The sequence below is a fragment of the Acipenser ruthenus genome, chromosome 18 (genome assembly GCF_902713425.1).
Source record: "Acipenser ruthenus chromosome 18, fAciRut3.2 maternal haplotype, whole genome shotgun sequence".
Lineage (NCBI taxonomy): Eukaryota > Metazoa > Chordata > Actinopteri > Acipenseriformes > Acipenseridae > Acipenser > Acipenser ruthenus.
This window is the reverse complement of record NC_081206.1, coordinates 987,418-1,106,754: the sequence shown is the minus strand read 5'-3', so window position 1 is coordinate 1,106,754 and position 119,337 is coordinate 987,418. Positions and strand designations below refer to the sequence as shown.

At 45.8% G+C, this 119,337-nt stretch overlaps 7 protein-coding genes across 9 annotated transcripts; 5 read left to right on the top strand and 2 right to left on the bottom strand.

Moving 5' to 3' along the window:
• The first annotated feature begins 7,611 nt into the window (after positions 1 to 7,611).
• Positions 7,612 to 38,566, top strand: LOC117422426 (piezo-type mechanosensitive ion channel component 2-like). Its single transcript, XM_058992155.1, has 53 exons — positions 7,612 to 7,675; positions 8,733 to 8,828; positions 12,150 to 12,251; positions 12,975 to 13,171; positions 13,426 to 13,633; positions 14,109 to 14,322; positions 14,780 to 14,945; positions 15,828 to 15,959; positions 16,159 to 16,197; positions 16,693 to 16,795; positions 17,141 to 17,280; positions 17,642 to 17,905; positions 18,178 to 18,289; positions 18,528 to 18,709; positions 18,899 to 19,047; positions 19,569 to 19,748; positions 20,442 to 20,483; positions 21,079 to 21,173; positions 21,464 to 21,636; positions 21,739 to 21,915; positions 22,225 to 22,371; positions 23,035 to 23,235; positions 23,542 to 23,746; positions 24,082 to 24,183; positions 24,292 to 24,457; positions 24,815 to 25,058; positions 25,288 to 25,384; positions 25,641 to 25,800; positions 26,093 to 26,182; positions 26,768 to 26,875; positions 27,158 to 27,219; positions 27,411 to 27,517; positions 27,936 to 28,056; positions 28,225 to 28,299; positions 28,503 to 28,669; positions 29,016 to 29,191; positions 29,784 to 29,960; positions 30,247 to 30,474; positions 30,715 to 30,973; positions 31,284 to 31,472; positions 31,730 to 31,946; positions 32,158 to 32,278; positions 32,391 to 32,538; positions 32,669 to 32,883; positions 33,224 to 33,382; positions 33,628 to 33,775; positions 34,208 to 34,396; positions 34,841 to 34,933; positions 35,300 to 35,469; positions 36,776 to 36,892; positions 37,031 to 37,110; positions 37,434 to 37,650; positions 38,065 to 38,566. Exons 1-53 carry the CDS (start codon positions 7,612 to 7,614, stop codon positions 38,336 to 38,338), a joined length of 8,064 nt encoding a protein of 2,687 aa, XP_058848138.1. The 3' UTR covers positions 38,339 to 38,566.
• Positions 38,567 to 41,155: 2,589 nt separating this feature from the next.
• Positions 41,156 to 44,877, top strand: LOC117423483 (tubulin beta-6 chain). The gene is made up of 4 exons (XM_034039359.3): positions 41,156 to 41,317; positions 42,063 to 42,171; positions 42,391 to 42,501; positions 42,673 to 44,877. The coding sequence occupies exons 1-4, from the start codon at positions 41,261 to 41,263 to the stop codon at positions 43,746 to 43,748; spliced, it is 1,353 nt and encodes a 450-aa protein (XP_033895250.3). The 5' UTR covers positions 41,156 to 41,260; the 3' UTR covers positions 43,749 to 44,877.
• Positions 44,878 to 45,538: 661 nt separating this feature from the next.
• On the bottom strand, positions 45,539 to 47,518 carry LOC117423490 (ATP synthase subunit epsilon, mitochondrial-like). The gene is made up of 3 exons (XM_034039373.3): positions 47,362 to 47,518; positions 46,499 to 46,623; positions 45,539 to 45,717 (listed from the first exon to the last, which is right to left on the bottom strand). Coding segments are annotated over exons 1-3 (159 nt in total). The 5' UTR covers positions 47,394 to 47,518; the 3' UTR covers positions 45,539 to 45,715.
• Positions 47,519 to 48,643: 1,125 nt separating this feature from the next.
• Positions 48,644 to 53,632, top strand: LOC117417728 (cytochrome c1, heme protein, mitochondrial-like). The gene is made up of 7 exons (XM_034029982.3): positions 48,644 to 48,785; positions 50,010 to 50,200; positions 50,559 to 50,685; positions 51,298 to 51,455; positions 52,029 to 52,189; positions 52,696 to 52,796; positions 53,045 to 53,632. The coding sequence occupies exons 1-7, from the start codon at positions 48,705 to 48,707 to the stop codon at positions 53,147 to 53,149; spliced, it is 924 nt and encodes a 307-aa protein (XP_033885873.3). The 5' UTR covers positions 48,644 to 48,704; the 3' UTR covers positions 53,150 to 53,632.
• Positions 53,633 to 55,439: 1,807 nt separating this feature from the next.
• On the top strand, positions 55,440 to 71,404 carry LOC117422598 (endoplasmic reticulum-Golgi intermediate compartment protein 3). 3 transcript variants are annotated; one of them, XM_058990676.1, is made up of 14 exons: positions 55,440 to 55,590; positions 56,766 to 56,836; positions 58,050 to 58,137; positions 58,263 to 58,382; positions 60,965 to 61,058; positions 61,528 to 61,693; positions 61,852 to 61,909; positions 63,351 to 63,365; positions 63,834 to 63,865; positions 64,081 to 64,177; positions 67,114 to 67,175; positions 67,706 to 67,845; positions 69,086 to 69,141; positions 69,254 to 71,404. In XM_058990676.1, the coding sequence occupies exons 1-14, from the start codon at positions 55,503 to 55,505 to the stop codon at positions 69,331 to 69,333; spliced, it is 1,167 nt and encodes a 388-aa protein (XP_058846659.1). In that variant the 5' UTR covers positions 55,440 to 55,502; the 3' UTR covers positions 69,334 to 71,404. The 3 variants fall into 3 exon arrangements, with proteins under 3 accessions (XP_058846659.1, XP_058846658.1, XP_058846660.1); XM_058990675.1 differs by having other exon boundaries at positions 67,114 to 67,178; positions 67,709 to 67,845; XM_058990677.1 differs by lacking the exon at positions 63,351 to 63,365 and having other exon boundaries at positions 67,114 to 67,178; positions 67,709 to 67,845.
• LOC117432037 (reactive oxygen species modulator 1) lies at positions 64,914 to 66,625 on the bottom strand. The gene is made up of 3 exons (XM_034908024.2): positions 66,464 to 66,625; positions 65,881 to 66,011; positions 64,914 to 65,243 (listed from the first exon to the last, which is right to left on the bottom strand). The coding sequence occupies exons 2-3, from the start codon at positions 66,009 to 66,011 to the stop codon at positions 65,135 to 65,137; spliced, it is 240 nt and encodes a 79-aa protein (XP_034763915.1). The 5' UTR covers positions 66,464 to 66,625; the 3' UTR covers positions 64,914 to 65,134.
• A 15,579-nt stretch (positions 71,405 to 86,983) lies between the features above and the next one.
• Positions 86,984 to 91,192, top strand: LOC117428910 (transcriptional regulator Myc-B-like). The gene is made up of 3 exons (XM_034047940.3): positions 86,984 to 87,346; positions 88,641 to 89,247; positions 89,586 to 91,192. Exons 2-3 carry the CDS (start codon positions 88,662 to 88,664, stop codon positions 90,122 to 90,124), a joined length of 1,125 nt encoding a protein of 374 aa, XP_033903831.2. The 5' UTR covers positions 86,984 to 87,346; positions 88,641 to 88,661; the 3' UTR covers positions 90,125 to 91,192.
• The last annotated feature ends 28,145 nt before the right edge of the window (positions 91,193 to 119,337 follow it).

Here is a 119,337-nt window from a genome sequence, read left to right as displayed (position 1 = left end):
CACACAGCATTCACACCCTGGTGGAGCTGGCAGCGCTGATCTGACACTCTGAACACACAGCATTCACACCCTGGTGGAGCTGGCAGCGCTGATCTGACACTCTGAACACACAGCATTCACACCCTGGTGGAGCTGGCAGGGCTGATCTGACACTCTGAACACACAGCATTCACATGGCATGACAAGTTCTGCTTTTTTAATTTTTTTTTTTTTCCAAAGAGAATGCTCCTGTGTACATTACATAAGCCGTGCTGCACAGTTTTGAAGAGAAACGTTTCTTTTTTTTTCTGAAAGAAGTAAAATATTGTTAATTTTGAATGTTTGTATATCGTTCATTTTCAATTGGATGTTCCTTAAACTAGGATGTAACCTTGAGACGAAGGGGCATTGTCAATACAACTCAATAAGGGGAAGTGGTCAAATAATCTTGCAATATTGCTGGCTTCAGTAGGACTGCTTCGGGTGGATAGATGTGGTTATAACCTTCACTCCCCCCAATCCAAATGCTTTCTTAACCATGTGGGAGCACAGTTTTATTGGCAGAATGAGAAAAACAGCACCGGTCCTGGTGTCTATCCTACTCTGTTCCACAGGGTGGCACTGTGGTTTCAACATCACTGGGCTTTTCATCTGCATCATGATCTAACAATCTGTGATGTGTGTCTTTGTCCAGCCACAGTGTCAGAATGTATCTGCTCTGCTGTTGCTGCTTTCCACATTGTAGCTCCTCATGGACAGCAGTAGTTTATTAAGCAGTGGGAGATCCTGCAGATTCTCAGTGAATTGTCATTAATAGCATTTGTCTTACCAAGTTAGAAAGTTAAAGGCGTGCTGATGTGTGTACATGTTGTAGAGCTCTCAAAATGTAACCACGACCCCTTTGTCTATAATCTTCCCCTAGTGGATTGCACCCACTAGATATCACCTTAGTACCCGTTTCTATTGCAAACCATGGAAAATAACATTTCAATATCTACCCACTATGTGGCTATTGTTACTGAGGGAATACTAGATTTTAAATAGAGGTCAACAATAACACCTTAAAGGGAAAGCACCTTATCTGGTTCTGCCCAGGTGGAGTTATCATGTCATGCAGGCTTCCTTTGATTTAACCTACAAACCAGCAAACTTATCCTGGTTTCAACCCAAGCTGCATTGTGTGTGTAACAGGACAGAGGCTGGGCGTGAACCGCTGACCCTGCACACCACAAGTGTGCGTCTAAACCACAATGCAAAAAAGCCAGCTCTTAACCTTGTCTCTTAACTTCAAAACTAAATGCATGAGTGAGTTCCTCTTACTGCTGCGGGGCACTCGGAGTTCTGCACCAGGTCTCGGACAGAGGCTAAGTGAAGAGGTTTGATATCCTGGACACATTTCTTTATTTTAAGTTTTTTTTGAGTGATCATGGAAAGAAACTTGACCCCAGCTTCCGGTTGTGGTAAATAATGGGCAACAGAGTGCGTCTCATTTAGCCGGAGTGTAATCCCAGGTATGGACTGAGAAAGCTTATTAATCCAATAAAAAAGCACTCATCACTTTCACAACTCCTGCAGGAAAGCCAGAACTGTATTGAAGCACACCAGGGGAAACAATTGGCTGTACTTGCAGATAATGCGCAGTGAAAACAAAAACTAATGCTTTTTATGTTTTGTTGTAAAATACAATTGCACTTGTTCTAAATAATAATAATAATAATAATAATAATAATAATAATAATAATAATAATAAGATATTTTTATAAGGCTCTGGTCCAAGCTTTATTCTCACCTCTGACACCAATCCAGCGTGACGTGGATCAGGTCGGGTTTGATGCAGAGGTGCCTGGGAGACTTGGAAGGGCCTTTATCAGTAGAAGGCAGCATTTCTACAATGTTCTGTCTAAATGGCGTAACCGTGAATGGACCCGATCTACGCCTCCCAGTCTGTTGGAAAGCAGATCTGAAGATGGGTCCCGTGTTCCTTGATGCACACCTTACCTCTGACATTGGGATCAGCATGCTGTCCAGACTGGTAGGAATCATCAAGCCTCTTCACAAACCATTGTCCTGCTCCACAGCACTGGCAGGCTGGAAGCAGAGGCCTCAGGGACAAAGGAAAAAAGACAAAATGATCGTAAATGGGCAAAGGGAAACTGTGAGACCCAAGGTAAAAATCAATGACTGTGAAAGCCTGGCTGAGATCTGTACAAAAAAAAAATCATATTGAATTTAAATGAGGAAAACTGGCAGACACATTTGTGTCAGAGTGCAGCTTTTGTCTGCTTTACTTATCTTTTGAAAGATCGATGGAGGTAGAGAGTGGGGGATGAGGGGAGGGTGGAGGGTTCATTAAAGCAGAAACCTTTGTTGAATATTCCTTCAAGTTTCTTCACCAGATAAAAAGGTATATTTACATTCAACCCGGTCATCTGACGTGCTGATCATGTGGAGTGACGGATTCGAGATGGTTGGACGACACCCTCAAAGAATCGTCACACTCTGCTGTTTTTCAATTCCAATTCCTGGAATTGGAATTAGAATTCATATTTTAGAGACATTAATAATTGATGAACTGCTTTCGTTTGAAGTCGATTTAATTGATTAACAGCGATTTCAAGTCAAGTAATTTTGTTGCCATTGTGAGAAGCTCATTTTAACAGAATGCTGCTGATTGCAATTTTGATCAACGCTGTGCTGGAATTGATTAGCACTGGCTGTCCCTTCGTTTTGGTATTAAATGCTCCAGGAACACCCACACCTTGAACAGTGTCTGTTATACAGAGAACGATAGTTCAGTCACCTGACTGAAGAGCAATCTTGCAATCAGCTAGTGAAGGCGAGGCAAGGAATAAGGTTTGGGGTAAACTTGTAATTTACTTAATTCATAAATTAATGGCTCGATCATATGATATTCCTTAGAACAGCACTAAAAAAATTGTATTAAATTTTGACAAGAAATCATTTTCAGGGTCCTTTGTGTTTTGGTAATGGAAGTTATGCAGGGTCATTTCTGGGAAGAGCATGTGAATTCATCCCTCTGGTTGAAAAAGTGCCTATGCTGCTTATCTTAAAACCCCTTTTAAAGGGATTACAAACCACACAGCGGGTGCAGCGGAAACGAGATTAAGAAGCACATTAAAGTTACATGTACACACGACTGATGAAGAGCAGGTTTAGTGGCTAATGCTCAGGACCGGGTATCAGGGTGATCTGGGTTCAAACAGTAACATCACTGGGACTCTGTGAGTGAAGGGTTTTATTAACTGGAGAGCTGTCTTGCTGAGTAACTTGTTGGAGTTAATGGCAGACAGTTTTGTGCTGTCACTGGAGTGAATTCCACAAGGTTAGGCGTGTTACACCAGGAACCAGCTGCATAGATTCAACCAAGGACTGCGCTTCAAAACCCGAGACCGCTGCAAACGGTACCTGGAAAAGCTTTGCCGATACCCGTCCCTTTTGCTTCCGGGTTTCTCTTTTCAATCAAGCCACAGATAGGAAGCACCGCTGGGAAGAGCCCTCAGCTCATTTCTCTCTCTGTTCACGACAAGGTGTAGCTGAATTACGCAGAGGCACCGGTAATGCAGGAGGGTTTAAAAGCTGAATGCATGAAATATATATTCATAATCAGAAGAGGAGGCGACGCGTCTGGGGGAACGGTCTTGCTGGTCCTGTTATGTTTTCCTGCTGATGTGGTGTTTTGGGTTTCAGGTTCAATTAGCGTATCCCTGGGGGAGCTGCAGAGCAGAGGTCACTGATTAATAATCAACAGAAAAGCTTGTGCTGCTGCTCGGCTGCCCCACACCGTCGCATAGACTCTACAGACCTCACGGTGCAGGTGGGCTGGCATTGGGGCGGAGTTGTACAAATGATTCAATCCTCACTTTTATTGGAATCAACTGATGCATATATTTTCCAGGAGCATCGGGAACACCAAACATTTTGCTGTGGTTTCCTGTCTAATGTCACAGATTTTCAAGCTGTGAAAAATGTTAAATTATGTTCCAGTCATGTGTTGATAAAGTTTGTTATTTATTTATTTATTTATTAACAAAATATGAGATGTCTATTTAAGTCAGAAAAGCATATTTGTTTAAATCCAGGAATTAACAATGATATATGAAGTGATGATATTACATGCTCTATCAGGTAAGAGTTACTGGAATTCTCTTTTGTTCGCTGGGTGTACTTTAAGTAAGGCAGGTGAGGGAGGCACTTTATCAGAAATTGATTACCTGCCGCATGGCAAATCTCCTGGTTATTTATACCGGGTGGTCTTTATACTTGAAAGTCAATAAAACCATAAACAACAGCAATTATCTCAAGATGCAGCTGAGCTGAATTTAAACACAGAACAAGTAAGAGATTCCTGGCATCACCGGCTGTCTCCAAGCAAACAGTAATTACTGTGACAGGCAAGACGAATGGCTGCAGACAACTGAAACGACGCTTTCTCCTGTACGCTTTCATAGAGAGATGGTTCTGGTATCTGGCCACGCTTCAGAGAAGACGATGCTTTCTCCTGTACGCTTTCACAGAGAGATGGTTCTGGTATCTGGCCACGCTTCAGAGAAGTCGATGCTTTCTCCTGTATGCTTTCATAGAGAGATGGTTCTGGTATCTGGCCACGCTTCAGAGAAGACGACGCTTTCTCCTGTACGCTTTCGCAGAGAGATGGTTCTGGTATCTGGCCACGCTTCAGAGAAGTCGATGCTTTCTCCTGTATGCTTTCACAGAGAGATGGTTCTGGTATCTGGCCACGCTTCAGAGAAGACGATGCTTTCTCCTGTATGCTTTCACAGAGAGATGGTTCTGGTATCTGGCCACGCTTCAGAGAAGACGATGCTTTCTCCTGTATGCTTTCACAGAGAGATGGTTCTGGTATCTGGCCACGCTTCAGAGAAGACGATGCTTTCTCCTGTATGCTTTCACAGAGAGATGGTTCTGGTAGGGTTAGGGTTAGGGTTAGGGTTAGCACTTTGAGACAGGGATGTTGAGGAGATTAGTCACGGGGAAAGACAGGAATTTCAAACTAAGTTGTGGGTTTTCTGGAATAGATGTTTCTAATCTGAAACTGGGTTTCATCTTCAGGAGCCTTCAAAACTCTCAACAAAAACAGAACTTGTTCCCTGACCCAGACCCAGTTTTGTTTTTGAAAGTCTATATGCAGTAGAGTAGAGCTTCTCCAATCTGGTATGTCAGTCCCTGCACACAGATGCTAACTCCTGGGCTATATCCCCTCCAGATTCGAATTGCATGACCCTCTTTAGTCCACAACTGTAGGCGCGGGAGTCTAATATCCTGCAGCACAGTATAATGCATTTTACTGACAATCCCAGGAGGCTCGTAATCATTACTTACTAACAGCAGGATCAGTAGTTACTGATATAGGTGGCAATAAAAGCCCGGCTTGGGAAGGCAGTCAAAAAGTCCTGCTCTGCATTTTAAAATGACCGCATAACATTTGCCTTACCAGCCTATTAAAATGGTCAGTTTGAGCTGGACCTTCTCTCTCTTCAGTGGACAGTGTAGTTACTTATAGTACCTTTTATCTTGGAACAGCATTTTGTAGCTGCACTGTCATTAAAATATCCCGAGCCTGCTCAGCAATCCTAGCTCTAATCAGTTTAAATATGCACCACACACTAATTGAGAAGGTTTTTTTTTTTTAACCCCAGGGTTAATCCTGATCTGCTGCTGTCTGGCGCTCGTTCGAGGATTGTAATAGTTTTTTTGGCAGCGGTTCCTGTTTGGAGATGTTAACGATTTTGGAGATTCAGGATGGTTTCGTTATTTTTTCCAATGACTAAATCAGAAGTGCTGGGAAGAAAAGTCATCACTGGAGGTCCTGCTCCTCATGGCTTCATCACAGAACCCCACGTGCACTCATTGCCTGCCCCAGGGCTCTTCCCAGTGAAACCATGCTGCGGTGCGGTTGAGGTTTGAGCTGCGTTCTCTGCGGTTCTGGAAGCTGCTACATTGAATGAGGAGTTCTAGGTTCAGTAAAAGCATGAGCTACTGTATATAAAACAGACATGTTAACGTATTCAAAATCTGCACAATAAAGTCTAATATAAATGACATAGCGGTGACTATTTTAACATATAGGTGGGTAGCGGTTTCCATGAAGTGCCTCTGATTGCTGTGTATTTACATAGTAGCTACTTAGTAAATACACATATACTCATAATTACAGTGTTATTGTGCATTGTTACAATGTACTCAATGTGTAAATGGTTTTGCATGCTAGGATCCCAACACAAACCCTTTTCTAATACAATTGTGTACTTGCATATATCGTGCAACAAGATTTCCACATGAAGTGCAGAACAACGTTGCAATGAAGTGTAAGTACACATGCTCTCAAATAAGTGACTACCCTGTAAATACACAGTAATTCGAGACACAATGTACAGTGTTAGCTCTAGGTGAATGTGCTTCTGAAAAGCATTGCATTTGCCTGTACTGCAGGTACAGCCCTTGGGTATGGGGTCACCATCAGGTGGAGAGGAGTGCGTTAAGGTTACACAGTAAAGCCACGTTTCCATTTGCCACCTGAAGGGATTTGAAAGTGATTGGAGTAAAGGGACTGCATCTCGTCATTCAGTTCAGAACACCATCTAAATCTTACCATTGTGGTGAAGCACTGCACGCAGTCTCTGTTGAATGTGAACTTAATTAGCACTTTCAGTGCTCTCTACCGAGGCTGATGACAGCCGTACACTGGCTTTCCAGAACCACACTTATAAATATCCATTAATTGAGAGCAGAAGAAGTAAACCCATCTTAAGCTGTTGCTATGTTAACAGTCAGCTGCACTTCCAACAGAATGTCACGTAGAGAGAGAATGATTCCCTGGTTCCCTTTTAGTTACTGATGAGCTCGTTCATATGGGCAACCTCAGCTGCAGCAGCTCTCGGGTTTGCATCCAGCCCCCATCCTGCAGGAGTGCAGTGCATTAGCATTCCCACAATCCTGAACTACCTGCGTCAGCTGCAAACACTTACTGCTAATGGGAAGCCAACAGCTATGAATATTAGAGATGAAAAATGAAGATGTGTCTGCTTCCCCTTGGATTAAAAAAAAAAATTAAAAATGATGAGCTGTTATAAACCGTTCAGAGAGAGAGGGGGAGACAGAGACACAGTGGGGTCCTTCTCTTTGCTTGTGTCTTCTGTGGGTTTTTTTTTTACAGCAAGAGAGGAACGCTGAGGTGATCTAGTCCTGCAGTGGTGGACACTCCTGGGGGTTGAGTGACCAGGCGTTCCTTAAAACACTAATGGCATTTACTGCAAACTGGAGTCCACTTGTGAGCACATGTGGATTATAGGGTTGATCAGTGAGGTCATGCGCTTGTGAGGAGCTTCTCTGCCTCGTTTCACACGCGGACATCCAGAACGGGCAAGGAGTCTGCTGAAGAAAGCATGTCAGTCCGGTGACTTCATGACACGCATTTGACTTTTTTCTTACGCCTTGTGGGTTTGAATTGAGTTTTTTTAAAGCAGCTCTTTATCTATCCGATCCACAGGTTCCTCCGTAGAGGACTGTGTTTTTTTTGCTTCCCCTATGTAATGCCACGATGAGATTGTGACCAGCGGCTTATCCTTTCGTATCTCCGATCCTCGTGAAGGGAACATGGCTGGGGACGTCGCCTCGGGGGTCATTTTCAAGTTGCTGCTGCCCCTCTTTCTTTTAGTAGGTAAGTATCATTGTTTTATTTTTTATAACTGTTGATCTTTTTTGGAAATAAAGACCGGATCGACAGTAGGCATATGCGTATGCTGCACTGTGTATAAAGAAAAAGAGGCTTTAATGAAAAAATAAAAAACACTAGAAATGAGATGTGAATAATTCCTTGGTGTTTTTTCACCTTTAAAGGATGGGCCACATTTTCAATGAGTTTACTCCTTTTTTATATTTGAATTTTGTTGTTAAAATGCAACAGTGATGTACAAAACTGAGAAGCAAGCGAGTGAGGGACCTTCATTTCCATTCGTTAGACGAGTGATGCTGCTTCTGTATCGCTAACAGGGGTTGTTTTCATTTACAAACAGGAGGTAATTAAAACCTGCAGTAAAGACTGGAAACATGCCTCTTACTCCCATGTTATTTAAGGGTTCTCCAGGGATCAGGCTATTTTTTTAGGTGAGATTCGCCAGCCCTGTCGATATGGCTGTTGTAAAGATCTGCTGTTCTCCAGAACACCCTTGAGTATGATACAACAGATTTCAAGACATGGAAATCACAGTATAATGAATTCTAACCATCCTTCAGGACCTCTCTCTCTGGGGTGGTTTGCCGGAGCAAAGTTTCACAATCTTCAAGAGAACTTCATCAGAACTGTTTGTTCTCCTTTCAATCTGATTTAGTTCATTCAGTAAAGATTGTTTTGATGTGTAAACTGCCTGTATCCTTTCCAGTAGCTCTCTCTCTCTCTCTCTCTCTCTCTCTCTCTCTCTCTCTCTCTCTCTCTCTCTCTCTCTCTCTCTCTCTCTGTCTCTCTCTCGTTCTCTCTCTTTCTTTCTTTCTCTCTCTCTCTATCTCTATCTCACTATCTCTCTGCCTGTATCCTTTCCAGTAGCGTCTCTCTCTCTCTCTCTCTCTCTCTCTCTCTCTCTCTCTCTCTCTCTCTCTCTGTCTCTCTCTCGTTCTCTCTCTTTCTTTCTTTCTCTCTCTCTCTATCTCTATCTCACTATCTCTCTGCCTGTATCCTTTCCAGTAGCTCTCTGACTCTCTCTCTCTCGCTCTGTTTTCAGCCATTTCCTTTCGGTACAATGGACTGTCCCTGGTTTATCTCTCCTTTCTCCTCCTCGTTCCCCTGTTCCCTGAACCCACAAATATCACCATGCGAGGTAAGTACTTAGCACACAAATCCCAGAAGATGAAAAACGCTTAAAAGAATCACTGGTTAATTCAATCAAAATGCATACTGGAATCAAAAAGCCCTTTGCTGATCAACCAATACAGAACGACAGCTTCACTGAATCAAGGGCTTCATGTGATTAAAATGAAGGTACGCAGACATGTTCACATCAAGGTGGTTTTCACTGTCATTTGTTATTAAGCACCAAGCCCCACCCTGTCTGCATATTGCATTGCATTGCAGAGTAATTCTATAGTCCTGCTTAGATCCCCTTTGGAAAGTGGATAGGCTGGGATAGATAGGAGGATATTGGGGTGGTTAGGCTGGGATAGATAGGAGGATATTGGGGTGCATAGGCTGGGATAGATAGGAGGATATTGGGGTGGATAGGCTGGGATAGATAGGATGATATTGGGGTGGGTAGGCTGGGATAGATAGGAGGATATTGGGGTGGATAGGCTGGGATAGATAGGAGGATATTGGGGTGGATAGGCTGGGATAGATAGGAGGATATTGGGGTGGATAGGCTGGGATAGATAGGAGGATATTGGGGTGGATAGGCTGGGATAGATAGGAGGATATTGGGGTGGATAGGCTGGGATAGATAGGAGGATATTGGGGTGGATAGGCTGGGATAGATAGGAGGATATTGGGGTGGGTAGGCTGGGATAGATAGGAGGATATTGGGGTGGATAGGCTGGGATAGATAGGAGGATATTGGGGTGGGTAGGCTGGGATAGATAGGAGGATATTGGGGTGGATAGGCTGGGATAGATAGGAGGATATTGGGGTGGATAGGCTGGGATAGATCCCTCTCGTTGCACACAGGATCCTCTTGATTTGTGTTTTCAGCATATTGTAATTGCCTCTGCGCAGGGTTCATTTTTCTACTGTTTTTTAATTTGTGCATGGCTGGACTTTCGGGGCTAGTAGAAGCTGGCATGTACGAGTATCGCAACATCCCCACTTGCTTGGTTTTGTCGCACAGCCTCGCATTTCAGGGATAGGTAGGGTGGCAGTTCCACTGGTGGAGGAGTTCAACTCAAGGGAGGGGTATACAATCTGAGCCCATTAGCATGCCCCCCCCCCAGACCCCCCGAGCGAAGACATGAAGGATCAATAAAGACGATTTCGCCAGGGATAATAAAACATGAAACATCCCCATGGGGTTCAGGAGACATTAAAGACTTTTGGAAAAGTTCCAGGGAACAGAAATGGAAAATGAAAGATCAGAGCGATCAGTAAGGTACAAAACGCCTTTCGGGGGTCATAAATTCCTTAAAACGCTAATCAACAGCTTATTTTCCGCAATGTTAAATTGCATGTGCAATCAAAGAAAGAGTCATGAATAAATGATAGGACTAAAATAAAAGAAAAGTTGGCCGTTGTATTTTATTTCCATGCAGGGAGACATTGAGCCCCCAGACAAGTGTTACCTAATCTCTTTTAGTGCTGAGATCAACAAAAGTGTGCATCCTGCTGGCGATACAGTGAGGGGCAGTGGAACCTGGCTCTCAATGCTTTCTCTCCCTCGAGAGGCAGTGGAACCTGGCTCTCAATGCTTTCTCTCCCTCGAGAGGCAGTGGAACCTGGCTCTCAAAGCTTTCTCTCCCTCGAGAGGCAGTGGAACCTGGCTCTCAAAGCTTTCTCTCCCTCGAGAGGTAGTGGAACCTGGCTCTCAATGCTTTCTCTCCCTCGAGAGGCAGTGGAACCTGGCTCTCAATGCTTTCTCTCCCTCGAGAGGCAGTGGAACCTGGCTCTCAAAGCTTTCTCTCCCTCGAGAGGCAGTGGAACCTGGCTCTCAATGCTTTCTCTCCCTCGAGAGGCAGTGGAACCTGGCTCTCAATGCTTTCTCTCCCTCGAGAGGCAGTGGAACCTGGCTCTCAATGCTTTCTCTCCCTCGAGAGGCAGTGGAACCTGGCTCTCAATGCTTTCTCTCCCTCGAGAGGCAGTGGAACCTGGCTCTCAAAGCTTTCTCTCCCTCGAGGGGCAGTGGAACCTGGGTCTCAATGCTTTCTCTCCCGCGAGAGGCAGTGGAACCTGGCTCTCAATGCTTTCTCTCCCTCGAGAGACAGTGGAACCTGGCTCTCAATGCTTTCTCTCCCTCGAGAGGCAGTGGAACCTGGCTCTCAATGCTTTCTCTCCCTCGAGAGGCAGTGGAACCTGGCTCTCAATGCTTTCTCTCCCTTGAGAGGCAGTGGAACCTGGCTCTCAATGCTTTCTCTCCCTCGAGAGGCAGTGAAACCTGGCTCTCAATGCTTTCTCTCCCTTGAGAGGCAGTGGAACCTGGCTCTCAATGCTTTCTCTCCGTCGAGGGGCAGTGGAACCTGGCTCTCAATGCTTTCTCTCCCTCGAGAGGCAGTGGAACCTGGCTCTCAATGCTTTCTCTCCCTCGAGAGGCAGTGGAACCTGGCTCTCAATGCTTTCTCTCCCTCGAGAGGCAGTGGAACCTGGCTCTCAAAGCTTTCTCTCCCTCGAGAGGCAGTGGAACCTGGCTCTCAATGCTTTCTCTCCCTCGAGAGGCAGTGGAACCTGGCTCTCAATGCTTTCTCTCCCTCGAGAGGCAGTGGAACCTGGCTCTCAATGCTTTCTCTCCCTCGAGAGGCAGTGGAACCTGGCTCTCAAAGCTTTCTCTCCCTCGAGGGGCAGTGGAACCTGGGTCTCAATGCTTTCTCTCCCGCGAGAGGCAGTGGAACCTGGCTCTCAATGCTTTCTCTCCCTCGAGAGACAGTGGAACCTGGCTCTCAATGCTTTCTCTCCCTCGAGAGGCAGTGGAACCTGGCTCTCAATGCTTTCTCTCCCTTGAGAGGCAGTGGAACCTGGCTCTCAATGCTTTCTCTCCCTTGAGAGGCAGTGGAACCTGGCTCTCAATGCTTTCTCTCCCTCGAGAGGCAGTGAAACCTGGCTCTCAATGCTTTCTCTCCCTCGAGAGGCAGTGGAACCGGCTCTCAATGCTTTCTCTCCCTCGAGAGGCAGTGGAACCTGGCTCTCAATGCTTTCTCTCCCTTGAGAGGCAGTGGAACCTGGCTCTCAATGCTTTCTCTCCGTCGAGGGGCAGTGGAACCTGACTCTCAATGCTTTCTCTCCCTCGAGAGGCAGTGGAACCTGGCTCTCAATGCTTTCTCTCCCTTGAGAGGCAGTGGAACCTGGCTCTCAATGCTTTCTCTCCCTCGAGAGGCAGTGGAACCTGGCTCTCAATGCTTTCTCTCCCTCGAGGGGCAGTGGAACCTGTCTATTAAAGCTTTCTCTCCCTTAAGTTTTATGTGACTCAGATTGGATCCTCCGTTCATTTCATAATGTTTTTCTTAAGGAAACACAGGGACATTCCTGCAATCCATATGCTTTACGAGCATCACCTTCCTGGCTTTACAAGCAGGATTCCAAATCACCTTCATCTACGTCCCACGAGACGGTAAGTCACCTCAGCCGTTTCTGGATGGATACAACCCTTATAAAACTTTATCACATGTTTTTTTGCATGTATTTTTGCATGATATTTTTTGCATGATATTTTTTGCATGTATTTTTCACATGTTTTTTTTGCATGTATTTTTTGCAGTTGTATCATGCTTTTCCCATGGTTATACTGTACTTTGCATTTACCATATGGGCTGTCATTGTATTAATATGCTTGACCATACCTTGTTGTTCTTTGCATTGCTTACCTATGCTTTGCCATGCTTTCACTATGCTTTATTGCACTTTGGTATGCTTTTAGTATGGGAAATGTTATGAGGGAAATATTTTACAGATTGCTGTTCGTATTGATTTGATTGAAAGCATTATCAGCAAATTAAAACCACTTTATTTACATGTTTTATTTACTGGCAAAAACTAGTTTCCAAACTTCCGTCTGCTTGTTCTTCAAAGTGTATAATTTGTGTTATTTTTACAGTGGACAATATTTTGGAAAAAATACTTCACCACATAGGAATTGTACGGTAAGCACAATCAATGTATTGGTTATTGGGTTATAGAGCTGGGTTATAGCTGTGCATGCTCAGTATTGTTATTTTCCTCTAAGTTCCCAGTTTTGCTGGGTTGTATGATATCCTCTCCTTATCTAGCAGCTGCGCTTAGTTAAGAGTAGAATCAAAGTGGGGGGGTCAGTTTACTCTGCTCTCCAATGGTTTAGTACAGCACCCTTTCATTAGCACAGTCCCTCTTCACAGACTGAGCGAGGTGAGTGGATGGAATACAGTGCGTCTCCTGGCTCCAGACTTGGGGATGTTCCTTGCTGGGGTTGTGATATACAGGCTGTGCAAGAAGCTGGTGAGACCCAGGCAACCCCTCACAGCCCATGACAACGACAACATGCAGCCTGACAACGAGGTACTCTGCACTTTGCTCTCATTACCCTGGATTTTGAATTCTCAGTTACATTTAGAATCTCCTTTAGGGACCTGAATTTACACATCTGGATTGAGATGTTTTCAGTTATATCTGGGTTCGAATGCACTACCGTCCAACGCGTATTTGGGAATCCTTATGGGCTGGCAGTGAGAGTTGCTTTGGTTGTTTTAAGAATGCCCTAGACTCTGCCCATCTTTCGCCTGGTATATCGTCATTTCTGTTTGACATTTCAGGAGATGGGACAGATGGATACAGAGGAAAGTGCCGAGGAGACAGAGGAGTTGACCTACAGCACCACAGAGGAGACAAAAGAGCCAGAAAACAGAAGACCAAAGTTTATCCTGAAGATCATTACCTTCATAGGAGGACTCCAATTATTACTTGGAGAGATCCTGAACACAGCTGGGAAGGTTGTGGTGACGATTCTGCTTGGATTAGCAGGTAGGGATTTTTCTGAAACGCCTAAATTCAGTATGAATCAGTGTTCAGGGTTTGGCTTTGTGCACACCTCTGGAGAATTACTTATTAGAAGAGAGATTTCCCTGCTGTTTTAAACCACTGTTTAATTAAATAAAATCCTGAGAAATGAGAAAAGCACTGTGCCAGTTAACTGAAATTTAATTCTGAACTGTCATTAAAAAACAACCTGATCCGCTTTACTGTTTACAAACCAAAAATTGAATTGTCTGAGAGAAAAACAAGCGATTGTATTGAAGGGCAGAAGTGCAGAGATCAGTATATATATACTGAGAGTTAATTGGATTATGTACTGTGAACACAGCTAACATGTGATGTCATGTGCGCTTCTCCCCCTGATGTCATGTGTGCTCCTCCCCCTGATGTCATGTGAACTCCTCCCCCTGATGTCATGTGTGCTCCTCCCCCTGATGTCATGTGTGCTCCTCCCCCTGCGCAGGTATAACGGTGCCCTCGCTGACGTCTGGATTGTACTTCTTCACTTTCCTGGCCGTGGTGTCGTGGTGGTCCTGCTGCAGGACAATCAGCCTGGTGCTCTTCAGCAGCCTGTGTGTCATGATGGCTATCTTCAGCATGGGGCACCTGGTGGGGCTCTACCTGTACCAGCTGCAGTTCTTCCAGGACCTCGTGCCTCCTCACGACATCTACGCCAGGTGAGAGTCCGAGCCAGTGCTCACGGCGGGCAGGGCACCACTCACCCACAGGCTTATCTGAGGCTTTCACTGCTGAACACACACTCTGGAGTCTTATTTAGAGGGGGGTGAGGACTGATGTGGAAGTCTTTCTTCCCTGTCCATCACTGACTTCCATAACATCTGTCATCACTGGATGAGAGACTGGATCAGAGCTGTTTCCGATGAGGGGGCGGGGGGGGTACATTGGAGGAAGCTCAGAACCTGTACCTGCATGTACATTTAAAGAAGAACCGGCTTTCTCCTGCTATGTCCTGTGACCAGGTTTCAGAGAAAAAGAAACAGACCAGTATTTGGGACCCCGACATACTGAACGGTCAGTATTGTGAACGTCCGCGCCCGAGAGCTCTCTGGAGGACTGGCAGTTTCAAATGAAAAGCGTTGGGTGTACTGAGCAGACGTTGTGTTATTCTTGCAGGTTGTTTGGAATGACAGCGTTCATCCAGACGAACGCCTCCGAGCCCTCCAGGCTGCAGCTGCACGCTGGGGTGACCTGGCCCGTGTTTCTGAACCCCCTGGTGCTGCTGGTTCTCTACTTCACCCTCGTCGCTCTGCTCCAGAAGTGGGTCTACATCACTGAGGAGGTGCAGAGAGCCAGCTCTCTTATTTGGGGAATTTTAAATCACTTTTGAGAAATCAACCACTGTTAAGGATTTATCAGAATGGGAGTAGATCTTATTATACTGTGTGTGGAACATGCATCGCATAACTTGCAAAGTTAAAATAACTTTTTAAAGTTTAAAAGTAGTTGACATCAGTACAATCTTTGTTAACATGTCATGCTAAACATTACTATACGGTAGCTCCGTGGTGCTTTACGAATGATTCATTACAGGCACTCTAACGTATATGCACAGTAGATTCTTCATTAATATGTATTCATTTATTTACCCAGCTATTGTTAATGTATTATTCAGTGTTAGTTTACACTTCATGGCGTTGCTGAATACAGTAGTTGCTCTAGTCACGTTCATTGCCTCTGGGGCACTGAATTGCAGAGTGTAGCTTGCATTGAGGTGTAATTCGAGTGTAAGTGCATTGAGGTGTAATTCGAGTGTAACTTGCATTGGTGTAATTCGAGTGTAGCTTGCATTGAGGTGTAATTCGAGTGTAGCTTGCATTGAGGTGTAATTCGAGTGTAACTTGCATTGAGGTGTAATTCGAGTGTAACTTGCATTGAGGTGTAATTCGAGTGTAACTTGCATTGAGGTGTAATTCGAGTGTAACTTGCATTGAGGTGTAATTCGAGTGTAACTTGCATTGAGGTGTAATTCGAGTGTAACTTGCATTGAGGTGTAATTCGAGTGTAACTTGCATTGAGGTGTAATTCGAGTGTAACTTGCATTGGGGTAATTCTGCTCACACAGCAATGTCTGCTAGTTGGCACGTCTGTGTTTTTTCTTTCTGTCCAGGTGCAATTCTCCTGCTCTTTCATGAGTGATTTTCTCTCTGTTCTTTGCTGTTAGGTCACCCTGCCAAAGTGTGACAGCAAACTCACCAACGGAGCCCACAATCTGGGCAGGATGATGTGGACTTCGGGAAACGACATGAAAAAAGTAACCAATGTCAAGAAGTATTTTGCCTGTGGAGAGGACAGAGTGGGGGTCAATATGTATTCCACATTTAATAGGATTGCAGATCATGAAGCCACCGATCAATAAAAAACCAATTTGAATCTTAAGGTTTTATTGCTACAGACATGTCCTAGTGTTGTAAAGTTCCTAGTTTCAATGGGAACAGCTGACCGCATGTTAAAGCTCATCTAAACACTGCGTGACTCTTGTTTCTTCCTTTTAGCTTCTTACCAGCATGGACGAGGAGATTAGCTCACATGAGGTACTGGGTCTTGTCTTGCAACAGCAGGCTGAATCTTTTGCATGAATGCGCTGTCCAGCCCTGCAGTGCCTGTTCTTGTGTGCCACTGAATACACCCTGCAGATGTGAACCAGGGGGGATGAGTAGGGTTCTTCCCCCAAGTTTAGGGCGTGTCGTATGTATAACTAATAGAGAAATTGTTCCGCATTTTTGCACGGGCACGGAACCTTATCGCCAAAATGGAAAATTGAAAAAAAGAACTGCTGCTTCCATCCGTGTCGAGCATTACTGCTTCCAATGAATGCACGTGCAACCTTTTAACAAAGTAATATACCAAATGTTGTGATATACTTACCCGCGGCATGCACGACACATATCTCTGATTGCTAAGGAACGTTAAGAACCTAATAACAGTGCTGCATAATATAATTCCCTGCTCCAAATGAATGTGACGGCCAGGGCCTGGGTCTCACTGTGCAGGGTAACCAGCCTGCTCTTTGTGTTCTGCCTGTGCAGCACGTGACGTATGTGCCGAATGGTAACTATCAGGACTCGGCTGGGCTGAATAACCAAGAGCAACATGCTGGAGGCTTCACCCCTCCCATATACCTGAGCTCAGGTAAGAGTGCTGCTGCTGCACTTCACTGTGGAACAGGGGCGAAGGCTGGGTGCAAACCAGCAGCCTCGCTCACCGCAAACCGCTGTTACTGACTACTCAGTGGATAGGAAGCCAGACAGTACTGTGCATTAACAATGATCCAGCAAGAGGAATCCACCTACAGTTTGAACACCTTGTGAGACGTGTGTATTTTGTGTACAAGGAAATAACAAATATCACTCGCAGGCATGTAACCGTTGCTCTGCTTTGTAGGAGTTTTGCTTCTTGTTTTTTTTTTAATAAGAAATGACACGGAATGCTTCGGAAGCTTCTTGGTGTGAATTGTGAATCGCTCTGAATTCCCAGAGGAGGATGCGGATGAGGAGGAGAGCTCTGAGGCCGACGCAGAGACTCCCTGGAGCCGTGTGGCTGAGCCCAGGGGGCTGATGGCATTCGCTCAGTTCATCATGAAGCAGAGCTACGTCAGCGCACTCATCGTCATGATGGTGGGACACCGCTTGCATGCATGCACTTTGAGATTTATCCTGCTGTTGGATGTTTCTTTAATATATTATAACTGCAAAACAAGGGTGCAAAACAAGACTCTTCATTAACCACAGATAGATAGATAGATAGATAGATAGATAGATAGATAGATAGATAGATAGATAGATAGACAGGTCTCTCTTCTCACATCTAGAATGATATAGATAGATATACTAATACACTGTACATTAGATCTATAATGTAGATTCCTATCCAGATTGAACGAAAAGACAAAACAGAAAGCATTCAGCACTTTGCGATCCTGCTGAATGAGGTCCGGTGGTCAGCTCCTGTTCTGAGACTCTCTCTCCTGGCTCACAGACCTGGAGCATCACCTACAACAGCTGGCTCACCCTGGTGCTGCTGATCTGGTCCTGTGTGATCTGGATGCTGCGAGACCGCCGGCGCTACGCCTTGCTCAGCTCCCCGTTCCTGGTGCTCTACGGCAACGTGCTGGTCGTCTGCAACTTCTTCACGGGGCTGACGCTGAGGCAGGACGAGCTGTTCCCAGGGATCCCGGACCCCGTGCTCCAGGACTTGGACCTGAAGCGGTACCCCACCCCCTGTGTGCACCTGGTTGCCAAGGTAACGGGGGAGGGGGGGCAGTCAGCTTGAAATACAAACTGTGAGGATATTAAATGGGGATTTTAGAGCAAAATGGCTCGAGATTCTCTACTGTGGACTCCAACAGTCATGCAATACTGCATCTAGAAGTGAAACAGAAAAGATAAACATTGAACAGGGAGAGAGTCGTATTCCTACTGCATCTTACCTTTATTTGTAGCATTCTAGTGTTTTGTTTTATTTTTCTGTGAAAATCCCAAGCATTCAAAGTGTGCTTTACATTTCCTTCTCAGGTCACTTACACCTTTACTTTCTGTTTGTTACTACGGCAACACCTGACCGAAAAGAAGGAGCTGGAGACGCTGAGAGAGGAGCCACTGGCTGAGGTGAAAGTGTCAGAGGCGGGTGAGGAGCTCCTGATTGGTGGAATGAGGTTCATGAGGTTTACAATGCAGACAATTAGGGGGCTGCTAGTTTATTTACTGAGCTCTTCTGCCCGCACCTCTGGAGGCCTGGGTTCCACTTCATTGAGAAAGACGTTTCTGCACACAGATTTAGAGAGGTGTCATTATTATCCCATTGGCCTTTGACCATGTCACTGTGTCAGAAGGTTCCAGGACGTGTTGCTTTGTGTCCCTTGCAGGGCAGGACGAGAGCAGGGCGGCTGTGATGGAGGTCCTGGGCTCGCTGATCAAAGGGACGCTGGTCAAGTACTGGATCTACTTCTGCTGTTCCATGTTCTTCGTTGTCAGCTTCTCCGGGAAAGTGGTGGTCTACAAAATCCTCTACATCATGCTGTTCCTCTTCTGCATAGCCCTGTATCAGGTACAGCAAGCAGGACTCTGCAGGGACCGCTCACTCCCACTGCGTTATATACAAATACAAGTCACGCATGAAAAACATTTTATTTAGAAGCGCAGCGCTAGAAATACAGGCGAGACAGCTAAGATACAGACAGAATCATGGGCGATGGCTGATTCAAACCATGTGATTCTGAGCAGCCTTTTCTTTCAGGTGCGTTATGACCTGTGGCGACGGGTGCTGAAGTATTTCTGGATCGTTGTGGTGGCCTATTCCACGGCCGTTCTGATCATCATCTACATTTACCAGTTTAAAACAGTCTCCGGGCTCTTCCGACAGACCCTTGGCATGTCTGAGGAGGGGTAAGAGTCTTCAGTGCCAGCTCATCCATTCTTAAACAGTTGACAGTATGACCTGTTTCGTTTAGCGAAAAACTTTAACAGATGCGTGGTACTGAAAGAGAGGTAGTAGGGTTTTCTTTTACACGTCTCTTCCTTTTGGGGGCATACACTACAAAAAATGAACACTTCATCTGGCTGCACCATTGCTTTATAAAGATTCATGGCATTGCTTTATACAGATGGCTTGAATGATTGCCTCACCCTGTTGAGGTCTGGGCTGCCTCACCCTGTTGGGGTGTGGGCTGCCTCACCCTGTTGAAGTCTGGGCTGCCTCACCCTGTTGAAGTCTGGGCTGCCTCACCCTGTTGAGGTGTGGGCTGCCTCACCCTGTTGAGGTGTGGGCTGCCTCACCCTGTTGAAGTCTGGGCTGCCTCACCCTGTTGAAGTCTGGGCTGCCTCACCCTGTTGAGGTGTGGGCTGCCTCACCCTGTTGAGGTGTGGGCTGCCTCACCCTGTTGTGTTTGTTTGTTTGTTTTGCTCAGGTTGAGGGATCTGGGTCTGGAGCAGTATGACACAGTGGAGCTGTTTGCCCGGATCCTGCTGCCCTCCTCCTTCCTGCTCGCCTGCATTCTCCAACTGCACTACTTCAACAGCGACTTCCTGACCCTGACCGACCTGAGCAGCATCCCCGTCCGAGAGGGGCCCTGCAGGTCCACGAGCATGTATACATGCATGCAGACAGTACACACATCCATGCATGCAGACAGTACACACATACATGCATGCAGACAGTACACACATACATACATGCAGACAGTACACACATACATGCATGCAGACAGTACACACATACATACATGCAGACAGTACACACATACATACATGCAGACAGTACACACATACATACATGCAGACAGTACACACATACATGCATACAGACAGTACACACATACATGCATGCAGACAGTACACACATACATGCATACAGACAGTACACACATACATACATGCAGACAGTACAGACATCCATGCAAACACACACACATCCATCCATCCATCCAGTCCACACACCCATGCGTGCATTAACTCAGGATACATGTAATGCTTGCTCATGCTGTTGTTATTTGAAAAGCTGTGCTTGTTCCTGATGAATCTATCCTATGCTCGTGTTAGGGATGAGTATGAATCATTATTACTTTGTTTGAATTTAACAGTAAATCATTTGCTTGTTCACATGTAATAATGCATTTGAGTTAAAGACATTTATCATGAACTGTCACCCATTTTGTTCTGTAATACTGCGAAAGGTGAAATCACTTTACAGCAATCCTATAAGTACCAAAAAATCCTGCTTGTGTGAAGGTTGAAGCTTGCTGGATTCCTGTAACGCCTCCTGCCTTGTTCTTGTGTTCCAGTGAAGACACAATGAAAGTGAACGTGTGTGTGATCGCAACAAGGTGAGTCCTGCCCACTTCTCCCCATGTGTTTCCAATTGCTTTCAGGGAATCTCTCGTTTTCCCTGGGTTGTCTTGGCTGTGTATTTTAATATCCTTGAGCTATTAGTGAAATTGAAAGCAAAAACCCCTGTCAATCTCAAGCAATTATCAAGCAAGGAAGAATGAATTCATTTAAAACTGCTCTCCTAATTCCTGTCCTATTGTTTTCCAGCATTAAAGGGATGATTCAAAAACTTAAATCAAGGTAAAAACAATAATAACGATGCTACCTTTACCACTACGACTACTACTACTACTAATAGTAATAATAACAATAGTAATATTCAACAATGATACAAATGCATTGAAACTGACATCAAATGAAAGCCAAAATATGAAAAATCCTAATTAAAAAACCATTGTCGGTGTGATATTGCTGGAGGGTTACTGATATTATAAGTGTTATCAAACATGCTCAATCGGGTTGATTCAAAGTCTTATCGCAGTGTTATTCATGAAACCTTTAAAGAGGCGGTGCTTTTGTAATGGATTGGCTCAAAGGGAGCAGCAGCTTGAATGTGGCTGACGTGTGTCTCACTGGATTCTCCTCTGACAGGTTTGGCACAGAACAGCTGAGTGGCTGGAGTGAAGACACTCTGGACCAGATGGGACTCTCTGAGCTGGACGGGCCGGGGGACGCCAGCGGAGAGGGTTGGTACTGGAACCAGAGCAAACCAATGGTTTCATTTCTTCATTCACTGGGCTCCATTCACAATGCTTTGAGGAAGGCTTTGTGAAGATTTATTCAGCTAATATGATGAATCCGATTTTAAGTTTGCAGATCACAACTGTTCTTCTGCAATTGTGTTTTATTTATGTATTTATTTCCGGTTTGGTCATTTTATTAGCACATTATTGTACATCTCTATATCCAAGCCTGGTTGTAGAGAGCCCCCTGTACCCCGATGCCTTCCCAGCACAAGACTAACACGCTTCCTCTGTTTCTGAAGAGGACATTCTCACCAAGTGGGTGCAGGTGGTGGACAGGGTGACCCTGCTGGTGCTGAAGGCTTTGAGGATGCTGCACAGAGCGCAGGTGATAGTGTGGAGATGCCTGGAGCTGCACATCATCAAGATCATCTCCACCGCCATCATCTGGATCACGCTTACAGAGGTGAGATCTCCGAGGGATACGAAGGCGTGCTGATCTGCGCGTGGCTGGCGGGCAGGAATGAGGTTTTATTGACCCCTGGTTTGCGGTGTCTTCCCTCTCCAGGTCTCCCTGATGAATTACCTCTTCATGGTCTTGTGGACGTTCGCGCTGCCCTTCCCGAGGCTCCGCCCCCTCGCATCCAGCATCTCCACAGTATGGGCTTGTGTCATGATTGTCTGTAAGATGATGTACCAGCTGAAGTTCCTCCGGCCGCACGAGTACTCCTCCAACTGCACCACAGTGAGTATCTGTGCTGAAGCATGGGGCGAGGCCAGCATGCACTCAAGGCTACTTCCTCTCTCTATCATCCAGAACTACAAAACACTCAGTCGTGCTTAAATATGAAACATTCCTGTTAAGAGTGTGCTGAAACACGCATGTTAACTGTAACATTTAGAATTGACAATCTGACACCAGAATCACGTGTGCAGGCAAAGAAAAAAAATTACAAAAATCGTCCACCAGATGGCGCTAGTCGTTATTAAAAATCGTTGTTGTTGCGGATGTGGTTGTGGTGTGATGAAGTTTTATAAAGGGTTCTGTTTTCAGAAGCTGCTGCCTGTGAACTGGAGCCACACTCAGACAAACCTGGAAGAGCTGCTGAGGAAGTCTGTGCTGTACACGGCGCCTGTGGACCCTGCAGAATGGTGTGGGGCGCTGAGGAAGTGTGCAGACAGCAGCCTGCCCTGCCTGCGGGTACAGAGCCCACCCCACCCCACCGCGCCAGGATAGCCTGATTCTGACACCACTGACCCATGAAAAGAATAACTCTTCAAATAAACACAGATACAGTGAATAGTTTAGCTGCAGGATGCCGATGGCTTGAAGCAAAACATATAGTTGTTTTGATAGTTGTTTTGATATTGTTCCATGAACATTTTGTTATTAATCTGCCCACTTCTTTGCAAGTGTACCCCGCTTAAATTGAGGGGGCTCCAGCCAGGTAGTTTAAGAAAATGCTGACTTTTCTACCAGCACTGGAATAAAACAAATTCAGACCAACCAATATAGATCGCAGGGACACCCTGGTTTGTTAACTATTCCATCATGCTTACACTGCAGATCGCAGGGACACCCTGGTTTGTTAACTATTCCATCATGCTTACACTGCAGATCGCAGGGACACCCTGGTTTGTTAACTATTCCATCATGCTTACACTGCAGATCGCAGGGACACCCTGGTTTGTTAACTATTCCATCATGCTTACACTGCAGATCGCAGGGACACCCTGGTTTGTTAACTATTCCATCATGCTTACACTGCAGATCGCAGGGACACCCTCGTTTGTTAACGTTTTTGTAAAGTTGAAGCTCGAATGTGACCTTGCTGTTTCTTGTTTGTTTGAACCTCCTCCTCAGAATCACCTCGCTATCTTGGCCCTGCTGGCATTCGAGGTGACCGTGCACCGCCACCAGCTCTACTACCGGCTCCACAACGCTCTGAAACCGCCCGTAACGGATAGCCTGTTTGAGGGCGTCACTCGGCAGCACCTGGACGATGGGGTGGTCAGCTGCATGAAATACTTCATCAACTACTTCTTCTACAAGTTTGGACTGGAGGTGAGAAACGAGAGAAACACCAACAGCGCCTTGCTTCCCTTCTAAAAGATTCCCACAGGAAAAGCACAGCAAAGTGTAATAAAAACATGGTCAAGCATAGGGAAGCATTGTAAAGAATAGCGAGGAGTGGTAAAGCATGTTAATAAACATGGCAAACCAGGGTAGACTACGGTAAATGTGTGGTATAGCGTTGAGAAAAGCATGGTAACACTGCAGAAACACTCTGCAGAAATCCTGCAGTTACCCTTTCTAAGGGCTGCTTCGCTGTACTTTACCCCCGCTGTGGTCCCCGCTCCCCCTGCCCAGGTGTGCTCCGTGGTGGCAGTGAACGTGATCGGACAGCGGATGGATTTCTATGCCATGCTCCACTCCTTCGCCCTGATCGCCGTGCTCTCCAGACGCAGGAGGAAGTCCATCGCTGAGATCTGGCCCAAATACTGCTGCTTCACTGCCAGCCTCATGACCTTCCAGTACCTGCTGTGCGTCGGCATCCCTCCTGCACTCTGCACAGGTGAGCCAACGCAGTGATACTGCACTGAGCACACACATACACGCAGTGATACTGCACTGAGCACACACATACACACAGTGATACTGCACTGAGCACACACATACACGCAGTGATAATGCACTGAGCACACACATACACACAGTGACACTGCACTCAGGGCACACACATACATGCAGTGATACTGCACTGAGCACACACATACACGCAGTGATACTGCACTGAGCACACACATACACACAGTGACACTGCACTCAGGGCACACACAGTGATACTGCACTCGGAGCACACACAGTGATACTGCACTGAAAAGTGATAATGAAAAGGTATTTTTCCAGATTACCCCTGGAGGACCGGCAGCACACCCCTGAACTCCAACCTGATTAAATGGCTCTACCTGCCAGACTTCGCCAGGAGGCCAAACCCCATCTTTTTAATATGTGAGTAAAACCAGCCCAATACACCGCAGACAGAAAACGCATGTTTAGAATGAACTCAAATGAAAGCGTTTCCTGTGCCCTTGTTTGCCCGTCTCGCTGCCCCCTCAGATGACCACATGCTGCTGCTGTGCGCCTCTCTGCAGTGGCAGGTCTTCGAGGACGAGAACACGACGGCTGTCCGCCTCCTGGCCGGCGACAACGTGGAGATCAGCCGCAGCCTGGACCCCCGGACCCTCAGCCAGTACATCCCTGTCCCGGACTTCATACACTGCAGGTCAGCGAGCGGGACACAGAACTCATCACTGTTTGATTGCGTGCTGACGTAGACCAGGGCTGTATTCTTTTGATTAAATCTCATGTGATTTGTCTCATGTGATTTCAGTAGGAAATCGTACTTCGATCTGTATCTGAATTGATGACACCTATAATAAAATGTTATTGAAGCTTCAGTAGTGAACGATGCAGAATTTCATGAAGGGATCCTGAGATTTCCAGCCTCGCACCTCCTGACTCACAAGGTCCTGATCGGGAGCTGATCTAGTCTGGTAATCCTGAGATTTCCAGCCTCAGTCCTCCTGACTGTCTCTGTTCAATGCTGAGCACTCTGATTTGATTCCCTCCCCCCCAACAGGTCTTATCTTGACATTGTCAAGATGTTCGTGTTCAGCTACTTCTTCTGGTTTGTGCTGAGCCTGATCTTCATCACGGGCACCACACGGATCAACATCTTCTGCATGGGCTACCTGATCTCCTGCTTCTACTTCATGCTGTTCGGAGGAAGCCTGCTGCTCAAGCCGGTCCGACACATCCTGAAGCTGTGGGACCTTCTCATCGGCTACACGGTCCTGGTCATCGCCATGAAGAACATCCTGTCTGTGAGTTCCACCTCCACGCTGCAGTGTCCGCTTTTACACTGAATCGCTCAAGACTCTGGAGAGCTACAAGACAGCCTCTGGGTAATCATGATGGATGAGCCACAAAAGTTGCAGCTTTCTTTAACCAAGTCGGAGATTTTGATACACAGGGAAATGGTTGAAAATGGTACTTCATTCGAATGTGAGTTTTCAAGACCCCTTTAATTAACACTGACCTTTTTGCTTGCAGCTGGGAGCCTGTGCCTATCTGCACATCTTGCTGAAGAACAGCTGCTGGTTCATCCAGACGTTCAGTATGGTCTGCACTATAAAAGAGTATGACGTCCGTAAGTGGCACATTCTTTTCTGTCTCAGCTGATACATAGTTTGTAATTTAATGCATTGATTTTGAGACAAGGGTTTAACATTTAGGATGGGAGACCAGTAAAGGGTGCCATCCACCCGACGGTTACTTCTCTATGCTTTCCCATGCTTGTCGGTGCTTTGCCATGCTTTCCCTTCACCCTGGTGTAGCTCAGTGACGTTGCGATGGCAGCTTTAGTCCCTGAGGTTCGTCCCAGTTAGTTTTGTTTTTGTCCGCAGCCTCCCCCGATGATGAGTGTGAGCTCCCGGAGGGCGAGGCAGGGATCGTCTGGGACGCTATCTGCTTCACCTTCCTCCTGGCCCAGAGGAGGGTCTTCGTCAGCTACTACTTCCTTTACATAGTGGCTGATCTGAAGACCTCCAAGATCCTAGCTTCCAGGTGAGGGGCCAGGACCCCCAGCACAGGGGCCTTAATGTTCCAAAACTGGTACAGTTTGCTAACCAGCGAGGCCACTTTTTAGGCAGCTTTTATTTATGCATTTATTTTTACTTTAGACGCATCTAAGACAGAACACATTTTTATTTGTATATTTTTTCCACGTCCTCAATGAGCCACCCTAGGCTTGATCTATATTCACTAAACTAAAAAACTCTTTAACATGCTCAATCAGAGTAAGCTGTCATGTCCTGTGTTCTGATTGAGTCGCCTCTGTGTCTGTCTGTTCCCCCAGGGGTGCCGAGCTGTTTGAGGCCAAGGTGAAGAAGGGGATTGCAGCGAGGCTGGAGCTGGAGAAGAAATCCATGGAACTGCTGAAGAAACAGTAAGAGTTCAGCTCTGTGCAGCTCCTGTAGAAACAGTAAGAGTTCGGCTGTGTGCAGCTCCTGTAGAAACAGTAAGAGTTCGGCTGTGTGCAGCTCCTGTAGAAACAGTAAGAGTTCAGCTGTGTGCAGCTCCTGTAGAAACAGTAAGAGTTCAGCTGTGTGCAGCTCCTGTAGAAACAGTAAGAGTTCAGCTGTGTGCAGCTCCTGTAGGAACAGTAAGAGTTCAGCTGTGTGCAGCTCCTGTAGAAACAGTAAGAGTTCAGCTCTGTGCAGCTCCTGTAGAAACGCTCCAACAAACTCCCCTTTCTCAGTCCAGATTTCAAACGAAACATTTTTTAAAGAGAAATATCTGAGTGTGCTGGAGTCTGCTTTTTGGTTTCCCTTAAGGAACAGCTGGAAGGTAACATAAAAAAGGTGGTAGCATTGAACCCGTGTCTCCTTGTTTCAAAGGCTAGGGCTCTGTCTGCTGTGCTAGGAGAGGCAGGCTCCCCCTGCTGGACAGACACATCTGCTGCATAGAGCTGTGGAGCTTGTGGAGAGAGAATGCGTGACAGTTTCACTTCAGTATCTCTATGTTTTCTCAGGATGGAGAAGATTAAAATGAAACAGAGGAAGATTGAGGACGGGAAAGCCATCGCTCCAGCACAGGGGGTCCTGCCGGAGCGGGAAGAGGAGGCTCAGCGAGACAGGGAGTCACAGACTCAGGGTACCCTTGTCACATCGACACATACTCTTGTGGCTTCCCTTGTATTGCAGAAGCATTATGTTTATCACACCTGTCCATGTGCAGTATCAGGGAATACAACCCTCATCCCAATGCCTAGCAGTCTGACCCATCACAGTATCGTTCAGCGAAATTCATTTATATAATGATATATTGAGACACAGTGCTGATGCGTTTTGTTTTTGAAATTCTCTATGCTTCTCAGTATATAATGAGGTACAATGCTGCTGTGCGTTTCTGCAGGTGACAGTGAAAAGGGGGACCAGAGTGATAAGAAGAAATGGTGGCAGCCATGGGTGAACCACACCACCAGTGAGTGTCTGAATGTTTCTCTAATCCTCTGCTGTGCCACATGAGTGCTTGTGTGAACGTCCCTGTCCTTGCATGGCTGTGCCTCCCTCCCCTGCCCTCAGTGGATCACCGCTGGAATACTGCATGCTGTGAGCACGGCACATTCATTTCAAACCCAAACAGAAAAGGAATCGTTTTTTTTTCACTGCCAGTGATCCGCAGCGGCAGCTACTACCTCTTTGAGAGCGACAGCGAGGATGACGAAGATGAACAGGAAGAGAAGGAGGAAGAAGCCCCCAAAAAGAAAACAAGCTTGCAGGTGGGGCTCCTGAATGGAGTGATTGATTTCAGGACCCAACAGGATCGGCAGGGAAACCCTGTGCTGTGAACGAGGCAACGTCACTTAGTCATGAAATTCACTGTCCAACAAGTGCTACAGGGTCTGTGGTAGAATCACAGAGCATATACAGGAAGGGTAGTGCATTCCCACTGGAACACAACTGTGTGGGGCTCAGGAACGGTCCTACTGCGATGGGTTAGGGGTAGGATTATGGGTATGGTTAGGGTTAGGGTGTGCATTAAGGTTAGGGTTAGGGTTAAGGGTTAGGGTTAGGGCTGGTTGTGGTTAGAGTTAGGGTTAGGGCTGGGGTGGAGATGTCAAGGACTATAGGAGCTGCTGTTTTTCTGGAGTCCCAGCTGCACGCTCTCATTGTACCCTCCCCTCTCTACCCTGGCAGCTGGCTTACGAAGCCTGGTCCACCAGCTCCAAAGCTGCTCTGAAGGTCAGGAAAGAAGAAGAGTCGGCTCTGAGGAAAGAGCAAAAGAGAAAAGCAAAACTGGAGCGGCAGCAGCAACAAGGTAAAGGAGTCTCCGCTTTTACTGAAGCTTTTACAAAACTGAAGTCGCCACCAGTAAGAGCTAGCATGAGACTCCAACAGCTAAAGGGCTGCAGAAATCGCTGCTAGGATCCGGTCACTGCAGGGATAAAGGGTTCATGTCTGCATTGTGTCTTTGTATTGGGAGCAGGCATGGAGTCAGCGGAGTTAAGCGAAGATGAGCTCGATCAAACCACTGACGATGACGAGGTTGTGGAAGAGGAAGGTACGGTCGTGTCTGTTGTTTTTAGCTTGTAGCTCTAGTCGACAGGTTTCTTTTTAGTATGTCTTAATTCAGTACTGTTGAGTGTTGAATAGTTATGACAGATTATTACAATCACGTTCATTAGTTTAAACTGTGGGGCTTGAGAGAGCATTTGATTTCCGTGTTGAAGTTTTAAATCTACTCAGATGATTGTCTGCCTGCAGAGAATGTGATCCAGCGTATCATAGACACAGTGAAGTTTGCCTGGGTCTTCATTCTGTCTCTCACTGACGACCTGATTGAGGGGCTGAACTCCTTCTGTAAAGACTACCTGGACATCGCCAAAGTGTTACGATTCGAGCGAGCCATGCTGGGGCAACAACTGAAAAAAGTAAGCTGCCTATTGCAGGCATCAAAGGGTTTCTTTTATACAGTCTAAACAATTGCTAAATAAGAAAGCGTGAGGCATTCCTGTCCCCTCGCCCTCCCATCTCTAGACAGCCCTCTCTAAAGAGTTTGCTCTGCTTGTGTCTCTCTGTCTGCCGCACTCTCCTTGAAGGACACAATATTATTCACGACTCCAATCATTGTCTCTACACCTTCTGTGAGGTTTGGGTCCAATCCCATAAACTCTTGATTTGATTTGATTTGATCCTTCAATCTTTTCAGTAAGACATAACTAAATGGGAAAAAGCTGATTTTTGCAAAGATCAAGCCGTTGAATGTTGCTTCCGTAGGGGAAACAGGCATCCCAGGCCACTATCCAGGCGTTTTACAGGGCCAGGTTATCGCAGCAGGCTACTCTAGAGTCACCTGCAGAGGAGGAACAGGTGACCCCCTCACCGTCTTCCCGGGGGTACCAGAAAGTGGCCAGCTCCGACTCCAAGCTCTCCTGGGGAAGCAGTGAATCCAGGTAGGCAAAAGTGCAGCTGAGCTTCACTGGAGACCAGGAAGCTATTCAGATACCTACCGACATAACCACATGGGTCCTAATGTCATTTACCCCGTGGATCTCAAACCCGTCACAGACGTGGGACATTCAAACTTCATTTATTTATTTATTCAAGGAAGTTTGACCTTAAAACCCCTTTCAGCCGTTTTGATCTGAGAAGAGATCCATAGCTCACTCGCCAGGGCTTCTGTTTGTTCAGTAAGTTCTGAATCGTGCTGCTCATGAAATGTGCTGGATTGACACTGAAGTCCGTTCCATTCAACCCATTTGACCTTCCTTACATCCGCCTGCTTACATCCCTAAGTCTCTGTGTCTTTCCTTGTCTTCTCTTTCTGAAAAGGTGCTTATTAAGCCACATTTAGATTTAGAGGTTTTCTAAGTATCTGAGATGGATTGTTTCAGTACAGACAGCATGTTGGTAGATAGAGTTCAATGACTATGAAAAAAAGTAAAATGCACAGAGGAAAAAAAAGAGAACTCCCCTGCGTGCGTCAGTGTAAAGGTTACGTCGGTGTGCAGTAACAGCGTCTCTCTCTCTATTTCGTTTCTCCAGCTGCCCGATGGAAGTGACCACCCTGGTCTCACGGCAGCCCCCCCAGGATGACCTGGAGGAGCCCCCTGCCCCTCCTGACACGCCCCCACCCAGGGCCAGCGACCGCCTCCGCAGAAAGCTCCTCAAGACCGCGAACTTCGACATGTCCTCCATTGACAGCGACAGTGTGGTTTTATGGTAATACATTTGTATTCCTGGGTTGGATTGTGCTACCCATCGATGTTATGAGGCGTGCGCCTCATTATTTGCCTTTCAGTCAAACACACATCTCTTATCTCCAGGTGAGTCCCCGGAGGCTCTCCGCTTTGGGAATTGAAGCTTTTTTTAGTCTCTGCTTGTGGCTTTTTAATTGCTTGCTGGTGTAGTCTTGTGAAACATTTGGTTACAAAGCCAAAACTGATATGCCCCACAGTGGGCAATGAGGCTCTCCTAAACGACCCCTGTGGCTCCACTCCTGTTCTAGCAGCCACACAGGCATGACTTATGAAGACGAGGAGGATGAGGAGGATGAGGAGGACGCGGAGAGGCTTCAGGACCGGATCAAGTACCTGGATCCCTTCCCTGCCTCGTTGGATGGACTGGGACCATGCCCAGTGCGGGGGGAGTCCCTGGACAAGATCGACCTGGAGAGTCCGAGGCCGCTCACGCAGGACACACGCACCCTGACCGCCAGCGAGCTGCTGCTCAACAAGTGAGTGGCAATGCATTGAGAAGGACGTTACAGCGAGTCGGTCCAATTGCCAGTGCCTTTCTTACAGCTCACAACAGCGCGGGTCAGTTTCCCTGCTTTTCTGGTGCTCATAACATGCTCTTACTGCTCAGTGCCCTGGTTGACCATGCTGTTTCCCATGTTCAGACAGTTTTCCAGTGATTTCTTACAATGCCTGGCTCAGCTCTCAGCCCCCCGCGGGCTCCTGTTTCCCTGTTGCAGGATGTTCCAGGATGAAGGGATGGGGCAGTCGGAAAGGTTCTTCCAGGACCTGCCTCGGCCGCTCAGGGTGCTCCTGGCCCTCTACAACACCATGGTGTGCAAGTCTGAGATGCTGAGCTACTTCGTCATCATCCTGAACCACATGGTGTCAGCTTGCATCCTGTCACTGGTGCTGCCCATCCTCATCTTCCTCTGGGCCATGCTGTCCGTGCCCCGCCCCACCAAGCGCTTCTGGATGACAGCCATTATCTACACCGAGGTGGGGTCTCCCAGCCGCCATCCCTCACAAATTATATATTTACACGTTATCCCCTTTAGTCACTGCATGTTTAATTGTACCATGTTAAGTTTCTTACCTGTGTATCTGTTTTATAATGCAGATGTTTTTTCTTCAAAGTTTTGGCAGGGCAGCTTCTCGATCTCCATAGAGCTCACATAAACTGTTTTAGAATTTCTAAAAATGTGTATTTAAAAATCATGATCGAAGTGGATAAAGAAGTGGCCAAAACTGCCTGTGGTTTTGCTCCAGTGTCCGGGGTTGATCGTACTCTCCACATCCTCTCTTTCAGATCATCGTGTTTGTGAAGTACCTCTTTCAGTTCGGGTTCTTCCCCTGGACCACCACTGCCTACAGAGGGATCAACGCGGACCGGCCCTTCGCTCTCCCGAACATCGTCGGGGTGGAGAAGAAGGACGGCTATGTGATCTTTGACCTGGTGCAGCTGCTCGCCTTGTTCTTCCACAGGTCCATTCTGAAGGTAAGAGCTGGCAGCGTTCTGCCTGTGCTAACTGTGCTCAACAGGTCTGCTTTTCAAACTTCTTGTAGAGCTTTGTTTAGGAGTTATAGTAGTTTGAGTAAGTTCTTGAAGTCCACAGTGTCACCGTCCTTCACTTCACATGAGCACTGAACTCTTGAATGAATCCGACTGAGGTTTACAAGATGCACAAGACCTCTGTAAGCTGTAGTGCAGTCTCGGCTGCCTACGCTCACAGCATTTGCCTTTCTGTTTCCCAGTGTCATGGCCTGTGGGACAATAAGGAGGTTGACATACCGGACTTTCTCAAAAAGTTAAAGCGGAAGAAACAGAAGAGACGAGAGCCTGCCAAGGATGAAGACAAGGGCAGAGACGGCACTTCACCCTTCGTCTACCTCCAGGGCTCCACAGGACTGGGCTTCAGGAGGCGTAAGAGAGAGGGAGACCACACAGAGGGGAAAGGTACGGAGCTTTTCAGCAGAGACCCGTGAAACCTGCAAACGTGACGCGTCCATGCTCCTGTTTTTCTCTCTGTGGTTAAAGGAAATAAGCTGGCCGATCTGCTGGGACACGTGTGTCACACGAGCAAAGACTCTAGAACGCATTCTAGAATGCTGCCAATATTGTCCCGCTACTGCTTTATGAATATGCTTCGTGGATTTAACCAATCATTTTCATTTTCTAACAGGAAACAAAGAGCCTCCCAAAAGAAAAAAGTCTCTGAAAAACAGATCCACAACCAGAAAGGGAATAATCAGGGAAAAGATCAAGAAGATGATGCTGGAGGCTAAATCCAAGTCTATAGAAATGTGAGGACTTTTCCATGGCTCCCTCCCTCCCTCCCTGCAGATGAATTGCAGTTCACCTCATGTGTTTATTCAGTGTGTGTGAATGTACGATGACGGCTTTGTGCTTCCCCAGAGCTCTCCAGGTCTACCTGCCGGTACGACAGTTCTTCTATGACATCATCCACCCTGAATACAGCCCGGTGTGTGACGTCTACGCCCTGATGTTCCTCGTCGATGTCATTAACTTCATTATCATCATTTTCGGATACTGGGCGTTTGGGGTAAGCGTGAACGCGAGCGTTAGCTTGCTTGCTTGCTTGTGTTCTTATGAACCACGCCTCGCTGACGTTGCAATCCCTCCAACGCGCTCCGGAGAGGCTGATCCAGCCGTCCTCTTGTCTTTGCCTGCAGAAGTACGGCGCGGCGGCAGACATCACAGAGTCCCTGTCGGAGGACCAGGTCCCCGAAGCCTTCCTGGTCATGCTGCTCATCCAGTTCGGCACCATGATAGTGGACCGGGCTCTGTACCTGCGCAAGACGCTGCTCGGGAAGTGCGTCTTCCAGGTGGTGCTGGTCTTCGGGATCCACTTCTGGATGTTCTTCATCCTGCCGGGGGTCACAGAGAGGTAACTGGGACACTTTAACAGGAACTGGTAGGAACACCAAAATACTCTACAATTTGGACTGTGTCTTGCTCAACTAAACAAGTAACAGACCGTCCCGTAAGGGTAACTTACAGCCTAAGCTGTCTGTCACTGGTTGCGTAACATTATCCGTTTTATTTTTGTTTGAGTTTTTAAATTTAGGTGTAAAGATCCAAGGGTCCTGTTTTGAAGGCAGTGAAATTGTTTTTTCAAATTTGTAACCTTCTTTGTAACTCTGACTCATAACTGAACTGCTCTAGTTACAAACTCACCATGTTGTTAATTGAGGTTGTAACTTTTCCCTTTCTCCGTGCAATTGCAGGAGGTTCAACCAGAACCAAGTGGCCCAGCTCTGGTACTTTGTCAAGTGCTTGTATTTTGGCCTCTCTGCCTACCAGATCAAATGTGGCTACCCAAACCGGGTCCTCGGCAACTTCCTGACCAAGAGTTACAACTACGTGAACCTGTTCCTCTTTCAGGGGTAAGCGAGGCATGCTGTACAGCCACACTGCCCTACCGAGGAACCAGATACCATGTTTTAAAATGCAAATGCATGTTTGATGTAACGAGCGCTTCTTTCATATCCCTAGTCTCCTTGTCCCCCTCGTATACCCTTTCACAACCAGGCTACCCGATCTGTTCATGAAATGTGCAGATTCCTTTTCTGGTCATTCACATTGCTTTGGTTCTGTGTCCCCACCCCGTCCCGTCCCGTATTGATGGCAGATTCCGCATGGTCCCCTTCCTCACGGAGCTGCGCGCTGTCATGGACTGGGTGTGGACGGACACAACGCTCAGTCTGTCCAGCTGGATCTGTGTGGAGGACATCTACGCCAACATCTTCATTCTCAGGTGCTGGAGAGAGTCTGAGAAGGTACAGTGTGGGGGTTCCATACTGCTCTCCTGCTGCTGTCTAGAGTAGCGTGCAGCGTAGATGCCATTGTTTTATCAGTAGCAAGTAGAACAATCTACCCATTTCATGTGATGTAGGCAAGGGTATTGATTCTTTGGGTTTTAACTACACAGGCAGTGTACAATGACTTGATACCAAACCTACCAGCCAGTTTCAGAAATGGAAGGCTGTCCACCAACCTTTTATTTAATTTTATTTGCCACTACTTATAAATACATTTCTGTCGGCTTTTAAATTGGTTACACTTTAAATCTTATGGAGCTTAAGAAAACAAAGAAGCAGTTTAAAACATGAAGCTGTGAAAGAGACCCTTGTTGCTTCACTGTGGTTCGGGTTCTGCTCTCAGTAGCTTGGCTGCTCAGTCATCATAAGGGCTCTCTCTCTTTTCTTCAGAAATACCCGCAGCCCTCCGGCCAGAAGAAGAAGATGATTGTGAAGTACGGGATGGGCGGCCTGATCATCTTCTCCCTCATCTCCATCATCTGGTTCCCCCTTCTCTTCATGTCGCTGGTCAAGTCTGTGGCCGGAGTCACGAACCAGCCCTTGGACGTCTCCATTCAACTCAGCATTGGGGGTTACGAGGTCTCCTCTGCATGTCACAGACAGAATGCATATATGGGGTTTTCAAAGTTTTCTGCATGTCACAGACAGAATGCATATATGGGGTTTTTTCAAAGTTCTGGCAACTTCTCGAACTCTATAGAGTTCACACAAAGTGTTTTAAAATTTCAGAAAATGTCATTAAATTCTGAGCGAAGGAGATATACGGGATACAGAAGCTGTAAATAGAGCTGACCCAGCACGCGGTCCCAGCATGTAACAGTATTGAATACACAGTACACATTATATATCACAGGAGGGAAAGGGCTCCCCTTACTTACCTGTGCTTTCCACTGTACTTTCTCAGCTGCTCCTTTTCAGTTTTTAAAGAAATAGCAATTGTAGTATTCAGAGATTTAACCCACGCTGAACGATTACTGCAGGTGTGTGACCCCAGACCTCTTTATCTATATTGCTCCTTTTCAGCCTTTATTTACAATGAGCGCCCAGCAGCAAAACCTGGCCCCTTATTCTCAATCTGCATTCAACCAAATGATCAACCTGTTTGCAACCAATCCAGTAAGTGTGTGATTTTTACCTTGGTTAGCTGCAGGGCTGGAATATGAACAGCAAGCTCAGACCGACAGTACAGCAATTTTGACACATTAATATACCTTTAGATTTGGATCTTCAGCTTTTAAAGAGTAGTATGATTCTGAGTTTCTATGCAATGTTAAACTGTATACTTTCGGTTCATTTCTCAGAATGGGATTTCAAGTATGTATAGCACAGCTAAGCAGGGATCCTCATGCAGGTTGCCTAGCAAGGAAAATGTATTGGCAGGCTAACAATACAGTTTGTCATCACAGGATCAAATGAACCTGCAGACGGTGCCGAGCCAATGAGCCACTGTGTGACACTGACCTGCCACTCCTTTCATTACAGTCTGCCATGCAGTTTATAGTGAACTACATGCCGGAGGATATCGTCACTGCCAAAATCAAAACCGACGCCAGCTTGCTGTGGAGCATTAGCCCAGCCAGCCGAGAGGCAATGATTGAAGAGCTGAGCAATTCATCTCAAATCTACATCACCCTGCAATGGACTATACTCAGGTATCGCCATTGGAACTGTGCCATCTAACATTCACAACACTGTGCAGTATCATTGATCATCTAACATGCAACACTCTGTGCAGTATCACTGCTCATCTAACATGCAACACTCTGTGCAGTATCACTGCTCATCTAACATGCAACACTCTGTGCAGTATCACTGCTCATCTAACATGCAACACGCTGTGCAGTATCACTGCTCATCTAACATGCAACACTCTGTGCAGTATCACTGCTCATCTAACATGCAACACGCTGTGCAGTATCACTGCGTATCTAACATGCAACACTCTGTGCAGTATCACTGCTCATCTAACATGCAACACGCTGTGCAGTATCACTGCTCATCTAACATGCAACACTCTGTGCAGTATCACTGCTCATCTAACATGCAACACTCTGTGCAGTATCACTGCTCATCTAACATGCAACACTCTGTGCAGTATCACTGCTCATCTAACATGCAACACGCTGTGCAGTATCACTGCGTATCTAACATGCAACACTCTGTGCAGTATCACTGCTCATCTAACATGCAACACGCTGTGCAGTATCACTGCTCATCTAACATGCAACACTCTGTGCAGTATCACTGCTCATCTAACATGCAACACTCTGTGCAGTATCACTGCTCATCTAACATGCAACACTCTGTGCAGTATCACTGCTCATCTAACATGCAACACGCTGTGCAGTATCACTGCGTATCTAACATGCAACACTCTGTGCAGTATCACTGCTCATCTAACATGCAACACGCTGTGCAGTATCACTGCTCATCTAACATGCAACACTCTGTGCAGTATCACTGCTCATCTAACATGCAACACTCTGTGCAGTATCACTGCTCATCTAACATGCAACACTCTGTGCAGTATCACTGCTCATCTAACATGCAACACTCTGTGCAGTATCACTGCTCATCTAACATGCAACACGCTGTGCAGTATCACTGCTCATCTAACATGCAACACTCTGTGCAGTATCACTGCTCATCTAACATGCAACACTCTGTGCAGTATCACTGCTCATCTAACATGCAACACTCTGTGCAGTATCACTGCTCATCTAACATGCAACACTCTGTGCAGTATCACTGCGTATCTAACATGCAACACTCTGTGCAGTATCACTGCTCATCTAACATGCAACACGCTGTGCAGTATCACTGCAAAATAGACGCACTCCATACACTGGCACAACCAACTCCCCATGTAAAGGTGTATGTGGTCGCCAGAGTTTTTAAACCCAGTTTCATCCGTAGCTTCAAAACGCTCCATGGTTGATCCCGTGTGTGCTTTTTCAGGAACGTCTCTCTCGTCATGAACGCCGAGACGGTTGGGAAGCACACGGTGAGGTACGAAGATAAAGAGATGATGGATCAGATCGTTCAGATGCTAAGAGGGAGCAGGAAGGAGCCAGTGTGAGTGAATCCGTCGACTCCGAGTCTTCTACGAGTAGAAGGAGCGCTACAGGGGCTCCTGGGCGTCTTGTAATCGTGTCCGTCGCTTCAGTGTCACCGTATTGATTTCTGGCCACCCTGTTTTTTTTGTCTCTTTAGGATTATCAAGTCTCTCTTGCCCAAATACATAAGAGCTCCCTCTGGCCCTGAAGCAAAGATTATCAATCGTCTCTATGTAGGTAAGCAACCTTCCACTCCCAAAGTCAAATTAATTACGACAAATCCTAAAAAATAGAGTGAAACTGACAAATGCTTGGACTGATCCCTTCCTCGGTGCTACCTGAGAAGCATACTGTATGTTTCTATCGAGTGGCAGACAACACTTAATCATACAACCTAACGTGGTAAAGCTTGAAGGAGTTTTACCCAAAAGCACTTTACTGTGGTCCATCTTTGTGGCTCTTACCGGTTCCCGTCACTGGTCTGGTCTTTGCTTCCTTTGAGTTTGTGCAGTAGACAGAGTAACCAGGCAAGCGTGTCATGAACCTGTGCTGTGTTGCAGTCCACTCTAACAGGACGGGCAGCTCCTTCAGACCCCTCGCTATAAAACTTCAGCAGGTCAACGTCAGCCTCTCCTCGGAGCTGGCCCTGGAGTGGTGGGTGGTGCGCGAGTGCCGGGAGGGCAGCGAGAGGGCGGGCCCCAGCTGTGACCACATCGAGCTGGTCATCTTCAACGACAAGGTCAGCCCTTCCAGCCTGGGCTTCCTCGCAGGATACGGGTGAGTGAGGCCCGCTAGTCATTGCTGTGTTATCCAGACAGACAGAGTCAGGCTAGTGTAGACTAGTGGATCAGCTGAGGACCTGGACTCGTGCCGTCATTCTCAGTCTGCCATGTCGATTCCTGCTGGGAGTCGTATGAAATCAGTCCATTCATTAATGCGTTCATTTCAGAACAAGAAAAGCCGTCCTTCCCTCACCTTTACAACTGAGTACCAAACAATAGAACTTCCGCAGTGTTTTGAAAATCAACACGTTAACAAATGGATTTATTTAATGCCTTTCCGATTTTCAATACTTCTTAAAGGCAGTTACAGTAGGAGTACCAGCATACCTTAGAAACGCTTGGTAACCACTGGTACAGAGAGAAACTAGCTGCTAACGTCGTCCGCCCCTCCCTCTCTCTCCCCCTGTAGCATCGTGGGCCTCTACATGTCGGTGGTGCTGGTGATCGGGAAGTTCGTGCGCGAGTTCTTCAACGGGATCTCGCGCTCCATCATGTTCGAGGAGCTGCCCTGCGTGGACCGCGTGCTCAAGCTGTGCACCGACATCTTCGTGGTGCGGGAGACCGGAGAGTTGGAGCTGGAGGAGCAGCTCTTCTGCAAGCTCATCTTCCTGTACCGCTCCCCCGAGACCATGATCAAGATGACCCGCGAGAAGGAGGAGGGAGGGAGAGACAGAGCCAGCTAGGGAATCGGAGAGGCAACTGCAAACTGGGTTTGAACATGCTGCTTAGCAGTGATGTCGGGATATTACTCTGCGATGGATCAGCAACTCATTATAATAAGACAGAGTAGTGTAACACTCGCAATCTTCATCGAGGAAACAGTGCAAACGAACAGAAGAGTCGACACGAGAGAACAATTATCAGCAAGGAAACGGCGCTGTTCTAGATGTAAACACAGGACCGTGCATGCTGCTCCTTACGCCCTTCATTCCATTTCATTCCATTTCAATCAAAGAACCGGAATATCGGACGCCAGCCCCAGAACTCCACCTCCTTGCCCTCGCATTACCTGCAGCACTGCCACTGAAACTCCCACACTTCAGACCGGCTGTCTGCTTCATCTCTCCTCTAAACCAAGCCATGGGCCCCTGTCGGCTCAACACTATAGTTTCTGTGGGTTACACACTGCAAGCATGTGCAGTGTTTCAATATCCAGACACGAGTCCTTTTTGTCAAATCTTCTGCATTTCCAACACAGTGAATAGCCTGCACCAGGGAGTATGTCTAAGTATTTAAACAGAATGTTAATAGTGTGCTGTATTCATGCAGTGATCGCAGTGTTAGTATTATTATTTTTTTATTATTATTATTATTATTTATTTCTTAGCAGACGCCCTTATCCAAGGTGACTTACAATTGTTACAAGATATCACATTATACATTATTTCACATTATACAGATATCACATTATTTTACAACAGCAGTGTCCCCCACTGGGGATTGAACCCACAACCCTCCGGTCAAGAGTCCAGAGCCCTAACCACTACTCCACACTGCTGCACTGCTGAAGCTCCATACTATCACAGCGCTGGCTGCTCAGTGTTAGTATGGAGCTTCCATGTACATGTTTACACTCTGCAAACCTTTTTTTTTTTTTAAAGCTCGTAAATATTTTGAGCAATTTTTTTTTTTCATTGTTATTATTACTATTATTGTTTTGTTGCCTAGCATTTGAGAAGAGCAGGGATTGTAAGTTACAAAGCCAGCTTTAGAAACTTCTGTGGGATTGGCAATCCACTGCACATCGTGAGAACCAGCACAGGAAATGCGTGGTGAGAGTTTAAATGACATTCTGCATTAGCAGAACGGAGCCCGTGCTTGCATGCCTCATTCTTAACAATGTAGTTCATTTATGGTGTGCGTCACTCAACTGTCACAGGAATAAAATGGCAGTGAGACTATCTGTTGTTTGTTTATCTGTTAGACATATATATGTACGAATAGCAGACGTGTATTTTAGAAATATGAATGTTCACCATTTCAGAGAATGCATAGGTTCCCTATTGTTTTGTATTATTGTAAAAGGTCACAACCCCTATTAGGACAACCACATGTTACCTTAGTTAAGATGAATGCTAATCCGAGTCTGTCAAAACTAACCTACAGTGAAGCCAGAAGAGCCGCAAGGAGTCCTTTAAGCCAGTGGTACTGTTTGGGCTTTTCTATGAGACTTCAAATAATCAACCACCAGGTGCCGCTAAAGAGTCAAATCCAATACTGACACACACTCACAAGCAAGGGACACATGTTTGTGTGAAAGCTTATGTAAAAATAATCACAAAAAATAAAACCACTTCACCTTTTTGAACATTTCTTTAGAGTTCACTATATTGATACGTACCCTGCATATCAAGGAAACGTGCAGCCAGGCGCTGTGGTTCAGCCCTTTAACTGCGCTGGATCTTAAATAGCATGTGCTGAATAACATGTAGAGGAGCCCTGCACTGGAGAGATAGATTCCACCGTGTCACTTATCAGGCTCCATGTGCTGCCAGCTTGGGAAACTGTGTGAGTTGCAATTCATATAAAAAAAAAACACATGCATGGTTTTCCACGACTCAATTACTTATCATCCCTTTGTGGTTACTGTCAGTCTCACAAACCTGACGGTAATACACTGTTGGTGTGTATAATCTATCGTAACTGGCTTCTGGTTTTACACACAGGCACCTGGAGTTCAGACCATGTTTTTTCTATGAGGCTTGTGTGGGAGACTCTTTTAAACACATTAGCAATGACTTAGTTTGACGTTACCGATTTATGGACAGTATCAACATAAACACTTTTTCTTGTGTGTTCTGACTCGAGTAGTTTTCCTTTTTTTTGTTTTAGTTTTAGTTTGAGTTGTGTTACCTTGGCTACAGCAGAGCTTGGGAGTTTATAACCTCCCACTGCTGCAAGTAATTACAGGAGCAATTCTATTTGTCTGGGTCGCAGAGGGGGAGAAAGCTTGTGTCAGTAATACACCTGAAACTAACTTTGGCAGATCTATAAAAACTGCCTGTCACAAAACTCTTCTTTGCTATACAATGGAATGCATGGGAGGACGCATTCTATAGAACAGGCCTACTTGTATTGTCGTAAACTAATACCAAGGAATGATATTTTGGTGTGAAATGAAAATGTTTTTTTGGGACACTAGCAGCACTGAAAGACCTAAGTGGTTGCTACAATTACAGTAGAAAGTATTTAGGATTATTTGTAATATTCATAATCAAAAAATAATCTAAGGTTTATTTGACATTTAAAAGCTTTTTTTTAATGTTGTTATAAAAGTTGTATTTAAAAATGTGAAACCATGTTCTGGGCGGTCTCTTTATTTACTGCGTTTCGAGTCAAACCATAAAGGAAAAGCTGCTGTTGAACATGGACGGCGCAGCTCCAAGAACGCATTGCTTTCCACAGGCACAACAATTCAACTCTCTTTCAATACAGCGTGTGGTTAGAGAAAGAGAGAAACCAGCCGAATGCAAAGCGTTCCTGCAAGCTGAGCCACACCCTCCATGCAGTATAAAAGCCCTTTCTGGTCACTCAAGTGTTAAGGGCTTGAGCTGAGTTACACTGCCTGAGTTCTGCGTCAGGAAACGTTCTGTCCAAACTCCAAGATGCGCGAGATCGTTCACCTGCAGATCGGCCAGTGTGGGAATCAGATCGGATCAAAGGTAGGGCCGTGTTCATCTGCTCGTTATTTCTGTTATAGAAGTGATCAATAGTCCAGATATTATGTCAAGTTCCAAAGGGCTTCCTGTAGGATTCTTTATAATGTTTAACATTCTAGTCAATTGCTGTATTAAAAAACATGCACACAGGACAGGGGTGCTGTGAGTGGTTAAACAGGCACAAAACAATATTGCTGAATCTATTTTCTACCCTGCTGAAATTCTGTTCAATTTAAATGGATTTTCGGCTGTGCTGTCGTGCTTTCTGATCAAGCCATATATCACCCAAACTCAAACACACCCCCACAAGCTTGTACATGGAGGTTAGAAACACTAACTTGAGTATTATAAAAGTAAAACTGAATTGCACGTAAAGCGTAAAGGCTGACGGAAACGAGGAAGTTAAAATAAATAAGCTAAAGCAGCACTTGTATGTGTTTTTGAATGGAGTCAGAGCCTGCAGTGTGTGGGGTGGGGGGGTGGGTGTGTCCCAAGCAGGCTCTCTGTCGGGAGCAGACAGATAAAGAGGACCCGGGGCTGAGCAGTGAGTGCGAGGGGCAAGATAGGGATTCACAGCTAACCAGCGAGACATAGCCTGTCATTTACTATGGGGATACTGCTGACAGCATTTCATTTATATGACACTGCTCTGAGCCACGGCGTCTGGCTACAGCACTGCACAACACTGTTACATTGATCTTGAGTTCTTGTATCTTCATCTTGTCATACATAAAACTGCGTTCCTTAGTTCTGGGAGGTGATCAGCGATGAGCATGGCATCAACACCTCGGGAGGGTATGAAGGAGACAGTCACTTACAGCTGGAGAGACTCAATGTCTACTTCACCGAAGCACACGGTAAGGGCGGCCGTGGCACACAATTACAAAAACACACGGCAGACTTGCTTTCAAATTCTCTTTTATCTTGGTGAATGATTGCATTTCAGATGTGTTAGGAAAGGTATCAGAGTGCTTGGTCAGCTCTTCGGTGTATTGTTCACAATGTTTTCTTCAGTTTCTGGATTTCCTCTGCACGTGTGATCGGTTGTTTTTGTCCTTTGTCCCCGCCCCTATCAGCTGGGAAGTATGTTCCCCGTGCTGTCCTGGTGGATCTGGAACCAGGGACCATGGACAGCATTCGGAGCAGCAGAATAGGACAGCTCTTCAAACCGGACAACTTCATCCACGGTAAGTACTGCCCTGCTCGCTCGCTACACTGCTGCGCAATCCAAGCAGCTTGTGCACTGTGCCGTTCCTGAGCCAGGATCTCACGAAGCGGGGGAAGAGATCAAACCGTCATGGGCAGGTCGGATTGAGAGATCCCTTTTATTTTTTAATGGTTGTTCTGCACGCCTGCAGGTAACTCTGGAGCCGGTAACAACTGGGCTAAGGGTCACTACACTGAAGGGGCGGAGCTGGTGGAGAACGTGATGGACATTGTGCGGAACGAGTGTGAGAGCTGCGACTGTCTGCAGGGCTTCCAGTTCGTCCACTCCCTGGGTGGTGGTACCGGCTCAGGCATGGGCACCCTGGTCATCAACAAGATCCGCGAGGAGTACCCGGACCGGATCATGAACACCTTCAGCGTGATGCCGTCCCCCAAAGTGTCTGACACGGTCGTGGAGCCCTACAATGCCGTCCTGTCCATCCACCAGCTGATCGAGAGCGTGGACGAGACCTTCTGCATCGACAACGAGGCGCTCTACGACATCTGCTTCCGCACGCTCAAGCTCGCCACGCCCACCTACGGGGACCTCAACCACCTGGTCTCCATGACGATGAGCGGCGTCACCACCTCCCTGCGCTTCCCGGGCCAGCTCAACGCTGACCTCCGCAAGCTGGCGGTCAACATGGTGCCCTTCCCCAGGCTGCACTTCTTCATGCCAGGGTTCGCACCGCTGACGGCGCGCGGGAGCCAGCAGTACCGCTCCCTCACGGTGCCCGAGCTCACCCAGCAGATGTTCGACCCCCGGAACATGATGACGGCCTGCGACCCGCGCCACGGACGCTACCTGACCGTGGCGGCGGTCTTCCGCGGCCCCATGTCCACCAAGGAGGTAGACGAGCAGATGCTGGCCATCCAGCAGAAGAACAGCAGCTCCTTCGTGGAGTGGATCCCACACAACGTCAAGGTGGTCGTGTGCGACATCCCGCCCCGCGGCCTCAAGATGGCGTCCACCTTCATCGGCAACAGCACGGCCATCCAGGAGGTGTTCCGCAGGATCTCGGAGCAGTTCTCAGCCATGTTCCGGAGGAAGGCCTTCCTGCACTGGTACACGGGAGAGGGCATGGATGAGATGGAGTTCTCTGAAGCTGAGTGCAACACCAACGACCTGGTGTCCGAGTACCAGCAGTATCAGGACACCACGGCAGATATCGAGGAGGAGGAGGTGGAGGAAGAGGACGCGGGAGAGGCAGAGGCAGAGACCCAATAGAAATACAGCATGAACGATGGTTTAGAGAAGGGATGGGTGGACAAAGGCAGAAGGTGGTTCTAACATTATTATTATTTTATATAAGGCAGTCTCTTTATCTCTCTGCACACTGAGTTATGAAGCTTTTGTTCCAGCAGAATAAAAAGCTATTCATGTTTCAAAAGCAGCAATAGACAGCGTTGTTTTTTTTTTAGAGGGCTTCTAATGACATACAGCATGAGACTTTTTATTGGAAAGCTTTTTGTAATTTTTTTTTATTCCCCTTTACATTGGGGCAATAAACTTTGTAAATGTGGCCCATTGTACGTATAGCAAGCTGTAGTTATTTTGGGAGAGTATATTCAGGGCTGTTATGCAGAGCCAGGAGATGTTTTGTACGTACCAGCTGTCTTATTTCCAAGCAAGCTGCCTTGACAAAGCCATTTCTATTCTAGAACGCTGTGTCCAGTCTTTTGCTTGAAACTGAACGACTCAGTTGTAGCACGTAACAGTAGAATATGTTAATTAAGAACACAGCTACAGCAGACACTGCTAGTGCAGCTTACATGCTCCTGCAGGCGTGTTTCAGCTCATTTTCATTCATGTAATGATGTGTTTTACACTTCTGCTTACCAGGTGGAAATCCTTGCAGCTCTCTCTGTTGATTTGCTAATTTGCCGCCGACAGAAATCCTTTCAACATTGCTTTTCTAGTTCTTAGTGGTTTTCAAAGTTTGTATTGTTTTAATTCCTTTTTCTTTGTGGGGGTTTAAACTATAAGTGGTACGTGGGTGTGTGTAAAATGAAGCTGGAGGAGGAGGATGGCGTATTGTTTTTTGCAGAACTGTGTGCACAGCACAGCTGTACACATTACATGACCCCCTACAGCTCACCTGTTTGCTTTCCTAGAAAATGTAAAAGGCTCATCTTCTGCCATCTATTTAAATGATGTCACAGGTTCAACAAGGCAAACAAACTAAGCATTGGCAGTAAGGTTCAGATATATCCTTTCTGCATACTGAACACATGACTCCAGGTTTGCATTTGTCACTTAAATGTTTTACTGAAGTATTCCTCTGTTTGTAACAGTACTCTGCATTAAAGACAAGGGAACAAAAGAATGATCAGAAGAATAAAACTTTGGAAAGTTACTGTAACCTGGAAATAACATTTACTTACCACCAACACTCACAAAAGAAAAAAATATATATATTTCAAAGAAAGTACTCAAAAGTAATCTCTTTGTATACAGGTATATACATGCGATACAGGTTTGTATGCATGTGATAAGAGGTTATGTTAGAAATGAGTTACTATGTAGAAGTTACATTATACTGCTTTTCTGAAGGTGTTCATGTTTTTGTAAAACATTCTTTAATAATTTTCGATCAGTGTTCGCCAATAAATGACCTCCCAGATCAACTAACACTGCTTTCATTCAATGATGTAATAGTGAATTAACTTGCCAAGTCCACTATATGCAAAATATAAAAAACGCCAATTTAAACATGCAGGCAGTCACCTCCATATAAGCCCATAACTTCCACTAAACATCATCCTGAGCAAGCATCCTCATCATGGGGGAGAGCATCTCTGAACTCCACATGTAACAAGGTAAGGATGGCCTTGGGACAGACTGGGTGTCGCTTCATACCACTAGACTCTGATAGGATCAATGAGTTTCACCACACTGGGCAGCACTGGTTCCCATAGGGATATACTTTCACTACATGCAAAGCAGAGATTTACAGTAAAACATCTAACAGCTGCATGAAGCACTGAAATGAAGTAAAAAAAACCAAGCACAAAATATACATATAAAACTGCTTGAGCAGCGGCCTTTTATTAAGTTACTGAACTACAGGGCTTTGCTTGTCGAATTAATTGGAATCTGGTCTTGTATAGCGCATTTAACACAAGGGGAATCTGAACAGCCAAACCGGACTTCACAACCGAGAACCACCGTCCAACACTCCAAAGCAAGCCAGATCCTAGAAGATAAGAATGAACAAGGTTAGACTTCTCCTGGTTTAAAACCACAGACAACGTTTCAATTAGAAAAGCACGTCCATCATGTGTCTGCTGCGAACTGAATTGGATCAAACGCTGCCCCCTGTAGAGCGATTACTGCCACTGCAGTAACGACGCAAGAGCAAACGTCCCTCGCTTTCAAGCATTCTCAAACAATTTCACAAAAATGACATTCTACCCGCTGAAGGAATTGACAGGCTATAGGAAATGTTGCATCTCTTGCAGATACGAGGGCAATTGGCTCTCTGTATAATGTTACCTGCGTGTTAATAAAACCTGATCACTGTGACATGAAATTGTCACATCTGTTTCTTCTACTCTCAGGGTCTCAATAGATATTAAGGAACCAGTGGGTTTCGTTTTCGTACACCGTGCAATCTTATTACACCAAAAACATTCTAATGAACCCCCTACACCAGCCTGCAGCGATGCAAACACAAACTCAGCACACTGACAGGACCGCTGGAGACCACGCCATAGCTAGGAGCAGTGGGGTGGCTGTGCAGAAGCAGTGGCTTAGTGTCAATGGAAAAGCCAGAGACGTTATAGCAATTGTAGAAACAGAGCAATTTGTGAGCAATTCAAACATAAGGCAGGATTTACTATTTTACATGGCATTCGTTTGTTCCAAACAGAAATATCCTGAACTCAATAAAAAGAGGACAAAGTCACCTCTCTAGATAGGTCTTAAATACACAATATAAATAAAACATAACACAGCTTCCAATTCTCAATACTTACATGCTGCTGCCTTTGGCGGAAGGACTTTCACACTGAATCCAGCAGCCTTCTCTGCAGCCGCTTTGTACTGTGGCTTCAGTGCGGACCGCACGGCCTGGGCACAGATCGCAGAGTAGCGGATATAGCTGGGGGGGGGGGGGGGGGGTTGGGGGGGGGGAGGGGGGAAGGAAGATTAATAATACGAAATAGACTTGATCCGTGTAAAATAAAATACGACTTTAACCCGGAGATAAAGCAAACTAGTTCAGCGATTAGGAGGACGGACAAGCCGATTACTGACCAGACAATTCTCTTCATATCTGAACACGGATGACACATTGTACACAGCATTTCAATTATAACACTGCATACAATAGGTGCTTTTGAATAAAACATGCAAATATCACACTCCTCTTACACGGTGAGGGAAACCCTAACCACAGATATACAGCAATAACACAGTACTGGCTAACAAAGCCTACTGCGCTTATTTTACAGTCGAAGAGAGTGGTTTACTGCAGGATTGTTAATATTACTAATAGCCATGTTTTGGATAAACTTGACAAGCCTGCTGTTTGCGTAGTACAGGCCAGCCTTCAGCTCCACGCTCAAGGTGAAGCAAGTCACAGCTGTGAAACGCAGGACTAAGCCCGTTTCAACGTGTACACTTTCCACTCAAGCACACAGCCCCGGACAAAAAGTACCACTAGGACTGAATTAGCAATTTGGACATTAAGAGCGTCAATGCCGCTCACTCGCTTCAATTCAACAGGGCAAGAGCTCAGCAAGCTGAACCCAGGAGTCGAAAACATGCGGGGAGACAGGGACATAGACTTCAAACCCCTTCCTGAACTAAAATACACATAAAGCGCAGCTTCGTTTACCTGAGACCAGCCTGCCTCCAGTAGGACACCATTTTCAAGCAGCTCTGATGCTCCTGTCTCCTCTTCAGCAGCGTCAAGGACAGAGTCAAAGCGGATATCCTGCCCCGTCACCTTCACCGGCAGCGCTGCGGATTGGATAGATTTTCATACCGGGTAAAGACCGTGTCATGTGACCAGCGCCGCGCTCAGGATAACTCTATAATATATATATATATACATGCATTACAGAATTTATTTCAAAATTATTTTGCGCATTTTATCTGGCAAATCTGGTCCTCCTTAAAAAAATGTCGTCTTTTCATCTCTGTTTGCTAAAAATAAATAATGTAGTCAATTACCAGTTTATAAGCTATTTTTTAATCACATATATTCATATATTTTTTTACATTGACAGTGTTTTTGTTATAGATATTAATACAATAAAACAACATCCCTTTCTTTCCTTCTTTCTTTCCTTCTTTCTTTCTTTCTTTCTTTCTTTCCTTCTTTCCTTCTTTCCTTCTTTCCTTCTTTCTTTCCTTCTTTCCTTCTTTCCTTCTTTCTTTCCTTCTTTCCTTCTTTCCTTCTTTCTTTCTTTCCTTCTTTCCTTCTTTCTTTCCTTCTTTCCTTCTTTCTTTCTTTCTTTCTTTCTTTCCTTCTTTCCTTCTTTCCTTCTTTCTTTCTTTCCTTCTTTCTTTCCTTCTTTCCTTCTTTCCTTCTTTCTTTCTTTCTTTCCTTCTTTCCTTCTTTCCTTCTTTCTTTCTTTCTTTCTTTCTTTCCTTCTTTCCTTCTTTCCTTCTTTCTTTCTTTCTTTCCTTCTTTCTTTCCTTCTTTCCTTCTTTCCTTCTTTCTTTCTTTCTTTCTTTCTTTCCTTCTTTCCTTCTTTCTTTCTTTCTTTCCTTCTTTCTTTCTTTCCTTCTTTCTTTCCTTCTTTCCTTCTTTCTTTCTTTCTTTCCTTCTTTCCTTCTTTCTTTCCTTCTTTCTTTCTTTCTTTCTTTCCTTCTTTCCTTCTTTCTTTCCTTCTTTCTTTCTTTCTTTCTTTCCTTCTTTCCTTTCCTTCCTTCTTTCTTTCTTTCTTTCTTTCTTTCGGAAAATCAAGTCCTCCTACCAGCAGGGTGCGACACACAGTTTACCCGCGACTTTAAACGCACTTGACCTTTGGGATGGTTTACCCCATTCCTGCATTAAATAAAACAGAACATTATTTAAAATGTTAACACTTGTAAAAATATATGTGCGAGTACATGAAATTAAACTCAGGAGGTATCAGCTGCTGTAAAAATACCCCCAATAAAGCGTCGTGTAAGCGTTGAGTGTGACCCGGCTGATAGAGAGGACGGGGACGGGTTTAAGCACAGTTGAAGATGGCGGCTCTGCGAGCGGTGCTGTTGTCAGGGTGCGGGAGGAGCCTCCTCGGTACCCCGAAAACCAGCCACACTTCCCGGGTAAGGGGCTCTCTCACACGGGGAGAAAGCGCGGCTCATCTGCGCGGCTAACTATCGAAACTGACGAGGAGTAACAGAGGTTCATTGAAATAAATAAAGGGGTAGAGTACCGGCAAGGTCATTCGTGTGCTTCCAGTGAATGACTTTCCGACGGGTTATCTGAAGTCAGTATTATTATTATTATTATTTATTTCTTAGTAGGTGCTTCGTGTCGTGCACCTCATTAGCGGTTTGCTTAATTGGACTGTGTCTGTTGTGTTATGTATGAGATGCATTTTAAAAGGCTTACGTTAAGCGCAATGCAACTTCTCTGACAGTGTTGTGTTGTACTGTCCACGCTGTCATGTTAAAACGAGACAATATAATCGGGCTAGTAATAATACTAATAAATACTGTGAGATTTCTGAGGACAAATGTGTAGCATGAGTTATCGCAGTTGTGATGTGGGGTTAGGAGGCAGACTGGCCCGTCCTATATACTAATCTAGTGTCTAGTGAAATACCGTTTCCGCTCTGTTATAAACATGAAAAAAGCACCTATTGTCTAAGTGGTCCGGCTTAATAGATTGAGATATTATTTGTCATTCAGAGTCCTATGCGTTTGAAGTTTGTTTTTATAAAATCCTTGGCTGGGGGGAGTATGAAGTTAGTGATTTTCAAAGTGTGGTAACTTGATGAAATTGACACTATGACAGTATATGAATTAGTGGGGTTGTCAGGATCAAGCCGTTTAAAATCTGTTCTTGTGATATTTGTATTATTCCAGTTACGGTGTTGGTAGGTCAGTTATATAAAGGTCCTCATGTCACAAGGACATCAAGCGACTGTTTGACAGGTTTTCACCCATAGCCTTTGTTAATTGATCCTGATGAAATTCTCAATTTGTATTTGTTTGAAATGGCAGAATTATGGCTGGTTTTGTCAGTTTCAGATAGGTAAGATCTGGCCAGCCACCAACATGCTGGCCACATCTTACATATCTGAAACTGACAAAACCAGAGAGAGTTACGTGGTCGTTTGTCTGAAGTGACGCTTCACCATTGTTCATCACCAGATGAAATAACATGGTGGTGCTTTCTCCCCATTGATGTGCAGGAAGGTTCGCTGGGTGTACTGTACAGTATAGCTGCACAGATCCCTCCTCCAGGCTGCTGCTGCTGTGCTGACTCCTGAACAGCCGTTCTGATGCTGCTTGTTTTTTTTTCTTCCCTGTGATTCTCCACAGGCCAGCATGTCCTTCGCCAGCCTGTCCCGTGGGAGGAAGGTGGCTCTCTCCACGCTGGGCGTGCTCGCCGCGGGGGGAGCTAGCTTGGCCCTTGCTCTTCACCATTCTGTCAAAGCCTCCGAGCTGGAGCTCCATCCTCCCAACTACCCCTGGAGCCACGGCGGCATGCTGTCCTCGCTCGACCATGCTAGGTGAGCGGACCCGGAAACTCCTCCTTTCACTCCCGGACACGCCTGTTTCCAGCACATTCAGTTACACTTCCAGCATTGTCTGTGTGCCATTCTGCATCCTTTTAAAACCACTGCTATACTGTCTAATGGTACAGAGTGCTGGGAAGTGAGTAGTAGATAGAGGACTAGCCTGCGTCAGAATGGCTGGGAATTCACTGCAGTGGCTAGCTGATCTGCTGCTGCTGCAAAACAGTGCCTAATCTGTCAGGTGTTATACGATGGGGTCTGGATATAGAAAACTGTAGCGTCGTTTTAAGTGCAGGAGATCAAAGCCTGTGCTTTTCAATGAATAACATGGGTGCTGTTTATGTCCCTGCAGTGTCCGCCGTGGTTATCAGGTGTACAAACAGGTGTGTGCAGCCTGCCACAGCATGGAGTACCTGGCCTTCCGTAATCTGGTTGGGGTGTCGCACACAGAGGCTGAGGTGAAGGCTCTGGCTGAAGAGGTACGCTGTTCAGATGGATTTTCAGTAGACCTGCTTTTAAAACTGGTTGAAAAACAAGTGTGATCTTTGGCACCTGCTTCATGACAAAAAAGCATTGTGTGGCACTCTGTTTAGATTTGTTTGAAATTTCGTAAACCAGAATCTTGAGTATTCATTGGATGTGTGTGTGTTTTTTTTTTATTTTATTAGATACATTTAATGTGTTATTTCATAGTTTTTCACTCTGCGTGCAAGACACACACCTTTTTAAGATAATCATTGCGTACTGCCTTGGTGTAATAGGCCTGCGATTACCCACTAACCCATTATCAAAGCTGTCTTTAATCCCTGGTAATTCCACATGGCTGTGTTTTATTGTTTAATTAGACACTGCTTAGTGCCAGCTGACTCTGGAAGAGGAGTGCAAGCAGGGCGATTTTAACAAATTGAATTGCTATTGTCATTTTTAGAAGATGAAATAAACTCGGATCGGTTTATCTTAAACTCGTAAAGCCAGACCTCTACTGCTAGATCTGTGTATATGTGATGGTGTTCCAGAGCCCGTGTCTTTGTTTCAGTGTTGTGGGATCTGTTTGTACCTGTTTGTTTGAACGCTGCTGATTCGGTTTGCAGGTTGAAGTCGTGGACGGTCCCGACGACAATGGAGAGATGTTCACCCGTCCTGGCAAGCTTTCTGATTATTTCCCCAAACCGTACCCCAACCCCGAGGCTGCCAGAGCAGCCAACAATGGAGCTCTGCCTCCTGATCTCAGCTACATCGTCAATGCCAGGTCACTTTTACTGTTTTTACTAGAGATGTATTTCCCCTCGGGGCAGATTCATGTACAGCTGTCGGATATCCGTTATCCTAGATGGAGTGCATGGTGGTATTGGGCACATTTTGGTCTCGAAATGGCTTGATACAGTCAGACTGCTCTCACCTGTATGTGTTTAACTGTGTTTGTAGACAATGTTGGCTGATGTACTTTTACATCTGAGACCCTTCAGCAGGAAGTTAGACTCCCATTGCATAGCAGTTTGATCCATTCCTGGTTTTACTATGAGTTTAAGACGACACACCTGAGCTTGTTACCTCTACACTGCTTAATCAAGCTCAGAGTAAAACCTGGAATGGGTGAAACTGCTATGCTCTGGGAGTCTCATTCCCATCACTGTCCTTCAGTCTGTATCTGTATCGTGATTGGGTTTGGTGACTCCGTATTGCTGGAATTGACACAATGTCTTGATGGAAAGTGTTTGGGCACTTCCTTGGGAAACCAGGAGATTTAAAACAGACGTACAGGTGGGGAATAATTGTGTGTTCATTTCTGGTTTAAAATGCCCTCTCCTCTTTGCCCCTGCAGGCACGGCGGTGAGGATTATGTCTTCTCCTTGCTGACTGGGTACTGCGACCCCCCAGCGGGAGTGTCTCTCCTGGAGGGCGTCTACTACAACCCCTACTTCCCGGGACAGGCCATCGGAATGGCGCCCCCCATTTACAACGAGGTCTTGGAGTATGATGATGGTGAGACACCCAGTCCGTTAAACAATAAACTGGGAGGCTCCACAGCCTTCAGGTCTGCCCAGGTCCTCCACTCCACCCATTTGAAATGTTTTCATTCGTGAATCCTTTCTTGTTTGTTTTTTCCTAACGCAGATGACTAGGAGGGTTGGCATGTAATGTAGATCTTTATAGATTTTTATACGTACTTCATCAGCTCCAGCCGTCCTGAAGCAGTGAAGGGGCTCCACGCTTTGTACTGTAGCATAACGCCCTTGTCATTAAAGACGCATCATCCTAACAAACTGTGTTCCATATTACACAGAACAGACTCCTGCCAGTTAAATCCATGTATTTATTTATTTTCATTGCTGTACAGAAATACTGCATGAGTTAAGTGAAGGAGTTTACAGTTTTGATACTGATCAGTGAAGTATTAATGTGATACTGGTTGACTTGCAGAGGTGGTCATGTTTTGTACTGCAGTTCTGCATTGGTTCAATTTATTTATTTATTGTTTCCCCTCGCAGGTACCCCAGCTACCATGAGTCAAGTAGCTAAAGACGTGTGTACTTTCCTGCGCTGGGCTGCAGAGCCCGAACACGACCAGCGCAAGCGCATGGGGCTGAAGGTAAACGGTTTGCCTCTAAAAATCAAGAGCAATATCTTCTTGTACTTCTGTGCAAAACAAGAGCAAGATAGGTGTGACCCCCCCCCCCCCCCCGAGGGCCGTGTTTACCTGGGTTCGGGGCTCAGCAGTTCATGCATTTAGACTGCCTGTCGTGCTTTAGCAGAAAGTGTGCTGGTTCAGAAGCCACTCATGCATCTTGTTGTGTTACCGCTGTGTTTAACATAAAGATGGTGTTGTTCCTTTTTCAGCTGATCATGGGTTCCGCTATCCTCGTGCCCCTGGTGTACTATCTGAAGAGACACAGATGGTCAGTGTTGAAGAGCAGAAAGATTGCCTACAGGCCCCCTAAGTAACCTGCACCCTCCAAGCTGCTTCCCCTTACTCCAGATCAGACGGAGCACATTTCCAGTTAAAAGCGCGGGGGTTCAAACATTTTTTTTTTTTTTTTTTTAATTTTCCAAACAAACAAAGTAAAAATCAGTAGTGGAAGGTAGTTTTGTCTGCATGTGTTTTCAAGGCAACGGCCTTTCCCCTCTGTTGCTGCTACACATCCCCGTGACAAACAGACACACGCCTTGGTTAAAGAACATATGTTTTACTGTCAAATAACAGTAACGTCTTTTAAGAAAAAAGGAATCCATATGAAATGTTTTGCATTCGTTATTTTGGGAAGATGACTGCTCCAGCTACTGCCGGGTAACGCAGTAATCTCAATTCATCTGTCCACTGATGTGAGCTGTGGTTGCTGTATCTTAAAGGTTCTGTACACTTTTTGTGTAAATATTTAAAAAAAGAAATAAACTGATGTGCACAATAAAATGCAAAAGCAATCCTAACGGACTGACACGTTCATTTTCTGTGGGTGTTCCTGAATAAGACACTGTTCCTGTAAAGCACAAGAAAAGTTTGTGGGGCGGGGTGCTAACTCAATTGGATATTAATTTGAAAGCACAACATTTTTTCTTTTTTTCTTTTTAAATGTTCTCAGTGTTTTGAATCTTACTATATTACCAGGCAGGCTATTCTGTACATTTAATAACATTTCTTTATTATAATAATAATAATAATGTAGCTTCTGTTGTAAACGCACCTATGGTCCGCTTCCTTGTGCTCCCTCTTGTTGTTCTTTCTGTTTAGAGACTTGTTATTTCCAGTTGCAGTGGCACAGCAGTAAGAGAAGCGGACTGTGCAGTGTAGAGACTTGTTATGTCCAGTTGTAGTGGCACAGCAGTAAGAGAAGCGGACTGTGCAGTGTAGAGACTTGTTATTTCCAGTTGCAGTGGCGCAGCAGTAAGAGAAGCGGACTGTGCAGTGTAGAGACTTGTTATTTCCAGTTGCAGTGGCACAGCAGTAAGAGAAGCAGACTGTGCAGTGTAGAGACTTGTTATTTCCAGTTGCAGTGGCACAGCAGTAAGAGAAGCAGGCTGCACTGGCCTCCTGTAGTTCACATGGCCAACGTGTTTGCTGAACTCACTCCAGAACAGCCCTACGAAACAAGCAGCACGAATCTGCTTGTGAAATTGACAGATTTCAAATATTGATTTACAAAGAGGGGATGAAGAAATGTATTAAACGATAAGAAAATGCTGAGGGGGGAACAAACTTTGTTCATCTAAAGCTAAAAATATATATCTCCTGCTCTTTAATTGTTACACGTGTGGCTTAGTAAACTCCCATCAGCTTTGAAAGAAAAATGTAAAAGTGTTTGTGAAAATGCATTACACCAATCTAATGCACCTGCACTGCTGTAGCAGAGATCGTAACTCTCAAGTTTCATTTCTGTATGTTCTAAATAACATACTATAAAGGGTGTGAAGGGGGGTGAATTTACCAAGCAACCCTACACCTTCCACAGCATGTGCTTCAACAATCGACAGTCATGGAAAAGATGTGCGGCTGGTTTCACAGACCCTGATTCACACTGACCCTGGAATACGGTGTTAATTTAGGTAAAGTAATCCCAGATGACATCCAGCCAGGGTCTGTGAAACCAGCCATGGCGTTGCAGTGGTTAAAATGCTTACAGGTAAATCTTTACTTTTGAGATATTTTTCTGGTTAGTTTTATTTGATGTATTTATTTATTTAATATTTGAAGTGAAGTGCAATTATACATTGACTTTTAAAAATGACTCAAGATGAAAAAACTTACACTTCTGTTTTTTTTTTTTAATAATTAGTTTTTGTTGTTGTAGTCAAGGTTCTGACAGGATAATTACACTACAGCGTCAATCCCAGCAGTAAAAATAACATTTCTAAAGGTTTCTGGCAAACAGCCAGAACGTGTTCTACTGCATGACACGACACGACACTGTCTTGCGTGCCAGGTCCTCATTGTGAATGGCAATATGTTCTCCAGCGACTCCTCTGGATAAGTAAAGGTTTGATTTGATTGCTTCAGGTGTTTTCTGTATGAATTTAAACGAGACGAGACCGAGCTAGCTATCTTCTTGCTGCCTGTGTTTGAAAGAGAACAGCCTGGGTCTGCGGTAATTCAAATTAAGAGCATTCTTCTTAGGCAAGGTTTCTAGAACAGGACCCTGATTCTGATGGACTCCAACTCCCAGAATGCAGCTCTGCCTCCTCTGTATTGCGTCACTGGAGACTGGCTGGTCACAGCCAATCAAATTGCAAAGAGAACCGTGAACTATCCGGAAGTATGTAAAGGAGGAAGTGGTTGTGTTGCGCTGTTTGCGGGGTAGTGAAGATGGAGGCTCTCAGTAAACTTAAACAGTTTGACGCTTATCCTAAAACACTGGAGGATTTCAGGGTGAAAACATGCGGCGGAGCAACGGGTGAGTTGTGATGCAGTCAGTATGTATTTGTCATTAAGGGATCTTAGTTAAACCGATGAGCTCGTTCTTTCTAGCCAATGCTTCGCGGAGTCTTGTATGTACAGTATAAATTGCATTTTTAGTTAATGAAGTGGAATGAATGAATGATTGTATTAATTCGGGCGACGGCGTTCCAAAGAAAATGTCATTCAGAAATGGCTTTGCAGGCAAAGGATCAAACGTCTAGGTTGGTTTGCGGCTGGTTTCATTACTGCGGTACAGCAGGCTGGCACTTCGGACACAGGTAAGATTCAGGATGCCTGTCTGCTGTCAGACAGACCAGAGCTTCTTCAACACGTCATGTTTACAACAAACCTCGACTTCCGCTCTGCAACCAAAGCAGCATTCCAACTGAAAATCCGACGCGCGGATATAGTCCAAAATAAATGCTGAACCCGTGCTAACTTTTCAGACAGGTCATTTTATGTAGGACGACGCGTGCAGAAATGTGCATCTCCTTGTCAGTGTGTTTTATTGAAGCTCGAAGGGCGCTATAATAAATGACATGTTGCCTGTGCTTGTCATTGTGTGGAGCTTCATCATGTCAATACTGTGATGTTAAGGTGCGGTCCAGTAACGTGCATGCAGTCTAGAGATTACAGTAGTGTTCTATGACGGTGTCTTACTGTAACTCCACTCGGCTCACTTCACAGAAGGTCCTAGACCAGTTATGCCGGTGGTTTATCTCATCTTCTGGGTTTGTTTTACCTGTAAAGTGTGTTTTACATTCAGCGCGGGGAGGAGCCAACAAAACCTTACGAAAGATCTTTAGTGTTTAATGTTCACACAAAACTTGTTCTGCAGGGGTGTCCTGTAAACCTGAGCGATTTTTACATATCTGTTTGATTTCTTAGTCTCGCTGCCACACGTCATGCATTCCAATCTCACAGAGCACAGAGGAATCCTGTGTGTGTGTGCGTGTGTCTGTGCGTGCACCCATAGCGCGAGATCACCCAGTGGACAGTCAACAAGGCCAGCTTTCTGGGGGATTCTAGATTTGAGAATATGTTTGGATCATAAGATTGCATGCATGCTTTTTAAACATGTAATACAAATATTTATATAAAATGCTATTGTAGTTAATGTTGTGATATTAGTGTGTTTTCTGCTCTCTCTCTCTCTCTCTCTCTCTACAGTGACGATTATCAGCGGGCTGATCATGCTGATCCTCTTCTTCTCAGAGCTTCAGTACTACCTCACTAAGGAAGTAGGTTCACCTCCTGTGTTTGCATTGGGGTTAGGGAGGCTCTTCACTGCTGTGTTTGCATTGGGGTTAGGGAGGCTCTTCACTGCTGTGTTTGCATTGGGGTTAGGGAGGCTCTTCACTGCTGTGTTTGCATTGGGGTTAGGGAGGCTCTTCACTGCTGTGTTTGCATTGGGGTTAAGGAGGCTCTTCACTGCTGTGTTTGCATTGGGGTTAGGGAGGCTCTTCACTGCTGTGTTTGCATTGGGGTTAGGGAGGCTCTTCACTGCTGTGTTTGCATTGGGGTTAGGGAGGCTCTTCACTGCTGTGTTTGCATTGGGGTTAGGGAGGCTCTTCACTGCTGTGTTTGCATTGGGGTTAGGGAGGCTCTTCACTGCTGTGTTTGCATTGGGGTTAGGGAGGCTCTTCACTGCTGTGTTTGCATTGGGGTTAGGGAGGCTCTTCACTGCTGTGTTTGCATTGGGGTTAGGGAGGCTCTTCACTGCTGTGTTTGCATTGGGGTTAGGGAGGCTCTTCACTGCTGTGTTTGCATTGGGGTTAGGGAGGCTCTTCACTGCTGTGTTTGCATTGGGGTTAGGGAGGCTCTTCACTGCTGTGTTTGCATTGGGGTTAGGGAGGCTCTTCACTGCTGTGTTTGCATTGGGGTTAGGGAGGCTCTTCACTGCTGTGTTTGCATTGGGGTTAGGGAGGCTCTTCACTGCTGTGTTTGCATTGGGGTTAGGGAGGCTCTTCACTGCTGTGTTTGCATTGGGGTTAGGGAGGCTCTTCACTGCTGTGTTTGCATTGGGGTTAGGGAGGCTCTTCACTGCTGTGTTTGCATTGGGGTTAGGGAGGCTCTTCACTGCTGTGTTTGCATTGGGGTTAGGGAGGCTCTTCACTGCTGTGTTTGCATTGGGGTTAGGGAGGCTCTTCACTGCTGTGTTTGCATTGGGGTTAGGGAGGCTCTTCACTGCTGTGTTTGCATTGGGGTTAGGGAGGCTCTTCACTGCTGTGTTTGCATTGGGGTTAGGGAGGCTCTTCACTGCTGTGTTTGCATTGGGGTTAGGGAGGCTCTTCACTGCTGTGTTTGCTTTGGGGTTAGGGAGGCTCTTCACTGCTGTGTTTGCATTGGGGTTAGGGAGGCTCTTCACCTCCAGTGCAATGCTGCTGATGCATGCACACCTCCTTGACAGTGTGACAGTGCTCACAGCTCCAGTTTTGTCTTTTCTTGAATCAGGTTTACCCGGAGTTATACGTGGACACATCCAGAGGAGACAAGCTGAAGATCAATATCGACGTCCTCTTCCCCCACATGCCATGTGCTTGTGAGTACAAAACTCTGACAAATCCCCTTTGCAAGCAGCAAGTGCATGGGATGGACCACCGGGTTTGTTAGATCACAGCCTATTTCAGTAGCCGTTCTTCTTCTCAAACTCCCTGTGTTTCTCAGATCTGAGCATCGATGCAATGGATGTGGCTGGAGAGCAGCAGCTGGATGTTGAGCACAACCTGTTTAAACAGAGACTGGATAAGGAAGGAAAGCCAGTGACTCCAGAGGCAGAGAAACACGGTGAGTGACCTCCCATCCGGGGCGATCCTCTCACAGGACGATCCTCTCAGCCAGGGCGATCCTCTCACAGGACGATCCTCTCACAGGACGATCCTCTCAGCCAGGGCGATCCTCTCACAGGACGATCCTCTCAGCCAGGGCGATCCTCTCACAGGACGATCCTCTCAGCCAGGGCGATCCTCTCACAGGACGATCCTTTCACAGGACGATCCTCTCACAGGACGATCCTCTCACAGGACGATCCTCTCAGCCAGGGCGATCCTCTCACAGGACGATCCTCTCACAGGACGATCCTCCCAGCCAGGACGATCCTCTCACAGGACGATCCTCTCACAGGACGATCCTCCCAGCCGGAGCGATCCTCTCACAGGACGATCCTCTCACAGGACGATCCTCTCAGCCAGGACGATCCTCTCACAGGACAATCCTCTCACAGGACGATCCTCCCAGCCGGAGCGATCCTCTCACAGGACGATCCTCCCAGCCGGAGCGATCCTCTCACAGGACGATCCTCTCACAGGACGATCCTCTCACAGGACGATCCTCTCACAGGACGATCCTCTCACAGGACGATCCTCTCAGCCAGGGCGATCCTCCCAGCCGGAGCGATCCTCTCACAGGACGATCCTCTCACAGGGCGATCCTCTCACAGGACGATCCTCTCACAGGACGATCCTCTCACAGGACGATCCTCTCACAGGACGATCCTCTCAGCCAGGACGATCCTCTCAGCCAGGACGATCCTCTCAGCCAGGGCGATCCTCTCACAGGACGATCCTCTCACAGGACGATCCTCTCAGCCAGGACGATCCTCTCACAGGACGATCCTCTCACAGGACGATCCTCTCACAGGACGATCCTCTCACAGGACGATCCTCTCAGCCAGGGCGATCCTCTCAGCCAGGGCGATCCTCTCACAGGACGATCCTCTCACAGGACGATCCTCTCACAGGACGATCCTCTCAGCCAGGGCGATCCTCTCACAGGACGATCCTCTCACAGGACGATCCTCTCACAGGACGATCCTCTCACAGGACGATCCTCCCAGCCGGAGCGATCCTCTCACAGGACGATCCTCTCACAGGACGATCCTCTCACAGGACGATCCTCTCACAGGACGATCCTCTCAGCCAGGGCGATCCTCTCACAGGACGATCCTCTCACAGGACGATCCTCCCAGCCGGAGCGATCCTCTCACAGGACGATCCTCTCACAGGACGATCCTCTCACAGGACGATCCTCTCAGCCAGGACGATCCTCTCAGCCAGGGCGATCCTCTCACAGGACGATCCTCTCACAGGACGATCCTCTCACAGGACGATCCTCTCACAGGACGATCCTCTCACAGGACGATCCTCCCAGCCAGGGCGATCCTCTCACAGGACGATCCTCTCACAGGACGATCCTCTCACAGGACGATCCTCCCAGCCGGAGCGATCCTCTCACAGGACGATCCTCCCAGCCGGAGCGATCCTCTCACAGGACGATCCTCTCACAGGACGATCCTCTCACAGGACGATCCTCTCAGCCAGGACGATCCTCTCAGCCAGGGCGATCCTCTCACAGGACGATCCTCTCACAGGACGATCCTCTCACAGGACGATCCTCTCACAGGACGATCCTCTCACAGGACGATCCTCCCAGCCGGAGCGATCCTCTCACAGGACGATCCTCTCACAGGACGATCCTCTCACAGGACGATCCTCTCACAGGACGATCCTCTCAGCCAGGGCGATCCTCTCACAGGACGATCCTCTCACAGGACGATCCTCCCAGCCGGAGCGATCCTCTCACAGGACGATCCTCTCACAGGACGATCCTCTCACAGGACGATCCTCTCACAGGACGATCCTCTCAGCCAGGACGATCCTCTCAGCCAGGGCGATCCTCTCACAGGACGATCCTCTCACAGGACGATCCTCTCACAGGACGATCCTCTCACAGGACGATCCTCCCAGCCAGGGCGATCCTCTCACAGGACGATCCTCTCACAGGACGATCCTCCCAGCCGGAGCGATCCTCTCACAGGACGATCCTCTCAGCCAGGACGATCCTCTCACAGGACGATCCTCTCACAGGACGATCCTCCCAGCCGGAGCGATCCTCTCACAGGACGATCCTCTCACAGGACGATCCTCTCACAGGACGATCCTCTCAGCCAGGACGATCCTCTCAGCCAGGGCGATCCTCTCACAGGACGATCCTCTCACAGGACGATCCTCCCAGCCAGGACGATCCTCTCACAGGACGATCCTCTCACAGGACGATCCTCCCAGCCGGAGCGATCCTCTCACAGGACGATCCTCTCACAGGACGATCCTCCCACCCTGGGCGATCGCGTGTTCCTATCTTTCTTTGCTCCAGCCTGAAAGCTTTTGGAATCGTATAAGCTAAAAAGATTCTAATAATGTTTCTCGGCTCGGCATAATTCAAGACTCAGGAGAGATGCAGTTTGTTTTGTTGATGGGAATATCCAATTGAACAGACAGGGTGAGTTAGTCTGCTGCGTGTGCTCTTGTCAGTGTATTGTGTGTACAGTCGTTTGGAACAGCGTTTGACTGCTCTGGTCTGGTTTCTTTAAGAGCTGGGAAAGGAGGAGCCTGAAGCTTTTGATCCAAGCAAACTGGACCCCAACCGCTGTGAGAGCTGCTACGGAGCTGAGACTGAAGATCTCAAGTGAGTTCAACGAGCGCTAGAACCAGCACATGAGTTTCATTTCTGAATAGCCGTAAAAACGAAATTTACCAGTCTAGAGCAGGGTTGGGGTGAATTCCTGTTTTCAGTTCCAATTCCATTTCCATTTAGAATCAATCCCCGACCCCAACTCCGACCCCAACTCCGACCCCAACTCCTTCGAGGGAACTGATTGGAATTGATATTTGAGATAATAATTGCTGTGATTGTTCAGCTGCTGTCATTCACAGCCAGTTTAATTGAAGTAATCTGTTGCCACTGTGAGAAGCTCGTTTTAACGGAATGCTTCTAATTGCAGTTGTGTTCAGTGGAGTGCTGGAATTGATGTCAATTGGGGATTGATTTTCAAAAGGAATTGGAATTGAAACAAGTGAAAGACGCTCCAGCCCTGGTTGCATTGAAACGTGGCAGTCCGAGTATGAAAGCTGTCTTTTCCCTGGCGCGTGGGCAGGTGCTGTAACTCGTGTGATGATGTGAGAGAAGGCTACAGGAGGAGAGGATGGGCCTTTAAAAACCCGGACACCATCGAGCAGTGCAAGAGGGAGGGCTTCAGCCAGAAGATGCAGGAGCAGAAGAACGAAGGCTGCAAGCTGTACGGGTTCCTGGAGGTCAACAAGGTACGCAGAGCACTGCCCCTGCCCTCCACCATGCACCTGTAACACAAGCCTTTCAACAAGACACACAGAGCACTGCCCTGCCCCAGACATACACCCTGCCCTCCACCATGCACCTGTAACACAAGTAGAGTAAACGCATTGATATCTGTGTTTTCTAGGTGGCTGGGAACTTCCATTTTGCACCAGGAAAAAGCTTTCAACAGTCCCACGTGCATGGCAAGTATTTCAGTGTACAGCTTTCTTGTGTTTACAGGGTTTCGTTGTTTGACGTTAATGTCAGGAATTGAATTATGGTGTTCTTTCTTTCTTTTTATCTCAAAGCATTAAATGTGTTTTACTGTAAAGTCATTGTAATTGTTCACAGAGCATCCCCTTTGCTAAGCAGCTTGCTACAGCAGCTCCCTCACGTGGCTAGTCTACTCTGATGCACAGATATTTCCTTGTTTCAAAGCCAGGTACAAGTCACCATGATCTTTAACCAAGGCATAAGAAATATAATTCGACCTTTTAAACTGTTCCTATGTACGAGCTGGTAGAACGCAGTCCTGCTTTCACAGTTGAAACGGCAGCCTTGTATTTCATAGCGCCCGCTGCCCTATTTGTGAACATACTGTCTCGTAACACTTTGCTGTTTTGTGCACTATATTTTAAAACTGCTTGGAATTTCATTGAAATGTAATTTGTATGTTCCTGGATTTGCAAGCGCAAATTCACTTGTGTGCGTCTGAAACTGCACCCGCTTCCCCCTCGCATGTCACTGTTCACCTGTCTGTCCACGCTGAACCCCTGCTCTCTGTGTTTGCCTGCCCTGCACTGTGTCGTTCTAATTCATCGCTTGCATTTGCATTCTGTTCCTTATCTGCTATAATTAGAGCAGGCGTTTTTATTTTTAATCACAAGCTTTTGTATCTTGCTGAGTTTTGCTTTTTATTAACAGCACGCCTTTGGAGGCGCTGGTCCCTTTGCTTGTTAGAATTCATTGCCCTGTATCTTTTGCAGATATACAGTGATCCATTAAAGAGACATTGAATTAAAAGACAGCATTGGGTCAACATTAACAAACCTAGCAAGAGCTCACAATATTGAGCTGTAAACTGGTATCTATAATAACGATCTTTAAGTGTAACACACATGTGCAGCTGCCTGCCTCTTATTACCTTAGCCTGTATAATCCCAACGCAGCCTGGAATTCCACTGTGAGTGACATCTCCAGTGTAACACAATACTCAATCGCACATGGAGTGGCACGTTGCAGGTGTGCTGCAAACATGCTTCAAACTTGTGTTACCTTGTAGGTGTTTTTTTTAAAATTCCTATCAGGTTTAAGTAACCAGGTATTGCAGTGCAGGAATGTACCTTTCTGAGCAGTGATGCCAACATGCAGTATTTACACCCTCCATCACCGAGCAACAGAAGCCAGCTGGTTCATGCTTAGTGCCACGGCTGCGCCCGTGTGCCAGCTGGTGAGACCAGGGCTTTGATTGGTTCATGCGTCTGCCTATGGTGAATAGATCCTTGAAACAGCGGCAGGCTGGTAATGCAATCCTAGCTGTGATTTCAGCAGAGTGACGCTGTGGCAGGAACCAGCGCAGACAGGGCTGATGTCTTCACTTTATTGTGACGTTCTGTCCTTTCTCTCTCTCTTTCCTTTCTGCAGTACACGCTGTGGAAAGTAAGTTGCTTTTTTTTTTCTTCTTTTTGCATATTTTTATAGGACAGGGATCCCAATATATTCTTGATCCAGGTTCTATTTGTGTGGCAGCTAATTGAGCTCTCAAGTGGAAGCTCAGCTCCACCCCAGTATTACTGCTCTGCATTTACCCTGTTACTTAACTGCAAAACCCTGTGTTTGAACTCTTTATAACTGTTGCTCCCTTGCTTTGCTGATAATCTGTGCGTTAAGTCTGCTTTCAAACCCCCTCTGTCAATAAACCTTTATTTGTGCTTGCTATTGAACCCAGTTGAAAAATAATTACCAAGGAAAACGAATGTAACACAGCCTCGTTTGCTTATAGGAGTTTCGAATATCCTGTAAAAAAAAAGTACGATACCTAGAAAATATCCCTTGTGATTTATGAAGGATGTTAAAATGTCAATACTCTGCCCATTGTGGTGTTCACAATTCTTTTTCCTCTTTTAGTTCATGACCTGCAGAGCTTTGGACTGGATAATGTAAGTATTAAGGCAGTGGGTAATGGTCTCTTTACGTGTTCTGTTTGGGGGTTAACTGGATGGGTCTGATTCATAATGTACTGCAGTAGCGCCTTCAGTCACTGCATGTCTAATCAGACCATGTTAAGTTGCCTTTCTAATAATAAAAAGGTGACCGCGAGCGGACGTTAACGTTATTAACGGGAATTCATTCCAATGTGTTGTTTCCCGTCTAGATAAACATGACTCATTTCATCAGACACTTGTCATTCGGGGAGGATTACCCAGGAATCGTGAATCCTCTGGACGGAACTAACGTAGCTGCAGAGCACGGTAGGATCACGTTGCTGTGCTTCAGTATTCTTTAACCTGCATTCAGGGTAGGATCACGTTGCTGTGCTTCAGTGTTCTTTAACCTGCATTCAATGTAGTTCCTTCCCAAGTAGCTCGTGATGAAGCACAAACCACATAGGTTTGTTTCCTGACCCTCGGAGCCAGCCCGCAAGGTTTTGTTTCCTGACCCTCGGAGCCAGCCCGCGAGGGCTTGTTTCCTGACCCTCGGAGCCAGCCCGCGAGGGCTTGTTTCCTGACCCTCGGAGCCAGCCCGCGAGGGCTTGTTTCCTGACCCTCGGAGCCAGCCTGCAAGGTTTTGTTTCCTGACCCTCGGAGCCAGCCCGCGAGGGCTTGTTTCCTGACCCTCGGAGCCAGCCCGCGAGGGCTTGTTTCCTGACCCTCGGAGCCAGCCCGCGAGGGCTTGTTTCCTGACCCTCGGAGCCAGCCCGCGAGGGCTTGTTTCCTGACCCTCGGAGCCAGCCCGCGAGGGCTTGTTTCCTGACCCTCGGAGCCAGCCTGCGAGGGCTTGTTTCCTGACCCTCGGAGCCAGCCCGCGAGGGCTTGTTTCGATTAACTTAAGTGGTATTAAAGTCATTTTCCAGGGTCTGCCTTTTTACTACATTTTGAAATCAGCAGTAAAATGTGCTATTTAAAAACAAAGATCAGGTACCAGAATGTTTTTTTTTTTTTTTTTGTTTTTTTTTATTATTTCAAGAAGAAATTACAAATGAGATTCATTCTGCGTGTGTGTTTTTTTTTTGTGTGAACCAGGCAGTTTGAGACGTGCCGTTTCTGTTTCTGTTTTTTTCATTTTCCTTTCCAGTAATGGAGCTTATTAACACAACTTTATTTATCAGGACTTATGTACAGAAAGTAGTAGTGGCTAAAAGTGTTTTTTTATGCAGAGTCAGGGTGAATGCTAAACCCCACAGTCCTGGAGAAAGTGCAGATTGCGTTTCAGCATCTGATTCCCATTCCAATCGCCATGAAAGTGCCAAACGTCCCTCCGCTCTGCAGCATGGTCTTGCCAACCCCACCCATTAGTTCTCTGCCTCTCATCCCTATCCTGTAGAAAAAAAATCAGAAAACAAGCACAAAGAGTCAGAGCTGTGAATGGAGAGTTCAGACTGAGACAGTGGGTCACGGTGCTTTTAAATTAGACTTCTTCATTAATTATAAATGCCAGATACATTTTTTTTTTAGCAGACACCTTTATCCAAGGCGACTTACAGAGACTAGGGTGTGTGAACTATGCATCAGCTGCAGAGTCACTTACAACTACGTCTCACCCGAAAGACGGAGCACAAGGAGGTTAAGTGACTTGCTCAAGTCCGTGGCTGAGGTGGGATTTGAACCGGGGACCTCCTGGTTACAATCCCGTTTCTTTAACCACTGGACCATGAAGGTAGTGCAGAAATATTGTTATCAGGGATGGAAATAAGACTCCCATTGCACAGCAGTTTGATCCAATCCTGATTTTGTAACTGAGTTTAATAAGACACACCAGTGCTTGTTACCCATCAAGCTTGTCCTAAAACCTGGAATGGGAGTAACAGTTTGACCCAATCGCGGTTCTGCTAGGAGTTTAAGACGCACACGGTCCTGTTATCTAGACACACTGCGGGGCTAATCAAGCGTGTAGTAAAACCTGGAATGGCTGAAAGTGCTGTGCAATGGGAGTCTCCTTCCCAGTCCTACAGTACCTGAGACAGGAGAAGGTGCCGAACATCGCTCCGGCTGCCATTCCCACTGCAAACCCCATCATGAAGCCCATTTTAACCCTGTCGAAGCATTTGGGCTGGGTCTGTCCGTAAGGTCCAACAGCAACCGGCATCTGGAGAAACCAGTAAGAATGAAAAAAAGAGGATGACAACGCTAATAACAACAACGATTTAAAATCCTACCCTGGCTTTGTGATTCACAAACTGTTACGCTGGTTTACCAAACAAATAATCAAAATACCAGCTACGCAGAAATGCTTTGATTTTTTTTTTATTTATTTTTTAAATACTCGGTGATTCAAAGTTTTTAGAGAAAACTAGCCCGTGTGCTTCATCCCCGGTGCTGTACTAATGAGATCTGTATAATCCCTTGCGTTTTCGCGGCATGTTGCTGTTCGTATTTTGTATCGCACTGGTTTAATTTGAGTTGCATTTCACTTCTATGTTCTGACGTGTTGTTCCTTCACCTCGGACTGGCCTTGATAATAAATATTACACGACAAACATTTTGAAAGCTCCCCGTTTTCTGCTGGCTAGCGCGTTTTTAAAGGGACCTCCTTCTTACCGTGTGTGTTGAATTGTTTCCGTCTTACCAGAGCAGTCGCGTCTCACACTTTGTATATTCGTGTTAAACCCCCTATCTCTCTCTGTCTCTCTGTCTCTGTGTCTCTCTCTCCACACACGTCTGGGTCTCCTTTAGCAAGTGGCCATCTTATAATGCATTACAGGAAGTGCTGTCAATGTAACGCACTGAAGCACCCTCATCACATGACCGGAGACACGAGGCTCTGAATCGTGTGGTAGAAATGGCGACGCCTAGCGGTTTAGGCTTGCTAACATTTTTTAAACAATACCACAAAGTGGAACCTGCAAAACGTTACCATTTAATGAAACAAAATAATAATAATTATTATCATCATCATCACTATTATTATTATTATTATTATTATTATTATTATTATTATTATTATTATTATTATTATTATTATCACTGTTATTATTATTATTATTATTATTATTATTATTATTATTATCATCACTGTTATTAGTGTTATTATTATTATTATTATACGATGATAGTTGTTTGCAGGCTCCATGCGAGTCCTGCACCTCAGTACATTTCTTTTGTTGTTGATGTGGTTGAGAGTTTTTGTTAAGTTTAATTATGAATGTATTGAGGCAGCAGAGTCGTGCAACATGTTCAATTTGTTTTAGTTTCCATGATGTACCAGTACTTTGTGAAAATCGTCCCGACAATATACGTGAAAGCTGATGGAGCGGTAAGTGTGATACAGCAGGATATGAAATGTAATCCTAGAGTAGTGTATATGAAATGTAATCATAGAGTAGTGTATATATACTGTGTATATGAAATGTAATCATAGAGTAGTGTATATATACTGTGTATATGAAATGTAATCCTAGAGTAGTGTATATGAAATGTAATCATAGAGTAGTGTATATATACTGTGTATATGAAATGTAATCATAGAGTAGTGTATATATACTGTGTATATGAAATGTAATCATAGAGTAGTGTATATATACTGTGTATATGAAATGTAATATGATAGTGTATATATACTGTGTATACATGACTCTTTGTTAGACTGTGTATATTCTTTGGAAGGTGTGGCTAAATGAAGCTCTTAAATCAATTTAAATACCCCATTTTATTTCTAGTTTTTTTTGTAACTTCACTAACAGGTGTTGTTTTTCACAATTTAAAATACAAGACCACGGAGAATTTTAAAATTTGAAGCAAGTGGCTTTGAACCTTTCCTCCCCTTCGTCTGTCTGTATTGAACAGGTGGTGAAAACGAACCAGTTCTCAGTGACAAGGCATGAGAAAAGAGCCAATGGTCTGGTAGGAGACCAGGGCCTGCCGGGGGTCTTCGTGCTGTATGAACTGTCTCCCATGATGGTGAAATTCACAGAGAAGCAGAGGTAAGGGAGCTAGCGGGGTTAGGATACCATACTGAATAGCAGGGGTGTGAGGACCGGAAACATACTGAATACAGCTAGCAAACAGCATGGGAGAAACACACACTCCATACAGCAAGGGAGAAACACACACTCCATACAGCAAGGGAGAAACACACACTGAATACAGCAAGGGAGAAACACACACTGAATACAGCAAGGGAGAAACACACACTGAATACAGCAAGGGAGAAACACACACTGAATACAGGAAGGGAGAAACACACACTCCATACAGCAAGGGAGAAACACACACTGAATACAGCAAGGGAGAAACACACACTCCAAACAGCAAGGGAGAAACACACACTCCATACAGCAGGGAGAAACACACACTGAATACAGCAAGGGAGAAACACACACTGAATACAGCAAGGGAGAAACACACACTGAATACAGGAAGGGAGAAACACACACTGAATACAGCAAGGGAGAAACACACACTCCAAACAGCAAGGGAGAAACACACACTCCATACAGCAGGGAGAAACACACACTGAATACAGCAAGGGAGAAACACACACCGAATACAGCAAGGGAGAAACACACACTGAATACAGGAAGGGAGAAACACACTGAATACAGCAAGGGAGAAACACACACTGAATACAGGAAGGGAGAAACACACACTGAATACAGGAAGGGAGAAACACACACTGAATACAGCAAGGGAGAAACACACACTGAATACAGCAAGGGAGAAACACACACTGAATACAGGAAGGGAGAAACACACTGAATACAGCAAGGGAGAAACACACTGAATACAGCAAGGGAGAAACACACACTCCATACAGCAAGGGAGAAACACACACTCCATACAGCTATCAAACAGCAAGGGGGTTTCTTTTAGGTCTTTGGAAGACATTTGAAGTTGTTTCTTATTCATCCCCAGATGTATTCATTCATGTTTTGTCGTATTTATGTTCTTGCCAGTAGTGATCTTGGAGTGAAGCACTGTGAGAATCTGCCTGTCACAGATTCAAAGAGCTGTTTAATAATGCAGAAAGCTGTTGTGTCGTAGCACATGAAATAAGAGAAGGCGCTGATGGGAGCACAGTAAAGCGCACACAGAGCGCACCTGGATGTACCCCATTGGCAATGGGAGGGATATACATTTACCAGACTAGTACAATTTGCTGTACTAAAAGCATTTATTGAGTGTACTTCAGCGCTGTGTAAAACTGACTGCGTTGCTTTGCAGGTCGTTCACACATTTTCTCACGGGCGTATGTGCCATCGTTGGAGGAGTGTTTACAGGTGGGTGTTTTTGAGTGCTCTCAGATTGTTTGTTTTATTTGTGATGCTGTTGGTGGTTCAGCTTCACGATGCTGGTTGGGTGACGCGCCGGTCTGTGTGGTTTGTTTCGCAGTGGCGGGACTCGTAGACTCTCTGATCTATCACTCTGCGAGAGCCATTCAGAAGAAGATCGAGCTGGGGAAAGCATCGTAGTGCGAACGACGGGACTGGAGATAAATGGACATCGTTCACAGGACACCGACTACAGAGGCGTTAGAGCAATGAAAGCAGGATCTAACTTCAGAATTCAAAATCATTTCTAGCACAGCCCTTGCTCGGTGCCCTTCTCTGTCTTTGTTTTTCTTTTCTTTTAAGATACTGATGACTGAACTGTGGTGTTACTGTGTGCTCTATAAAAACATGTATATATCATTCTGTCTATAAGTGGGTAGCACAGATTACCATGTGAACCCTCAATGTGAGTCTCCTGGAGGCAGCCCAGTTATCTGTCCGGGAATGCAATTCAAAGTTATTAAGCAGTAAATGCCTGTGCAGCAGACGGTGCCAGCCAGGTAATCGAGAGTTTCATTGCTGCTACAAAACACTGAAGAGATCTCAACCGAGATCCCTTCATGAAAGAAGCTCAAGAATCTGGCTGGTAAGGTCTGGCATGAAACTGAAAAAACGCCTGGAAGTCGGAAGATCTTTTTAAATTGCGCCTCTTGGTTGTGTTGTTTGTGCCAGGTCACCCTTTTGAAGGATTAGATAGATCGATACAGAAAAGGAAACCGTAGTTACTGGTATGATTTTGTGGTGGTGGATTTTCACAACACTTGTTTGTTTTCTTGGTGTGAGGCTTTTATCTTTCCGGGTTGCTTTCTGAACACAAAACAGCAGTCGGAAACAATGCATAGATCTGTCTTTAAACTTGACGTGTCTGATTCCTGGAGTTGGTTGGCTGGCTTCTAGGATCCTCTCTGCCAGTGCATTCCCACGTGTGCAGAACAGTACTGTACAGAGCAGTGCAACACCACTGTGCACCCCCAAGCAATGCCTGGCTCAGAGTGTGAGTTATTGATTGCAGTCAGGATTGTAATGGCTAGTAAATGAAAACCTGCACAGTCTTTTGGACTTTTCAAAAATTGTAAAATAGACTTTCTGAAATAAGTTCTGGATTCGCTGTTTAAATTCTGTAGTTCGTTCGGAGTAACTCACAGGAAAAGAGGTTTAATGGAAAACATGACAGGGATCAGACACACACAGTCAATGAAAATGAGGGCTTAGGAAATCAAACTAAATGTCTCGCAGTCCACGATGTGCACGTTGCAATGGACATTTTAAAGATTTGTCATAAACTGACCCTCCTTTTCTGTGGCATTTATTAACACATCTAGGGTTATATGTAAACTTCCACTGAATAAAAACATACTTAAAAACTGCGATGAAGCGAGAGTAAAGTAATCCTCTTAATGTTTCATGAGGGATGCGGAACACATCTTAACTAATAATATTTGGGTTAGTGAGAGTGAAGCAGCAGCTGCCCTGTTTGTGTGCTTTTTCAGCGCCTGTGATTGGATATTCTCCCCGTAACTGGGGTAAGAGGGTAAGAGCTGTCAGGGTCTGTGCGTGTGGGCTTGTGTTTAGTTTCCGTGAGAGGAGGAGAGCTTTGTGCGTCATGTGATGCAGCTCATTATCAATTCAGACACACCCCCTCCTCCCTTTAGCACACAGAGACGCACGCTTTCCTAGTGATTCTCAACTTGATCATATTGATGATAATAAAACACTAACGACTGCCGTGTCAAGTATAGCTCTTCCTGTTCTTGCATTGATTCCTCGTCACGGGACACTCTCTGTCTCTCTCTCTGTCTCACTGTCTCTCTCTCTTGCTGTCTCACTCTCTTGCTATCTCCAGGGTTAGAAGCTCACACTGGTCCTGCACCCAGTCCTGGCTTTCACAACCCCCTCTGTTGAGTAGTATTATTGAAATGCCTAAATACATAGAGATCATTTGTGTAGTTGTTTGGTACTTTTTTGAGTGTAATTGTAATTCTGCTGTGATTGTATTAGCAGGTCTGATTGACCCCAGGTCTGTGCAGGAATGAACATGTTTAATTGAAGCTGTAAACGGAAGGTAAATGCGAACCTGGATTCTCCTGCTATGTTGATGGTTATCGTTTGGGATGAAGGGAGATCTGCAAGAGATGTGTTTTATTTTCTTAATTTTGTTTGGACCTGCCGGGAATGTATTCCTGAATAAAATTCTGATGCAGGTCATTTAAAACCAGATTGGATCTCTCCCTTACTATTATACACCCTCATCATGTGATCTGAGTGAAACTGAAGAAACTTCACAAACATGTCCATTCCAGACATATCAATTTACAGTACATTTTTGAAACTATATTCAAATTCACGTCACTTTTATTATACAATGATTCTTTTTTTCTCCAGTGGAACACGAACGCATCTGACAATCCACAAACAACTTTACAATGAGTTACTGTTACTGTTTCTCTCTCTGTCTCAGGGCTGCTTTTAAAATGTCTCTTATCTGCTAGCTTGTGTTACTCCTAGCGCTCCCAGTCCGGTCAGAGATTCTGTTCTGTGTTGTGTTGATCCTGTCCTCTCTCCTCCAGGCTCCAGATAAGTTTCACAATCTTTAATGCCTTACCACCCCTGCCCGACCTGCTCTCAATCCTGTCCGTGTGTAATCTCTCAGGAATTTCAAGCCCTTGTGCTCTAAGCCTCATATTATGTAGGCACTTGTTACTGTGTTTTTATTTTTTCTTCAGATTCCAGCAATGGAGAATGCAGACAGATACACACGCATCTGCGTGTAGATCTACCAGGTTTAGTTTGTTTCCTATAGAACTGCTTACAGCTGCACAGAGGTTATGTATGCAGATAGCTCTGCTGCCTCTCGGCAATGCATTTCACTGGGATTTTGTTAGATCTGTGAATGCGTGTTTGGTATAATTGAAAGCAAAAAAATACCAGCACAAATTATGTTAACCATTCTTGAAAGTCAATTATATTATGCAAAATGGATACAGTTTGCCATTACCGTGAGCACCGTGCGCTTTGATGTGTTGTGTGGTATAAAGATAATGGCTTTCGTGTCAATTTTTAGTTACAGCATTCAAAAAAATAATAATAATACTATGAAATGCGTAATGCATACATGATTTTGTTTTGTTTATATAATAGATTTGGAGATTTGTAAAAGTCTTTGTCCGGTTTGTTAAAGCACTTTCGATTCCTTTCTGGCTGTCGTTTCCCTGTTCAGAGAATGCGGTTGGTGGCTGTCCCCTCTCCCTGCTCCAGCCTCTGTCTCTCCTCGATCAGGTCCACCAGGCATTGAAAGGCTGCCGTTTCCAGTGTGCCGTCAGCCTGCTGAAGGTGCAGCGTGTAGGGCCGTCTCCCGATCCGCACCTCTCCGTCCCTTTTAAACTCCCTTCTCCCGTACTTGCACCAGGCTGCGAAGCACTCCGAGTTCCTCCACTCCCCTCCTCCGGACTCTGCCTCCTCCAGAGCCCTCCTCACCACCACGCGGGCCGAAGACTGGCTGTATTTATAGGAGCCGTTGGCCATTCTGCCGTGCTGTCCTGCGGAGACGTCCAGCAGGAAGCTCTTTCTGACACTACCTGCTTGCCAGTGCACAGCCTGGGCCCCTCCTACACACACAGCCCAGTGCTCCCCTCCTCTCCCCTCCTTTGAAAGGAACTGGATCAGGTCTCCGGGCTTGCACAGGCTGAGCAGCGCCTCCACGGCGGTGGGCTCGGAGCAGGGCCGCTCGTAGATGCACTTGCCCAAGTAGAAAGCGGCGCACAGCTCCCCGGCGTGGAGCTGCCTCTTTAACAGAGCGTCCTTCTCTGCGTCATCACTCCCAGGAATGTGCTCGCACTCCCAGGCACCGGATTCCTCTTCCCTGGGACCCTGGCCTTGCGGCTCCTGGTTAGTCAAAGCGCGATAGCTGACCTGCTGCTGAGGAATGTGCTTCTCTATCTGGTTGCCCATGTTCAGAGTGGGAAAGATCCGCTCCCGCACAAACTCTGGAGACAAACTCTTGGGTGTAGATGGAAGGCAGGGACGGAGGTAATCTGATTATGATTGAGTGGGGGGGGGCGTGTAATCCTTTCAGAAATTCTTGTTTCTCTGCCCAAGGACTAACACAATACTCCCAACACACGTGGATGAAAACACAAAGCATGCTTAATTAACTCCTGACTCTGTGTTGCAGTGGGAGGCTGTGAAATACAGGGGTCTGTATTAAGTGCATCCACACAGTCGCTGCTGATGATCCTTCCATGTAAAGACGCTTTCTGCAATGAGGTGATTGGCGTGTGGGATAGCCCAGCGCTGGCAGTGTAGAATGTAACAGAGCTAGCCCTGAGCTCCACGTTGTGCTGCAGTAAGTACAGGTAGGGAGTGTTCAGTGTGTTTCACAGATCCCCATCAGCACTAGACTACCTGGCTTACAGGACAGCTCTTATGACTGCTCTGTTGTGTTTTACCATCTGGTGAGTTAAAAGCATGTTGAACTACACGATGAGGAGGAGGGCAATGGCTCTGACGACCTTTATAGTCTCCTTCGTCACTGCTATCCTTGGCTGGCAGGAGGTGGCGAAAAGTCTTTTTTTTTTTTCTTTGTGTCTGCAAAAGAGGTTTATTCACCATAGTAACTGTAAACTGACTATTATATGAGTCAGCAAACAGGGTGCTGAATAATAGCATTTCATATCGTTCTGTGTTGAGGTTTAAACACACGTGCTTGCAGCTCTCATTTCAGAAGGCTTGGATCTGGAAGGCACGCTACAGATAACTCGTGTCATTTGCTGGAAGCCTGTTTGTTGTATTAATCCACTCGCAGATGCACAAACCCAAGTGTGCTGAATGAACAATCGCTTGTGTAGAGAAAGTGTACATATTAACCCATTCGTGTTTATTTAAAAAACATCCCGAACCTGCCTGGTTAATATCTGAATGCTGCATTAAGCAGATGTATAAACCTCCTGTGTAAGGAGGTATTGCTGCTATCAATGTTTAATGCAAAGAGCCAGTGGCGAGTGACAGGTCAATACCTCGCGACTTTATTTGTTTTTGCCACTAGGGGGCAGCACACACCATGCAAACAGCCAAATCCCGGAGTAATCTAGGCAAACTTCCAGAAAATGATGAAATACATTAAAACAAACAGACTTTATCAATTAAAATGTTTTGCTGCTGATGTGGCCTGTGTGAGTGAACGGCTGTGTCTCATCTTTTATCATACTCATAAAAACCTCATGAATACAGCAAGATTAAAAAAACGAAAAGGCACTGATTCTGAACGGGGTGGCCCGGCTCCCGCAGCGCTGATTCATTTACTGTAATTTCATTCCCAAACATCGACATCCTGTTTTAGAAGTGACGCCATTGAAAGATCATGAGAATTCTCGGATGTTGTGAAGCCTTGGAATCCTGGTTTTAGTGAGTCGTGCGTTCCTAATTTACCCAGGGGATGGCATGTAAGAAGCTGACTCACTGTAGGAAATGGATGTTATTAGTTATCAGTATATCCCATATCAAAAAAGACAGCCAGTACAGCACAGTTATTAATATGTGCCTGTTTCAGAGCCATCCGAAAATAAGCTAGAGCAGCTTCAGTGACACACGTTTTGATTAAAATCCTGCTTCAATGTCTTCAATTCCGTCTCAGTTCTAACCTCCCCTGAGATCCCTGTTTCAGGTTACAACGTGTACGTTCTGCCCTGTGAAAGGGATTGTGTTGTGCTGGTGATGTGTACCGCTGTGCGTCAAACTTGAGACCTGCGTTAACTGCAAGGACCACCCAGCCCCCCAAGAATGAAATCCTGCTAACAGTGCATTCACTCCCATAGCACCCAGCCCCCTCCCCTCCTCGCCTGTGCCGGGTTTCAGCTGATCGGAGTGAAATCCTGCTAACAGTGCATTCACTCCCATAGCACCCAGCCCCCTCCCCTCCTCGCCTGTGCCGGGTTTCAGCTGATCGGAGTGAAATCCTGCTAACAGTGCATTCACTCCCATAGCACCCAGCCCCCTCCCCTCCTCGCCTGTGCCGGGTTTCAGCTGATCGGAGTGAAATCCTGCTAACAGTGCATTCACTCCCATAGCACCCAGCCCCCTCCCCTCCTCGCCTGTGCCGGGTTTCAGCTGATCGGAGTGAAATCCTGCTAACAGTGCATTCACTCCCATAGCACCCAGCCCCCTCCCCTCCTCGCCTGTGCCGGGTTTCAGCTGATCGGAGTGAAATCCTGCTAACAGTGCATTCACTCCCATAGCACCCAGCCCCCTCCCCTCCTCGCCTGTGCCGGGTTTCAGCTGATCGGAGTGAGAAGCAGGGCAGGGTCCTGGCTGCCCGCCTCCCTCCCCAGGTCACCTGCAGGCGATCCCCTCGCCTGGGACTCTGAGTTCAGCCAGCGGCCCGGGAGATCTCAGCTGTTCCTGATTCGTGCCAATCTGCAAAACGAAAGCGGAATCAGAAACGAGACTCTCCACGAGCGAAGTGTATGTAAAGTGACTCCAGAGGCCAGGCTGCAGATAGGTGGAGGAGCCCCAGGCACTTTGCAATGAGCTTTTCTCTCGGTATACGAGTGCTCGGGCTGCCCAAGTTCCGTATCCAATGTGCACATTGTAGTGTATAGACACATGTAGTGCATAACTCTCCTGCTGCATTACCTCATGATTACAAAGCCTTGTCGCTCTCTCTCTACGAGTCCTGCCACCATGGCCTGGGTAGAATTCACAGCGTTTATATTCTAGCAAGACCGCGCGCACACAGCTGCTGTGTATCATTCCAAGCAGAGGCAGAGGAGGGCAGGACTGTACCAGCTCCACACCTACTATTGTTCCGATGTGACTGCACTCTGAAGAGCGTTTGAAAGCAGGTTGCCATCTCTGTGTGGTTCAGTGACGGTCTAGTTTGGAGAGGCACCTTGAACTTCAATTTAGTTCCTAATATACAGGGAGCAAAGAGAACAGCGAGTCCCGGTTTAGATAGCTCTGCAGGAGCTTGTGATTCAATCCCCCTGGCATTATCTGTCACTCAGCACGCCAACTTGCATACCTTTTTGCGTGAGCCATACATGGGCTGTGTGAGAGATAGAGCAGACACGTGTAGAGAGAGCAGGTGAGGCTGCAGGCCAAAGAGTAATGTTCACCCCTGCTGTAAAGGTCCTCCTCTCTCTCTCTCTCTCTCTCTCCCTCCGTCTAAAAATAGTTCCCGCCCTACCGCGAGGTGCAGTGAGGGTACAGAGTTCTCCTGTTCCCGCTGCTCCGAGTTCCTAGAAATGTTTACTGCCAGTTCAGGGTATTCGCTCCTCATGACTCTTCCCAGGAATCTCCTGCTGGTCTGATTTTCCTTGTAAGCCTCACATGTGTGTCCCATGTAGGCTCCTGAGCAGCTGTGTGCTGTCTGTCTCGCTGGGTCCTCTGCAGAGGTTCGCTGGTTACGCAACACTCCTCTACAAACACCTGCCATAGCACTGTCAATGATTTCTTTACAAAAGTCGCGTGTACAGAAAAATCACTGCTTCTCATGGGGGATTGGGGGTGGGGGAATCGGTGCAGTCTTGAGCGTGGAAGCATCCGCCAACCGAGCTCCCGCTATCTGCCTCCTTTCAAATTCCGTCAGACTCTGCTGTCTTTAGATTAAATAGAGCTCATTTTCAAAAAAACCCAAACCCACAGCTTTATTCATGCCTTTAACATGACTGACAAACTGCCGTGTAGTTACAGTGAAACAAGACAAACTTGTATGTGCTTGTCTAAAGTGTGTACAGAATGTTCTTTGCAGTAACCCTCCTCCCTCCCCAGTTCTCTACAGGGGTTTTAATGTGCATCCACTCTGCCTAGCCGCCACGCAGGGATGTTTAAAATAACATGCAGCAGACAGCTGAAGGAAGAGGCACAGGGAGCACTCTGTATGAAAACAGATGCTGGCCCCAACAACTGGGGGAAGCGTATATTCACAGCGATGAGAGGAATCTTTCCAATTCCTCCTCTGAGGTCACAGTGTTCAGTTGGTGCGGTGAGGGGATGATAGATTACGCTTGCACAGTTATGTAATCTCTGCAGTGGCTGCTCTGAGAACTGTACCTGGGAGGGTAGGGGGCCAGGGAGAGGATCCAAGTGGAAGTTTGCCCTGAACTAATGGTTCAGTAATTTGGGGCCCAGGGAGATGAAGTTTAGATCAGGGTTCAGTTCTTGTTGGTTCAGGACTCCAGCGGGTACGCAATGCGTTTTGTTAATTCACCCGTCTCATTGATTGTAACGAAGATCTTTTGATTAACAGCAGCTACAGTGTGCTAAATGCACCCGCATTGTGAAGTATATCCACAAAAATAATATATATATATATATATATATATATATATATATATATATTTAAAAACAAAAACATCCCGGCATCATGCTTAAATAATTCTAGGATTGAATCTCTAATGAGCAAGCAGGTGTAAATGTGCTGTAGTTTGTGTGGGAGAAGCACAGAGCAGAGGCATCTAATCCTCCTTGGCTTCTAGATCAGTGGATTTTGAGCCGTCCCACACCTGTTAGACCTGTCCAGTGGAGGGGCTGAGGCTGGGGGAGAACAAACAGCTGTCAGGGAGGGAAATCAGTAATTGAGAGAGAGATCGATCTCTCCCATTGTAAAATGGTATCATATTTAAACAGTTTATTATCATATTTATAGGGTTGTGATCAAATTGTCACATTTCAGCCTTTATAAATTCTGCTGCAGAACCGATTTTAAAACGTAGTATTTTTTTAAATGATTTCCAACACTGACGGCTGCGAGTGAAAGCAGGAGAGTATATAACACAGATCATGAGGGCTATGATGTTGTAAGTCTTCTCAGTGTGATGGATTTGATGCCAGGCTGCCCGCTTGAGATACCCGGTACTGTTCCTCAAATGTATGTATGAGACCAGAACTCCTGATGTCTGCTGGTGCGAATCACACATCCTTCAGATGAGTCATCCTCATGAGTGTGTGAATGGGGATTCGACATTGTGTTATGAATAGATGTTTCACCTCACAGGATTCCATCTGAAGAGCTGGTGTAAAGCAACGAGAAGCCAGGAGATGAGTAAAATCAGCAAGCGGTACTGAGAGACTGATCTTGAACTCTCGTTCCGAGGTATAACAAAGGAAACTGCGGGGGCGTTTCAGTGAAACTGCAGAAAGCTTTGCCCCCCAGAGGCTCTGTGCTCAGTGTCTGTTGAGTTTCAGTAACAGTCATCTAGAAAGGCCTGATGCTCCTGAGCCCTTATCAGTCCATTCGTCTCCCAGAACGGTTTGACCTTAGCCTTTTGGAAATTGTCAAAAGCAACTGCATCAAAGCAAGCAAACACCAGAAGATGCGTTAGCAAGCTGTGTCGAGGACCTGTCTGAGAGTTTCACTGCAGCTTAATGAGCGGGGTCAGCATTCCCAGCTGCTGTGAGGGTGTAAGCATGTCAATGAGGCGCACACTGCCACAGGAACAACAATGACCAGGAATCGGCACGGCACAGCAGAAAATGCAAACCATGGCAAAGTGCAAACCATGGCACGGTGCAAACCATGGCACGGTGCAAGCCATGGCACGGTGCAAACCATGGCACAGTGCAAACCATGGCACAGTGCAAGCCATGGCACAGTGCAAACCATGGCACAGTGCAAACCATGGCACAGTGCAAACCATGGCACGGTGCAAGCCATGGCACGGTGCAAACCATGGCACGGTGCAAACCATGGCACAGTGCAAACCATGGCACAGTGCAAGCCATGGCACAGTGCAAACCATGGCACAGTGCAAACCATGGCACAGTGCAAGCCATGGCACAGTGCAAACCATGGCACAGTGCAAGCCATGGCACAGTGCAAACCATGGCACAGTGCAAGCCATGGCACAGTGCAAACCATGGCACAGTGCAAGCCATGGCACAGTGCAAGCCATGGCACAGTGCAAACCATGGCACAGTGCAAGCCATGGCACAGTGCAAGCCATGGCACAGTGCAAGCCATGGCACAGTGCAACCCAATTGGAAGAGGGTATGATTCTGACGCCATTCATTCAGCATAACATTTGTATTCTTGCATTCAAAGTGGATTTGAATTCAGTGTCAAATACAGAACTGTTGTTTTGAAATCCAAAAATGCATGGCAGGGAAACAGAATGTGCCAATTGAATGGATTCATTTAACCTGAATCCAGACCGAGTTTGTTAAACTAATGCCTGTTGCAGTTAATCCATCTTGATTCTAAAATGAATGGAAGAAACAGGACAAAGAACTTGCAGCAGAAAAAAGAATGCAAAGACAGGGTTCGTGTCTGTTCTTTAATGAAGCGAATCAGAACCGCTTCAAATCCCCCCAACGCCTGCAGACTGTGTGGCTAATAGCAATATAGAATCTGACACACTGAGGCCCCCGAGCCCACTACGAGCGAATTATTACTGCAAGCTGGGTCACAGGAAAAGAAAGGGAAAAAAAACAACAAGCACATTCTAACGAAATCGATTGCCCTAGTGGGGCCTCTACTTCAAGGAAGTTTGGGCTTCGGGGAAGATTCTCCAATCAGACCCATAACAATCCACCACAGAGCTCACTGGGATGGGTGATAAGACACCCTGGCTGTAATCTCAGAACCAGCGCCAGCATCTCCCAGCAGCATCTGTGCATCCCTTTATTGTGTGGAGAGAGTTCAGGGTTACAGAACAGAACGTCCCGACCGCGAGCCAGCTGGTAACATTGTATCAACGGTGTAATGAATAGCAGGGGCGCTGCAGACCCCTCCCCTGAGTACCAGGGAACAGACCCCCGTGACAAAGCAAAACGTTTGTTTTGTTTCAGGAAACCAGCAAGGGGGTCCAGGGTGCAGCATTCCTGGAAGTGACTGTCCTTATCTAACGTGCAAACCACAAGCAACGGACAACTCCTTGGGAGGGGAGGGGGTGAGGATAACGTTCGTTCTGTACCGGGCCTCCGAACATGTGGTTTTGTTTCAGTTCCTGGATATTATTAAAAGGGGAAGCGGTTTTAGCCACAGTATTCAGTTTTTTTATGTGCTGCAACCCCTGCAGTGTATAGATGTACAGAACCTCATGTACTGTACCTGCCTGTGAACACTGGTGATCTTAGCGAATGGTTTGCCAGCACCGCGTTGCAACACCTCTGATTTCAAGAAGCACAGGCTGTGCTCCAATCAGTTAAAACAGGGCCTCAAAGGTGCCAAGCCCCTAAATCATGTTGAGTTGTACACTGAAGTACATTACGAAAGCCGCCCCCCTCTCTTTTACGCAGCGTGGACAGTCCTGTCCTGGCTCAGCAGCCCTGCCGCACCACCAGAAATAGAATCCAGATTTTTTTTGATTGGAATCAGCGCTGTGCTCCTGCCACACCGTGACTCTTATTAAATCTAAAACATCCGCACAGGGTTTCACAGACCCCGAGAAGCACTCATTTTGAGCTGCCTTACCCGAGCCATAGGGCAAACTCCACAGCTTCTCTGTAGTGCATGTCTCTGGCGAGCACAACGCATCCAACCCCGGGCATCGCTTCAGATCTTGGCTAAACGCTCCTGTGTTTATCATCCTTACAGCTACAGCTGGAAGTGTGCCCGGGTCCTGCAGTCACCAGAATAAAAGGCTGTTGCAAATTCATTGCCTATAATAGTAGCTGAACACATCTGGCATTTTAGGAAACCTTGCAAGTTTTCCAAGAGCTCCCTGCCAGCTGGTAACGCAACCTGAACCCACACTTACCCTACAAAGTGCACTTGTCACTCTTCTTTCAGAAGTGGATACATATTAACACCTCTATAAAGATCTGGGAGGGGGAGGGGGAGGGGGGGTTAGTGGTGGATGGGTCAGCCCTGCAAGAAGGGACCAGGAATCGGATCAGCACCTGTGTTTCATTCTGGGCTAGCCCGCGGGCCTCCAGAATAACTGGAAAGATGATGCGCTGGCAGCCTGCACTGGTAGTCACAGGCATTAAGCCAGCAGAATTGTGAGCGAGCTCTCAGTGCTTCTATACACCTAGCTTGCACTGGATTCAGACTCTGCCCTGGACTGAGTGAACATGTGATACCATGTTGATTACAAACTAATTCTTTGAGTGGGCAGTTCATCAGGTAATAGCTAATGGAAAATGGGATCACTGGCACAGTTACAATAAAATACACAAAAGCAAGGGGAGGCGAGGAAATGGCTAATATTTAACAACCTGGTTGGAAATGATCCCAAATCTTTCACAGAGAGCACTACTGTTCAAACCCCATTTGTTTTAGGATTAACTGATCATATCTTCAGGGTTCAACTAAACGGTTCGGTTTGCTTTCAAATTGCTGTTGACGACAGGAGCCAAAGTCCGCCACGGTTTCGCAACCCTGCTAGGAATCGATCTGCCAGATTCCTGGAAAACTTGGTACTTCCAGCTCTTATCCAGCGTAACGACTCCCAGGCCCCGGCTGAACTTGGCAGCAACAGGAGACCCAGTTGGAGGCGTGCCGAAAGAATTACTACACGGCATGGAGTAGAAATGACGTTGCTGCTGTCCTCTGTAAAAATAGACAGTGAATTCCCTTAGCACAGCACGCCGTGGCATTTAGGACATAAGCTGTTTATAGCCTTTAAATTCACTCCAGCGCACAGATGGAATTGCCTCTGTAGGCCAGACCTGTGGTGCCTTTTTTTAACGGGTAGAAAGATGAATTCAGAGGTCATGGGATTGAATCCTTGTACAGATTAATAAATAATATGTTGGCCTGCATTCTTCTTCTTCTCCTTCTTCCAAAAGTTTAGCATCGCCTAGAATTTTAGGATTGAGACATAATTAAAAAAAATAAAACCTATATGAACATAATACTTAACGTCACGTAATCAAAGAAACTACAAACTGATATTGCAAAAGTCTACCAGAAGCCATAATAGTAGTACAGTATATCATGTTAGATTTGGAAATGTCAGATTTTTTCATTTTTGTCTTTTTTCATTAACTATATGGAAAACTACAAAGGGGTATGTAATTCGATATGTTAAGATAACATTATTCAGCAGGTTTCATTCGACTTTATGAAGCAAATTATGTTAATTCTATAGGGAGATGCAAAACTGTTGGTCATAGCTGTATATATCTATATCTATATATCTATATAGATATAATGTCTGTTACTGCATTAACTGTTCAAGCTCTGAACTGTGGAGAAGGGGGTTTAAAATATTCAGAAAGATCAACCATGTGCAGAATTGCTTGAGAAGCTCTTTGTACTGAAAACTCATCCATACTTGTGTAGATGTCTGAACTGTGTCCCACCACAAAGGGCTGCTCCATGATCAATGACTTCCTTGCGGATTTCAAGTTGCTGTTGAGCAGAAAAGCCACGCGGTGTGTGATATTTACATCTTTCAGAGTCAGAAGTTCTTTGTTCTCTTCGTGGGGGCAGACACACAAGGAGTTGCTGTGAGCTGAAGCCGTCTTTGCTGTGATGATGATAAGTAGCTGGCACTACTTTCTTTACCTTCCTTCAGCTGCTGGCCAGTCTAACAAAGAGCCCTTTCACTGGCTTGCGGAATGCTGCGTGGAGATCTGGAATGAGGGGGTGTGGCTGCGAATCCATATAAGGGCGTGTGTTCCTGGAAGTTGAGTATCCTCTCGGAACTGAGTAACAGAAGCTGTTTTTTTTTTTTTTTTTTGTAAGTTCCTCTGCAGACAATAGAATTAACCCTTTTCTGTATGGGGTTTCTTTCTCTAGCTCAGCACCACTGGATCCCTCTAATCTTTTTTTCCAGTCCTAGGATTGCTCACCCATTGCTAATCAGTAATCTTCTCACAGTTGAGGATAAGTCCTTCTGCTAGCTGTTTAGAGATTTCAAAACACAGTCAACATGAAAACCCTGCACTGAAACACCAAGCCCGAAGCACAAAGCTGACTCATTGAAAGGCGGTTTAAAAGCGTTTCTATAATCAAACAGCCTTCGAGATCCATCACACTTCACATGACTGTTACTGGTTTCAATCTAGGGAGGTTTCATTTCTCAAAACAGACTTTTAAAAAAAACAACAACAGCAGCAACCCACTGCATTCAACTTGAATTGCATTAAAACTCTAAAGAAGTGTTTTCTACGTCCTGCTTAAACACAAAACCCAAAGCAATGCCCATGGCTGAAGAGTTTCTAATAGAGTAGCTAATTGCAAGTAATCAATCATTCCGTTCACAGGGGGGCTCCCAGTGCTGCTGAGTAACTTTACCCGAGTCCCAGCCTGTACTTCACTTACCCCTTTCATTCCAATACCTTGCCATTAGGGCAGCACCACAATGTTATGAGCCCAGAAGCCCTGGTGCTGCCTGCTGGCAGTGTGCAAATCAGCCATCTACACATGAGGCCAGATCCCTCTAGCTTCAGAAATATAGTGTGAGACGGAAAAGGGTTCCTAAAGATCCCATGATCAATCATGCAATGGGAAGGCAGGGCAGCACACTGGAGAATACTTTCAACCAGCCGTGCAGCAGCACCGTTAGAAAGGTTTAGCACAGTAGATCTGCACGCGCACGTGGCTTTACCCCGTGGTCGTGTTCTTTACCATACCACGCCTGACTTCACAGTGCTTACATGTGCTGCACCATGCTTTCACTGTGTGGAATGTTTTAGAAGGGACAACAGTGCAGTGTTACAGGATGAAATCTTACAGGATGACGAGTCATAAGCATCACTTATTTAAGGAACACAGTCATTCATGAACCTTGTAGCCTACTTTCAATAGACGTATAGTAGAGTTCTTTAGATGTGGCTAATCAGCAACAGTCAGTCTACGTGTTTTCTCCAGTCTGTAATAAATGAACTGCTGTTTTTTTTAAGGGAGATTTGTGTGTGTGTTGGGGGTGTGTGTGTTCGCTCTCACTAAGGTAAGTGCTGCATGCACAGTAACTGTTTCCAGTGATTCCACTAATTAGCCATGCTGTCTCTCAATGGCTGTGCGAGTGTATCTGACCTGAGTAATTCCTCTGTGCTCTTCCCTAGCTCACTGTGGGCCCTGCTGCCTCCCAGTCTGGACTGGTTTTGTGTTTCTCTGGGATCCTTGCTGGGAAGCTGCTGTATTCCTCACACTGGGCTGGGGTTCAGCAGTGTGTCGGGTTCTTTGTCTTTTCTTTCTCAGGGCCATTATTTTAACAACCCCTGCTGTAAAATGCAATAGCTTTATTAGCATAGCCACTGAAAAGTAAAGCCACAATCACCTGTTGGATTTTTGATTGGCACATTGCAAACGGTATTATTCTGACTCAGGCAAAAAAGGGCACTGCTAATAAATGATCATGATGCATTTAACTGTGTCTATAATGAGCTTTTTTTCTTTCTTTTTCAAAGAAAAACTTCAGAAGCCTCTTTAAATGTGAATGCCGTGTCTTTACTGCACCTGCTTGTGCTCACAGATTCCTCCAATTCTTCAAAGGGCTGGTGTTGCCGTTTCACAATGAAGTTTGAAACAGCATGGCACTTCCTACTGATGAGAAAGAGAAACACTTTTGCACACAGGATTATTCTACTGTGTGATATTTGCTCTGAGACTAGCTGAACGAAAACAGAAAACAACCATAGCTTCTAATAAAAACGACTTCTTATGTAAAGGTTTTTAAAATACTGTGCCGAGAATACTGCAGGCTTGTGGTGGCTGTGTCTTAAAACGAACAATGAATGCATGAATATATTTTCAGTTTCAACGGGTTTATTGCAGAGTTTTTGTGTTGCATTCGTTACAGTGTTCCCGGCGCCACACGCTTCCCCATGACCCTTGAAACCCGCTCTCCACTCGTTCCACGTCAATCCCTCAGCAGCGTCAGCTGATGCGTCGCCTCCCCAGAACTCAGAGGTGCTTTGAGAAAGCAATAGAAGCATGGAAGCGGTGCAGGGCCCTGGCTCTGTGTGATAATGGTGTTTAATGGCCAAACCCGTCAGTCCCTGTGTGCACCGCTGCACCATGTTAAGTTTCCTATCTAGGCTTCTGTTTTATAATGCATACGCATTTATTTATTATTATTTTTCAAAGTTAGGGCACGGCAACTTTTCGAAACTCCATATTTCACACAAACGGTTTTAAAATGTCTAAAAGAAATGAATAAAAAAAGTCGTGACCTAAAGGGATAAGCTATTAGAGCAGAGAGAGATTCTACATCCTAAATCGCCATTACTATTAAAAAATGAGTTTCCTTAATATTATTTATTTTTCAATTCCAATTTGCAAACAAAACAATTAAAAAGTACAGCAAACTTTGCATTATTATTATTATTATTATTATTATTATTATTATTATTATGTTTTAATGCAGGATCTTTGCACAGGCTGAGTGATTTCCAGACTCCCCGCACTGGGCTCGTTGCTCCAATGACTTACACAGCATTATTAATCCGCTCATGCTGTGTGGTTTTCAGTTTCAGTGTGCGTACTGCAGATAAGCGAGTGGCGCGAAACGGTCCTGGACTAGCAGGAAGTTTAATAAACCCCTGCGAGCTCTCGTTTTTCAGAGCAGTTTGTGAATGGAGGCTCACGCTGCTGCCGCGGAACTCCATTTAACTCGTATCGTAAATGCAACGCCGCTACTTCCCCATTTCCAAAACTCGCACCGGTAATGAAAGCACCAAGATCGAGTATAAATAGAACAGTCCGTTAGACAGCAGTAATAATGCGTAACAATTCTCAACCGACCAAACTAGAGAGTTGCGTGCACTTATTTTGAATAGTATTGCCATGTGTTATTAGTCGCCCCCAGCACGTCTGTGTATTGTATTCGGAACCGCACTCTTATCGCTTAATCAGTTCACGAGAAAGGATTTAAATCATGGGGTTGTGATGAGTAACACGATTGAGGTGGGTAAGTTTCAGGCTATATTTACAATAAGTCAGCTCCTGTTATGAACGAGGTTATTTCAGAGTAGTGTGCCTCAACGCCCACCAGTAGCCGCGCACCAGCTTCAGTCTGCGCACTGGTCTTTTGTTCACCAGCAATTAAGAGGTACTCAGAACAACAGCACAGAGAAGCCGTGCACAAATCAAACTGATTCATCTCACTTTACACAACTGAACTCCAGTCCACGCGTCTAGTCTTTCCCGCTAGTGCAGTTTATCGAGAACGTGTATTGCCAAGCGTTTCTCCTCTCTGGCAATGCAAAACAACCATAAATAAAGACTCGTTTTGTTGTTTGCAAAACTGGAATGCCGTTAGACAAACAAAAAACAAACTCCCCTCCCACTCTGCACAGAACTTGAGAGGCTCCCTCTGCAAATCTTACAGATCTGTTCCGGGGAATTGCACACCCTCGTGAAAGCAAACGTGCACGTTTCTGAATCTGCAATACCCAGAAAGGCATTCTATTGTAAGAGCGTATCTCTGACACACAGGAGGGACGACCTGGTACACTGTTACCAAACTGCAAAAAAAAAACCCTGGCATATGCATCTACAGAAAGGTCAAACCCCAACAAAGTTATTACCTTCTACAAGTTCCCCACAGCTAAAGCATTGCAAAGTGTAATAAAGCACAGTTCAAGCATGGTAACGCATAGGGAAGTACAGTAAAAACACAGACAATTCTGTTCTTCACGTTAAAGCTTATAAGAAAGCAACGCGTACATCTATTATTACAGATGTTTAGCAGTTCTGTTTTTCATGCACATTTTAAAACTGCTCTTGCACCAGGACTCGCCTCTCTCTCTCTGTCTCCGTCTCTCTCACACACACTTTCACTCACTCACTCGCGCACGTGAGGTCGGTTTCCATGAACCCGCCTACTTTTTCTGAGAAAGCCAAAAGCCGGTAGCCGTATTCATGCGCGGCACTACTTGCTCAAACCTTTTGCTCAAAATCCCCCAGACTCAAACGTTTTGGAGAACGCGAGTAAATAATTTACGGACAGCCGTGTCGAGACCTTTAAATAGACGCACAAAAGCAGCTCCTCAAGGCGTTCCGTTTGCAAAAGAAGTTTTGGCGCGAGTGTGCGGTGTGGAAGGATACGGGGGGTTTGACGGCGGTATAAATTGGAAGCGCTTCAGCGTCACACCCACCCGTACTCCCAATGCAGAGAGCTGCAGTCTGCTGCTGGTAATTGCTACTTTGGGATTCGTTAGTGGAAAAAAAAAAAAGACGTGGAAAAAATTAAGCACTCGCTTTTAGAGTCGCGTCTTTTTAGCTGAAAGCTGTTTCTTGTTTCCTGCTTGCCAGTGTTGCAAAAAGGTAAGTGCTTGGTTTGACTCTTTTTAATATTCTATATTAGTATTACTTCAAGCTCTTCTCTGAGATCAGGGGCATGTCAGTACTGTGCGTGGTCTGAAATATCACTTTAATTTCATTTGTCAGCAGTCTTTCACGGGTGAATCATACGTTTTGTATTTTGTAATAAAAATGTTGGTGTGTACCGGTAAAAACAAATAAATTAATAATTAAATAAATAGATTTGGCCGGCAGAAGCGGAACCGGCATTTTCTGTCTAGCCAGCAGTCCTCCTTTTCCACCATGCTTTCTGCACGGCGTGTGACACATCCTCAAAGATGGCAGTGCTGCACCGGCATGACCTGCAAACCGTCCAGCAGCCCTGTCAGACTGCGCTGCGCAGTGCACTCACACACACAATATTATTTTATATAGATATATATCCTTTTTTTTTTTTTTTTTTTTTTTGTGAAATTATAAGTGACTTAAGTTTTTTTTTTTTTTCCTTACAATTGGAAAGGCCCTGAAGTAGTTCCATGTTTTGTGCATTAGTTTGTTGTTATTATTATTATTATTATTATTATTATTATTATTATTAATGAAGGATGTTCTCGGACTGGGCGAGGTGTCCTAGCTGGCTTTCTCCTTGGTTGCGGTCACTGAGTCACACTACAGTCTCTTAGTTCCTGGGTGACTCGCTAGATATTCACATCTGGTTTTTTTTGCCAGCAAATGAATTGCAGGGTTTAACGCTTAACCTACTGGGACCAGCTCGTCCGTCGTTGGTGGAGAGACTCTTTCTTGTTGTCTCGGGTTAGAGAGAAACGGCCTGCGTGTTCACTTGGAAATCCAGCCGTGGACGTGAAAAGATCTGTATTGCCTCTCTATGCAAACTATACTGTGCATTACAGTGCTGTACTGTTTGGATGTGTGTCTAGTTGCATTAGTACCGTACTTAAACATACAGATTTTCTTTGTTAATGACGTATTAGTTCGGAGCAGAATCTTTACGGAGCCCTGGAACTTCCAGCTGTTCGGAAGGATGGGGAGGAGTGACGTCGTAGAACCGATTTGCATCCCCGCCCCCGTGGGCGGGGCCTCCTGAGTGTAAACATGTGTAAAGCCGGCTTTCTGCTCACAGTGCGAATACGGGAGCTGTTGGTCGAGCCTCCGTGCTTTAATCAAGAGACCGGAGGTACTTTGCTTACGGCGGTACAGCTGTTCAACGCCTTTCAGCTGGACGAGCTTGCACTGCTGAGAAATACGCTCCTAACAAGCTTAACTCAGTGTTGAAATTTTGTGTTTTTGTTTTTTGCAGTGTTTTGCTTGACTCGCCAGCATGCCTCAAAGCTTTTCCCCTTGTCGGGAATGGGACTACGAAGCCGAGCCTCTTCTTTTCGACGAGGAGTTTTGCCAGAACTTGATGAAAGACCTGGAGATGATCCCCACGCCCCCGCAGTCCCCTCCCACCAAGCCGGGCTTCGCTGAATCCCTCTCCAGCCTCTTCCCGTCCAACCTGGACCAGCTGGAGTTTGTGTCCGAGATGCTTTTCGAAGATCAGGACTTTATTCACCAGGATTTCTACTGGGGCAGCGACTTCAACAGCAGCAGCAGCAGTAGCCTCAGCCAGGGCAGCAGCGGCACCAGTAAAAACCAGCAGCCAGTGGTTTTGGCTGATTGCCTGTGGAGCAGCGACGCTGGGAAGAGCGCGCACGAGAAGCTGTCCGCTGGCCTGTCCAGCAGCCCGCTGCTCTCCGATATAGACACAAACATTTTCCAGGACATTGCTGCCACTACTTTGGATTGTCACAACGCCACCCTGGACTGCCAGCAGCTGGGCACAGAGCTGCAGGACAACTTGGAGCAGAGTTCATCCGAGTACGACAGCTCCCTCTCCACTGGGAGCGTGTCAAGCAGCGACTCTGGTGAGTTCACTTGTACAGTTATCATTGACCTAGATGCCTTGTTAACTGGGGCAAGCCTATAGCCCCTCCAGTTTGATTTATTGTAGAATGCTATACCCTGACACATATATTGAAATAGCAGTCTGCATATGACACCATGGTCACCTTGTCAGCTCTGTACACTCCTCTCCTGCACACAGTGGATGGCAAGAAATGTATATTCATGCAGTTTCAATGTATCAGTATTGACAAGTGCTCTACCATCCATTTAATAATACATATATATTTATACTCCTGCTGTAGCTGAAGGTTTTTTTCATACCAGGCATTAAATGTTTCTTTTTGTTTTTCTTCAATAGAAGAGGAAGAAATCGATGTCGTCACAGTAGAGAAGTGGAAGTCTTCCAAGAGGAGGGTGTGCGCGGCGCAGTCCAGGAGATCAGAAACCAGGTTCCAGACTCGTGCCGCCATGAAGAGGTGTCACCTGGAGATCCAGCTCCAGCACAACTACGCAGCGCCCTGCCCCTCCCTCAAGAAAGCAGAGCAAACGCATCACAAGCGCAGCAAGCGAGACCACTCCCCCAAACACTGCTTCAGGAGCTCCAGCTCTGCCAAGCCTTCCTCGGACATGGAGGAGGAGGAGAGGCGGAGGACACACAACGTCATGGAGAGGCAGAGGAGGAACGAGCTGAAGAACTGCTTCGTCAGGCTGCGGGACAACGTCCCCGAACTGTCCAACAACGACAAAGCCTCCAAGGTGGTCATCCTCAAAAAGGCCAGCGAGTGCATCAGGGGGCTGGAGGACGAGAAACAGAAACTCGCATCCAAGAAAGACAGGCTGAGAAGCCAGCAGGAACATCTGAAAAGCAGGCTGGAACAGTTGAGACGAGGAAAGTGAACAGTGGGCTGAACATGATGCCACGGGATCCTGGCATGGAGACAGAACTTGACATTTCATTCACCCTCGCCGTTCTGTTAAACGCGAGATCCTGTGAATACCTGTGCCACTGTTGGCAACTGTTCACGTTCCTTACATGTGTATGGGGGCCTCCACATCATAACTTGTGTAGGATGATGTATGTACACCTTGTTTTATAAGGAGAACATAAGTGTACAAGTTAGGCAATTGTACATATAGGTTGCTAATGTTAAGACATCTTAAAGGGTTAGCCATCATTTTGATTGCCTGCGTTTTGTTTTTTGTAAATGTATACAGATCCATATTACTCGTTTTAGAGTACAAGTTGCCATTAGTAATTGATTGATGGCTGCATGTCAGTTGACTGGCTGATGTATCTCTTAGACAGCATGTTTTCACTTGTGCCTTTTTAAAAGCTTCTAATTCAGTTTTGTTGCTGGTTTGTAGTTTTTCTATTAAACTGTTCTGCATGTTTTTGTTTGTTTGTTTTGGGCTGGAACCCAAGTTTAAAGGTTTGATGCCAGATTTTGCTAGTCATGCATTGCTTTTTGAAGCTTTTACCTGATTTGAGGTACGGTTTCACATGCAATTGTGTGTTTAGTGATTTGAAATTGTCAGGTTCTTTAACAGAGTTCTCTTTCCATATTCAAGGATCCTCTTCTCTTGTGTGTGTGTTTTTACCCAATTGGTATTAAAATAGCCCATATTATATAGCTGTCAGTCCTGTCTAGCTAGGTATATTAATGACGCCTGTAAATACACTGTCTTACCTAAAGTGCATATTCAGACCTGTTTTGATCAAACTGTAATGTCACATTTTTTTTGTTGTCTACCTCAACCAACAAGCATACTTGGATATGGAAAGTGCCATTTTTCTTTTTTACTGCCTTTTGAAATAAATTTAACAAGAATATTTGCATTTCAGACTTGTTTATATTTTGTATAAAGCTGTTCTTATAAAAAATCGATCTGGATAATTTATTTTTTGTTCTCCATGGACTGTTTTATCTGTAAACAACCATGCAAATTAAATTATTTTACAGTGAACAGGAGTTTTGCTTTTTTGGGTATTGCAACTGTTCATTCCCCCCCCCCCCCCCATGCTAGGTGTGATAATGACTGACTTTTTGCTTGTATTTTGGTAACACTATATATTAAAATAAAACTTTTATTCTTCTATAATAGTTGGACATGCAAATCAGACTGAATACCAGAGCCTTGCATTTTCAAAACGAATCTAAGTGGCTGATTTGTGTGTTGATAACAAACCTCGGGTGCCTCAGCCTTGGATTAGCTCTGATCCTTCATGAGCCGATGCTCTTTTGACACGGCAGTCTGAGATTCCTGCTAAAGATATGAGAGACTTGTTACGGATCTTAAACCAACTAGAATTGATCAGATATGAGTTTACTCTTAGTATTAAATATGGGATTATATATACTCTTAGTATTAAGCATTGCATTATTTATATATATATATAGCTACAGTATGATTAAAACACCAGTATAACTTCATGTTTACCATCATGGAAATCCCAGCAGCCTCCCGCTCCATTGTGAAATCCACGTAGCTGCTGTACCCTGGGCTGTTGAAAGTGAAGCAGTAAATGTTTTTTTATAGCGGTTGAAGTACAAGGTTTTCTTTTCATTTAATATTTTAGCACTTTTTTTTTTTAGAATTTGGTGTGGTTAATGTTAAACCGCCCTCATAAAGATTTTTCCCTGATAAATTCTGTGCACTTGAGTCGAGGTAAAGCCCGAGCACGAGAGGAGCAGAGTGCGTAGCTAATAACCCAAAAGGCAGATCGTCTGAGGGTTTAAACTACCTTGCGGGTTTAATAGGAACCCTCCCATCGGTGTAAAGCACAGTGTGGAGATTGTGGTAAGGGCAGTAATCAGAACTGAGGTTTGCTCTGGCTGGTTAGCCGTGGCAACACATCCGTGTTCCTGTTTCATGCACATTGCTCTAATGTGTGATTGGAAAGTTACATGTTCTGTTGTGTAATCACACACACACACACACATACTGTCGCAGCCAACATCGATGTGCTTTTGGTGGTATTTCTTACATGTCTGCTGTAGTGCATTATTTGTATTTCATGACCTCTGCATGTACATGTCGCCCCGGGGGAGTTTTTTGACCTGAAAAAAGAAACAAGGACCAGGGGTCACAAATGGAGATTAGATAAAGGGGTATTCAGAACAGAAAATAGGAGGCGCTTTTTTACACAGAATTGTGAGGGTGTGGAACCAACTCCCCAGTAATGTTGTTGAAGCTGACACCCTGGGATCCTTCAAGAAGCTGCTTGATGAGATTCTGGGATCAATAAGCTACTAACAACCAAACGAGCAAGATGGGCTGCATGGCCTCCTCTCGTTTGTAAACTTTCTTAAGTTCTTATACATTGAGCTATACAAAGTGAGGTATAATGCATGTCAAGTTACCAAACCATCTGTATGAAATGATTTCTTCCTAACGCACTGAAGAATAGTGTGTAGGTATTCCAGAAAGGACCATGTCATCTGCTAGATACTACAGGAATCAGAGCTGCGTTACGAGAAGCATTGTATGGCAGTTCTGATAAATCCACTATGATGTTGCAGTGGCGCAAACAATTGCAACTCATACAGAAATTCCAAGACAATGGTCCCTTCCTCTGGTGTTCTCTGTAATGTGGCCAGCATCTATATATAACACTCCCCCTGCCCCCCAAAACCCTGAGGCACTTGTTTTCCTAGCAAGGAAGAGTATAAGAAAAACATGCTTTTTTATTTTGTTACAGACATCCCAGTAAACAGTAATAAAGAACACATACAATTGGATGATGAAGCATAGAAAAAAAGTTCTGCAAATTCAGTGGGTCTGGAGTAAGCGTTCTGCTTCAGCGTTGGATAATCTTGGATCTTCCGCTTCATTCCAGTGCAGGACTTTGTTCCAACAGGTTCTTTAATGGTTGAATTGAACCTGCTGGCGATCCATGACATGATCAAGGAGCTGGTTGGAACGAAGTCCTGCACTGGAGCGGGCTGGATGAGCGGACTGGTAGAACCGAGTGGCCCTGCCCTGGGATCATACAGTAAAACTGCAGCTCCTCAGTGACAGTATCAGCACACTATCACTTTCAAAGCACTCCTCCTGAAGAATGCACATCATATAAAGTTTTTCTCTTTGGACAGTTACAGGCAGTTTGTCCAGGGTTTGTGACAGCTGCATTGTTTAAGTAAAGGTAAGGTACTTACTCAACCTGACACTGAAGACGCGGGAACATTCATGGCCTCCAGTAACGGCCGTGCCTTTGAAGTGTGGAGGCTGGTATGTGTACAGAGTGCAGAAATTTGCCTGGGTTTGAATATCTGAGTTGTGCATTACAGCAGCGGTGTCGAACTTCAGTCCTCGAGGGCCCCTGGCAGGGTCTACTGCTTTTCATTCCAACTGAAGTTCTCGACTAACGTAATTCATCTCATTATTTGTTCGATGTGACCTATTTCATATTTTTTGCAGTTGATGATTTTAAGCATGCTCTGGATTCAAGGCACACGAAGTATAAAACATGCAGTAATTGAGAGCCCGGTGGAAGGAAAGCCAGAAGACACTGCGGCCCTCCAGGAACGGAGTTTGACACCCCTGTTTACAGGCTGTGTTTGCTCGAAGAAGTCCCGGACTCAGCTTTTAAATAGTTGTATGTTTTCTGTTTGAGTTGCTGCTGTTTTATATAATGTTAAGAAACAGACAGCTAGTCAAATCTTATAGATCCTATACACCCCAAAGACACAGCAGCCATCTGGCTGATTCATTTATTGATAAATCATTTGAAGATGCAGTGCTAGTCCTGTGTTTTGAAATAGAATCTCCTCGGTTCACTGTTTTCTTCGGTTGTTTAGAGTTCCTTCTGGCTTGTAAGAGGTTGCAATTCAATGCACATGATGTAACGCTGGCTCAGCCAGTGTGAGCACAGCACAGTTTATCCTCTGGAAAGGAGGTCAGTGGTACATAAAGGCATTCAACTGTGAAACAGCAGCTTCCATGGATACGCACTGCAGTTTGTTTTGAACACTCATTGCATTTACAGTGAATCCGCAGTGCTGTTCATGTCTGCGTATATATTACAGAACGTCTTGAGAGCTTTGTTGACATTTTTACATCTTTTTTACATAACCACTTTTACATAACATTTTTATTTATTTTCTTTACAAAAAAAGGCAGTGCAGAGGACAGATCATCGTGACATGTGTCCCTGTGTGCTGCAGAAGGAGGTTCCCTTCAATAAACTCCCTGGCTCAGCATTGAAGCAAGCACAGCCATCAGCACCCAGTCCATGTAATTCAATTCCACATGACCCCTCTGCTGGTGTCAGGTCAAGGTCTAGGACAGGCAGCACCCCCAACGGAATGATCAGAGTAGAACCATGGGGCAGTTACCAACGTTCTGAAACCCCAGCCGAGAACATTCCAGAGCCACGCCCGCCGTTTCTCCACTGGACACTGAGGTGTGTGTGCGTGTGTGTGTGTGTGTGTGTGTGTGTGTGTGTGTGTGCGTTGAGTGTGTGTGTGTGTGTGTGTGTGTGTGTGTGCGTGCGTGCATGAGCTGAAGGCATGCATTCTCAATCCTGTTCGCAGTCATGTAACTGAGCCTGTACTGGGAGCAGCTGCTGATGTTGAGTAAGCGCTTCTAACCCTGTGCTCAGCACTGTGACAGGGGGGGCCAGCGACCCTCAGCGAGCTGTGGAGAGGGACAGACAGTTTATAAAATGGAAGGAGTGTAGTGTCACTTACATATAGAAAGACATTGTATATGGGGAAGTGAGAAATCATTCAAATCATTATGCTGATGAAGGCATTAGATGAAAGGTGTTTTTTTTTTTCATGCTTGACGTAGTTTCTTAATGGTGTTGGCTCTGAATTTCATGATTGAGTGCTTACTGCTGAAATATTGGCATTAAAACAATGAAATCAATACATGACTTAAGCACAGGCGTTTAATGAGGATTGATTTATCTCAGTCTGAAATGAGGTTTTCTAGTTTCCCAATATGCTAACACTGGTTAATCCTGCTGTAATTTGCAATGAGATCCACAGGATAACAGTGTCTGATGCAGCAGAGAGAGCGAGCCTCCCTCCCCCAGCTCCACCTGGACCCAGTGCTGGGGGAGGGGGTTTGTCTTATCACCTGGAGGCAGATGGCTGTCTGATTGATTGCACTGTAAGACTCTGTCTTGGAGGTCAGAGGTGAATGGGGAGGATACCAGTTTCATTCCAGAGTGACCATTCTAAAAGTTTACCATGGTAAATGTGATCGTTTTATACTTGCATTTATTATTTTTAATTTTGTATAATTATATTGCATCTCAGGACGTACAGAAGTGCTGGCTCTTACCCCAGAGTGAGGGTGTGTGAGTGTGTGTGCGTGCGCATGAGCATGAGCTTGAGGGTGTGTGAGTGTGTGTGAGTGTGTGTGTGCGTGTGTGTGTGTGTGTGCGTGTGTGAGTGTGTTTGTGTGTGTGTGTGTGCGCGTGTGTGAGTGTGTTTGTGTGTGTGTGTGTGCGCGTGTGTGAGTGTGAGTTTAGTTATTTAAAGACCAAGACGAATAAACCAATCAGGCGAGAGTTCCACCAAATGGGAGAAAAAGTGTCTGAAATTCACACCTGATCTGTCCTGGACCACGCTCTCAGGGAAGTGCTAAAGAAAACAAGGAGGCCGTCCTAAAGAAAAATACAACAAAGAAAAGGTTTGGGATTAGTGGCAGGAAAAAGCAAAGATGTGTGGGGCTGACATCTCCGCCCCCAGCCGTCACAGGGGACTTGTGAATTGGGGTTCCAAGCCAAACTCTGAGGGACAGCCTTGAGTACTGTGAGCAATGCAACACACTACAACACAGTACACATTCAGAGAGGGCCTTTCATGCCCAGCGTCACGCAGCAGTGATACATAAACACCTCCAAGTCGTGGAGCTGCTGCAGGTACACCGCAGACAAGACCAGGCTGTGAAGAGCCTGGGGGCTCAGGGGTCTTCACTGTTTTAATGTTGAGAAGAAGGAAAGCCATACGCAGCTCCACAGTGAATAAAGCCAGCCTGCGAGTCGTCATCGATGCACAGCACTGCACATCCCAGTCTACAGTCTCTGTTCCCTCCTATCAGCTTTAATAGTGCACTGTTATGTGAGAAATAACAAAGGCATCATTAAGGCAAGGTTTCTTCACTGAGCAATTGGAGCTGTCCAGCTCGCAGTCCTGTCAAACAGCACTGATGCAGATTTAACAGAGGGTGGGTTTGATACCCTTTAGCAACATGCTGTTTATCAGGCTGAGAAATAAGGAGCATACTTTTTCAACTCTTAGTTCAACAGCTAGTAGAAGGACCCAATTGGACCCTGTTTTCCACTGTTCCATAATGATAACGCGTGACTGAGTTACATAAGTAAATAAGTAGAGACAAACAGCGATGCTAAAATCACACTCTCTGTAACTGCACCTGTTTCATAATTAATATTCCTTTTAGCCCCCCATCCCCCCCTCTACCTCCCCCCCCCCCCCCGTGAATATTTCCTGTATGTTGTGCTTTCGAACACACTAAATAACATTTTATTAAATTGTGGTCGTTTAGGTTTTTTTTTTTTTGGTTTGTTTTTTTTAGTCTTGAGAAAGAGCTGTGCTAAGCAATGGTCCCCCCTGCTGTTAACCTTTGACCTTAAAGACTGAATCAACGCTGGAGACAATGGGAGCGAACCTGGCCGGGTCAGTCAGTCCTGCAGCGGGACTCTAAAGAGCTCTGTGATTCTTTGGGGATCTCTCCAGCTTTTGTCCGTGTTGACGGTCAGAGACGCCTGCGGTCCTCTTTCAAGTTCTTCACAGAAAACAAGCTGGGGGTGACCGGAGAGTCACAATGTCATTCCTCAGCACTGTCACGGAAGAACAAGGGCGTCCTATTCATGAAGCATTAGTCTCCTGATCGAACGCATTCACTGGCGCGGCAATCATTTACGAATGCCAGACTAGCTCTTTCACGATCAGCGAGTGACAGGCATTTAAGAAACTAAAAAGGTTCTCTTTTAAACTCAGCGCCTGTTGCTGTGAGTAACTGCTCATGAACACGTTGTGTGTGCTTGTTGGTCTTTTGCATTTTCATGGTTTTAGAGCTTTTATCATCATCTCACCGACAGGGTACAGAATCCGTAATGGCAGGGCATCACACAGCACTGCCTGTTCCATGATGCATACGGGGCTCCCTAGTGTTATCTCCTTTACAAAAAGAAACACTGTTTTCAGTTAGAGAGTAACGCTTCTCAGAGAATCGAGACACGGTGCACCATTCCCAAGAGAAATCATTTTACCATCAGGCGTGGGTCAGAGGTAAACCAGGCCTGCCTGAAGTGCTGATTCTGCAAGAAACCTGAGGGATCAAAGAAGTGTCTTTCTGGAGGTCAGTACACGTGGGGAAGCATCTGCACTGCACAGAAACGCCTGGCTGGAGCTCCCTGCTCTAGACGCTGCTGAAAATACCTGAATGAGCACTTTGAACACCCCGAGCAGTTTGTGATTACCCAGACGAAGAGAAAACCTATCTTCATTCAAAAAAAAAAGAACAAAGGCGTACGATTTTCCACATAAAATCCTACCCCTTTGTGGTAAACATTAATTCCCCCCTGAAAGCTGAAATTTCCAGTTCCTGTAATACAAAGAGGTAATTAAAGGAGCAAGGTGGTGGAGCAAGGCTGCAGTAAACCTTCAGGAGGCCTGCGCAGGAAGGATTGGCCAACAGCTGGGGAACAGGATCCTAAACGCAGCTGCCACTGCGAAAAGAGATCTGCAGCTCCTCCCTGGAGCCAGATTCAACCAGCAGCCGGCTGAAACCCATCCCTTGTGTCCAAATTACAAAGCTTTATTTACTGAGGTGCTCTCTTCTCATTATTCAAGCCTCGTTAATACGTGACATCCCTCTGCTAAGCGAAAGAAAACTAGATCAGTTTTTACAGCTTCTCAGCTAGTGGTACAGCAACTAAATACAACGCCCCGTTAAACGCTCGCGCGGGACGTCAACCCATTCAGGAAACGAAAAAAGTTTTTTTTGTTCGGAATGTGAATCAGTTTTCTCTGGTCAGTTTTTAATGGGTCTGTTTCAAAGTGAGCCGCTTTCAAAGATTCTCCATTCTAAAGGAATCTTGTAATGACATGGAAGGCGGAGTTTGACCCTCGTTCCAGTGTTCTGAATTCCGGAGCAGGGAGGAGCGAGGCTTGGAGTTCTGCAGGGGTATGCAGCTCAGGTGTAGGTAGAATTAGGTGGAATTAAATGATTAAGAGGTTTAGGAACTGGCCATGGGTTTAACTGAGACCCAGTCTGGAATGGACGATTCAACACTGGGGGGAGTTTAGGAGGATGGTGTAACTGGCTGAGCTGGTCTGGATGCACACACTTGTAAAAGTATAGTGCAAGCATGTATAAATGCTGTATTTACCAGGGCAGCGTAAGGTCTTCGTTTGTGGTGCACTTGCAACCCAAGGAAAATACCTGGTACAGTGCTTGCAGTGTTTGGTGTTTCCGCAGACAGTTTGCCTTCGGACCGCTCTGCTGTAAACCGGATCAGCTGAAACGATTCGGAAGGATTGTCAATATCTTTAAACTTCAATTTATCCACATCGTAGCCACACACCATTTAGAGTAAATCACAGAAAAAAACCCTGAGAAATGCCACTGATATTCAGTGAGTCAGCGTTTGTATTTAAACTGAGTGAAGGATAACTCAGAGTAAGCAATGTTTCAAAGGCATTACATAGATGCACATATATTTAGGAATTCCCTGTGGTCATTTACATGCATGGGGTTAAAACTATGAAACTTCTTACTAATCAGCTGCAGAGACAAAGATACGAGCAGGAGCTCCAGATTCCAGCTTTATTCACTCCTCATTATTAGCAACTGTTTCATACAGTATGTCTAATTAAACCATTAATGCATTACAATGATAGCAATCTCTGAACCCTCCCTCAGGCACTTCTGTCTGAAAGTAGTCAGCTGCCAATTACCTTTCCAATAGAGACCTAGGGCAGAGCCACAGGAACACAGCTGATCATAACGTTGGGCAGCAACTCAACACAATGGAAATCCCAGCACGCCTTCTAGCTCTGCGTCTTGTGCTGTTGCAATGCAGTGTAATGCAATGCAGTGTAATGCAATGCAGTGTAATGCAATGCAGTGTAATGCAATGCAGGAATGTTTGGTTGAAAGGAGCAAAAAGGAAATTGGTGTAGTAATATATTATCTAGGAATGCAGAGGAACAGCAGGAGAGTACAGCCCTGACACACTGAACACTGAAGCACACAGGCCAGGCCTCGGGACAGCAGGAGAGCCCAGCCCTGACACACTGAACACTGAAGCACACAGGCCAGGCCCTGGGACAGCAGGAGAGTCCAGCCCTGACACACTGAACACTGAAGCACACAGGCCAGGCCCTGGGACAGCAGGAGAGCCCAGCCCTGACACACTGAACACTGAAGCACACAGGCCAGGCCTCGGGACAGCAGGAGAGCCCAGCCCTGACACACTGAACACTGAAGCACACAGGCCAGGCCCTGGGACAGCAGGAGAGCCCAGCCCTGACACACTGAACACTGAAGCACACAGGCCAGGCCTCGGGACAGCAGGAGAGTCCAGCCCTGACACACTGAACACTGAAGCACACAGGCCAGGCCTCGGGACAGCAGGAGAGTCCAGCCCTGACACACTGAACACTGAAGCACACAGGCCAGGCCCTGGGACAGCAGGAGAGTCCAGCCCTGACACACTGAACACTGAAGCACACAGGCCAGGCCCTGGGACAGCAGGAGAGTCCAGCCCTGACACACTGAACACTGAAGCACACAGGCCAGGCCCTGGGACAGCAGGAGAGCCCAGCCCTGACACACTGAACACTGAAGCACACAGGCCAGGCCCTGGGACAGCAGGAGAGCCCAGCCCTGACACACTGAACACTGAAGCGAGGGAGGCATGCTCACCACTCGGAAGAGGATCACAAGTAATTGTGTGCGAAATACTTTCAGGCTTAAAGGTCATAGAGCAACATAATTCCATTCAATCTGTACAAAGAGGAATCTTCATCACTTGTGCACGACACCAAGCAATTGATGGTTTTAATGCTGTTAGCTCAATGTTCTTTTAATGGATTGGTGCTTGTGGAAAGGGGGCATTGCAATGTGTAATAGACAGGGTCCAGGTGGCACAGTGGGTTAATGTCCATGCAGTGTTTGCACCCAAAGTGAAGGATTGCATTGGACGCTGAACCTGAGATTCTCCCTCGCCCACGAGGTGACAGGGGGCCGCCTCTAGTCCACACTCACAGGACACTCTGGAGCAGCAGTTCTGTGGGTAAACAGAGAAAAGCCTCTTCTCAGCCAGACACTGCTTTTGTTTTACATGCTGTTGATGCAGTAAGCAGTGCATCAGAGGAGCAGGGCGCAGGGCTGGGTCACAGAGCCAGTGGGTTCAGCGAGGGCAGCCTGTCTCTTGTATAAAAGGCATCGTCTCACTGGATCCCCCCCTGAAGAAATCTTCTAGGCTCATTTTCAAAGCGCCTTCCTTCAGCAGGTTTTGAAAAAGCTTTCATTTCTTTTTTTTCTTTTATAAAAAAAGAAAAAGAAGAAGGGGGAAACTACTAAGAGGAGGGAAACTGGAAAGTGCTAAACTGTGCACAAATCGTCACCCTTAGTTTTCTTGTTTGAGGAACAAGAAACTAAGCTGTAAAGAAATCTGACCCGTGAGAGGCTGAGGAACTTCAACCTTAACTGTGTGTCAGAGGTCAGTGGCTAAATCCGCTTCTGAGCCCCTGTTAAAATGAGAGATTGAGCTCCCTTCAAACACACCCCCCTCCCCCACCTGGCCCTCACACACTCACTGCTCTCCTCCCTGTGCTTCCTGCTTTTAGAGGGTTTATTTCATACATAGAAAATAGTCAAATGATCTCATTTTTTTACAGTTTTTTGAAACTCTTGCAAGAATATCAATGAAACCTTTTGAAACTGAAAATGACCACAGACATGATTAACACAGCATGTTTGTGTTCTGAGGCTTGTGTGTGTGTGTGTAAGTGTGTGTGTGTGAGTGTGTGTGTGCGTGTGTGCGTGTGAGTGTGTGTGTGTGTGCGTGTGTGCATGTGTGCATGTGTGCGTGTGTGTGTGAGCGTGTGAGCGTGTGTGTGTGAGTGTGTGTGTGTGTGCGTGTGTGCATGTGTGCATGTGTGTGTGAGTGTGTGAGCGTGTGTGTGTGAGTGTGTGTGTGTGCGTGTGTGCGTGTGTGTGTGAGTGTGTGAGCGTGCGTGTGTGTGCGTGTGTGTGTGTGAGTGTGTGAGCGTGTGTGTGAGTGTGTGTGCGTGTGTGTGCGTGTGTGTGCGTGTGTGTGTGAGTGTGTTTGTGTGTGTGAGTGCGTGTGTGCATGTGTGAGCGTGTGTGTGTGTGTGAGTGTGTGTGCATGTGTGTGTGTGTGTGTGTGCGTGTGTGTGTGTGTGTGCGTGTGTGTTTTCTTTTCTTTTATAAAATGACAAGGAGAAGCCTGTTGTGGTTTTTAACCTTTAACCCAGAGACTGCTTCCTGCGACCCTATTCATGAGGGCACCCGGAGTGTGTGATTGTGTCCTGCTTTTATCAGTAGCTTTATATTTCTAACACTATTTTTGTATGTCTAAGAGTAGTTTTATATTTTGAACAGTAGTTTTACATGTCTTATCAGGCTCAGATTGTGACATGCTGTTATCAGTTTTATCATGCTTTCAGTACACCACCTCCACACCTCAGACTGCATGTTTTAATGTGGTACAGTGAGGTTACAAAAAAGCAACGATCAACTAGAGAAGAGCAAAGATGAAGCACATCTTGACCCCGGCTGAGGACTTTCCCTGCTTGCTTAATATTTCTTTTATTCTGCTGCTACTGCAAACGATCTGGTCATTGAAAAGTAATTGAGACAAAGCCCTCCGCGAGTGGAATTTCCACAGGCTTGCACGCTCGGATTATCTCCTAGTTCTAGCAATCGCTTCTTTCATGTGAAGAATGCTGCATCGACAAAGGACTTTTTTATGAAGTGAGTATTACAATGTCTCTGTGTGATGTCACAGCGGGGTTCATTGAATAGCTAGGTGGCCCGAGACACACGCACACACACACACACACACACGCTCACACACACACGCACGCACGCACGCACACACACGCACACACACACACACACACGCACGCACACACACACGCACGCACGCACGCACACACACGCACACACATGCACACACATGCACACACACAGACACACACACACGCACGCACACACACACACATGCAATTAGTGGAAGGATTCACCACACATTACAATCAAATGTACTGCACTTCAGTATTCACTAACAGTGAGTGAGTGGTAAAGCAGATTAAAAACGTGGTGAGCCATGGTAAACACACAGTGTACCAATGGGAAAGCATGGAAAAACTGCTAAACTGCTGAGCGAATTTACCATAGTAAACTTTTATAAGGAGGTGTCTTCCAGATCACACAGTCCTGGCTGGTTTTTCTTGTGTTTTTTTCAAGATTAACCCTGGGTGAGAGCATGCTACCAACCGCCCCTGAAAACAAAACAAAACAAACAAACCCGACATCAATAAAACTAAAATTCAAATGAAATAAACATGCACACGCAGGACCGCTTCCATTTTTGGAGAGCTGGGTTTGTTTTGAATCTGGTCTGACAGATCTGCACATTGGTTCCTGGAAAATCTGCCCTTCCCCGGCCAAAACTCCTTTGATGAGACAGGGGGCTCACATAAAAAGCACAAAAGGTTAAAGTGCCATTACCTGAATGCAATCAGTGGGAGGGCTCCTGAGAGCTGAGAGAGAGCCTCAGGAAATGAACCCTGAAGTGGGGTTTAGGAGCCTGGACTCAGGGGGTCACAGTTCATTCCATATCCACTTCCCTGACACAGAAAAGCACAAAGGCCAGCACGAACATTAACCTCTCCTGCAGACCCTTTGAATAAAGGACTTTTCTCATCAAGAACCGTGAGCGTAACCAGGAAAAGCCTGCAACGTTTTTCTGGAGACATTAAATGAAGGGAGGGCATCATAGCATGGATCGTTGGCTATGGTGGTAAAACTGGATACAGCTGTGAAATGCTGTGAAACTTTTCTTTCTCTCCTTTCTCTCCTCCCTACCCCCCTACTGTTCAAACTAAACACTGAGTTTTCCAAGAAAAACGTTTTGGGCCTCTTCGTATGAGAAGTGGGGGATGGAAGTTTGGAAGTTCGGGACCCCACACCCCCACCCCCACATTCTCTTCCCCCAATAGCATAAAGCTCTGATTCTTCAGTCTGATTGCGTCTCTTGATTGCTTGCAGCACATTCCTTCATCCAAGGGGGTCAGGTCTTCACATGGAGGCACTTATCTGCTCCGTGCAGGAAGGTTCATCTTTCAAGCACAGGTTGGGTCTTTAAATATCCATGGGTGGGATTGTTTTTAACTTGACAAATTGAGTTTTACACATTTTGCAAGCTTTTTACTGATGATAACATTAACGCTAGTAGTTACTTTATATAAATGTATAAAAATACCTCCACTACAACTTCAAGAGAAAGGCGAGATCACCTTACTCGTGCACAAGTTGTGCTAGATCACTACCAGCAAAAAAAAAAAAAACCTGCAATCAAAATATGGCACAGCTGCAACAGTCACGCTGGAATGTTTTTTTCCATGAGGTAAAGGTTCAAACCATGAGTATGTCCTGGATTGTCGAAGACATTGCACAGACATGTGCTCAGTACATTTGGCTTGGCTATACAAAAGGGTTTGTTTTCTTTGACTGATGATTTCACACACGCTCCTCATCCCCTCCACAGGAGGTCCTGGGGATTGGTGTTCCAGGTAACAGGGAACGAAAGCCAGGCCCTGGGAACCGCGGGTGAGGCAGCTCCCTGGGGTCACCCTCCCTAACCTTGATCAGCTAGTCTCTGTCCATCACCGTGCACGCTGCAGGAGTGCCTGTCTAACATCTCCATGTGTGGATAGCAAACGGCGGGAACCGCAGAAGGAGAGCGGTTTTACATTACTGGTGAAAGCAAAACCTAACCATAAACCTGGAAGAGCAGAAACAGCTTCAAACACTGAATCGGGGCAATGTTGCTTTGACCCTGCACTGCATCGTGCACACTGTACACAGATGGTGCATCAGATTGAGTTTTTAAAGGGTTGACCCTGCACTGCATCGTGCACACTGTACACAGATGATGCATCAGATTGAGTTTTTAAAGGGTTGACCCTGCACTGCATCGTGCACACTGTACACAGATGATGCATCAGATTGAGTTTTTAAAGGGTTGACCCTGCATTGCATCGTGCACACTGTACACAGATGGTGCATCAGATTGAGTTTTTAAAGGGTTGATCCTGCACTGCATCGTGCACACTGTACACAGATGGTGCATCAGATTGAGTTTTTAAAGGGTTGATCCTGCATTGCATCGTGCACACTGTACACAGATGATGCATCAGATTGAGTTTTTAAAGGGTTGACCCTGCACTGCATCGTGCACACTGTACACAGATGATGCATCAGATTGAGTTTTTAAAGGGTTGACCCTGCATTGCATCGTGCACACTGTACACAGATGGTGCATCAGATTGAGTTTTTAAAGGGTTGATCCTGCACTGCATCGTGCACACTGTACACAGATGGTGCATCAGATTGAGTTTTTAAAGGGTTGACCCTGCACTGCATCGTGCACACTGTACACAGATGGTGCATCAGATTGAGTTTTTAAAGGGTTGATCCTGCACTGCATCGTGCACACTGTACACAGATGGTGCATCAGATTGAGTTTTTAAAGGGTTGACCCTGCATTGCATCGTGCACATTGTACACAGATGATGCATCAGATTGAGTTTTTAAAGGGTTGACCCTGCATTGCATCGTGCACATTGTACACAGATGGTGCATCAGATTGAGTTTTTAAAGGGTTGACCCTGCATTGCATCGTGCACATTGTACACAGATGATGCATCAGATCGAGTTTTTAAAGGGTTGACCCTGCATTGCATCGTGCACATTGTACATAGATGATGCATCAGATTGAGTTTTTAAAGGGTTGACCCTGCATTGCATCGTGCACACTGTACACAGATGGTGCATCAGATTGAGTTTTTAAAGGGTTGACCCTGCATTGCATCGTGCACACTGTACACAGATGGTGCATCAGATTGAGTTTTTAAAGGGTTGACCCTGCATTGCATCGTGCACATTGTACACAGATGATGCATCAGATTGAGTTTTTAAAGGGTTGACCCTGCATTGCATCGTGCACACTGTACACAGATGGTGCATCAGATTGAGTTTTTAAAGGGTTGACAACGTGGTGCTCTTATTATTCGTTTCTCCTTCAATTCAATGTAAAGATTTTTTTCTGTTCCACTTCCCATAAGGTAGGGTTGAAGTCAATGAGATTTGGAATGAGGCACACAGCTTTCATTTCTGTACTATAACTTCATACTAAGTGGCGGGTGTATTTGAGAAGTCGTCTTGCGCATTTTGGGCAGGATGCCAATCTGCTCAGACTGGGTGGAATGATTTCCAGACGCACCCTACACACGATGCGTTTACTTATTACAAATAAAAAAAGGAGGATTGTACGGAGGAAATGCTGTCAAACACCAAGCATGATGTTTCAGGGTTTTTGTTTTACTTTACACTGCTGTCATATGTACTAAGCACGGAACGACATCGACGCACAAGACAAGGCGCCCTGGCACGTCGCCACACCTCTGCCAGTGATTTCCCCTGGGTGATTTCTAATTGATTGTAAGTTAATTCCCTGCCAAGCTGCTGCACGCGTGCTTGCAGTGTCAGCAACCCTGCCGCTGCCCACATCAGTAACCCCATGGTTTCCAGGGCAGCTCTGTCCGCTCCCATCCTCTTCTCAGCGCAGCTCTGCCTGCTATGGTGGCTGATGCATCCTGACACTGGGAATAGCTCTCCGGGAGTCGCTCTGCTCCTCTGTGCTCAGCAGCGGCACCACAAGGTTATGGCTTTCATCTGCAAAGTTGTTTTTGCCTGAGCTCCCCACAGCTCCAGACCAGTGGAATAACAGCTGCTCTTATCAGTTGATTTCTAGCCAGTGCTGACTGTTCACAGAAGACTGTACTGGGTCTGGAACAATTCCTTCAAAACAAAACTGTCATATCATTTTCATTTTTTTTTTACTACCTGCTGATAATGATTATGAAAATATTATTGTGAACAAAAATATTTATGAAGCAGTTGAGCTGGAAAAAAAAAATAAAACGCATTGAGAATGATGAGGGTGATAGCCGGGCAATGCTGCAGAGTTACGTAAACAAGTGCATCTGGTTAAAAATATCAAGAACACAGGGCGTGAAGTACAGGGTGTATTTCCTGACAGCTCAGGGGGTTTTTACATCTTTCACAAACACACACAGTCACTACCGCCCATCCTTCACCCACGCTATATCTGTGCTGGAGAAATCAGAATCTCTCTGTAAGGGTCTACTTCACCAAACCCAGAATGAGACCTGAAACTTCAAGTTGTTTGCGAAGCATGACCCTTTGTGGAGTCTCGAACACTGAGAGGGTGATGGGTTCTGACAGCCTCGGCCCGGGTGAAGAGAGAGAACGGGCCCTGATCAAAACCTCTCCACTGTGGAGACAGGGCGCCTGGTTAATCACGCTGACCCCAGCAGCAGGTCAGAGCCTCTGCTCCCTCCCACCACAGCTATTCACAGTCTTCACAAGCCCTGTTAAAAACACAAACAATGGCCTGTCCGAGGCCTTGCTTACAAGCTTCACTACACCTTCGATAACCGTGGAGCGGATCTGCTATACAACTACAAATAACTTGAGTGTGAGTGTGCTCAACATCGCTCCTGCACATTATTATTATTTATTTCTTAGCAGACGCCCTTATCCAGTGCGACTTACAATTGTTACAAGATAACACATTATTTTTACATACAATTACATTATTTTTTTTACACATTATTTTTACATACAATTCCCCATCTAGGGAAAGTACCTTGCTCAAGGGTACAGCAGCAGTGTCCCCCACCTGGGATTGAACCCACAACCCTCAGTGAGGTGCACACATGCTGAAACTCCTGACTGCTGTCACCCAAATCAGAAATCAGAAACGGCAAGACAATCATGTTTCAAACAGCTTGGTTAAACCTTGCTGAATTACGTCTCACAGGCAGGTACAATTATACTGGCATCGCCGACGAAGCCTGACATGCGTGCTAACGGTTCAGTGTGAAAAGGAGGGGAAGGGGGCGAGGATTGCTGGCAGAGGAAAAGGAGACAGGAGGTCACATTGATACGCAAACCAGTTCTAGGAATACCCTCCCTTGAGAGGTCAGAAGAAAGTCACAGAAAGAAGTGAAAGCAGGGGACTGAAAGAAGATCCGTGTCAGGTGTGGAGCGAGGCCCGGTTACCCAGGGGAGAGCAGGGAGCAGGAGGGGGAGGCGGGGGAGGAGGGGGGTGGAGGGGAGTGGAGGGTTACTCTATCATGTTGTTTACAGTGTTACACTCAGAAGAATCCTCGTTAACATGTATGCAGATGTAAATGTGTTTCAATCATGTGGAGGGCAGGGCAGCACAGTGGCTCAGAGGGAGCTGTGTCTCTGTGCGTGCTTGCATGCGTGCGTGCGTGCGTGTGTGTGTGTGCCTGTGTTTGTGTGCGTGTGTGTGTCTGTGGGCAGGTATTACTATCAAAATTTGAGAAAATCTCCCCACAATGATAGTAACTCCTGAAAAAACAGCGTTGTGGGGACGTCCCCACTTTGTAAAACACCTTTTTAAGAACTAAATATGCCTTCAAAAAATAAAAAAAAATAAAAGTGCCAAAACATTTAGTTTGTTGTCGACTTTCACCCTGTGTGGAGTTTTGTCTGACTGGAGATAGAAATAGTAAATACAAATATAGTGAGATTCAAACGTGTGTGTGTGTGTGTGTGTGTGCGTGTGTGCGTCTGTGCGTCTGTGTGTGTGTCTGTGCGTGTGAGTGTGTGTGTGTGTGTGTGTGTCTGTGTCTGTGTGTGTGTGTGTGTCTGTGTCTGTTTGTGTGCGTGTGTGTGTGCTCGTGTGCGCGTGCGTGTGTGTGTGTGCTGCTGCTGCTGGCCCAGTGCACGCCACCGCGGCAAGTCCGAGACGCTGCTCAGAACCCATGACGAGGTTGTGGCAGGTTTCCAGTTCTGCATTTGCAAGACCACGGGGGAGGGGGGAGGCGGGAGGCGGGGGGCGGGGGGGTCCTGCTGTGAACATTGTCAGGTAGCAGCTGTGAAAAAAACATACACCTACTACCACAGGCCCACCAAGAGATGCATAAAACCAAACCTTTGATTTAAATTGAACGAGATGAATGTACTGCCATATAGTGTGTGTGAATAGATAGATAGATAGATAGATATAGTGTTATTTCCATTCCTATATATATGACCCAGATGTTCTTGGGTAAGGGATTGTTTTTTTCAAATAAGAAATGTTCAGTGAGTAATCTACAGTCCTGTCGAGTCATTTCTTGTTTGCTAATTAAAGCTGTCTTTACGCCCTTCGTAGAGAAGCACTCATGTGATGCTTGCTCACTCCTCTTGTTTGTATCGTTTGAACACCCTTGTGGTGAAGCAGATTTTTCCCATTGTAAATGCTCCGGCTAAAGGTACAGGAACTCCACTTAAAAGATCACCTTGACACGGAGAGCAATTAGGTTCACGACGGATATAGCGCTGCTTTGTAAAAAAGCGACTTGTCATCGCGAGAGTGTCTTGAGAGTGTCTTAAATCTTTCGAGAACCGCTGTCATATCATAGAAAAATACCGGAATCAGACTCAAGCCGTGGAATAATTTGGTGTTTCCCGTTCTGGTGAGTTGCTTCACCATTCTGTTAAATAATGTGCATGTCTTGTATATGGCTGCTGCATTTTGTAACGTGTGTAGGGGTGCCATGTTCATTTAGTTTGACAGTTCCTTTATTAACGTTACGTTAACCCTAAATAACGCCCATTGTGTTTGCCTCTGCCAGTGTGATACTGTAGTCTGAAACACACCCACCAGCTAATTTCATAGTCCATAGCAATTTTGACCGTGTTGCTTTGCTTTAGTTTTATTAACGTTAGTTTGTCTGTTACTGTATTATTATAGTTTATTAACATACACTTGCCTCTTGTTTTGCTTTTACTAATTCACTTCATTTCATATGTTGATGCACGCGTGTCACGTAATCCATACGTATGTATTTATTGATTGATTCATATTGTGTCTGGTGGCTCACTCCTTCTTAGAGAACATTTCACCTATAAGAGCACTTTGCTTGCTTCCTGAGGGGTGCTCTCTTAGCTGGAGATGGCTGTACACTTAAAGATATGGGCATGTAAACTGGGGAAATTTGGTCACTAAAAGATTGATCATTGTTTTAAAAAAAGGTTGTATTATAATTATGCTATATATGACTCACAGAAATCGTTTTTCTAGATTTTTTTTTATACAGTCCCCACACATCAGTCCGACTCATTTTAAGAGTTAGCTGCAGCCCTGATGAGTCATTTTACAGTGAGTCCGCAGAAAGCTTCTCCATCACACCCCAGCAGGTTTACAATATGTGTTGTTTAAACAGAAGTCACCTGCCTTCCGTACCCCCGGGAGGCTGGCAATGACCTTCCCAGAGAGCCTCACAAACGACAAGAGAACATGCAAACTGCCTTCGTCGTGTGGAAGCGGGGCTCAGGCTTCGACATGCACAGCACGCTGGAGACTTGGGGGGTCCACGGCTTCAACGGCAGGGATTGTGGGGGGCCACGTCACAATCCCTTAGAGAATCAATATGGTGGACCAAGGGTGCCTGAATCGGGTCCTTAAAGTCCAGAGTCCTCCAGGTTGTCCAGGTATCATTAAATAATTAATGTGTTGCACCCTCTAAAGAGGTTCAGCTGGTTTGATTAATGAATGTAGGGTACAGGTGGAAAGTGCCTGTTTTTTTATTAAACCTCCTGTGTTTTGCATTGAAATACCCTGCAGCGGGTCGAGAAGGTGTAGTGAAATAACACGCACAGCATTTAAAGATGAAGTAAGACACTGGAAGTACAACGAGTAAACTGTCTCAGCATTATCAGATTAAACCTCAAGCTTCTTACATATCTATTTCTAGAACACTGCATTTATTTCATAGAAACGGGAAACGTAAAGGAACTTGATGAACTGAAATACCCAAACCACACAGTGTAGAAAAGCAAGTGAGTTTCCTGAGTCTTTCCGAGGTGCTACTAAGAGAGTGGGCGTCACATGCAGCTTTGAGATTGTTTCATCTCGGGCTCCCATTCTGACTGGTCATAGTGAATCACCAGGTTTAAAGCTTTGCTTCAGAATATACATGCAGACATATATACATATACACATATATATATACATATACACACACACACATATATATATATATATATATATATATATATATATATATACCCATTAGAGGAGCTCATTACGTATCTACGATAAACAGAAAGGATGCTTTGTACAAAAGCAACACAGAGAGTCCTAGTAATTGAACCCCCCAGTTCTTACCTGCCATCCTTTGATAAAAATACTAACCTATCATACAAAGGAACGTGAGTATTCTCCAACAAGATCCCTCGACTGCTCCTAATTTCAATAATCCATCATCGACGTCTTGCAAAAGAGACACAGATCTAAGAGAATATTTAGTCCATGGTAACATACGACCCAGTTGTGACAATCTGAAAGGATCATTTCCATGCAACTAGGTCTCACCGGGCTGCTTGTAAATACATTCTGAATTATTCTCAATTATTCTCAATCAGTCATTCAGCAGACGGTTTTCTCCTCCGCCAGAGCCTTTCTTTTGAAAGCCAGCTTGTTTAGAACAGCAGTTTAGTCACAGCACAGCTTTTTAAATCCAGCAGAAGAAGGACTTCTAGTCCCAAACCTCCTGCTATAATCAATTAACCATATTCAAAACAGAGTGAGGATGTGTTAAAGGAACTTCACACTATAAATGCGTAACTTCAGAAACTGGTCACTGTTTTCATTTGTATTTACACTAAATAGGGGTGATGTAATATACAGTTAAAGAGCGGTGGTGTTTAGGCTGGCCGCTGTGTAGATCATTAAAATAGAAAGGACAGTGATCTGCTACAAACAGCGCTGTGGTTGAAGCTGCAGTACACAGAGTGTCCTTATACCTTGCAGCTTGCTGCATTCGTCCTGCAGATCATTTGCATGCAGGTGCATTCCAGGGTCTGTTTCTGTTGCAGAATGATTATACAGGCAGTACTCATACTGTGGATGCTATGAATCAGTTCCTGGTGTCAGTGTTGCTGGCTGACACTGTTGTACACTCTCTCAGGCATGTACCCTGGGCAGCAGGGTTTATTCATTTCTGAGTGGCTCTGTGTCATACCATCTTTCAGTTCAGTCATCCCTTCCCGCGCACCACATGTATGGCTCTTAGTCCTCTCTCAGTCTGACCACTAAATGTCATTCAGCTTGTATGTGGTCAGAGACTGAGTACTACAGTAATGAGCTCACACACGCTGATATTAATCTTCAAAGAGTGGGAGGTCCTCTCTCTCTCTCTCTCTCTCTCTCTCTCTCTCTCTCTCTCTCTCTCTCTCTCTCTCTCTCTCTCTCTCTCTCTCTCTCTCTCTCTCTCTCTCTCTCTCTCTCTCTCTCTCTCTCTCTCCTCACAACAGCGAGCTGCAACAGCAATTCTCACACGGAGATTGATGATGTGAAAAGAAATTGTACTAATTTTATATATATATATATATATATATATATATATATATATATATATATATATATAATGTATTTATGAAATCATTCTCAAACCGCAGTGGTAGCACCTATATTTTTTCAGTGGCGTGACCCAGTTTCTTGCAGCACCTTGTAGGGGACTGTGCCTCATCTGTACACTGCACTCCCTGCCTCCCTGCCTCCCTGCTTCCCTGCCTGCCTCCCTGCCTCCCTGCCTCCCTGCCTGCCTCCCTCCCTGCCTCCCTGCCTGCCTCCCTGCTTCCCTGCCTGCCTGCCTCCCTGCCTGCCTCCCTGCCTCCCTGCCTGCCTCCCTGCCTGCCTGCCTGCCTGCCTCCCTGCCTCCCTGCTTCCCTGCCTGCCTCCCTGCCTGCCTGCCTCCCTGTCTGCCTGCCTCCCTGTCTGCCTGCCTCCCTGTCTGCCTGCCTCCTTGCCTCCCTCCCTGCCTCCCTGCCTGCCTGCCTCCCTGTCTGCCTGCCTCCCTGTCTGCCTGCCTCCTTGCCTCCCTCCCTGCCTGCCTGCCTGCCTGCCTCCCTGCCTCCCTGCCTGCCTCCCTGCCTCCCTGCCTGCCTGCCTGCCTGCCTGCCTGCCTGCCTGCCTGCCTGCCTCCCTCCCTGTACACATAGACCAGGGGAAAGGCTTGTTGTTTTTTTTTTGTCCTTATCGGAAAGCTCTTATTCAATCTGGGCCATCTCATTTCCGTGCAGTGAACTTTATTGTTTGCTGTGATGCCTCTGCAGCTGCCTACACTGGAGCCATTGTGCTGAGCCCAGCCAACCAGTATTAAACATTCCAGCTAACTTTCGATTCGCTGACTCAGCCGCCCGTTATCTCAAGCACGAATAAACATCGTGGGCATTTCCTGGCTCTGTGTCCTTCCAGCTTCTTCTTCTGCATATGAGGCTTCCAGATGGTATCAGAAGCTGTAGCGGGGAGGCTGTGCTGCTGCAGGAGCAGCACTGGGTCCAGTGTGTGTTCTGAGAGCACAGCAGAAAAGTTTTAACAGCAAGAAACATGTCTGGAGGGTCCTGGTCTAAAACGAATCAAATGAGATGAATCGAAACCAAAACATGAAAGCAATCACAATCAGTCAGCTCGTGTGCAGGTGTAGGAGCTGTCAAATTCAATGAGAATATTCCTCTGATAACACTTTCCATTGAGAGTTATCAAACTCTCAGTTACCCAGTTATCAAACAGACAAATGAAACAACAGAAAGAATAACTACCTGACCTGCTGTTCAGATCCCCAGGTCCATCCTCCTGTTTTTCATTGCGAACTTGTTGAGTACTTATAGGTCTCGGTTTTACAGCAGCCATTTAAAGCATGATTCACACAGGAATTGATTCGCAGGACTGATTCACAGGGGAGCAAAAAGACAAACGCCTGAGAAACGCCTGAGTTTGAAATTTTACAGAAGGTCCCGATTGTCCTGTAAAATAATCAGAGGACCTCTGAGAAAATTATCTGTGATGAAAAGAAATGGACGGTTCGCACCGATGTTGGTAAAAATTCTGAAACCACCTGTTTATTTATGTGTTTAGTCCCGTGCGACTCAGGCTTTAGATTACACACAGTTACTGGTACACCTGGTGGTCCCTGCTGGAAACACTGGTACTTGAGATGAAAAGGTTGAAAACCACTGGTTTTGAGAAAAATCACAGATTTCTTTTCCTTTTCCTGTAATGCTAGGATTAGCCGAGGCCATCATTTCTATATTAAGCTTCGACTTGGACGTCTCATCGCAGGTCTGTTTAAACAGCACATGCACAATCACAGCTAGGGATGTGTTGGACTGGTTTTGTATTTTTTTGAAGTGTGCTCAGGGAGGCAGTGAAGCAGACAGCTCACGGGTCAGAGCTTACATTGGTTGGGACGGGGAGTCAGTGTCGCTGGTGGCTGACATTTCTTTCTCTGTTGAATAATGAATTTCGGAGGGGGGGTTGAAACCCCTAAACCACCCCCTAGCTACGACACTGCACAGTGTAGGTCTATGAGGTCAAAACCAGGGATACCTGGGTAAATGCTATGAGTATTATTATTATTATGATTGCTGTTAATTATTATTATTATTATATATTTGTTTTTGATTAACCGCACAAAAACATCTTGGTTTACTTTTATTAAGTAACAGACCAGTCTGTGTATCACTAACCACTTCATTAATTGTGTGTGGTTTTAGAATGTGGTGCAAGAAAGACTGTATTGCTCTAACCCAAACGCTGAACAGGTGTGTAGCCCTCATTATTGAAATGACAGAGAGAGCTGATGGTTCACCAAGTGAGTAATTGCATATATTAGCACTGTGAAGACAGGCACAGTTTTTTCCAGTGTGGGTTTTTCAGGGTTTCCCCAGGTCTGCATGGGCAGGGTGACTCACATCACTTTCTGTTTTCAGGTTAAAATCACTTGGAAATGTCATGGGTCTAATCACCTCAAACTGACAGTTAAGGCTGCTGTCTTGTGGTTTAATGCACTTGTTTGTGGGGGAAAGTTTAACTGGATGAAATTACTAAGCTGGAAGGTACAGGGACACAGTTCACTGAACTGCAACATTTAAAACGTAAAGCGGGCTCTCGAGTGAATTCTTCATTTCTGCATTTAAAAAAAAGCTCCTCTAACTGTAAATGAACTTTTCTGGTTATGCTGGGGAGGGGCAGCGACTGCTTGACCAAGCTAATAATGTCTAAACAAACCAACACAGAAATCCATCAATAAATAGGATTTGACAGCAACCCCCTGAGCAGCCTCAGGTTGTGTTTGTGTTCAGGTGAGGAATGTACCTCAGAAAGAAGAGCAACAGGGTCATGCACATGCTGCTTACTGGAATGAGCAAGGGGGGACACTTCACCAAGGAACAGCACAGTGTCATTGTTACACAGTAATTGCATTGCAAATACAGTGCAATTACAAAAGAAGCCAGCAGCTGCCTTGTCATTTTGTAACTGAACATGTTGTTGCATTGTAACTACACAGACGTGTGTGTGTGTGTGTGTATATATATATATATTATCATGACTGGGATAAAGAATACAGGTGCAATTTCAGCGGTCTCTGTAGCATCTGTTTGAACTCAGTGGATGAGAGAGCCTGTCAGAATGAGGTGTTTAATCAGGACGGATGACCCCCCTGGCACTTCTGAATGTTCCACAGCTTGACATGTAATGATAACATGCAAGTCTGTGGGTGTGACAGGCATCCGAGCCGCAGGCATTTCCCATGTCCTTGGAATGCAAATGTATGCAAAGTTCAAACATAATAAAGAAACGCATATTCAAATCCTTTTTCACAACTCCAATTATTATTTGCATTACTATTTTAATTAATGGGCTGGTCCTCTTTTATAGAGACCCCCCTGTGCAGTGTACGGTCAGTCTCTGAGAGTTGTTTTTTCTGCAGCTAGCTGTATCTCATCTGATTGTGATTCCAGTCTACACTGATACATTTCTTTTCAATGGGCGCACACTGCTATTGTCTACGGCTAACACTTTATTCACTTCAGCTCTGCCCGTGACATGTGATGGAAGTGGTGCTTTAGAATAAAGGTTACAATGAGATGAAGAGGGGTCAGTGGGAAAATGTTGCATGATGCAACTGCAGTGCAATCCTAGCCAGAGTGTAAGAGGATCTGTCTGAGCCTGTGCTGAAACAGAGATCCATGCCTCGCTCTGGGCTCCAGGCCAAGATACTCCTCCAGTGCTAGAGAGCTTAGTGATGAAGCAGATTTTGGATATCAGAGAGAGAGAGAGAGAGAGAGAGAGAGAGAGAGAGAGAGAGAGAGAGAGAGAGAGAGAGAGATTACATCAAACACAAACTGAAATAATGTGCTTAAAACTGGATGAGGAGCTTTTTTCCCCAAACAGGAATGCTGGATGTAGAACAGAAATTCCTTTCACGAGCAGTCAGGTGTGTGCTGTTCTGTTGTGCACCAGGTTTATAGAACACCACTATGCAGGGTTCAGAAGACTTTCAGAAAGGCTAAGAGCTGCTATGTGCACAATCCCTCAGAACCCTGTTGAAAAACCCACGTCATGCTTCTAAGCATATTCATAAGATCACAACGTGCACAGCATTCATCCACAGCGAGTGTGAGGTGATGACCAAAGGCATCTGCTTTTAAAACAGTAGCAAACGCACAACCTGAAACCACTAGAGGTCAGATTACACTTGACACCTAAAACAAAACCATAAAAGACACTAATGAAATCCAGGTGAAAAAAACAGCTTCTATAAAATAAACAAAAGAAATAACAAGTGTGTAATTTGGACAAATGGCTGCAGTTTCATTTTAGTTAGCCTGCAGTTTACCATCACTTAAACACGAAGATCGTATTACAGACTCTCGGCAGTGTGGCTAAGCCATCACTACACTGCAAGTCTGGTTCCAACATCCCCTCCCCGCTGCTTGCTAGAATGACTTCATAACTGGAGTATTGGAGGTATGCACAAACCCATCGTTTTCCAATGACTAACTTCAGTTCCGTAGGGTGCAGGCCGGTTATTGACAGCTAATTAGAAAACGACAGCTGAGGTCACTGAACCAATAAAGAGAACAGGAAAGAGGAGTAGAATTCAGAGGGGTCTCATTGTCATTGTCAGCGATCCCCCGTACTGTATATAAACCCTTTGACTTGGGCTTGTGCAGTCGTCCAGGGGAGCAGTTAACCTGCCCTCTAACAGCACTCCAGAGTGGGTTTGTCTGCATTGGCAATAACAAAGCCATGCCCCCCCCCTTGTTTTTTTTTTGGGAGGAGGCTCGCCCTTCATTCTCTGGCAGACCCCAGTTAGCATTAATGCCAGACTGTCCTATCCAAAGTAACTCTCGTGAGGGCTGGGCAGGGTCTGTGAGACGAGCCGCTAGAAGACTCTTTCACCTCCCGTGAACTTTTAATGTGTGGCGCAGACAATACAGTCTTAATTTAGCAGCCTTTTATATTTCCTGTGCAACATTAAACCTCACAGTTCCAATGAACTTCAGCAGCAGCTCACATCAGCTGGTATTTCTTTATTGGCCGGCATCCAAATCTTACACAGGAAACCATTTCTCAAGGTTGGTTAAGGTATTACTTTTTTAAAAATATATTGCTCTTTTACTCCCTTGAATAAGATTTCCCGAGACCACATTTAGCAGATTAAAGCACTTTAATAAGAGATTGTTAATGAAGGGATCCTTTGTGTGGTGGTGAGAAGGCTAATCTGAGCAATAGCACATGTATCTAAAGTATGAGAAGAATTCAAGGCATCGCGTCACGCTGCTAACCAGCATCACTAAGCAACGAGTCGACTCATGCCGGACATGCCTGGGGAGTGAATGCTTATTTGGGAACTGGTGACTGGACCCGTGACTAGTATTGTGGTGTAGCTGCTGCAGCTGACTATGCTACTGTAGATCCTTACTGTACAAAAGAACTGGGGACAACCATCAATCAATCAATCAATCTCCCTTCAAAAAGGTTTCTGCCTGCCTCCTATAGAATCAATACACTGATGTAAGTCTAAAGACGGGGGCCTCGTTTCTTTAGCACCGCTGCTTTTGACAAAACCCATCTCTGTTATTGACCAAAACGTCAGTGATCACAGCACTGATGCGGCTGAGTGGCCCTCCCCAGATGGTAATTCATATTCCGGGCGCTGTGTGCTGCTGCTTGGCAGGCTGTGCAGAGCACTAAGACAGCAGGCTTCTGGGAGGCTCAGTGGGGAAGGTTTTTAATACAGGTCAGAAGTCGTTGAACTCTGGCCCTGTCTATTATTATACAAGTCGTCTCCGGCTAAGAGAACACGCCTCGGTAAGCCAGCAGCGTGTTCTCTGAGTCGACGTGTTCTCTTAAACAGAGCTGACCACCAGACACAATATGAATCATACGAATCAATACGTCTGCAGTTGTGCGGAACGAGCCCAATTCATGTCGACCGGACGGATTGGTAAGTTGTCAAAGAGTTTTACTCCGGATGGCTCCCTGGTGTCCAGTCAATGAGGGGAGAGGGCTGAAAGTCCAGCCCTGCTGTGCTGGGATCAGCTCTCACACTGTGTCCAATGCACTCTGCATGGGCACCAGCACCATCTGTGCTAACCTCCCCCTGGAGAAGCATGGGAAAACAACAGCAAGGGTCAGTTCAGTCAGGCGTATTAAAATCAATGAATAACAAATACCACATCCTGCTTTAATAAATATACTGCATTGTACATTTATATTATATTATACTCCCCAGCAGCACTACATCCAGACCTATAGATCCATCAGTGACGCTCCTTTTAGAAATGCTCAAATGAGATTTCACTGACAAGCGTTTTGTCTTCAATTGAAGATTGATTGATCGATTCAACGAAGACAGTGAAACAGACTCCTAGTCGAGACGCTTGCCATTGCGTCGATTGAGTTTCTTTGTATTAGTTTGTTTAAAGGTACAGGTAACTATTGTGAGTGGACAGTCAAGCTCCGAGTGGAAGAGATGATCTACAGTCCAATGATCTGCTCTCTGTCCTGTTTGCTGGGATTGCGTGGAGAGGTTGTGAAGTCACTGTACGGGACAGAAGGGAAGTCAAACCATACAGGAACTCATTGTTCGGGCTGTTTAGCTCCTGCATTTTCTTTGATCTGAGACATCGGAATAAGGGTTTTCTGCTCGCTGGTCTGGTCCTGGGGGTGGTGGGGGGAGGTGGGGTTGCTGGTTGCTGCCAAAAGGCCTTGCAGTGTTGACATAGCAATGTCAGCAAGAGGCTGTGGTGTTCATGACTCGGGAATCCCAAGCGATGCTGTCAGTCCCATTAGTGCTGCAGAGCACTGATCTTCCAGGGGTCAGCACCTCAGAACCCTCGCTGCTGGTTCTCACTAGGGGATGGGCAACTTTCTGGATTTCAACCTTGCCTGGGGGTGGGGTGGGGTTCATCGCTCAAAAGGGGGACTGTTTGCAAATGCTCCATGTTTTGTACTTTACCACCCAGCTGGCTTTGAATGCATTACTTGATACAGTAGAAAGCTAGCAGATATTATTGCATAAACAGTATTTAGTTACTGAAACTGAGGAGACCATACACCTACGTATGTGCATGCAGTGTGCAATGCGTTATTATGACACAGTTAGAATTAGAATGCTTTTACCAACGCGTTATTATGACACAATTAGAATTAGAATGTTTTTACCAACGCGTTATTATGACACAATTAGAATTAGAATGTTTCTACTAACGCGTTATTATGACACAGTTAGAATTAGAATGCTTTTACCAACGCGTTATTAGGACACAATTAGAATTAGAATGCTTTTACCAACGCGTTATTATGACACAATTAGAATTAGAATGTTTTTACCTAGAAAACTCTTAACAGTTCTTGAGGAAGCGGGGATGGGAGAGTGAGTTTAATATTTGTTTAATTTGGATTAGCCAAAATCAATGCAGGT

Bases quoted from the DNA above. Each gene is read 5' to 3' on its own strand.
- LOC117432037 (XM_034908024.2), bottom strand. From the start codon at position 66,011: ATGCCGGTTGCTGTTGGACCTTACGGACAGACCCAGCCCAAATGCTTC. The intron at 65,244-65,880 runs GTACTGTAGGAC...TTTTTTCTACAG, and splicing joins GGCACCTTCTCCTGTCTCAG to GATAGGGATGAGAGGCAGAG.
- LOC117428910 (XM_034047940.3), top strand. From the start codon at position 88,662: ATGCCTCAAAGCTTTTCCCCTTGTCGGGAATGGGACTACGAAGCCGAG. The intron at 89,248-89,585 runs GTGAGTTCACTT...TTTCTTCAATAG, and splicing joins CGTGTCAAGCAGCGACTCTG to AAGAGGAAGAAATCGATGTC.
- LOC117423483 (XM_034039359.3), top strand. From the start codon at position 41,261: ATGCGCGAGATCGTTCACCTGCAGATCGGCCAGTGTGGGAATCAGATC. The intron at 42,172-42,390 runs GTAAGGGCGGCC...CGCCCCTATCAG, and splicing joins CTACTTCACCGAAGCACACG to CTGGGAAGTATGTTCCCCGT. The intron at 42,502-42,672 runs GTAAGTACTGCC...GCACGCCTGCAG, and splicing joins ACCGGACAACTTCATCCACG to GTAACTCTGGAGCCGGTAAC.
- LOC117417728 (XM_034029982.3), top strand. From the start codon at position 48,705: ATGGCGGCTCTGCGAGCGGTGCTGTTGTCAGGGTGCGGGAGGAGCCTC. The intron at 50,201-50,558 runs GTGAGCGGACCC...ATGTCCCTGCAG, and splicing joins TCCTCGCTCGACCATGCTAG to TGTCCGCCGTGGTTATCAGG. The intron at 52,797-53,044 runs GTAAACGGTTTG...TTCCTTTTTCAG, and splicing joins GCAAGCGCATGGGGCTGAAG to CTGATCATGGGTTCCGCTAT.
- LOC117423490 (XM_034039373.3), bottom strand. From the start codon at position 47,393: ATGGTGTCCTACTGGAGGCAGGCTGGTCTCAG. The intron at 46,624-47,361 runs GTAAACGAAGCT...CCCCCCCCCCAG, and splicing joins TGGAGGCAGGCTGGTCTCAG to CTATATCCGCTACTCTGCGA.
- LOC117422598 (XM_058990676.1), top strand. From the start codon at position 55,503: ATGGAGGCTCTCAGTAAACTTAAACAGTTTGACGCTTATCCTAAAACA. The intron at 56,837-58,049 runs GTAGGTTCACCT...TTCTTGAATCAG, and splicing joins AGTACTACCTCACTAAGGAA to GTTTACCCGGAGTTATACGT. The intron at 58,383-60,964 runs GTGAGTGACCTC...GGTTTCTTTAAG, and splicing joins TCCAGAGGCAGAGAAACACG to AGCTGGGAAAGGAGGAGCCT.
- LOC117422426 (XM_058992155.1), top strand. From the start codon at position 7,612: ATGGCTGGGGACGTCGCCTCGGGGGTCATTTTCAAGTTGCTGCTGCCC. The intron at 31,947-32,157 runs GCAGAGACCCGT...ATTTTCTAACAG, and splicing joins GAAAGGTACGGAGCTTTTCA to GAAACAAAGAGCCTCCCAAA. The intron at 32,539-32,668 runs GTAAGCGTGAAC...CTTTGCCTGCAG, and splicing joins TCGGATACTGGGCGTTTGGG to AAGTACGGCGCGGCGGCAGA.